Source organism: Nothobranchius furzeri, chromosome 12 (assembly GCF_043380555.1).
Source record: "Nothobranchius furzeri strain GRZ-AD chromosome 12, NfurGRZ-RIMD1, whole genome shotgun sequence".
NCBI lineage: Eukaryota > Metazoa > Chordata > Actinopteri > Cyprinodontiformes > Nothobranchiidae > Nothobranchius > Nothobranchius furzeri.
The window spans coordinates 56003455-56147633 of record NC_091752.1 but is presented as its reverse complement, the minus strand read 5'-3'; the positions used below and the strand labels follow the sequence as shown (position 1 = coordinate 56147633).

At 43.5% G+C, this 144179-nt stretch overlaps 3 protein-coding genes and 2 long non-coding RNA genes across 19 annotated transcripts; 3 read left to right on the top strand and 2 right to left on the bottom strand.

Annotated features, from left to right (window-relative positions):
• Nucleotides 1–37070: 37070 nt before the first annotated feature.
• tex2 (testis expressed 2) lies at nucleotides 37071–80601 on the top strand. 13 transcript variants are annotated; one of them, XM_070542729.1, is made up of 15 exons: nucleotides 37071–37684; nucleotides 37812–37906; nucleotides 38017–38092; nucleotides 38259–38324; nucleotides 56136–57855; nucleotides 60794–60994; nucleotides 63278–63641; nucleotides 64188–64471; nucleotides 69274–69417; nucleotides 69499–69598; nucleotides 73536–73656; nucleotides 74558–74680; nucleotides 74970–75179; nucleotides 77436–77556; nucleotides 77840–80601. In XM_070542729.1, the coding sequence occupies exons 5-15, from the start codon at nucleotides 56158–56160 to the stop codon at nucleotides 77987–77989; spliced, it is 3516 nt and encodes a 1171-aa protein (XP_070398830.1). In that variant the 5' UTR covers nucleotides 37071–37684; nucleotides 37812–37906; nucleotides 38017–38092; nucleotides 38259–38324; nucleotides 56136–56157; the 3' UTR covers nucleotides 77990–80601. The 13 variants fall into 13 exon arrangements, with proteins under 13 accessions (XP_070398830.1, XP_054606533.2, XP_054606536.2 ...); XM_054750558.2 differs by having other exon boundaries at nucleotides 37809–37906; XM_054750561.2 differs by having other exon boundaries at nucleotides 37984–38324.
• On the bottom strand, nucleotides 67897–73314 carry LOC139062175 (uncharacterized). The gene is made up of 3 exons (XR_011515759.1): nucleotides 73185–73314; nucleotides 68355–68459; nucleotides 67897–68222 (listed from the first exon to the last, which is right to left on the bottom strand). It is a non-coding gene; the product is annotated as an uncharacterized lncRNA (long non-coding RNA).
• Nucleotides 80602–82760: 2159 nt separating the features above from the next.
• LOC107376526 (uncharacterized) lies at nucleotides 82761–83433 on the bottom strand. The gene is made up of 3 exons (XR_001571826.3): nucleotides 83173–83433; nucleotides 82931–82961; nucleotides 82761–82837 (listed from the first exon to the last, which is right to left on the bottom strand). It is a non-coding gene; the product is annotated as an uncharacterized lncRNA (long non-coding RNA).
• A 3757-nt stretch (nucleotides 83434–87190) lies between these two features.
• ern1 (endoplasmic reticulum to nucleus signaling 1) lies at nucleotides 87191–110398 on the top strand. Of its 2 annotated transcripts, none has more exons than XM_070542724.1 (22): nucleotides 87191–87398; nucleotides 95968–96088; nucleotides 98685–98718; nucleotides 98865–98937; nucleotides 99357–99429; nucleotides 99796–99918; nucleotides 100337–100438; nucleotides 100521–100782; nucleotides 101757–101835; nucleotides 102093–102252; nucleotides 104209–104324; nucleotides 104425–104616; nucleotides 104781–105036; nucleotides 105111–105201; nucleotides 105287–105476; nucleotides 105606–105705; nucleotides 105780–105979; nucleotides 106060–106207; nucleotides 106315–106442; nucleotides 106707–106830; nucleotides 109634–109701; nucleotides 109775–110398. In XM_070542724.1, the coding sequence occupies exons 1-22, from the start codon at nucleotides 87321–87323 to the stop codon at nucleotides 110246–110248; spliced, it is 3192 nt and encodes a 1063-aa protein (XP_070398825.1). In that variant the 5' UTR covers nucleotides 87191–87320; the 3' UTR covers nucleotides 110249–110398. The 2 variants fall into 2 exon arrangements, with proteins under 2 accessions (XP_070398825.1, XP_015801147.3); XM_015945661.3 differs by having other exon boundaries at nucleotides 104422–104616.
• A 1486-nt stretch (nucleotides 110399–111884) lies between these two features.
• Nucleotides 111885–143858, top strand: samd9l (sterile alpha motif domain containing 9 like). Of its 2 annotated transcripts, none has more exons than XM_054750550.2 (4): nucleotides 111885–112049; nucleotides 131345–131417; nucleotides 135749–135805; nucleotides 138511–143858. In XM_054750550.2, the coding sequence occupies exons 3-4, from the start codon at nucleotides 135802–135804 to the stop codon at nucleotides 143133–143135; spliced, it is 4629 nt and encodes a 1542-aa protein (XP_054606525.2). In that variant the 5' UTR covers nucleotides 111885–112049; nucleotides 131345–131417; nucleotides 135749–135801; the 3' UTR covers nucleotides 143136–143858. The 2 variants fall into 2 exon arrangements, with proteins under 2 accessions (XP_054606525.2, XP_054606526.2); XM_054750551.2 differs by having other exon boundaries at nucleotides 111910–112049; nucleotides 131345–131407.
• Nucleotides 143859–144179: the final 321 nt, after the last annotated feature.

Here is a 144179-nt window from a genome sequence, read left to right as displayed (position 1 = left end):
ACTTTGTCAAAAAGTAACTCAGTCACTTACCGAGTAACGAGATTATAAAAGTAACTAATTACCAAGAAAAATAACTACTTAGTTACTTTTTTCATTAAAGAATGCAAGAAAAATGGGTTCACCTCTTAATTAAACTTACTTAATTTACTATAAATGACTACAATAGTAAAATATAAATGACTAATGACTGGAACATAATAAAATGTATGTCCAAATGTTTTTTATAAACCTGAATAATTTAAATAAATGAGCACTTAACCGGAGGAACTACTAACAGGAACATTACACTTATCTAGACTATTAAAAGGTCACCGTGTGATATTTAACAAGATCCCAATCAGCTAACATTTATAATAGCAAATAGAAACACCTGTAAAGGTTCCCGGGCCTTTAAATTGTCTCTCAGTCTAGTTAAATTACAGAAATAAATGTAATTTTGCACAGCATTCTAATTTTTCCAGCTTCACATAATTGTGTGTTTTTAGCAGCATTTCTGTTGCTGGCAATCTAGTAACGGTTAAATAAATAAATAAAATCCTTTAAAATGATACTAGAAGAGGCACAGATCTGATGGAGGACTTACATTTACTAACGTGGGTCAGACCCAACCACAGAAGAGCTGAAGCTGGGTGGTGAACACACACAGGTAGTTCTAATAACACCTGAGCTCCATGACGTCTGAGACTGATGCATCAGTGTTACAGCGGGACTAAAGACATGATCAGAAACAGGTTACAGCTGGATGATCTAAGGTAGAAGATCAGGACGTCTGAGCGGTGAACAGGTGAGCGGACCTTTGGGATGTCTCGCTGTCACGCTAAGAAGGGCGTAGACTATTCATCCTCATTCTTCACGGGCCGTGATGCGCTTGGATGAAAACATCTACCTCTTTAGCTCCTGATCAGCTGATGACAGCTTCAACACACCGTGCTGCTTAACGCACGCTTTTTCTTATCATTAACAGAAACGACGTTTTGATAACAGAAGACGGTAATTAATTAGATTTTAGGTGTGTTCTTGCTGTGTCGTATCTCTAATTCCATGCTGTAGTTCTTTTTTAAAACACAGAGCAGTTTTGTTACCCGTTTTCCCGCTATGTTTCGTTTGCGGCTACAATCTTCCTCAGGCTGACGCTGATGGTGGCGTCACTTCCTTCTCCGTTTATCTGCGGGCAGCAGACGACATTGTCGCCCTCTGCTGCCCACGTGGGGGTGACGGTGGCACAGGTGTTGTGCTCGCCCCGTAATCGGAAGGTTGCAGGTTCGAGCCCCGCTCAGTCTGTCGCTGTCATTGTGTCCTTGGGCAAGACACTTAACCCACGTTGCCTGCTGGTGGTGGTCGGAGGGACTGGTGGCGCTAGTGCTCGGCAGCCTCGCCTCTGTCAGTGCGCCCCACGGCAGCTGTGGCTACATCGTAGCTCATCCCCACCAGTGTGTGAATGTGTGTGTGAATGGGTGAATGACTGATTGTGTTGTAAACAGCCTTGAGGGGTTCCGGGACTCTAGAAGGCGCCATATCAAATACAGGCCATTTACCATTTACCATTGTAGCAACAGAACTAGCATGTCAACAGATCACAGATGAGGGAAAGAAAGCAGAACTTAGAAATAACGTAGTTGGGATATTAAAAAACAGCCAAATTCAGCACAGCTATATTACAAAAGAAGAACAATCAGCCATGACAGCTTTATCCAAAAATGAACAGATAATTATTCTACCGGCAGACAAAGGACAAACTACAGTAGTTATGGACAAAGAAAAATATAAACAACAGATGAAACAGAGGTTAGAAGACAAAAATACATACAAAATACTTAAAAAAGACCCAACAGAAAACATTAAGAAAAATATGAAAAAATTACTGAAACCACTACAAGAAAAAGGCAAAATAACAGAAAAAATGTACAAACACTGGATTCCTACAGCAAACATAACACCAAGAATCTATGGAACGCCAAAAATACACAAACAAAACACCCCACTTAGACCAATAGTAGACAGCATAGGTACACCAACATACAACATGGCAAAAGAAATCAGCTAAATCATCAGCCCGTTATTAGGGAACACAGATCAACACTGCAAAAATAGCATAGAAATGGCAAAAGAACTAAAGGATATTATAATAGAAGATAACGACATACTCATCTCACATGACGTCACATCCCTGTTCACAAAAACACCAACCCAAAAAAACCATAGACATAGTAGTTAACAGAATCAGACAAGACAAAACTTTACACAAAAGGACAAACCTCACAGCAGACGACATAGCACAACTGATAGGACTGGTAGCTAACTCCACTTACTTCACATACGATGACACAATATACAAACAACTGGAAGGCGTCGCCATGGGTAACCCGTTAGCCACCCTGTGCGAGTTTTTCATGGAAGACCTTGAACAAAAAGCCATAGCCACCGCCCCCCCAAACTGCAAAATAAAATTATGGAAACGCTACGTAGACGACATACTGGAATTCATACCAAAAGGACAAACAGAAACACTAACACAACACTTGAATAACATTGACGACACGGGCAGCATAAAGTTCACTTATGAGTCGGACACAGAAGGCAGTATAGCATTTATGGACATGAAAATAACCAGGCAGACCGACGGGATCCTAAACATAAACACGTATAGGAAACCAACACACACAGACCAATATTTATTATGGACATCAGAACACCCCACCATATACAAAATGTCAGTAATCAGAACATTATATCACAGAGCAAACATGATAACAGAAGAAAGAGACTGTAAACAAGAGGACAAACACATACAACACGCTTTAAAGACCTGCAGATACCCAACATGGACAATGAACAAAGGAAAACAACAAACAACAACAGAAAGAAAAGAACAACCAAAGCAAAGAACCAGAAACCCAGAAAGACAAGAACCAAAACCAGTGATAACCCTACCACACATCAAAGGCATAACAGAAAAAATAAGAGCAACAATGAAAAAACACAACAAACACACCAACAAAACCATACACAACAGTTAGAAACAGACTAGTACACCCAAAAAATACCAGCTGGACATAAATGTGGAGTTGTTTACAAAATCCCATGCAAACTCTGCAATAAAACATACATAGGAGAAACCAGACGCCAACTCAGCACACGAACAATAGAACATAGAAAGGAGTGCGAGAAAGAGGCAAGTTGAAAACACACAAGAGCAGCAAAAGAAGAAGCAGAAAGTACAATAAAGAAGTCAGCCGTAACAGATCACTGCATAAGAGAAAACCATATAATGGACTGGGACAACACAAGGATCATAAACACCGAACAACAGAAATACAAAAGATGGATAAAAGAAGCTATCGAGATAAGGAGACGTGGATGTGGGACCATGAACAGGGACGATGGAGTTTACACGTTGGATCGCGCATGGGACTGCATCGTCAGAGAGGGGAGAGCGGGCAGCAGAGGGCGACAACGTCCTCTGCTGCCCGCGGATAAATGGAGAAGGAAGTGATGCCACCATCAGCGTCAGCCTGAGGAAGTTTGCAGCCGCAAACGAAATGTAGCGGGAAAACAGGTAAACAAAACTGCCCTGTGTTTTAAAAAAGAACTACAGCATGGAATTAATTTGATTGCGCGTCACTGAAAATATATATTTTTTCAGTAACGCGGTTATTTGTAACGGCGTTATTCCCATCACTGCTCTGTTGTGTCTAGCTGTTTTTACAGGACCATAGCGTTTTCAAAACGGGATTTGCCGCAGCACCCTGGGGAGGATTTTGGCATTTATAGCAGCAAAGCTGAAGCTAGAATATACTGCCATCAGACACCTCTCCAACCAAGACGGGATATAGGGAGGTCGCTGGGCGGCCCCCGCATGTGACTACAGGGTCGTGCATTCAGCGTCAGACTGATGAAATTTCTTTTTCAGGACCTTTAGCTTTGATGTGACCTGCTTTTTGTCCCGCTTGACGCCCCGCCCAGCCAGTGTTTCCACCACTCTGTCGAACAGCTGGCTGTCTCTCACCATCCCCGTGAAAAGGCGACTAATCTGTTCGTCCACTCGCGCGGCCAAAAGCTCCATGGTCTCCGCGTACGTCCAGCCGGCTTTCCTTCTGGCCGGCACCCGGCGCGCAGTACACGTGACTAACGCGACCACTCTCTTTTGTGGGGGGGCCTCCCACAGTCACTCCAAAGGGATTAGTGGGGCTGACACGCGTTTAGCCATCAGAGGCGAGGGGCTGATGCGGCAATATTACTACCAAGCGATGCGGAACGAATGCAACAATATTCGCGCAACGCCATGCCGGCATGGTGTATTTATAGACATACCATTGCGGTAATATTATGCCGATGTGCCGGCATGGTGTGTCTTTTAAAAGCACGGGGTCTCCGCCCACCCGGCCAATCATCATCGTGTTTGTAAGTGTGTTACCGACACCTCTCTCTCCCTAGCTGCAGCTGAAGTGTGGCGGTCAGAAAGCCTCACACTGTTGCTCAACCTTCTACAAGCACATAGTAACGCACAACCTTCCATCTCCAGTAACGGTAACGGCGTTGCAACAGTGAGAAAAGTAATTAGATTATTTCCTTACCTAAAAAAGAACGCCGTTAGTAACGCTGTCATACTTAAACGTCGTTACTCCCAACACTGCCCCCAAGGGTCGATTCTTGGACCACTGCTCATCAATTTCTACATGCTCCCTCCTGAGTGAGATCATACATATTAGGGAGCCTATGTCATGTCCTCTTCCGGTCAGTTCATGGGTCCGTGGAACAAGGACAAATTTTAAGTAAGTGAATGGAACTATCAAAGCTATTTTCTAATCCACTTTGCCTTGTGCCCCAACTCAAACATCTGTTGTACCCATCCATCCATCCATCCATCCATCCATCCATCCATCCATCCATCCATCCATCCATTTTCTTCCACTTATCCGGTGTCGGGTCGTGGGGGCAGCAGCCTAAGTCGAGAGGCCCAGACTTCCCTCTCCCCAGCCACTTGGGCAAGCTCATCTGGCGGAATCCTAAGGCGTTCCATGGCCAGGTGAGGGACTTGGCCAACGCGTTCTAGATATCTGTTTTGGGTCTCTTCCCGGTTGGACGCACTTGGAAAACCTCACCAGAGAGGCATCCAGGAGGTATCCTAATCAGATGCCCGAGCCACCTCAACTGGCTCCTCTCGATGTGGAGAAGCAGCAGATCTACTCCAAGCCCCTCCCGGAGGACAGAGCTTCTCACCCTATCTCTAAGGGAGAGATAGGTCAGATGTTGTTTCAACTGACTTGCAGCCGCATGTTTTGGACACTCGGGTGAAGAGGGGGCGGAGCTGTCAACTGACCACTACTTGGTGATGAGTTGGTTCTGAAGGTGGAGGAGGATGCCGGCCAGACCTGGCAGGCCCAAACGTATTGTGTCCTTGTTTTGTGGATTTGGAGTAGGCGTTCCAATGCGTGTCCCCTGTGGGGGGTACTCTGGAAGTATGGGGTACCAGGCCCTCTGATAAGGGCTATCAGGTCCCTGTATGACCGGTGTCAGAGCTTGGTCCGCAATGCCACCAGTAAGTCAAGCTCGTTCCCAGTGAGAGTTGGACTCCACCAAGGCTTCCCCTTTGTCACCGATTCTGTTCATAACTTTTATGGACAGGATTTCTAGGCGCAGCCAAGGTGCTGAGGGGATCCGTTTAGGTGGTCTGAGGATCGGGTCTCTGCTTTTTGCCGATGATGTGGTCTTGTTGGTTTCATCATAACGTGATCTCTGGCTTTTGCTGGAGCGGTTCACAGCCAACTGTGAAACAGCTGGGATGAGATTCAGCTGCCTTAAATCCGAGACCATGCTACTCCCAAGGGTCAATAGAAGTATGTTAGCTAGCTAAATGTGACTTTTATCAATACCACTCTTATATCAATCCCACATAGGTGTTCCACTTCTTCCAACAAGTGAACTGGGCTTGAACTAGTAGAAACCAGGCTAAATAGGCAAAAAAAAAACTATGCCAGTCGCCACTTTTTGTCCCCCGTTCAATACTCTCATCTCTCACTGTTGAAGTCCACCAAGGTGCTCACAAGTGATCAGGAGCAAGGGTCTAGTGATGTGACGTTCACCATAGAATCGAACTGAATCTAATCGAATCTTTTGAATGGGTTTTCAAAGTGAACGATGAGAGCCGAGTAAGCTGCTAAACTTCACCCCCTTGCGTTCTCTCACGAACTTTGGAGAAATGCCCCACCCACTCTCACGCTCACGGCTTTGCTTTAATGGCTCTTTAGCGTTAAGAACCGACTGCTGAACGGCTCCCTTCAAGGAGCCATAAGTCCCACCACTAAAAGGGTCAATAGCAGCCTATCTGGGATGGGTGAGCATGGCCAACCGCAGCTTGTTGTCTTAAAGTGAAAGAGCCCTGAAACAGCTCATCCTGGAAGGTACTGAAACTTTCAAGGTTAAAACTACTGGGCTAGATTCATGTGATAGCGATTTCGCCCAAAGCACTTCATTAACATGTTTTCTGTCAACCGTAGAACTAAAAAAAATCATGACATTTAATCTTTGAAATTTGATTATTCTAGTTAATGATTTTCATATTATTAGATATCATGGTGTTTAACACTGTGCTATAATAAATGTAATTAACTATACTAATGTGTCATATTAAGTACACTGCTTGTTTGTTATCAAGCATTTTAAGCAATTTTTTCTTCCAATTTCCTCCGTCCCCACCTATTCTCTAAAGACTTTCTGTCTCCCATAGTTGCCACCCTCGTCCTGCATATGCTGACTCAAGGTGTTCCATTGCTTTCTTCCTCCCTCCCAAGTACCACTGATATGTACAAACACACACCGGCAGCCAACAATAGAGGCTTTATTCAGTGAGAGCACACTGCTGATACGGCAGGCTAACTATCACGAACTAGGATCTAGAAACGGGTGGCTACTGCGCCTACGCCATATTGCCTTTGAGAATTACTTAAAAGTGCTGCAGTCAGAGCAGCACATGCAATTTTGCTTTCATCTTTTTGGTTAACAATGACCTCATCAGGCAAAACAGGGTATTATGCAAAGAACGTCAGAGCTTTATCGTGTTAAGATGCCGCAAAAAAACCAACAACTGGATTCTGAAGCAGATTTCACCGTTAAATCCGGAGTTGTTCCCCTGCTGACTCAGACAAAACACTTAGTCTCCACAGAAGTGACATCACTGTCTAAACAACATGATCCTTTGGTCTCTAAAAGTAGAAAATAAAAGGATTGACAAAAGGCATCTAACATCTTTCAGCTACTTCAAATTTCTAACCTCAGAGGGCATGGAACTTTTAACTGAACCTTTTTAGTGCTCTAAAGCCTGTCTCAGAGCACAAAAGCAGCTAAAACAAAGAAGGAGTTGATGCTTAATGAGGAAGAGGTACAAAACAAAGATCGAGGACGCACTTGGGTTCACAGGGGTAATTTTGAGCAGATATCAGGGCGTCAGGCAGGACCAGAGCCACAGGGAGCCTTCCCATGTTTGGGAAGGGAAGGAAAGATAAATAAGTCGTGATGGCTGCATAAAGAAAGGCACGGAAATGGGAATGTTGGACCAAAAAAAGAGAAAATGTGCATCTGTTTCACTCATAAACACACACATGGATTCAGCTAGAAGGAAATGGTAAACAGACGTGTGTATGTGTGTGTGTGTGTGTGTGTGTGTGTGTGTGTGTGTGTGTGTGTGTGTGTGTGTGTGTGTGTGTGTGTGTGTGTGTGTTGTAATCATGACTTTTAGAAGTGTGTGATGGATTCGTTCTCCAACAGACAAGCTTTCACAACAACCCTCATGTAGTTCCAACAGAGGGCATATGTTTCACATCATCAACCTCATTCTTCTGCCTTGGAGGAAAGAAAAATACACAAAAACAGCAAAAGTTCCTGTCATACAGACATATTTTACTACACACCAAGAGGCGGTTGTGCTTCAGGAGGTAGATCAGCTGTCTAGTTATGCTGAAGGATCCTTGGGTAAGATATAAGACCCGTTTTCAATCCAGATGTCTCCTTTTTATTCTGGAGGCTAACACTTACAAAACAATTTTTGCTGTGAACTAAGAGCGGATATTAGCATCACACAATAGCCGTAAAAATCCAAAGTATCCCAAACAAACTTTATTGCCCCCCTGCTGGCTTGTCCTCCCCTCTGATCTCTGTCCTCTTTCATCTTCCTCTTGTAAGGCTGCCCCTTTTCTTCTCCCTCCATCCTCCCGATTGTCGCTCCTTTTCATCTCTTGGCAACGAGGCAGCGGCGGTCTGAGCTGAGAGAAAGCGAGAGATGGAGACCAGCAGACAGAGAGATAGTGAGCAGCTCTTGAAACTTGGAGACAGCAATGTGAGGAATGCAGGTGCCTGCTGAGAAGACAACAAAGTGAGGGCCTCCAAAGGAGAGCGGTGCGGGCAAGCAGCACGTCGGCGTAAGAAAACCCAGCCCAACATTTACGCTCTGCTCAGCAGCTTCTCGTGTGAACAGGTTGATCCAAGATGAGTTTGGAAAAAGACTACTAGCTGCTGTGCTCCAGGTTTTCAAGACATGACAGCAGAATTAAAAGTTTCATGAAGGCTTATGTGGATAATGTTTTATAAACTACGGCAATGCCATCAAGCGCCATACATCACATAATTGTGTGTCCTAAAGGGACAGCAAAGAATAAATGGACACATACTGTTAAAAACCACATCAAGGAAGTGAAGACCGGTCGCAGTAGTGTTTGATAAATAATGTCACAGAGCAGCTGAGAAACTATTATTTTCCTGACATTGAGAGTGAAATAATTAACTGATTGATATAATGATTTTAGACAGAAGTTAAGTTTCTTCATTATAGCTTGTACATGTGCTTTGGGAAGAAAGATCAATATCCAACCAAATACCTAGGTATTTAAATATTTCAACTGGTTCAAGCAGAGATGCATCTAAAAAACACAAATTTAGATCATTTCTGGAGTTACTCATAGTTTTCCTACAGAACAGCATGGAGTACGGTTTTGATTTATTTAAAATACTTTTATTAGATGATAGCTATTGCAGAACACTAAAAAAACACGTTGCAGAACAATTTCTACATTTATGATATTCGGTTTAGAACAATAAATAATAGTATCATCAGCAAAGAGATGAATATCACAGTTAAAGCAGCTCAATGGAAGGTAAACATTGAGAATAATATAGGTCTAAGAGAAGAACCTTGAGGAATTCCTTTGTCTATACCTTTATAATCAGACTGGCTACCCTTATATGATACCTTCATCTTCTCACGCTTAGACTACCACAACTCACTTTTCACTTGTCTGAGCAAAACCTCCCTGAACCGTTTACAGGTGGTTCAGAATGCCTGTGCTCTGCTTCCAACCAATTTGTCAAATGTTAAATGACCCGCACTTGTATAGCGCCTCTCAGAGTAAGGACTCCAAAGCGCTTTACACTACAGTGTATCATTCATCCATTCACACACTGATGGTGATGAGCTATGATGTAGCCACAGCTGCCCTGGGGCACACTGACAAAGGCGAGGCTCAGACAGGCACCACTGGTCCCTCCAACCACCACGGCAACGTGGGTTAAGTGTCTTGCCCAAGGACACAACCGCAAAATTCTCTGTCCGTAGCCTGGATTGAACCTGCAACCTTCCGATTACTGGACAACCCGCTCAACCTGTGAGCTACTGCTGCCCCAAGTACAAAGTACACCCACATCACCCCGCTTCTCCTCCAGCTTCACTGGCTGCCAGTCAACGTCAGGGTTCATTTCAAGATCCTGGTTCTGGTCTTTAGGGCCTTAAACGGACAAGCACCATCATACATTGGTGATCTTCTCTGTCCCTACACCCCCAGCAGACCCCTGAAGTCCAGTGATCAAAGCCTACTGGTTGTGCAGCACAACAGGCTAAAATTAACGAGAGGCTTTCAAACCTAAAACCCGCCTTCAAGCATGGCCGTAGCGTCATGCTGTGGCAAAGACTGAGGAGAAGGACCACCAAAGTCTTCATCAGCTGGATGGTTGAAACCTAGACAGAGTTGGGTTTTCTAGCAGGTCAATAATCCCAAACACACATCAGAGCTGGTTTCTGATTGGATCAATGGCCTTCCCAAAGCTCTACCCCCGACTCTACTTAAAATTGGTCCTGCCAAGAAACTAGTTAAATTATATTAACTCTACCAATTCTACAAAGGAAATTGTTTAAATATCCTACTGGATTTATACCAGAAGCTTGTTGGTGGCCAGAAGACCCTTTTGGTGAAGGTGAAACTTGTTACAAGACATGAGATCAATTTGTTGATTGCTGGTATGTGTTTATATTAAAAACTTGTGTGGACAATTTGTTCTAAAGAGCACAAGAGCTTGAAGGTCTTAAAGACCTAATTAATCTAAGTCTCGAATTACTCAAAAGAGGCAAAAGGAAGGCTGCTAGTTTAACAAAGTCTCCAAATACTCAAAAAGAGACTATTCCAACACCTGAGCTCTCTCCCCGACTGAACCATCTCCACCAACTCCTCTCTATTATTAATGGCCTTGACTTTTTTATCCATCCATCCATTTTCATCTGGGGTTGGGTTGCAGAGGCAGCAGCCTAAGCAGAGAGGCCCAGACTTCCCTCTCCCCAGCCACTTGGGCCAGCACCTCTGGAGACATCCCAAGGCGTTCCCTAGCCAGTCGAGAAACAATTTTCCTCCAGCATGTCCTGGGTCTTCCTTTAGGTCTTCTCCCGGTTGGACGTGCTCAGAAAACCTCAACAATGAGGCATCTAGAAGGCATCCTAACTAGATACCTCAAATGTAATGGGGAGGAGCAGCGAATGTATTCAGAGCCCATCCCAGATGACCAAACTTCTCACCCTATCTCTAAGGGAGAACCCAGACACCCTGCAGAGAAAACTAATTTTGGCTGCTTGTTTCCACAATCTCGTTCTTTCAGTCACTACCCAAAGCTTGCAAGTGTAGGTGAGGATTGGAACGTAGATTGACCAGTAAATCGAGAGCTTCCCTTTCGGCTCAGCTCTCTCTTCACCATGACAGACTGGAACAATGCCCACAACACTGCAGTTACAGCACCAACTGATCTAGCGCTCCAGCTTTCCCTCACTCGTGAACAAGACTCCAAGATACTTCAACTCCTCCACTTATGCCAGAACCTCACACTAACCTGAAGAAGGCATTCAACCTTTCTCCAATTCAAGACCACAGTGTCGGCTTTAGAGAAAGGAGCTGGTTCTCATCCCAGTTGCTTCACACTTGGCTGCGAACTGCTACAGCGATAGCTGGAGATCACATTCTGATCAAGCCAACAGGACCACATCATCTGCAAAAAGCAGAAACCCAATCCTCAGGCCACCAAAACACCTCGGCTGCACTTAGAAATCCTGTTGGTAAAGGTTATGAACAGAATCGGTGACAAAGGGCAGCCTTGGCGAAGTCCAACTCTCACTGGAAACGAGCCCGACTTATTGCCGACAATGCGAACCAAAGTCTGACACCAGTCATACAGGGACCTAACAGCCTGTATCAAGGAGTCTGGTAGGCCATACTCCCGGAGTACACCCAATAGAGCCTCCCAAGAGATACAGCTGAAAGCCTTCTCCAAAGCCACAAAACAAATGTTGATTGGTTGGGCAAATTCCCACACACCTTCCAGGATCCCCCTAAAGCTTGGATCACACTGTGCAATTTGCAGCCGTTGTACAGGATTGTTCGTGTCACACTGTGAGGACTCCAGAAAGGTAGCACATTGTATGACACAAGATTTCTGTGAGTCAGACTGCGCCACGTCTCGGTCCAGTAGGACAATGAGTGCATCTCCCGAAAGCATACATCACTTAGCAGACTGCTAACCAAAACAAAGATGCAAATATAAAATAAAACGCTGCCGTTAACACTTCTTTTTAGTGTCAGTTCATGACCCCGCTCATCTTTCTCAAAAAGGAAGCATCATTTTTAACCCTCTGGAGGCAGGTGTTACAGATTTGCAACGTTAAAACCTACCTACCTGGTTACTCTACATACGTATTTCATGAGCATTTTTTTAACTCAGACGTACCCCTGAAGGACTTAGTTGTTTGTCCTTTTATCAAAGCTTATTTTGAGCCTGAAAGTCTCCTTTTCCCGTCTTCCAGCTAAACAGCTGATCTGTCTGCTGGACATTCATCCATTGTCTGTTGTAAATGAGAATGAGATCTCAATCAACTTATCTGGATAAATAAAGGTTCAATAAAAATAAAAAATAAACCCTTCTCATTCTTCTTTATACATAAAAACTCACTAAACTACAGAGAAGTAACAATCTGTCACAAATCGCTCCAACATCAAAACTTTTGCCGTGATTTCTGCCTCACTGCTTCGCAGCTCCGCTCCGTGAGCACATCACACCCGCTGGCACGGAGCGGAGCTTCCTCTGTTTCTCTGCAACAAAACGCTACTGAACCATCTTTATCAGCTGATCCAGTGGAACTGCCCCCAATGTCCACGCAATACTGCAGAGCACTGTCAACCAACACAGCTCCACAATATCCAGAGCCTTAAGGACCTCTTGGCGGACTTTAACCACCTTGCCACTGAGAAGTTTTTTGACCACCACCACAGTGACGACCCAGAGTCTGCTTCCTCACTGGAGGACATGCTGGTGGGATTGAGGAGGTGTTTGAAGTATTCCGCCAACCGATCCACAACGTCCTGAGTTGAGGTCAGCAGCACACCATCCCCACTATAAACAGTGTTGGAAGTGTGCTGCTTTCCCCTCCTGAGACACAGAATGGTGGCCCAGAATCACTTTGAAACCCATGCTCCATGGTCTCACTGAACTCCTCCCACACCTGGGTTTTTCCTCTGCACCCACCCGAGCTGCATTCCGCTTGGACTGCCAGTAACTTTACATCACAATAATTAAACAAGAAAATTCACAATTCTTTCTAAATCACAAATCCAACTGTATGTTTGTCATGCCAGCGCTGGGCAGAGAGCAGTTCAAAGAAATTGTTATAAGGAAAGGACATTTGTGCTCATGAGGAGAGTTGCTATGTAAACAATGACAGAAGCAACCTAGGCAGCCATACTGGTAACTTCCACACTAAAATATACTTTAAATTGGACAAGAAAAAATGTAAACTGTGTTTTATTCAGCAGAACCATATTTCTGTGACATCGGGCAGAAAAAGAGTGCAGAAGAAATTATTTAATAAGAACTAACAGACACAAAAGGTTGAGTTACAAAGAGATGGAGATCGTTTTTTGATGTGGCGAACTAAAGAGACAAAGATGGCAAGGAGCTCTTATTAGTCAGTGGCGTATGTGTTTGCTTAGTTGTGTGTTTGTCAGGAAAAGTGCATGTGCAGCTGCCCATCTGCCTGATGGAGTCGTGGGGCCCTGTGGCCCTCGCAGCCAACAACTGATGTGATTTAGTGATGCAGGCCAAAGGTCAAGAGCCTCCAGTCTCCATCTGCATCTCAAGAAAAAGCCATCAGGAAGAGATTAGGTTGGAGTCAGTCGTCCTGGTGACAAGTCTTCTTTACCCACACGACACACACTCAAATAATTACTGGTGAAAATGATCAAATGTGCACGGGTCGTGTGTGACTGCAGCGTCATATGGTGGAGTGGCTGAATGATCTCACACCTGCTCCAGATGTATGCAGAAACGTGAAAGGCACCGTCTAAAGGGATTTTCTGGTTTGATTCTTCTGGGCCACTTTGACTATAAGGCAGTCCAACATGGAGGGCCAAACCACTGGCTCTTTTGGGGTTAGATGTTTCTATTTGAGCTGTTTAGAAGACACACCATGTCGGCAAATCAGCGTAACACTACCGCCACTGAGTCTCTGGTATGGCGATATGGGAATTTTGCTGCATTCGTGCCATCACGCTTGGCAGTAATATTACTGCAATGCTGGACTTAAGAATGAATATTATGCCTTGGTGCAACAGAGGGAGGTGTAATGATCACGTGGGGAGTTACTGCTGAGCTCCAGCCAGTAACTTTATTAAAAATGAAAGTAAACAGGGGCAGTAAGTATCCCTTTTGTTAAGCCGGGCGTACACTGTGCGACTTTTTCACTTTTTTGAGCCGATTTTCCAGTCGTGCGAGAATCCACGACATCGGGGCGAGTTTTGCGCCGAGCGGTCGTGTAGTGTACAGGGTGTTACGAGAGGCGATTAACACCACGTGACCAGCTGCTGATCAGCAGTTGTGAGGTCGCACGGACTTCTGGAGTGTTTGATATTTTGCTCGTCCCTCGTGAGGGTATCGCACTGTTGAAGCGGCGCTGCGAGCAGCTGCGACCCAAAAAGTATCAGAACCGCTCACGGCGCATGCGCAATCCTGCATCAACACCGCTCGCTTGCTCTTTCCCTAATAACACACGCTGTTCGTTTTAATTTCTACACGTTTTTTTACTCACAAAGATTGTCAAGAAAGCGTGTTTGTCGTGTTCATGTCAAATTAAACTGATCACAAAACACAGATTTACTTTCTTTATTTCGTTTTCATCATCCAACCCCCATAAATCCCTGTGTGTCCTCCTGCAGCACTCCCGAAGGACAACAGGCAAAACAAGACCAAAAAGTCTGACGTGTTGAGTAAAAACTGCTATTTTTAGCATATTTTTAGGGCCGACGTGTTGCTACCAGACGTACAGTGTGAGCAGTCAGGTCGCATGCGAGAACTGGGTCGTACAGTGTGAGCACATGACTCGTGAGATCTGCTCTGCGAGGAAGTCGTACAGTTTGAGCTGAAGCTGAGTGCTACGAGTGGAAAAGTCGCACAGTGTACGCCTGGCTTAAACAGAACCAACTGAGATGATAAACTGGAGCGATGCGAAGCTTCTCTCTGTTAGATCTGGAGCTCAGATCACCAGAGACCGCACAGGGACTGTGAAGGACAGACACCTTCAGAAGCAGCTTGTTCACAAAACGTAATGAGCGCAGCTTCGATGGCAATACAAAGCAAGTTACGTTCAAGATAAGCAGAAGTCTGCGGCAGTGCAGAGACCACCCCCATATCCCCTTTTTACTGCCATTGTGGAATCTTGTGTAAAAAGGACACGATTGCGCCACATCACCGCCACGGTCTGACCACCTGTAAAAAGCCCCCTGATGCTGGCTTGCCATTGTGGGCATTGTTTTCTATAGGCTATAGGTAGAGAAGGCCATTTTCATGGCTGACCTAACAGCCAATTGTAAAATTACAATTAACAGTAATGTTTCCCTAGTCATTAAATGAAGCTGATATGATGGTTGCTTTACAATGTTTTAAGTCATATATTAAAGCTGTTATAGTGAATCCTCAGAGCAAGTCAGGTTTTGAATGCAAAGACGGTCACGAGACATTCACCCCTCCCCTCAGGTATCTTCTCTCTCTCTGTCGGAACCGGAAACCCACGATGCCGGACGAAACGAGACAGTGCTAAATGTAAGTAACCGTGGAAAGGCTTTGTAAATAAGTGATTGTTCTTGCATGGTTTAATTTTGATTTTAATAGTTTTTTACCGCATGTTTCTATTTTGGCGAACCTGCAGAGGGAATAAGCGAAAACTGACAGCATGCTGTAAGACCAAATGGACAGGACTGGGCCTCTATACCCTACCTTCTGACAGTTAAGCGCTTAGCTGGAACTGGGAACAAGGTATCGTTTGATGCATGTGTTTTATGTGGTTTGATGTGATTTTCTATTTATGTTGTGTTTAAAGTGGTTAAATGCAGAGCAATGGTAACAGTCATCTCAACCGTGGGGCCATGTGAACACCCATGCTAATGTTAGCTTTTGTGTGGTTCACGTTTGGACTTAGTTTTAATATTGGTTTTAGCTTTAAACATGTGTATGAAAATTTTTTATCTCACTCAACCTACTATTACTGTAGATTCAATAATAATGTAAATGGTTATATGGCATAAAGGTCATCTTTGTAAGAGCTCATTAAAATTGAATTTATCTGTTTTATTTAGCTTTTACGGTGTTTCAAGAAGGAAAGGTGGATTTTTTTTTTCAAAATAAGAATGCCAGCTGAACATAAATACAAAATACCTGAAGAAACATCAGTACGCATCACCATTGTCTGGCTGGGTTTGCCACACTAAACACCAGTTGCTGTTTCTAGATCCAAACACCTTTTGTTGTCCATGACTTCATATGTTTGGGACTCTGTAGAAGAGCCCTGCACGGGCCTAAAATCTGAGCCTGTGTCCGGCCCGGCCCGAGGGGGTGGAGCCCCAGCCCGACCCGGCCCGAAAAGGTTTTCAGGATTCTCTGGCCCGGCCCGAGCCCAAGCCCGACTTTTTTTTAACCAACTAAATGAAAATAAAATGCATCAATCCTGACCAATGTGTTAAAAGATGTGCAGGATCCGATCAATTTGTTTTTCCCTCGTTTACCATCACAGAGATAACGGCGCAGGCTCCGGTGGTAATCAAGTTAAATTTTATCTCTTTCCAACAATTTTCTCAAGAAAACAAAACAGTCAAAAGCAGGGCTTGTGTTGTGTTGACCGGATAGTTCCCGTATTTGACCGTTTATTTTGACGGAGAAAGAATAGAAAAAATTACCCCGACGCATGCAGACGAACTGACATTTTATTCTACGCACATTGCGGATGTAGCTAAATCACCCAAGAAAAGATTCCCATCTGAACATCTGAGCTGCTCAGCGCAGCTCGCTGTCAGCGCATATGTGCACAGCGAGCTGAAGATGTGGAGATTGGCTTGGAGCGCGTTGCAGAACCAGAGCGCATGCGGGAAGCTTCCTCCCACTGAAGCAAGTGTTTTCCAAACCCTGTCTCTCAGAGAGACTTGTCACTTAGAAAATGTTCCCTGATTATGAAACTTTGGCTGAATAGTGCTTGTTCCTGTCTCCAATGTGCGACACATCCAGGAACCTGTCTGAGGAGAAGCCCAGAATCTCACATCCTCTTCAGCTCAGAATGCGCCTATATGATTACACACAAGCGTGACGCGTCAACCCGGTCTCACAGTAAGACTGGGTTGGGCCTGTTCAGGTTTACGCAGACAATCTTCACATAGAATTGACTTACAGATATAAAATTAATTCAGTAAAATATAAAGCATTTTATTTGAATATCCATTCATTATTTTACAAGCACAGAGAGCCGCATCAGATGGATGGAAGAGTGGATGGATGGATGGGTTGCCGATCCCTGCTCTAGTTCAAGATATCATTAAAATTCCAAAAGTGCTGAAAAGATTAAAAATGGGGCTTTCCGTGCATGTACAATACATTACGGTATCCACCGGGATCCCCTGTCTTGAGCGCAACGATTCACAACACAGATTCAGAGACGTGCCGAGTTTGTCATCCAAAATGCTCCGTTTTATAACTTTTGAATGGCTGATCAGATTGAAATAATTCCAACGGTTCCTAAAAGTACATAAAAGCAGCATTCCAACGATCTATAGCATGAAGCAATCAGAGTTAGGGAAAATATCGCTACGAGGGGAAATCCTGCTGTACAGCAAACGGAGCGCAGCGCTGCGGTGAAAGCGGATAACCTATAAAATGACATGTTGAGGACGCAAACTCAATACATCTCTTTTATTGTGAGGTAATAATTTCTCCGAGTTTTGCGGTTGCAGGCGGGAGTAGACATGTACGCTGCAGGTGCAGGCGGGAGTGTAACACACACGTTGCAGTTGCAGGCGGTAATGGTCAGAAATTCAGCGGGAGCGGGCAGGAGCGGGATGAAGAAAACATTCCCGCGCAGGGCTCTACTGCTGCGTTTAAGTGTTTCAATTTTTTTTATGAATTCGATTAAAAATAAAGGCGCCCGGCCCGGCCCGTGTCCGAGGTAATTGCTCAGTTGTTGGCCCGAAGCCCGGCCCTCAGGCCGTCGGACCGGGCCGACCCGAGGGCCTAGGGCTTCAGTGCAGGGCTCTACTCTGTAGTGTAACGTGATGGAGGAGCTATTCCACCGAAGGTTATTTACCCTCTCTCCACAGATGCCTCTGACACAGAACTAATCTGCATGAGACTGCCTCAAGGTCATGCATTTGCTTCTAAACTGCTTCCTTTCCAGCTCAAGAGAAGAATGAAGATTAAGGACTCTTTCCTTTTAATAAATCAAAGAACTCTATTTTTAATAAAGCTAATCAAACAAAGTGTTAGTCAATAATATAATGTTGACCAATCTGTGAAATGACAATGTTATGATTAGTATGCTTTAATAAGTAATATGACTTTAATCTAGCTGCACTATACATGCTGACTACACGTAATGTAAAGGCACGACACCTTGCTGTTACTTATCCAATCAGAACCTTCCTTTCTGAAGCGTGGCATAGTCTCTGAGGTGTTTATAAATCTGCCAACTTTGATTCGACCAGAAATCAAAACATCCAGATTAATTAAACCAGTCCTCACGCCATCTTATTTCAGTTCTCTGAGTTCTCCACAGTTCACTGCAGTTCACCGCATGCTAAGAGGAGTATCGGACCGGCCACCCGGACTTCCTTTTTAAGCAAAGAACCAGCAAGCTGCATAAAATCTGTTGCTTTTACCAACCAAGCAACGGTTCCTTTCAGAATAAAAGCTGAACTCACTGACCCAAAGGGGGTCCATCTGACGCTGTCAACCAACTGTCGCTTTTTACCTGGAGACAATCCAAAGACTAGTCTGTCGTACTGCTGACGCTGTTTCATCGGCTCCAGTACCGAAAGGGGGGTTTGAAGACCTGGCATTCTGGATCTGTACAGAGGTCTCCTAAGGGTATGTGTAGAGCGACAACATGGCGTCTTATGTGTTTATGAAACTCCGATCATAACTCCGATCATAGCTAAAAGCAAAACATCACAACATCATTCAGACTTGCTTTTCCGGGTATGAGAGTTCTGATTACAACATCACTCACACATACACCATTCAGCTCACGTCTCATTCACGCCAGATCCATTAATCACTTAGAGTTAGTCTTGTTTAAAATTCTTTCAAATTGTTTAGAAATAAATCTTCTTAAACGTTTTAAAGGTGACTCTCTTCTCTTGTCTCTCAGTTAATACAAAGTGTTACATGATCCCTGCAATAAAAAGTTCCAATCTTCTGGTTAAAATAACCCAAAGGTCCACAAGGTTGATTCCATATTCATTATGGAATCTCATGTCTTATGGTCCATTAATTAGATGTAAATTAACCCCGTACAGTAGTTTGTCCTAAAGCTGAGGTAGCAGCCAGCTGTTTCTTCTTCTCTGATATTACTGAACGGAAAGCTTCTCACACCAGAGGTTTTCTGTTGCTAAATACACGAGTGCGTAATGAATGGAGGACCCAGAGAAGTGTGGCGATGTATGGTCCAATAGTGGCTTTCAGTCTGAAATGTGTAACTGGTGGAGGTTTTTAGACAAGTGTGAGAGAACCACTTTATTAATTAAAAAACCTATTTTATAAATCTCCACAACATATTTACAGCCATATGTTAGAACATTGTTGGGAGGCATGAAAACAATGTTTGAAGACAATTTGTTTTGCAGATTTGCATTACAGTAAGTCATCACATTGGGTTTCTGTTTCACTCTTTCACCCATAACCATGTCACAAGTCAGTCCTGCTGCTTTTTGCTCAATGTGATGGCCAACCCCAACAGCTAGCAAGTCACCACTGGTCACACTGGTTTCTGCTCAGGTTAAAGCAACAGTTCCCATTCTTTTTATCTCCCAAATCAGTAAATAACATCGACAGACTCGTGATGATCAAACAGGAGCATGGCGAGCAATAAAGCTACACAAACAGCTGATTTTATCAATGCTGCTTTAATTCAATTAGCTGCCTGGTAAGAATTATAAGAACAAGCTTTTAGTGTTCCAATTGAATTTAATGTTTTTCTGGACATCATTCAAGAACATCCCCCCACCCCCACCCACCATTACACCACCAGCAGCAGCCTGAATCATGCAAGACAGGATGGATCCATGCTTTCATGTTGGTGACACCAGATTCTGACCCAACCATCGGAATACTGCAGCTGAAATCCAGACTCGTCAGTGTCACGTTGAGTAGGGGTTAGGACCCAAAAACGCAGAAACACTCGAGACAGGTGCAGATGAAAGAATTAAATCCTTTATTTAAAAGGAGGAGACTTGATCCAGTGGTCAAAAAATACAAAAACAGAAACTCAAAAACTGAGCACGGTCACGGGCAAAACTGTGGAGAAGACAGAACAACGTAGACAAAAAAAAAACAACAACAATGGACCGACAAACACTGAAGGACGACACAGGGTTTTAAACACAGAGGAGGTGATCAGGGGAACAGGTGACAGGTGTGAGGAGTGAAATCTGGAGGGAAGGCAGGTGCATACAATTACCTAAATAAGGGGAAAGAACAAGCAGGAGGGCAGACAAACCTGAACCTATAAAACACAGACAAACTAAACCTAAAGACAGAGGGCAAGCATAAACAACTAATAACTGGATGGATGAGGAGGACTAATATCAGGGAGTGATAGGAGGACACCTGAGGGAAGTCTAGAGAGAGGACAGGAGGGGGCTGGGGACCAGGGGGACACAGAACAAGACAGGAGCAGAGGGACGCCGAATAGGAGACACATAAGGAGGACGCAGGACGCAGAACATGACAATCAGACCAGAAAAGACTTCCAGTCTGTTCTGGGGATCGTGTGTGAGCTGTTGCCTCAGTGTCCTGTTCCTGGTGTGGTCTTCTGCTGCTTGACTCCATCTGCTTCAAGATTCAGAGATGCTGTTGTCTTCTCCAACCAGTCTGCCCATTCTCCTCTGACCTCAACCAGACATTTTCATCCACTCTTTTGCTGCTCACTGGATATTTTCTCTCTTTGTTTCTCTGTAAACCTTTTCGATGGTTATGGGTGAAAATCCCAGTAGATCACCTGGTCCTGAAGTCACTTTAATCCCTAATCTTCTCCCATCTGATGCTCAGTTTGACTTTGACCCCCTCAGGTGTACTGAGTTGCTGCCACTTCTTTGTTTTTAGGAGTTTGAGCTGTATTTTTAGCCACTTTTTGTATCAGGAAGCAGAGGCAAGGGCTGTTTGTAAGGAGTGGTTTGACAGACGAGCAGTCTGAAGACAAGTGTGTTTGATGAAACATGGCAGGAGCCAAATCCCAGTCAGCCGCCTCACTGAACCTGCTGAAGAAGGACTGTGTTGTGGAAAAAGTTCCCCATAGCGGCTCAGAAGAAGTGCATGTTTCTCTGGTTGGGGGGAACGGGGACTGTCGGGCTGGGGAATAATGTTTATGTATTAGATTTCAAACACTTCTTTCCTGTGAGGATATCCAGATGTAAAGGTATGTTCGTCTGCCTCGGGGATCTGACGGATTTCTTCTCCTCTTTTTTTTTTGCTTTTCCTTGTGATGGAGTGACAGCCAGGCTTGCCGTCTTCTCTGCACACAGATGTTTTAAAAGCTAAATATGCATACAGGTCGGGTATGCAGCTTTTTAAAAGCATCCTCGTGTGGGTAAAATGTGTTTCCCCACCTCTGAAGTCGGTGAGAGGAATATAAAAAGTAATTTCCACTGAAGGCGTCACTTGAAGGCGCTGCCTATAGACTCATTTCTGGACCGTTTGAGTTCCTTTTAAGCAAATAGGCTGTCCTGCGATGGGAACAGAACTTTAATCTTCAAAGACACCTTATCCAGCTCCACTCCGCTCTTATCTCCAGCGCTTTGTCGTTAAAGTGAATTTCTATATATGTGTACTCACTTTCTTTGTCAGCATATATAAACAAACCCGAAGCCTGCACAAATATGCACCTCCCCACTTCCAAAAGCCTGACAAAGACCTTTTATTTTGTTCCGCAGCTACTCGGAGAGCAGGTTGTTAGCTCTTTGAGTTGGCTATCTGAAAATCCAGAGGAAATTATGCTGAGCGCAGCAGCAGTGCAGCAAGGGGTGATTACTGATTCAAACGGGCTTTTTACATCAACAGAAAGCTGTAGAGACCTCCTAATGAGCAGATTGCTGAAGGTTTTCGGCATTTGTGGAGCTGCTGTCTTCAAAAAATGAAGAAAGGGAAGGGTGGATAGGTGGAGGCATGTTGGTTTAGCTCTCTTTGATGGTTAGACGGGTCCAAGCTGAGCCAGGAAGCTCCACAGGTTGCCCATGTGATGGCTCGTGTTTGAGATGGCTGCAGAAACCCAAATTTATCACCTGATCAAATACTGAAAAACAGACAAGAGAAAGAAAAGTAGCTAACTCCCAAAATAAAACAAAATGAAAAGCAAGATAAGAAATTGAGCTAAAGAGAGAGAGGGGGAGCAGGAAAAGGAGATGTGGAAAGAGAGCAAAGCAAGCGATAAACAAACAGAAAGAGGGAGAGGCAAGTGTTGTTCCTCCATCTCTGCAGAGCAGCGGGAGTCTAGTGGAGCTTTGAACTTGGCCCCCATTAGAAGCCTGATGACGGTTTGAAGTGAATGGTTGAAACGAGTTGGAGCATTTTAGATGTTAATTTGTTTGTGTTGTGTGTGGGCGCATGACTGTGTGTGTGTGTGTGTGTGTGTGTGTGTGTGTGTACGTGCGTGCGTGCACGTGGGTGTGTTTTCTCATCCTTTCTAGGGCCTCGTTCACAGTCACACCCAATTTAACACCGCAGGATGAAACGCTTTCTGTAGCTTTGTTGTTGTCTCCCGTTTCCCTTTCGTCTACCTTTCTCCAGGAGGAAGACAGCGATTTGTGGTTGCCACGGCGAAAATCTCATGTTGAATTCAGATGTTTTATAAAACAGAAGTGACGCTGTTGAGTTGATATCCTTACACGTCTAGATGCGACGTCTCTAGTCTTCCTGCTGTCTCACTCATCACTTCCAACTACTCTGATGCTGAGACACACCTTTCATGCAGAAAAGTTTATGTTAAGGCTCCATGAGTCATCACCGTTCTGCTGTTTTCACTCAAACGTTAATCATCAGTTAGTTCTTCTGCTGGATGAATGATATTTCTGCTGGAATGACTCATGTGTAAACAAAATTTAAAAAGGAATGTTTTACAGAATATTTCAGAAATCTCACATCCCATGCTTTATGATATATGACAACTTCTGTGTAGGTTTTTTTTTTGTATATTTCAGTTTATTTTATACACAAAAATTCAGTAAATTTTCATATGTAGAGTTGCATTTTTTTTCTCTGTTTTGTCAAAAAAATTCTTGATATTTCATGTTTTTGAACAATAATTTTTATTAACATTTCAAGAATTACACTGAGTCTGTGGAAGATCCATATCTTGTTACAAATCAAATAAATGAAAAATCAAAGGAAAAGCAACAGGTTCTGGTACCATATTTCGTGTTTCTTTATAGTAGAAATCGTGTTTTGGTCAGACGCATGGTAACTTTTTTTTTTTTTGTGGCCTGAAATAAATTAAAGTGTCAGTTGGAGGAACGACAGCAAACAAGCGGCAGAAGTTCAGCTGGATTGCCTTTACGGCGTCTTTGACCTCTGACCTCCGGTCGTATCTCACATCAGCTCAGCGGCAGCTGGTCAGATCAAAGAGCCAGTCTGGCACCACCACCCCTTGTCCCCAAGCCTCCCCAGGGTGACAGATTTTGGGGGATGTAGCAGGAGTGTGTGTGTGTGGGGGGTGTCTGTATTTGGATGGGTGTGTTAACTTTGCATGTCTACGATGGCGGTGACACATAAAAGGGTCTCGACTGCGGGGTTGTCGGTCCGTCGTCTGTATGTCGACAACCCCCACCCCCATCAACACTCAGACAGTGACTCCAGATTTATGTATTTATTCATTGCTGTGGCAAAGCTGGAAGGTCCCGAGGAGGAGAAAAGGGGAACTACTCCATCTGCAGACGGTGACTGATGGGGTGATGGATGATCGGGTGGGGGGGTGCCTGGTAGGAGGCAGCCTAAAGGTGTCAGGAGAGACTGAAGAGCAGGAGGAAGAATTGTGTCAAAGGCTGACCGACATCTGCTGGGTGACGAGGAGGATTCATGAGTTACTGGCTGCTTCTAACTGCTCTGTGCTTCAAATGTCGTTTATTGGGGAGTGAAAAAGCATAAATCAAATCCATCCATCCATTTTCGGACGCTTATCCAGGATCGGGTCGCGGGGGCAGCAGCCTAAGCAGAGAGGCCCACACCTCCCTCTGCCCAGCTACCTAGGCCTGCTCCTCCGAGGGAATCCTGAGGCGTTTCCTGGCCAGCCAAGAGACATAATCCCTTCAGCATGTCCTGGGTCTTCCTTTGAGTCTCCTCCCAGTTGGACGTGCCCAGAAAACCTCACCAGGGAGGCGCCTGAGCCACCTCAAATGGCTTTTATTGTTTTAGAGGAGCATCGGTCTACTCCAAGCCCCTCCCGGATGACCAAGCTTCTCACCCTATCTCTAAGGGAGAGCCCAGCCACCCTGCGGGCGTTCAAATCATTTGAAGTAAAGTTTGTGACTTCACATGGTAAATGGCCTGTATTTGATATAGCGCCTTCTAGAGTCCCCCCAAGGCGCTTTACAACGCAATCAGTCATTCACCCATTCACACACATTCACATCCTGGTGGAGATGTGCAGCCACAGCTGCCGTGGGGCGCACTGACAGAGGCGAGTCTGCCAAGCACAGGCGCCACCGGTCCCTCCGACCACCACCAGCAGGCAAGGGGGGTTAAGTGTCTTGCCCAAGGACACAACGACAGCAACAGACTGAGCGGGGCTCGAACCTGCAACCTTCCGATTACGGGGCGAGCAAATAACTAACACACATGACCGACAATCCATGACAAGAACAACCTCAGTTTAGAGAAACAGCAAATATTTCTGATTGGACTGATGAGCTAATGGCTAGTCTGAGCAGCGCCCAGAACAAAGAGAATCCTAAAACCTTGAAAATTTCATGGAAATTTGGGAAAACATCACTTTATAAACCTCCCCACTGCGATCAGTTATGCTTAACAGGATAATTCCAGCAGAAACATTGTGACGTTTTAGAAAGAAGCACTTTAGGCTGCAAGGGCTATAGCTAGCTGCTGCTTCTAGCAAACGAAAGTAGCAAAGTTAAACCTGCTTATATAAAAAAGTACCATACCATACCATACCATTTTATTTATAAAGCGCATTCAACATGGCATTACAACCAGACAAGGCGCTGTACATTAAAAGATTACAGTTAAATTAACACGTTCAGAATGACATTTAAAGCATAGTTTATAAGAAAAAATGAAAACAAGAAAATACTCGAACTAACAGTCGTAAAACACTAAAAACGCAAAGGAATGTGAAACAACAGATAAAAACATATGAAAGAACCACAGTAATACAGATGTTAATTATTGTGCATTCTATTGTAGAAAGAATGCAGATGTCGAAAGTGGTCCATGATTATGTATTATATGCAAGGTTGAAGTAGTGAGTTTTCATGCGAGTAACGTTCAAGTGGATTATGAATCAATTTAGAAATATTCCTGCAGAACTTTTCTTGTCATTCCTGACTGAAATGCTCCAAGATGGACAGGAAATGATACAACTGACAGCTAAATTAGCTGCTGCTGAAAAACAAATATCTTAGTAACTATATGAGCAATTGGCTCATGCAGCAATTATTGCTTTTCCAATGTTTTCCTGTTTGAAGTAATCCAGGGTGCATAGGAAGCATCGACATATATACTGGACAATTCATTTCCATAGGCTCCAATAACACGATTTTTTAGCACAAATGGGAGGTGGCCACCACCGCCATTTTGACCGTGTCACAGGTTCCGTCAAGCCCAGACAAGTCCACAAAATGGAAGAGAGGAGGAGCTGAGGGTGGGGCTGTAAGGCTGGGATCAACTGACGACACCCGGTAGAACTAGCTACAAGCTAACCTGAAGCTAACCCAAAGCTAATGCGGAGGTGGGAGCTAAGCTAACGGAGGTAGCAACCTAGCTACAACCGGAGTTAACTGTGCACAACATCAGAGCTTCTGAGTCAGAGATACGCCGGGCTGACCGCTGGGTAAAACCGGGTGGAACACAGAGGTCTCCGAGACCTCCACAAGCCGGCAGCCGCACAGCAGAAAAGCGCCGCTGCGATCTGAGATGCGCAGAGCTGCCGCTGGGGAGAACCGGGTGGAAAAAAATTCACCCCCCTCAGAGTTGTCATGAGTGTAAACTAGATAATTTAAACAAAAAACATGTTTTGGTGCCTGGCTGTAAACATGTTTATTTCTGCTGTGAAATTGGTATTTTTAACATGGGAGTCAATGAGGATTTGCTCGCTTCTGACACCAGCCCCCAGCGGATGAGTGTGGAACTGCAATTTTTGGTACTTCCGGGTTGGCCTCAATTTTTGAGCCACATTGTGGGGGCTTGATAGGAAGTGCTTCAGCTAGCTGCTTCTAGAAAAAAGAAACCCAAAGACAAACAAAAATCTGCTGTCATGAAAATGTTTGTGAAAAACATCTTTGTGAACAATTAACTCAATATTTATCAAAATTTATATCACTATTACTAGCTTTTCCAGCAGAATAAAAGAAAGCTTGCTAACTTTCAGCTAGCTTCACAGCTAATTTGGCTGTAAATCATCATCTTGTACATGAATAACCACATGACTCCAAGTTTTCAGTCATTTAAAGGCTAACGCTGGTGTAGATGGGAATCGGAGTGATTCTGCTGAAATTAGAGTTGTTTTTAGGGGACAGTGATCTCACTCGAACTAGCTGTTAGCTCATCAATCTGGTCAGAATGTCATTTAAAGACATATCTACAAATGTTTACTATTTATAACTTTTACATGGATTCAAAATATTTGAAATACCTTAAAATGTCGAGTTTCAAATCTTGAATCTTACTGGATGCAATGAAAATATTAGTTTTCAAAACTTATATGTGTCTTAATTCCATGCTTTCGTTTTTTTTTAAACACAGAAACAGTTTTGTTTACCTGTTTTGTAGCTACAGTTTCGCCGACGGCTGCCGGCTTCTTCAGGCTGATGCTGATGGTGGCGCGTCACTTCCTTCTCCGTTTATCTGCGGGCAGCAGAGGACGTTGTCGCCCTCTACTGCCCGCTCTCCCCTCTCCGACGATGCAGTCCCATGCGTGGTCCAGCGTGTAAACTCCGTCGTCCCTGTTCATGGTCCCACATCCACGTCTCCTTATCTCGATTGCTTCCTTGATCCATCTTTTGTATTTTTGTTGTTCGGTGGTTATGATCCTTGTGTTGTCCCAGTCCATTATATGGTTTTCTCTTGTGCAGTGTTCTGTTACGGCTGACTTCCTTATTGTACTTTCTGCTTCTTCTTTTGCTGCTCTTGTGTGTTTACGATTTGCCTCTTTCTCGCACTCCTTTCTATGTTCTATTGTCCGTGTATTGAGTTGGCGTCCGGTTTCTCCTATGTATGTTTTATTGCAGAGTTTGCATGGGATTTCGTAAACGACGCCACATTTTTGTCCAGCTGATATTTTGTCTTTTGGGTGCACTAGTCTGTTTCTAACTGTTGTGTATGGTTTTGTTGGTGTGTTTATGTTGTGTTTTTTCATTGTTGCTCTTATTTTTTCCGTTATGCCTCTGATGTATGGTAGGGTTATCTCTGGTTTTGGTTCTTGTCTTTCTGTGTTTCTGGTTCTTTTTTTGGGTTGTTCTTTGCTTTCTGTTTCTGAGACGGAGAAGGAAGTGACGCGCCACCATCAGCATCAGCCTGAAGAAGCCGGCAGCCGTCGGCGAAACTGTAGCTACAAAACAGGTAAACAAAACTGTTTCTGTGTTTAAAAAAGAACGAAAGCATGGAATTAGAACCACGACACAGTAAGAACACACCTAAGATTATATATGTCTTTATTCTTCTTACTTTGTAAACTGATAACTTTTTTGCTTTTGATCTTTTTTTTTTTATCTCTTACTAAAGTTTTTATTCAATTCTTAGTTTTTGAAGTTTAGTTTTAGGTAGGAAGGTTTAGGCTGCAAATCACAATAGATTAAGTGTGGTTCCTGAACCTATGCATATCTCTAAAAAGTTAAAGCACATTCGTGTTTTAACAATCTTCCCACTTCTTTATGGAAACAAAATATGGTTGTGCTGCTGTTCACTTCAAACTAAAAATGTTGAGAATTAATATTTCAGCTCTAGTAAATCAAGAGATTTCTTCTGTCATCAGGGTTTCTTTGATGCTGGCAGTCTCAGCCAGGAAGGTCAGAGGTCATCAGGTGGTGCCTGTCCTTCATTAAATGTTTTGACCTTTGAATTTAACACTCTCCAGCTGGCAGGTTGTCAGCATCTCATCAAAGTCCCTCCCATTCAAGCTTCCAGCACAATTTGTTGTCTTTGTGTCAAAGCAAACACGAGACTCCCGATGCTGCTGCTTCGCACAACATGCAGGCAGCTGTTCGTCGCGCTCACCTTTGAAAGGAGCTGATTCAGTGGTTCACACCTTCAGGATCAACAGTCACTCGATAGAGCAGTCGCTGTTTACTGCTTTCTTCTTGACTCAACACATCTTTCATCTTTCTTTCCTGCAGGATATTGTGAGTTTAGACAGACAAACTAAGATTTGTGACAGTTAAAAATGATTTTAAAGCTTTAATTTCACATTTTTTATTTTTGGCTAGCATAAAATTCTGATATGGAATCCCCCCCCCCCCCCCCCCCCCCAAAAAAAATCATATTTAAAGGTCAAGATCACTGACAAAATCTTTTTTTGTTGTTCCTTTTGAAATATGGTCAGTCACTCTGAGGTTGGCATGCAGGCTAAACATGAAAATAGTCTTACCCTGTTTCCTGTATTAAGTCAGGAGTACACTATGAGACATTTTCACCCGTGGCATTCAGCTCCAAGCTGAACCACTTGCACACTGTATACGACCCAGTGATCGGATGCAACCTTACTGTAGCAACACGTCTGAGTTACAAAAATGCTAAAAATAAAAGTTTTTACTCAACACATTGGACATTTGAGTCCGAGAACCCGAAGGTTGTTGTGCTGTTATTGGCATTGTCTGTTGTCCTTCAGGCTTGCCGTAGGAAGACACGCAAGGGGTTTACGGAGGTTGGAGAAAGAAAACAAATGAAAGGAAAAAAAAAACAAAAAAAACCCCCAATGTTTTGGGATTTGTTTTATTCATGGACGTAGTTTTTTTAACTATTTTTTGGGGGAGGAATGTCTGTCACCCCCCCACCCCCCCACCCCCCCACCCCCATCCCACCCACCCACCCACACCCACACACACACATTTTTTCCTAAGCCAATTTTACCGTCCAAAAACAATATAACGCTATATTAAATAGACACTGGTTAACAACCGCTCGTGTTGAAGTCTGTTTCACATAGAAACCATCCATAAACTCATCTATTGGCTCTGCCAATACTTGCTAAGGTGTGATTGGCCATTCCTGCTATCTCTCCACGTTGTAAACAGAACAAGCTCCCTTTTTTTTCTAGCTTGCCAGCTGCCAGGGGGATATTCCAAAAAGTGAGTTAAGAACATCGAGGATCTCCTGATAAATCCCTGCTTGACAAAGTACTCCCCTCCCTGTTTTGCCGGATCACGAACGATCCTCAGATGGATTCAATCCCATCGGCAAACAAGACTCACGCGCATCCATAGGCAGCCCATGTTAATCGATACTAGATAAATGAGAATGGAAGTAAAGGCAGAGCTTCATTCTTCTACCAGACCCCACTCCCCGTCATCATGTCGTTGTGTCCCCCCACTTCTAAAGTCAAAACTACATCCATGGTTTAATTTGACATAAACACTAAACATGTTTTCTTGACAATCCTTGTCACGGAGAAAAGTGCAAAGATAAAAGGAAGCAACGTGTGTTGTCAGGATGATGGCGCATGCACTGTGTGGGCAAATCTGGTACTTTTGGACTGCAGAGCGGCTTCAACTGCACAATACCCTCACGAGGGATGAGCAAAATATCAAACATGTTTGTAATCATGCAACCGCATGACTGCTGCTCACGGGCTGGTTGTAGGTGTCAAATGCCTCTCGTAATCCCACATATACTACAAGGAAGGCTATTGTTGGTTTATTATCCAGGAGAGAGCAGAGCACATCTTAGCTGGTAGAAGCTAACTGTTAGCATTAGCAGCTCCACAACATTCAGGCGTGTGTTGCTTGTGGAGATAAACATCAATGTTGCAAAAGAAAAATATATATACATACATACATACATACATACATACATATATATATATATATATATATAGACAGATAGATAGATAGATAGATAGATAGATAGATAGATAGATAGATAGATAGATAGATAGATAGATAGATAGATAGATAGATGATAGATAGATAGATAGATAGATAGATAGATAGATAGATAGATAGATAGATAGATAGATAGATAGATAGATAGATAGATAGATAGATAGATAGATAGATCTATATAATATAATAATAGGCTATTTATACTTTCAGTTACTGTAGCTTACAACTGAATGTGTTATCTATGAAAGATTAAATGCTTTGTGGAGTGAAATAACAGGAATTTCTGGGCCAAACCCATCTTATTTCATAGACACATCTCCGGTGTTTATAACAAATCAAACCTTTTGAAAATCGGTTGAAACTTGAGCAAGTTAGAGTTATTTAAATAGTACGTGCACCATACACCCCAATGGTAAGAAAATGTCTGAGGTAAGACGGCTGCCACGTTCCTACGTCACATTCCATTGGCGAACGGCAGGGACGAGGCATCTAGTGTTTATATACATATCTATGGGTAAAACCCCTTTACATGTCAAATCCTGGTTGGCCATTTAATCATATTATGGCAATTATTAAAACAGAAATCACTTCCTGGGTGATTCAGTTGAGCCGAATTCCAGACTGGCCACCGGAGGAAAACTCTTTAACCACCACATCTCTTGACAAGATGTCAAACCTGTTGCACCCTGCAGCTGACACAGCAAACGGTTCCTGCAGAACAAAGCTGACACGGCTCCGACTCCTTAAGAGTCCAACCGTTCTAGACGCAAACGAGTCCACCTGTTTGTCGTGACCCGGAGGCATCCTAGGACTGACTTGGTCGCACCGAGGTTTTCCTACGAGCCATGTGCAGTGGAGTCACCGAGTCCTCGACATCTCGTATCCAAACAGGGTCTCCAGAACGGGTACGTAGGGACGACATGAATTGCGTCTGTTGCCGTTTTGATAAATAAATTCTTCAGCTTATAACAACCACAAATTCTTTTCACACCCAGAACTCAGTTTCTTCTAGATCCAAGGTTCTGATAAACATCACACACCATTCCATGTTCACACATCACATTCCATCCACTTATACCCATCCATCACATAAAGTTGTTTATAGCTGCTCATGTTTTTAATTTGTTTTAGAAAATACATTTCTTACTTTTTCTAAACTTGATTCTGTCTGAATTGATACGAAGTGTGTTTATGATCACTGAAAAAGCAAAGAATCCTAATTTTTCTGATTAAACATTCAAAGATCAATCAGGTTGATATCATATTTGTATAGAATATCACATCTTATTGGTCATAAGTAAGTTATTAAGCTTAAAAGCAACATATTATACCCTAATACAGAGACAAGGCACTCATTTGAGACTATTGATCTTGGTCTTTAAAAGCTATTTTTATCCCTATAGCAGTAAATGCATCTGAAAGTTCTGCCTCTTTAACAGGATTAGTACATTCCTCGACACGTTGAATCCTATTATGTCTCCCACAGCTGATGGGTGAAACACTTTTGTCTGTCCAGCTGTTGGTTGGATTCTAATGAAATACTAAGACAGTCTTCATTATTTATCTATTATGCTATAAAAGATGGCTGTCAAGCTAACTGGCATTAGCAAACACACAGGTGGGTCAGTTTTACAGATATTGAGCAGAAATTGGATGTGGTTGTCAGAAAATCTTTGTTTTAATCTAATCTGATTGTTAATGTGAGCAGCAGTGTTAATAAGGCCTCTAGGTGTCCAACACAGACTGTATTTTCATCACAAAAATCAACACATGGATCATTTCAGCTCCCAAGCAGCCTTTTCTCTCTTGTCTCGCCTTGCAAACAGCTAAGCCTTCAAGAGCAGAGAGAGGGAGGAAAAGAAAAGGAGTAAAATAAAGGGGGACGTCTGGGGAGCTTCAATAGCCTCTCTGTGTCCATCTAATATGGAGCACTAGCATGCTGGGAGTTGGCCCTTTCCATTCAGCCAGACCCTAAACTCATAAAGACGTCCTCTATGGCCCCCAACCTGAAACCCACCCACCGCACCCCTCGCTGGTACAGGCCTGTTCCATGGGAACCTGCAATCTGCAACATAATCCTAGTTTGGCCCCTGGAGAAGCCTTTCCAAACAAACCATGTGAGTCCTAAAACCCAGAGCTTCACAAGTGGCTCCTGGCTAGACCCGAGCTCCAGCACCAACAACAACTCAGCCCTCCTTCTTCATTCTCTCACTTTCTCTCTTTCTTCGAATAGACGACAAAAGAAAGGGATCTCTTTCTAATTGCTTCGTGGGATTGAAAAGCCGAGAGGGTCGGTGGGCGGCTGCAGAGGGGAATGAGACGGAGGCTCGGAAGGCAGCGGGGGACTGTCAGTCTGGCTTTGCCCGCCCTGGGTGTGCGGTAGCTGGGATAAAGGAGCTGGCAGGGCCGCGTTCGCTGCACAGCTGAGCCGAGCGGATCAGAGCGGAGGCGAGCGACTCCTATAGGGAATGGCTTTACAACTCTGGCCAAACGGAGTACCATGAGAACATTGCAGAGTAGCTCTGCTGGAGGCCTTCTTCACACATGGGAAAGGCCGTCTGGGCTTTAGAAACCAAAGGCTGCGGCGACTGAGTCCGAGCCAAGAGGGCAGAAGCTGGTGTGTTACTTCACACACCTTGACCTCTACAGAACGCTCTCCCTCACGTCCAAGCTTCTTTTTAAGCTGTTAGAGATGGTTACGCAGTTAGGTTTTGAATATTGGAGGAAACAAGTTGCTAAAGTTCAAAGGTTAAGTTTCAACGTGCCCTCTCCTCTACATGTGTAGAGACCGGAGATCCAAAGGACTTCGGCCTCCCGAGCGCCTCAACGTTCCCTCGGTCTCCCCTCCCTGACCTCCTTTCATCTCTCCATCCCTCTGCCTTTCTTCTTTTTAATACAAATCAGCCACTCAATGTCATGCACACGTTTTAGTGCTATTTGAACTCTGGCTGAGAACTTCAAACGGCTTTCAGAGTGAGCCCCCTCTATCTGTGCCCCTTTTTGAAAGAACACAGCTTTTGCTTCCAAGCACACCTGATCAGAAGGTCGAGAGATGGGGATTATGATATGCAAATGAGGCTTTGTTATCATCGCTGACATTCGTTATAAAGCCGAGCAGGAGGAGAGGCAACATGAAAAGGGGGCAACCCCCCCCTTACCTCTTTTAGCATAGCCTCCCCTCTCAAACACATTGGCCTACCTAAGCTTCTTTTTTCATTTAGATCAAAAGGTTATGCTCAACAAAGCAAGGCCTGTGTGCAGAAGAGGAAGCACTTCGCACACACTAATATATACGTTTACACAGTCGAGACTATTGATTGGTCAGAAGTCCACGGCTGCTCCATGCAGGAGGCTGATTTCTGGACTTGACTGTGTTCTCGTCAGGTGGCTCGAGCTCTTTAGACGGGACGTAATTACTGATCACTTTAGAAGCTTTCATGTGTCTGTCCTGCTGTGCCTGGATAACGATGTGGATGCACACACACACAAACACACACACATGAGACCTCTTCATGTACACACACACAGAAACATGCGTGGTTACTTCTCTTCTGAATCTGCTTACGACCCAGTTCAAAGAGCCCGGCTGCGGTTCTTCTTCCAGCTATTAGTCTGGCCCACAATCTGCAACGATCTGGTGGAGGAGTGGGTTTTGTGAACTTCATCAAGGAACAGTTATTAGAGCAGCTGAGTGGAGACTGGTCGAGTGGCCTTTGAGTTTGCCAGCAGGGGTCCTGAGGGCTTTGATGTGTAACAAACTGTTCAAAAATCAGAGAGGTAGAGGGAGCTACTAGACGCTCAAAAACGGCTAAGAGCCTGTTTTATGAGTGGAAGACTTGTTTGTTCTTTTAAATAAGAGCAGTAAGATAAATCAAGTAGCTATTTAAGTATGAAAAGGTTCAAGTAAAATTCCTTGTATTGAAAATTAAGTCAAAACAGGGATGAGAACCGAAACATCGTATCAGCATCTGCAGCAGATTAACACGGGTTCAAAACTGGAAGATTGTGTGTGTGTGTGTGTGTGTGTGTGTGTGTGTGTGTGTGTGTGTGTGTGTGTGTGTGTGTGTGTGTGTGTGTGTGTGTGTGTGTGTGTGTGTGTGTGTGTGTGTGTGAACTGCATAAATAGTTTCTGCCTCACCTGTTGGAGATAGCATCCCGAACAGCCTCAGTCTGGAGAAATAGTTAACATCACAGATCATAGTGTGTCACAGTCACATTAAAATGAGTCTAATCTGTAAAATGTCACTAATTTCCCATCACAGTTATTTACGTTAGCCGTTTTCACAACGCCATGGCCGCATCAGGGAGTCTAAGGTCGATTATAAGTGGTCAGACTGTGGTGGTAATGTGGTGCAATTGTGTCATTTTTACAAAATATTAGGCGATGGCAGCATAAAGGGGGTATAGGGGGCAGTCCGCGGACATCTGTTAATTGCGGCTTCAACTGCATAACTTGGACATTTGTTGCAATTGAAGCCGCGATTTGTACATTTTTTTGACAAGCCGCTCCTAGAGGTGTCTGTCCTGCACAGTCCCTGCGCTGTCTCTGTGATCTGAGCTATAGCTCTAACAGAGAGCACTGCATCGCTTCAGTTTATCATTTCAGCTGCTTAAATGACTCCCCACGTGATCATGACACCTCCATCTTTTGCTCCAAGTTGCAATCGCCATTTATAAGACAAACATTTACCGCAGTATCACTGCCAAGTGAGGCATAATGAATGCGACCAAATTTGCACAATGCCATGCCAGCACTGCGCGTTTACTAGACACACCGTTGAGGGAATATTACGCTGATTTGCAAGCATGGCGTGTCTTGTAAAAAGGGCTATTGAGTTCTACTCTTACTTGTGAACATAAACATCACCTGTTGCAGCACCTGCAGCACTTCTGGGACTCCAGCAGAAGTTTACCTCTCTATAATCTTATAATGCAGAGTTAACTGTGATCTACAGGCTTGTAAAATAACATTTGCCCAAACTGTTATGAAGGCTGGAGCTGCTTTAAAAAGCCAGAAATACACTTGGTCTCGGTTTCACTCAGACTAGCTGTTAGCTCATCAGTCCAGAAGAGCGAGAATGTTGTTCAGTTATGACCTGAAACTCACTCATCTTCATCCATCAGGTCGTTTGTGGACTTTTAGACAAAATTTCACCCGATGACTTTTTGAGAATCCCCTTGTGTCGCTTCTCACTCAGTCAGTTAAAGAGGTGGAAACATTTCGTTTTTACAGTAAAAATGTTTAAAAATTATAATATGAACTGTTAGAAATGTTCATAAAATGTTTAAACCTCTGGTCAAGATTAAATTCACTGATGCTAATTCCTGCTTCTCCTGATGAGAAAATCAAAAGACTCACTCATTAGTTGAACTGCTTTTCCCCTCTAGGGTCACTGGGAGTTGGTCTCTAACCCCAGCACTCATCAGGGGACATGATCTTTTATAGAGGACACCCAAAACGGGTGTCCATCCCAGGCCCATCTGTGGCCTTGACTACTAATCAAAATGTTTAAAAAAAGTATTTTTTTAAGTTTAATATTAAGATTTGATTTAGAATAGAATAGAATAGAATAGAATAGAATAGAATAGAATAGAATAGACTTTATTAATCCCACAGTGGGGAAATTATTTTTCTACAGCAGCATAAACACTGAAAAGGAAGAGGAAAAAATACTAAGATTACAGGAAAACACTCGAAGGCAATAAGCTATAATTTTAAACATCAAAAACTAAAAACAATGAATAAAAAGAAAAACTATGCAGCATAAGGGACACAGACACTGTAATGTGCATCTGGTATTGCACTAGTATTGAACACTTACTTAATATTGCATTGGTGTTATTGTGCACCAAGATAATGCCAGTACCAGTTAAACTCAGCAGTTATGCACTCTTACTGCAGAGGGGATGAATGACCTACGGTAGCGTTCTGTTTTACATCTGGGATGTCTCAGTCTGCCTCTGAAGGAGCTGTCCATGGTCTCCACAGTAGAACACAGTTGGTGGGAGGGTTTTTTAAAGATGGAGCTCATCTTCACCAGCTTCCTCCTCTCCTACGTCTCCTCAACTGGCTGGTTCAGTCTCTCTCCATCTCGATCAGAGCTGCACCCCAACAGACCACAGAAGAATGAATAACAGAGCCAACTACAGGGTGATAGAAGGATTTTAGCAGATAGGAATCAAGCCCGAAGGACCTCACCTTCCTCAGGAGGATGCTGATCCAAAAAACGAGAAATTAAAATAAGTCATGTATTTTTATTTATTTTATAAATACTCTTATTTCATTGTAAACAGAACCACATGTGGGCTCAACAAAAAATTTGTGTTTTGCACTTTTTATGAAACTTGAGTAAAGCAAGCACATGGACGTAATTTTCACTTTAGAAGTGGGTGGGGGGGGGGCACGGGGGGGGGGGCACAGGCTTCAACACAAATGGTTGTTTTCTGCTTGGTCCTAGAGCTCAACCAGTGTCAATTTAATATAGTGTAATATTGATTTTGGATGGCAAAAAGTGCAGGGGTCAAAACTTGACTTTGGAAAAAGTGGGGGGGACATGTCCCCCCTGTCCCCCCCCCCCCCCCCCCCAAAAAAAAAATCACGCCCATGAGCAAGCATTTTCCTGATGGTTGCTGATGACGAACTAAAACTTGTCAAGTTTCAACAATGATTTTCAGATTAAACAAAACGAGGGATAAAAGTATTTCCAGTAACACATAGTCTATTTGATAAAACTTTAGGGTTGTAAGAATAATTTGTTTCGATATAAAAATATGTATGCGATTTAAATAAAAACATATTGAGGTGTCTGTGAGAGAATTTGTTCTGAGGAACTTTTAACCCAACAGAGTGCAGGTTACAGTTTGTCCACTAGATGGAGCCCTGCACCAGGCTACCGAGCACAATCAGCTTCCGCTCTGGTGTTAGAACAGACTGAGATACAATAAAGCATCTTTATTATGTTTTTGATTAAGCAGGATGAAGCTCCCACTTCCTCTCACTGACGTAGACGTTCACCCTGACGTAATCACCTGAGTCCGACAGGTGGCGGCCTGTCCAAGCGAATGTAACCCGATTAGCGACGTCAACTTGGACACGGATCCCCAGTCCTGATTTTGATCAGAAATATGTTTTTATTTCAAAATTTATCAGATAAAAATAAAACGTATTTGTCATTTATGGTTTTATAGTGGTTTTGAATATCTGGGTCGATGTTTTATTTTGACAGAGGGGAAATCCGCGTCTTCTTGGCACGCCGCAAAGCCGTGACGCAACCCACGCTCAGCTGCTGCTGCAACACAATAAAACATGAGCAAGCCGACGACCGGACGTTTTTTTATTTAATAGGTACCATTCAGAAGGTGAGGAGGGGGTGTGGCGCGGATGATACCCCCCACCCCACCACTGTCTCTCTCTCTCCTTCGCTGTCTCTCTCTCTCAGCTCACCAAAATAATACCCACCCACAGCCAAACGCAGAGCCGAAGGTTCAGGTGTGATCCGATCCGAGAAGCGCGCTCTCTCCCGCAGGGCGCTTCCAGCAGCTCCCCCCGTCTCCCCGCAGTACGCAGAGCGACCCTGTGGCCTGTGGATGAGGAGGTAAGCCTGGACATGTCTCTCTCTGTTTTTAATATTTAGGTGGACAATGATTTGGACAAAGGGGGGCGGATAGAGCGAGCTGATCAAATATTTAATCCAACCGGATCGTTTTCTTTTATTCTAGCAGCTCCAGATGTAGACAGCTGTCATGCTGCGCGGTGCTCCAGCAGAGTAGAGCTGGTTTCTGAGGCTGGGCAGTGGTGCAGCTGCGTGGGCTTGGAGGTAATTCACAGCCTCCGTGTGGAACGGGTTTATTCTAGGAAGTGCTTCTGTCAATGCAGCTGACTGATGCTCATTAGGTCTTCTGCTGCTCGGTCCTCCCCCTCTGGTAGCTGCAGCAGGCCACAGATTCCCTGTAGCCCCGGGGACTGCCAGTTTAAGAAGTTTGATTACGGAACGTATCAAGCTGTGAGTTTCAGAACCCATTGTTGCAGATCTGAACATCTTAATCCCCCTGGAAAGCAAAAATTAGGATTGAGAGTAATTACAGCTATCTCAGACAGATGGAGAACACTGTCACTGATAGCTTTTATAATTATGAAAATTCCATAATCATGTTTTTGGGTTTTTCTAGGCTTGTTCTCAAAGATCCATGGAGGCTGCATTCCAACAGGAGATTTAATGCCTCTGAAGTCTGAAGGTGAGACGCCTCCCTCTCTCTCATGCTGTGACCTTGTGTTTTCATGTACTTGTGGGAGGTTTTGGACTTGATCCACAGCCTTGAACAGCTGCTGCCCACCCTCCTGTCCTTAACCCTCCTCTCAGGCTCAAAATAAGTTTTGATAAAAGGACAAACAACTAAGTCCTTCAGGGGTACTTCTGAGTAAAAAAAAATGCCCATGAAATACGTATGAGGAGTAACCAGGTAGGTTTTAATGTTGCAAATCTGCAACGCCTGCCTCCAAACGGTTAAACCCAGTCCCAGACTTCATGTTGAGGTTGATTTCTGGACAAAGGTCTGTGAGCATTTTCTGTATTTAAGTAGATCAACGGCCGTGAGGGTAAAAACAAACAGTGGCAGCTGAAGCGTCTGAATAAGCTATTGTTGGTGATGAAAAGGAGCTCGGCGGTACACAGCCGCTGTAAACCCGGAAGGTTTTCTGAACAACACCGACCTATGGCCGGTTAGCCGGTTTCTGTGGAGCTTCAGATGCTTGGAACATTCCGGCTTTAATCCAGTTCACAGGCAAGTCTTAGTCAACCTTCAGCTGCGTGTCAGGGCTAAATATTAAAATATCATTTGATGGGTCATTTGCATTTACCCATCATTCCCCTTTATCTCAGCTGCCAGACATAAAAGCCCAATAAACACAGGTTAAAGTGATCCCAGCTCATTGGGCTGCAGCTCTCTCTAAAAGGTGCCAAGAGGGAATGTGGTTGTTGTTTTGGAAAGTAGACACCAAACAGCAAAACTGTAAACTGCGAGCAGCTGAGTGACCAGAAGGATGTAAAGCAGGTATGCCCAAAGTGCAGCTTGGGGGCCATTTGTGGCCCTCACAGGGATTCTGTGTGGCCCCAATTTTAGAGCATATAACTTTGTCTCTCCAGCAGGCTGTTGATGAAGATTACTTCCTAACATTTTTTGTGTTTGAATTTTTAATATCATGCATGAAAATTTGGTTTTGGACCAATTTTGAGAATACACACACAAAAAAAGTCACCATATAAGTTTAGCATTTTTTTAAAATCACATTTTTGTGGCCTGAGACCAATTTAAATCTGCAGTGGTCTTTATGAACGAGTGTCTTGGGACACTTTTTCAGTAGAAAAAGAGCTCCGGTGCTCCTGTTTCAGGAAGTAGAAGTTTGCCAGAGGAGTGGGGGGGTGCAGAAAACCTCTGGATTTGGAGTCTTAGGCTACGTTCACAGCAGGCCTTGATGCTCAATTCAGATGTTTTTGAGTAAATCTGATTTTTTTGTGTGGTCGTTCACACTATGACTCTCTCCAGTGTGAACGCTCCACAGAACCAAAGCGACCCGCATGCATAAAAGACAAGAAGTCACACTCAGTGGAGCCCAAACCAGGAGCGGCGGAGTTGTGATGTGATCCTGATCCTGTGGATAAACTGTCAGTGAAAGCCTTCACACCTGTTTATTCTTCCGTTTTGGGCTGGAAACTGTTTTAAAAACTGTAAACTAATTTACTCCTTGTTCCCGCCGTCTCCCTGAATTATTATTCACCGAAAATGTTCCGGTGTTAATTCATTCACGGAGAATCCCCCCTCACGAAGACACCCCGCCCTCTTTTCCTTCACGGAGACCGGTGAGACGCTTCGCTCCAGCAGCACCTCCACCTCCTGCTCACATTATTTCTTGTATTTTTACATCCTAAACCTAAAACAGGATATCCAGACAGACTCCTGAACTCTTCTGTCAGCGCTTCTCCTCAGAAACATCCACACACAGTGCTCACCTCCGCTGGCTCAGTGACGTAGGAGACGGATTTAATGCGACATGACTGTTCAGACTGCAGCCGCTTTCAAACAAGTCTGATATGTGTCGGAATTAGTACCACATAAAAGTGACACGAATCACATTTGAAAAATCGGATCAGTGCCGTTCAGACTGTCATAAAAAAATCTGATATGGCTCGCATGTGGGGAAAAAAAGTGCATTTGATGCGTTTTGCTTGCAGTGTGAATGTAGCCTTACTCATTAATGTTCATCATAAGCGAACATCTGATTGGCTAAAAGCAATGGGACTCTTCCGCTGCCTCCGTTTGCTGTGCAGCGTTGATGTTCGATCTCCACAAGGAACACAAGCTGCCCTGTTGTAGAGTTGCTAACGCTAACACTTAGCTTCTACTAGCTGAGACACGCTCGATTCCCTCTTTTCTGCTAAATCAACAACAGCCTTCCTCCATGCGAGCCAAGGTGGGTGAGTCCATCATTGCTAATTTTCCCAGTGATGTAGCTTTTTGGACTTGATCGGGTTCCAGTCTGTTTCATTCCTGTGGCTAATGAAGTTGACACCTTGGAGTGAAGTTCCATAAATGACCAGACAAATATCCACAGATGTTTAAAATTTTCTTCTTGCAATGCAGTTCTAAAGGTTTTTAATGATTTGTCTGTGATTCACCTTTCTTGTTGCCACCGATCTGTCAAAACTCAGTTTTACGGGCCAACCAACCACGCCCAAAGATGCACATCTGTTGTACTTTCAGATGTTCAACTAAGTCAAAACTCGTACAGGGAACTGCAGTAATTCAAGTTGTCTTTAGCATCCTTGGGGCAGTTCCTTTATGCAGATGTGAACACAGCAATGGCACTTAGGGATGGGTACCTTTGACATTTGAATCGATACGATACTAATTCCCGGTACCTAGGAATCGATACCGGTACTTAACGGTGCAAATTTTCGATACTTTTGAGTGTTTATTATTTTAATTCTCTTTTATAATTAAATATATATTTTTCTCAATATATAACAATATTTGATAAATATCACGATAAATAACATTCAACTGTTTGTATTTTAACATCGTCCTTGTAGTTTTATAAGCTGATAATTAAACTGAAGCAAACATCTTTACTGTGTATCTTCATTCCTTTTACCGTCCTTTTTCATTTGATTTTTCCCACTGGGAAGTTAGAATTTCCGAGGAGAAAGCGAACGCACCATTAGCTGATGACAACGGTGGCAATGGAAGCTAACATATCAAGCTAACGTTATCTTAAACAGTTTATTTAGCTGCTGGAGCAGATTAAAACGATAATGCCTCACACTTAGATCGTTGTCACTGGTTTCATCTTCACCCAATCACCCGTCGCATTTAGTAAAGTGAAACCAAATTTTTGAGCGCGTTCGTGTTCATCTAGTCGGAAATTCGGGGTTCCGAGGAGAAAGCGAACACAACATTAGCGAAACGGAAGCTAACATATCCAGCTAACGTTATCTTAAACATTTTATTTACCTACCGGAGCAGATTAAGATGAGGATGTCTCACTTAGATCTTTGTCGCTGGTTTCATCACCCAGTTACCCATCACATTTAGTGAAGTGGACCCAAGCTTTAGCGTGCGTTCTTTCTACCATGCTGCTCTGTTTACAACTGGCTCGCAGCGAGCAAAGACGTAACGCTCTTGCGCATGCGCAGCTGTCTTGGCAAGTTCTCGTTATGAAGGACGGGTACCGAAACGAGGCACCGTTTGAAATGACGTGAATCGGTGCTCGGTCGGTACTATGGAATTCGGTCGGTACCTTAAAAAGTACCGAATTCGGTACCCATCCCTAATGGCACTAAGCACCAGCCTAAACGTCCACTTGTGTGGGGGACACAACCAGGTTGAGGACCGGGGGGGTCTTTACAGTGAGTATACAAAAATATGTATCGAACTTCAGCCTAGAGGCTCTTTTATGCAATGTCAGGAATGCAGAACTGTCAAGTACACAGGTGGCAGGAACAGCCAATCACACGTTAGCAAGTATAGCAGAGCCAGTAGATGAGCTGAAGGACGGTTCTAATGGGAAACGGGCTTCGACACAAGTGGTTGTTTTCCTGCTTGGTCCTAGTGCTCAACCAGCGTATATTTAACATAGTGTAATATTGTTTTTGGACGGTAAAAAGTGCAGGGGACAAAAATTGAGTTTGGAAAAAGTGGGGGGACATGTTCCCCCGTCCCCCCTAAAAACTACGTCCATGCATTTGACACATCTACCATCTGTATGCTGCAAGTTTAAGCAAAATGTATTCCTGTAGCCAGATATGGTTTGCATTCTGGAATGTGAACAAAATGAGCCGAGGATTCTTGGATGGACTTCAGTAAAACTACGAGACATTTTGGAAACTTCCTTCCTAATGCTGTTCACTTGCAGCCCAGTGAGATACCAGCTTTAATAATCACAACAAGAGCTCAGTAATGAATGTAATAACACCACCCCACCCCTGGCAGAAACATAACTGTTGCTCCGTGTTCAAAGATTTAACTACAAAACCCAACAACTATAAACCAGCCCAGGGACTGTGGCTCAATATGAGGTTGAGACAGTTTGGATAAACCCAAATCGCTGTGCGCTGCGATCAGTGTGTCCAAGGAAGCAGTTATCTTCCTGCAGACACTCATCTCCCAGCTTCATTTACCTTCAGTCAGGTAAGACTGATCATTTTCTTCAGTCTTTGAGCTTTAGCAAACAAGGATGTTGCGTTAGTTTTAGTTTTTTGTTTTTTTGCTGTTTTTTAGGTTGAAACAGAGTGGAAGAGAGAAATCGTTGTATGAATAACTTGGATTCAGCAACATTTAGTTAAAGAACACACATGAACGAATTAATGCATGAATGAATGCCACGTGCAGCTCTTACCTCTGTTACCCACCAGCTAGTGGCTTAGCTGTGTGAGCTCTAATGCTGCCACCACAACTGTAGAGTTTCAGAGCTGAAACACACACATTTACCCCCCATCTTTCCACGGGAGCCGTCAGCAGCACGTTACTGCAGCAGCACGTCTTGCTCGCGTAAGCTGCTGCTCGGCCCTTCCCACGAGAAGCGAAGCAGCAGGGGAGCAGCTGTCACCGACAGAGCACGAAGTCCCACGAGTGACTTCGTCAGTAAACACAACAACAAGCAGGAGAAAACTACAACATGGCTCCAAAATGTTTGTGTTTTATGTTCTGTCCGTTTTATAATCGCCAATACGGACCTGAAAAACAAAGGAGACCGCTAGTTAGGTGATAACTTCTCACGGGGCCGCACAGTTAGTAACTTTTTTAAAGTAAAGCAACCGGAAGGCAGTACGTTTCTTTATTCTGAAAATCTCGGGAGCTTCGCTCCGTTTCCGTGTCCGATTTCGTGTCTTTTCTTCCCCAAAAATGTTGAACTTGACCCGTTTCAGAGACGTCACGCGTAGAAAATAGAACCGGCGCTTAACCCCGGCTTTCCACAGCAGCCGTCAGCAGCACGTTACTGCAGCAGCACGTCATAGCTGCTGATAGGAACCGCTGTGGTCAACAGAACCTTTTCCACTGGAGCCGTTGGCAGCGCGAGTCGGCCGCGTCTCAGGAGCAGCATGTCGCGGCCATTACGCGCCGGTTCTATTTCCTACGCGCGACGCCTCTGAAACGGGTCAAGTTCGACATTTTTGGGGAAGGAAAGACAGGAAATCGGACGCGGAAATGGAGAGAAGCTCCCGAGATTTTCAGAATAAAGAACGTACTGCCTTCCGGTCGCTTTACTTTAAAAAAGTTACTAACTGTGCGGCCCCGTGAGAAGTTATCACCTAACTAGCGGTCTCCTTTGTTTTTCAGGTCCGTATTGGCGATTATAAAACAGACAGAACATAAAACACAAACCATGTTGTAGTTTTCTCCTGCTTGTTGTTGTGTTTACTGACGAAGTCACTCGTGTGACTTCATGCTCGGTCGGTGACAGCTGCTCCCCTGCTGCTTCGCGTCTCGTGGGTAGGGCCAAGCAGCAGCTTACGCGAGCAAGACGTGCTGCTGCAGTAACGTGCTGCTGACGGCTCCTGTGGAAACCCGGGGTAAGGGCCGTGACATGCTGCTCCTGAGACGCGGCTAACTCACGCTGCTGACGGCTCCGGTGGAAAAGGTTCTGTTGACCACAGTGGTTCCTATCAGCAGCTGTGACGTGCTGCTGACTGCTCCTGTGGAAAGAAGGGGTTACAGTTGTGATTGTGTGTGTCAGAGCTGATACACACAACTGTAAATGTGTGTGTTTCACAGCTGAAAAAAAGATGCATGTCTTTGTGCAAAACGTAAAAGGAGGCAGTGGAGGATGGTACTTTCCTCGTATTGTAGCTCTCAGCACAAACAGGAAGTTGCAGCATTTCAGTTAGAGAGGAAGATGCAGGAGGAAGTCTGTGATGGCTACATCATACACAGAGGTTTGACCTAAAGGCAAGAACCATGGAAGTGGTGCAGAGGACACTAAAAGATGTGCATTAAAGGAAGTATTACATAAAAATGCACCTGCTACCGCATTTACCAGCCTTCACATTCAGTCACTGTTAGCTTTTAACCAGCAATCTTTAGGTGCATGAGGTACATTTAATGTTTCCACGGTTAAGTTTTCTTACAACTACATTTTGTAAAATAAAAATATAACAAAATAGTGCAGTGGAGATATGTGCTTGGCTGAAAATAGACCCAAACTTTTTTTTTCTTGCAGATAGAAAATCTTTTTCAACCATTTTTCCCTTCATTATTTTAATTTAGCATTTTATTTATGAGTCACAAATCTGATCAGACTGGTCAGCTTGGCATCTACATTCTTATTCCAGAGTCTTGCAACATATCCTGAAAAAATAAACCTTCACCCACCCGTCATTACTTTGGATTTGGCTCCAAAGCTTATCGTCATCTCCTCTAGACTTCAGCAGTAACTCTGGCTTTCTGAACCTTGCAAATGTTTCCTTGAATTGAGACAAAGTTTTCATTTATTTTCAGCAAAAACGATTTTCTTACATTTCAAGATTAAAGTTTTGTTTCCCAAGCTAAATAAAAGTAACCGGACTTTTTCAAGCATAGAATTTCCATGTATAGATATAGATATAGATTAGATATAGATATAGATAATCTATATCTACCTACCTCCCTCCCTCCTTACTTGCCGGTTCCTGTGCTGTGATTCTGTCATGGTGGGTGGCAGTTTCTTGACCCACGACATGCAGAATCACAACACAGGAACCGGCAAGTAGGTAAAACGTTTTTATTATTTAATGAAGAATAACGAGAGGAACGGGAACGGACGACGTGCAGGACTGGCAGCAAGATTCCAGGAGAGGATTCTGAGGAGGGAGACAGAGTGAGTATATGGTGGGAATGACGGAGGATAATCTTAGGAGAGGAGCTTACTGATTGTAGGTAGTGGTGAGAGCCTCAGGAAGGGTTAGGTCATGTCCGGGTGAGCAGGAACGATCCAGAAGGTGAAGGAACTGTTGAACCAGAGGGAAGGTAGGAGCAGAGGCTTGGTGAGGGCAGGTGAGCGGCTGAGAGTGGGCGGCCAGGGGAGGAGACAGCGTGATCTGGGTTGCAGGAGTCTGAGCTGGTTATGGAGATGGTGGAGTGTGGAGTGAAACCTGGAGCAGAGCAGGGAAGAGTAGTCAGGGTTTTTCTGGCGACAGGAAATCCAGCAAAAATTCACAAGATCAGGTAAGCAAACAGGAACTAGAAAAACCACGGGATCGAGACAGGTAAGAGGCTAGAGCTACCCAAACAGAGTAATCATCCGGCGAAGTGAAGTGTCACACTGCTCCTTAAATCCCCTGGACCTTGATGACAGGATTAGCTGCAGCTGGAGACTCTCAGACACGCCCACCTGAAACAATGCTCAGAGGAAAACAGGGTTACATGCAGGAGGCTCACCACGGACCGTGACACTCTCGTGTTCAAAAGGCCAACTTCACAGCAGATATAAACATGTTCACAGCCTGGTTCAAAAAAACATTCTAGGATTTATAGGTCATCTGTTTAGGTGTAATTAAAGCTTGAAATTATAAAGACTTAAAGGGGTGTCCCTTTGATTGACAGGTAGCAGATAAACGGTCAGTGCTAGCAGCTCCAGGGAAATCCCTCAGCCTCACGTCAAAAATGTTACAGCCTAGAAGGCAGAAGGCAGAGTCACTCAATTGCGGTTTTCTGGCTAAAAGCAGAAAAACCAACCATTTGCTCAGTTAGCTTGTAGCTTGGCTCAGAGCTTGTTGGGTTTTAATCATCTGCCCCCACCCTCACAGCCAACTCTTGAACCCATTGTTGTATTATCCGGGAATGACAAGACTCGTGATGTAGCTAAGGAATGGGTGGTGGGTATTTGGCTTCACTTCAGCTCTTCAGAAACCAACGGGTGATGGTGTGGAGGGTTCATCCATATTATTCAGACGGTCAATGGTTCAACACCATATTGTAGACCCGCGTCAGCCAACACAGCCCTACGACATCCAGAGCCTTAAGGAACTCTGGGCGGATCTCATCCACTTCTGGAGCTTTGCCCCTGAGGAGCTTTTTGACCACCTCAGTGACCTCAGCCCCAGAGATTTGAGAGTCCACCCAAACATCCCCAGGCTCCGCTTCCTCACTGGAAGACGTGCCGGTGGGATTGAGGCAGTCTTCGAAGTATTATGCCCATCAATCCACAACGTTCTGAGTAGAGGTCAGCAGCACACCATCCCCGTTATAAACAGTGTTGGTAGCGCACTGCTTTCCCCTCCTGAGGCACCGGATGGTGGACCAGAATCTCCTTGAAGCCGTATGGAAGTCTTGTTCCATGGTCTCACTGAACTCTTCACATGCTCAGGTTTTTGCTTCCACGACCACCCCAGCCGCATTCCAATTGGACTGCCGGTACCTATCAGTTGCCTCTGGAGTCCCACAGGTCAAAAAGATAGGACTCATTCTTCAGCTTGACAGCATCCCTAACCGCTGGTGTCCACCAGCGGGTTTGGGGGTTGCCGCCTTGACGGGCACAGATGACCTTGCGGCCACAACTCTGGTTAGTCACCTCAAAAATGGAATTATGGAACAGGGCCCATTCAGACTCAATGTCCCCTGCCTCCCCAGAATGCTTTGGAAGTTCTGTCAGAGGTAGGAATTGAAGCTCCTTCTGACACTAGACTTCACCAGACATTCCCAGCAGACCCTCACAATACGTTTGGGCCTGCCAGTTCTGACCGGCATCCTCCTCCACCATCGGAGCCCACTCACCACCAGGTAGTGGTCAGCTGACTGCTCCGCCCCTCTCTTCACCCGAGTGTTAAAGACATGCGACCACAGATCAGATAAACAAAGTCAATCATCCAGCTGCGGTCTAAGGTATCCTAGTACCAAGAGCACATATGGACACCTTAATGTCTTAACATCCATGAGGAGCACAAATGTCCAATAACAAAACATCACTCAAATTTAGATCATGGGGACTGTTCCTCTCCAGGTCTCACTGTTGTTGCCCATGTGAGCGTTAAAGCCCCCAGCAGAGCAAGGGTCACCAGAAGAAGCGGTCTCCAGCAATCCCTCCAAAGTCTCCAAAAAGGGTGGATAGTCCGAGCTGCAGTTTGGTGCTTAAGCACAGACCACAGACTTAGCGGAGGGATGCTACCATCTGCCCCTTCACTGGCGTAAACCCCAATGTACAGGCACCATGGGGGGGGACAAATAGTATGCCCACCCCTGCTCGGCACCTCAGTGGGAGCAACTCCAGAGTAGTAGATTGCCCAGCCTCTCTCAAGGTAACTGCTTCCGGAGCCAGAGCCATGCGTCGAGGTGAGTCCGACTATATCTAGTTGGAAATTATCAATCTCGCACACCAACTCAAGCTCTGAAAGCCAGCTTCTGTAGCCGAGGATCAGACCGCCAACATTCCCACCTTCGGCCACCACCCTTCACACACTGAACTTCGACCCCTTTGGCTCCTCCCATGAGTGGTGACCCCATGGGAAGGAGGACCAATGTTTTCTCTTTGGGCTGTGCCCGGCCGGGCTCCATGGGTGAAAGCACGGCCACCAGGTGCAGCCAACATGCCCCACCTCCCTGCCTGGCTCCAGAGGGGGGCCCTGGTGACCCATGTCCAGACGAGGGAACACTGTTTCCATGTATATTTTTCTTCATAAGGGGTCTTTGGGCTGCTCTTTGTCTGATCCCTCACCTAGGACCTGTTTGCGTAAAGCCTCGGACAACTTAGCTCCTGGGATCATTGGGACACTCAAACCCCTCCACCACGGTAAGGTGGCAGCCCAGGAAGGGGCATAATTTTACCACAGAACCAAATTCTAAAGATCTGAAATGTCTGAACCCTTTTATGTCTGTAGAAAACAAAGAAATCCTAAAATATTAATCTGTCCTCCCCCGCGTCTCTCTAGTGCTTTGATCGTCATGTAATTACTCGGCTAACTAATCTGAAACCACGCAGCTGTTTGTGTACCATCAGGAGTCTTTACACAGATTAATAATTACATTTTGGATGCTGGTGTGGTTTTAGTTCTTAACTGTCAAACCGGTTTAGACACCAATATCTCACAAATCTGTTATGTAGCAAAGTCAGCTATGAAACCTCAGTGCCTCTCGAGTCAAATCAACGGGCTCTATCTGAGTGGTCGAAGGAAATATCTGAGTAAAGACGTGTTGAAGTCGACAGACACGATTACAGTCCGTTTATTCATCAGGCCGTCTGGCATCTTTGAGAACTTGTTCTTAGAAAGATGCACAAACATGTTCTTCTCTGTTCCTTTCATCCATCTCTGCATGGGTTTTTACGTCTAAGGTTAAGGATTTTTCAGTTCACACACTCCAGTGAGACCACGGTTGTATAACGAGGAGGAGTTGCCCTGCCAAACAAAAAGAGGACAGAAGGATAAGTGCAGGACTAGATGAAAGCATCCCTGTTGGCATGGCAACCACGGCTGATGGTGAGGTTTGATGTTTGACGTGCTGATGGTAGATTCTGGGTTAGTGAGGAGGAGAAACCGGTTTGATCCGGTGCAGATCTGCTCTTCATCTCCCTTGTTTTGGCTTTATTTGAGTTTTACTGTCTTGCTGTGTTTTTAATTGCTCGTTGAATCCTGCGTGCTCGGGAATCGCTCGTGTGTTTATGCTTGTTGCTGTTCTAGCAGGAATATTGACTCATCACTCACTGATACTGAGTTCAAGTCAGTCGCTGTCATTTACTGCAAAAAAAGGTTTTCACTGCTGGAAGAGAACTATTGAATGGAGACTTTTGCTCAGTAAATACAGGTTTTTTGAAGCTCTGGGAACTCAAGCATAGTTATCTTGGAATATTCTATGAGATTCTTTTAATTTATTGAGTAAATGATGAAGAATTGCTTGCCTGATCAGTCAGAAGCACTTCTCTGTTTTCAGATTGAATTTCAAATATTAGTAAAGAAATGTCACACAGTCTTATTAATCCGTTTTAGTTTCCTGCTGTGATTCACGTCTCGTGTCACGACACCAGCACCTATGCAGCTTCTCTGAGTTATTTTAAGATCTGCTGCTTGTGCTGCTTTTTCACAACCACAAACCCCTCGCTGTTCTGTGACCTTTATGTTTCCACGGCCAGCAATGATGATCGTCTCTGCTTGTTTCAAGTATTGTGTCAGCTTCCTTGTAGTTGTCATAGTTAAACACCTTTACATGAATACCAGGATGGTTTTATGATCAGTCCCGTCTTATTACAAACGAACGCCTAAGGAATGTCCCCTGTTTTTCACTTGCAGTTTCAAACCCTGTTTTATTTTGAAAATTCGTCTTGTTTTGAGGTCTTCTTCTATTTCACTTCCTGTGTCAGTACCTCCCTCTGCATTATCTTGTCCTTTCCATTCCTCTTCTGTTTATTTTTTCATCCATTTTTTTGTTTTGATGGTCACCTTCCACCCAAAGGCTGCTGCTGAAGGAGGTGGTGGTGTCTTTGTGTCTTTGAGCGTGAGCCATGAGCTGACTGACACCTCTGTTTAAATATTTGCCTTTAATTTCAGCAGCTTAGTCAGTCTGTTAGTAAAATAACTCCCGAACCACTTGGCTGGTTTTAATTAAACTTTTAAATAGTCATTATGACAAAAACTTATAAAACTTTAGAGTAGTAATGACCACCCTGCTAGTCCACCTTAGCTGAGAGTCAGAAGATTTACAAATTGCACAAGATTTTGTAATAATACGAATTGCAATAAAGTGGTAAGTAGTAATTATTATAAAAGGGGCTCCAATCCCCCCACATGTGAACAACACACTCGTCTCCGTGTTCATCTTGTGTTTTTATGACAGTCCGAGCAAAAAAATCCTTTAATTTTCTAAATCAAGGTCTCTTTCTTTAGCGAGCCTAAATCCGTTATATATGCAAACGGTCGTGTTACATTTCATCTGACTTTAGTGTTTTTGAACAATGACAGGTGGCAAAATCCGGCTCCCAATGAGGTGGTTAGAGCCATGATGACCAGTGACATGTGTGGCGGCCATATTTACTTTTCAAAATAGTGTTTGTTGGTATAGAAACCTAACCTGAACTTTTTTTTTTTTTTGAAAGGGTAGCGTTTTAAATGAAATGGGTGGGTCTTTGGTTAACAGGCGGGAAATGCAGCCCATTCTTTTAATTAGACGCACTGATGAACACCAGTGATGCTGATAAACATATTAATCTATGCATTCACCTAGGTCCATTACTTAGTCTCAGTGTGTGTGTGTGTGTGTGTGTGTGTGTGTGTGTGTGTGTGTGTGTGTGTGTGTGTGTGTGTGTGTGTGTGTAAGCGAGAACACTAAAAATACCACTGATTTGTCTCCTGTTAAGAGTGAAAGCTGGTCTATCCTTGTATTTATATTCATTTTCAGTCTCTGTTGTTTCATCTCTCTGTCGTCACCTTGAAGCTCATGTCTCGCCCATTCCATGACCAGGATGCTTATTTAGGTCTCAGACTAACACTAAATATTACTTTAGACCCCCGCTTCTTGAACCAGGTGCGACTAACTATGTAACAGGTTGATTGTTGTCTGCAGGATAAAAACATGATGCACCAAGCATTACGCTCACAGTGCTGTACCAAAGGTATCTCATTGCAGTGACCTTAAAATGCCATGAGATCATTTTTAAGCGTGTACATTTTCCTGGGGCTCTTATTATGGAGGGCTCTAAAGGAAGTGATGTCTCTAGGCTGATAAAACCTGATGTCAAAAACCACAGGAGGCTTTATCCATGAAATAATGTTTTAGTCCTGGGTTCAGGCCTTGTTACTGCACACATTGTGACGATGATACATTTTTGGGATGTCAGCCCCTCACTAATGTCTTCTTGTGTAATTAAGAAAATACATAAAGTAAAGGCAAATGCTCGTAGGCTCAGCGTTGTGTGGTAAATCAGTCAACGGCGCTCAGAAAAACTGGGTAAGCGACTTGATTTGGATAGCTGAGAGCTGAGACACAACCCACTGAGGGCAGCTCCATAAATCTCTCCTCTGCACCAGTTTTATTTTCCCTGTCTGTGGCCAGTTGTGAAGCATACATTTAGATGTTTGTTTTCAAATGAGATCTTGGGAGACAGACAGGACTTCTGAGTGCTTGACCTCCCAGTTCTCTCCAGCTGCAGTTTTCCTGTCTGTTCATGCTTGTATTTCATTATTTTACCTTTCTGCTTTTAACCCCCTCCCATGTCAGAGGAGTCTGGCCCTGGCTGATTAGAGTAGCGCTGCTCGCTTTGATTAATTGGATGAGTCTTGTCTCAGCGCCAGTCTCGTCTCCTCTCATCTCTATCCTACTAACACTTCAGAACAAAGGTAGAGCGCTGACGACAGAACTAACAGTGACCATTTCTCTGTTATGAAATCAGATGATCTGTAAGAAAAATTATAACATGAAACCAAAATCTGCTCAGATATTCAGATTTGTGATGCAAATCCTTTTTTATTTATAGCATTAATCAGACACCTCATTTGCATTGATTCAGAGTGTGGTGATGCGTCTCATTTGTGTTTTGGCTGCTAAACAGAAAGCTTAGAGCCAGCTCTCTCTGCTCACCCCGCCGACCTTCACAGTCTTTTAAAAATGTCCTTCAAGCTTCAGGCTTAAAACCAACCACCTCCATCTCCGTGTTCCCATCTCCCCGCTCATTTGTCTGGTTCTTTGTCTTTCATGTCCTTCTTTTTACTCATTTTTGTCTCCCTCCCTGCAATTCCACTGGTCTTTAAGAGAATTTCCTTCAAAAGCTTGTCTGTGAAAGGTCCGCTGGTGCCCTGTGGCTTTTTCATCCTGCTTTTTGTTGTATTTTCTGAATGTTTTTCCCCTTCTTGTCTTCCTTCCATCAGCTCTGCCCCTAGCACACACACACACACACACACTGAGGGAAAACCCATTGTGTCACGATAGAATGGAGGGTTGAAGGGAAAGTCAAATGCTCTGTTATTTCTTCCAGGCTAAATACAATCTCTGGAGATGCAGCACCAACCAGAGAGCCCCGAGGGGGTTCTGAGGCTCTCTGAGAAACACCAACAATCACACAAACTAACTGCCGTGTTGTTTCCTTCCATCCCTCCTTCCTCCATTATGGGCCATTTTTATCTTCATCCCAAAAGCCTACAAGCCTCCTAGGCTTTATTTAACGTGTGTGTGTGTGTGTGTGTGTGTGTGTGTGTGTGTGTGTGTGTGTGTGTGTGTGTGTGTGTGTATGACTGGTCATGCTAACCAGGGATGATGAACTCTATACATTTTTAGTTCATTTTTAAAACACAGAAAAGGTTTATTTACCTTGCTGACAGTTTCGTTTGCCGACTACAAAACTTCCTCAGAGCTGACGCTGATGGTGGCGTCACTTCCTACTCCGTTTGTCCGCAGGCAGCAGAGGACGCTGTCCCCCTCCGCGAAAAATCCCAAACAAGTCGAAAACACACAAGAGCAGCAAAAGAAGAAGCAGAAAGTACAATAAATAAGTCAGCCATAACAGATCACTACACAAGAGAAAACCATATAATGGACTGGGACAACACAAGGATCATAAACACCGAACAACAGAAATACAAAAGATGGATAAAGGAAGCTATCGAGATAAGGAGACGTGGATGTGGGACCATGAACAGGGACGATGGAGTTTACACGTTGGATCGTGAATGGGACTGCATCATTGGTGAGGGGAGAGCGGGCAGCAGAGGGCGACAACGTCCTCTGCTGCCCGCGGATAAACAGAGACGGAAGTGACGGAAGTGACGGAAGTGACGCCACAGTGTCAGCTCTGAGTATGTTTTGCAGTCGGCAAATGAAACTGTCAGCAAGGTAAAAAAGCCTTTTCTGTGTTTTAAAAATGAACTAAAAATAGAATTAGAAACTGGACACAGTAAGAACATACGTACCTTAGATGAACTCTATACGATCTGAATGTTAATGCTGTTTCAACACACTACACCACTCAAGATGAATGTTTCTTTTCATCTGGTAAAGTTAAACAACAGATGCTTCGTCGCTCTAATTTAAACACTGCAGTGATTTATTTTTCTTACTTTTTTAGTGAATGAACATTTTTAAGTGCAAGATCTAATGAAGGATTTAATATAATGTAAAAATAAACTGTCATGCCACTCAACACAGTTACGGAGGCTGAAAGTTTCAATGAAGGAGACACTCGTTCAAATGGTTGGACTTGAAGAATGGTTACGTTTGCAAGAATCAGAGCAACTTTGGTGGAAACCAAATTCACAGCAGACAGTTGTGTCTTCAGACCTCATAATAGTGCCAGATCATTAGATGTTCCCAGTTCTCAGTTTTAGAGAGCTGCAACCGACTTGTGGATGAGGTAAAGACGAAGGTTTGCTGAGTTTCACGTACATGCAGGACATAAAATCTTCTACCTCTATTTTCTGCATTAGCCACAGAAAACGCCTGGGTCAAAAAAGGTCAAACATCACACCAAAAAATGTACTTTCATGGACTCACCTGTACTGGATCAATAGTTACATCTTACGTAGGAAACCATCAAAGGTGAGATTCCATAGAAAATATGGAATCAATTTGATGTATCTTTGAATACAGAAGATTTAAACAGAAGATCGGAACTTTTTATTGCAGGGATTAGGTAACACTTCGTAATAACCCAGAGTCAAAAGAGAGAGAGACAAGTTTTAAAGTTTAAGAAGATTTATTTCTAAACAATTTAAAATAAGGCTAACTCTAACTCTAAACACTCTATGTGATGAATGGATCTAGTTGTGAATGAGGCAAAATGGATGGTGTAAATGTGGAATGTTGTTATCAGAACTCTCGTTTCCGGACAATCGTTAGTTCTGTGTGGGAGCGAATGTTTTGCTCTAAACTATAGTTGGAGTATCAAAAACCACATTCAGATGTTATCTTGCCACGCCACATACCCTTGCGGAGACCTTCGTTGTAGATCCAGAATGCCAGGTTCTCAGACCCCCCTTTTGGTACCTGAGCCGATGAAACAGCGTACGGTACGACAGACTAGTCTTGGGATTGCCTCCAGGTAAGCGGCAGTTGTTTGACAGCATCAGCAGGACCCTGAAGGGTCAGTGAGTTCAGCTTTTACTCTGAAGGAGCGTTGCTTCAGGTGGAGCTTGCAACAGGTTTTATTATCCAGCTGGTCAAGGTTCTTTGTGGTTAAAAAGTTTCGAGTGGCCGGCTCGCAACTCTAGAACGTTTGAACTGAGTTAAGGATGACGTGGGAGTTAGTTTTATAATTCAGATGTTTTGATTTATGGTCGAATCAAAATTGGACACAAATATAAACACTGCACAGATTATGCCACGCGTCAGAAAGGAAAGCTCTGATTGGAGAGACAAAGGAATGTGTCATGTGATTTTAACATTACGTGTGATCAGTCTAGTGTGTAGTTTAAATTTAATTACCTATTAAAATACTGTCATAGGATTATAATATCAAGTAATTAATATTGTCATTTCACAGATTGATTTAACATTGAGCTTTACACGATTATTTGGACTAACAAAGTTGTTTGATCATTATTTAATAGAGAAAAGAGTTCTTGGTCTTCTTTCTTCTCTTGAGCTGTAGGGGGAGGCAAATAGCTAATTAAAACAGTTTAGATGCAGAGGCATCAAAGGCCTTGAGCAATCAAGGAGATAAGTTCTTCCTGAGGAGAAAGGAAAACAGTCCCTTCATGACGCTACACACCCGTCTTGGGTTGCAACCACGGAAGAAAGATTTATCATCCAGGAGAGAGTAGAGCGTGTCTCAGCTAGTAGATGCTAACCATTAGCATTAGCAAATCAACAACATGCCAGACCATGTTCCTTCTTGTGGTATCTGTGGAGAGAAAACATCCACAGTGCATTTTTTTAACCAAAAAGAAAAACAAACAGAGGCCCTGGCAGTGGAAGAGTCACATTGCTATTAGCCAATCAGAGGTGAGATGTTTGGATATTATGAATTTTAATGACTTAAGACCCCAAATTCAGCTGTTTTCTGCTATTTTATTTAATAATAATAATAATAATAATAATAATAATAATAATAATAGTAATAATAATAAAACGAGTGAATGAGACCTTTAATTCTTGATTTGTGAATTTCTAAATTTAAGTCAGTTTTGGTTTTGGTTTTTGAAGAACCAAATGTGGTTTATACGAAGTTGGAACTGAAGGGAAGTGTGTATTTTTCTCTTTGTGGTCTTTGGGTTGGTGTTTAGTCTATCCTTACAGCAGACAGAAAATGTTTGGATAAAGGACTAGTGCATCACCAGATAATTGCAAACCGTGAAACCATCTAAAAAGGTCCTCTTCTAGTTGCTTTCCTGTTTTGAGCAGCAGCCGGTGAACTCTCCTTAAAGCTAGCGTGTTCTGAAGCAACCATTAATCATGGCGTCAACGGGATGTAAATGACTGAGGTGTGTGAGTAAGACAGGAAGAGACCTGGCCCAGCCTGCTAGAGTCATGCTTACATAATCAGGACTAATAAGTCGAGGGACACGGACTTGCCTGTCCAGCTGACTCACATGAATAGAGGTAGAAGACTTTTTCCACAGATCCTGTTCCCATCAACTGTTTTTGTCTCCTTGTCTTTTCCAGGCTGTGAGCCCTGTGCCGGGTGATGATGAGCACTCAGGGCAGCGGCAGAAAAGGAGGGGGCCAGCATGCTGACACCCCACCCCCACGTCACCCCTCTGGACCCAAGCTGCAGGTGCAGCGCTCCCACTCCCGTGATACCATCACCATACATTTCTCTGCTCTGGGGAAGGAGGAGGAAGATGACGATGAGGAGCTTTATGGGATACCTGTTGGATCTGCTCCTGCTAAATCTGTTCCTGATGGTGTGGCAGGACCTCAAGGAACAGGACCTGATGACCTGTATGTCTCCAAAGGCCTGGAGGCAAAGGAGGAGCTAACATTTGAAGCTTCCAATGTGGAGATCTTCTCTGGAGCTGCCCCACTGCCCATATCTGCCACCACCTTGTTTGACCCCCATCCGCTCCCACCGTCCAGTGCTATGTCTGCTGCCTCTGTCTCTGCCCACTCCCACCTGAGCTCCACCCCTCCAACCAGCTCCTCCTGGCCGTCTGATCGACCAATCCTACCCCCAACAACAAGCTCCAGCTCCTCTTCACCGTGCAAGTCAGGAGCACTGTCATCCTCCAAGCCTTTTCTCAGCCTCGTTAGGTCTTTGTCAAATGATGTTGACTCTCGAGAAACTGCTCCTGCGGTTACCGCTGCCGCACCACCGCATGCACGACACAGACACTTAATGAAATCTTTTGTTAGGTCTCTATCCACGGACACTTCCAAGGCCGACCACCAGGAAGGGGCTTTTCATCCTCAGCATCAGCCGGTACACACACCCCACAGGACTCCACCTCGCAACATGCAGCTGTTCAAGCAGTTCTCCCAACCCCGCTTATCCTCCAGTCCCATCGTTGTCACGCAAGCAGGAGGAGACTCCAAAACGGCTCCGTCCTCCCCAATTATGTCTCCAGATGGGAGGTCCTTCTTCAAAGTCCAAGAAGTGGAGGCCAAGATAGAGGACACCAGGAGGCGTTTGTCAGAAGTGATGTCAGACCCCTTGCAGCTTTTCAGTAAGATCATGGGGGATGAGTCTGGTGTGGGAGCTGCTGGAAGTGCTGCCCATCGTGCTAGATCCCTCTCTTCCAGTGCGTCAGAGCTCAGTGGGGTATTAGCCGTAAATGGACACACAGATGCCAACAACTATAGCATCAAGGAGGAAGTGACTGAAGGGGAGGAAGAGGAAGAAACCCCTACGGATAAAGGTCACGACTCAACTATTTTCTCTTTCCCTTCACTATCGCTAGCTCCAGCTCTCAATCAGACCTCGTCGCCTGTTCTCTACAAGTCTCCGTCTCTCACCCTGGGACGCTGCTCCATGTCGGCTCTCGCCGCCCGACAGGAGGACGAGGACTTCTGTGAACTCTGCAGCGAGGACTTCGAGTTGTGCACTGACACAGAGACACCAGATGGGGAACGATCCATTTCACAGCAGCCCTATACCGGCAGCACTGGTTTGTGTAGTGAACTGGACATAGAGGACGAGAGGGTGGAGGAGGAAGTGGAGAACGTTCCTGTTACTGTTCTTGTCCTCTTAGCACAGTTAGTGTATTGGTATTTAGTCCTTCCAGTGCCTCCATGTGTCTGTTCTGTGGTTCATGGGATTGTAGCTGGGTTCATGCTGGCCTTGCTGGTCCTGTGGCTGTCCTCTTCCCAAGGGACCAGACTGGTGAGGAGGAGGAGAGCGCAGCAAAACGTTGAGGTAGAAGTCAAGGAGCCGGAAATATTTAAGGTGAGACGAATCGCAACACGGGATGTGTAGATTGGAGTTGGTGAATAAACAGAAACATGAGCACAAAACACTTCCCACTGTACCGCCGAGCATCACAGCCTCCTCCAGAAATACACGCCCGCTCCGTTTCACTTGTTTGAAAATGCAGCTTTGTTATGCCGGAAGACACTTTAGTGTTTTTATTTCTTCTTCATTTTGATGCGTTTTAGCATAGTTAGCTTCATTGGTTGCAAAATGCCTCTGCTGTCATAACAGAGAGTCCTTCTGAGCTGACAGTTGTGTCAGACTGTGGCTTCCAGTGTAAAAAGGCCACACAGTCATTTTTCTAGTATTGATTCGGTGACTGTTTCTGACAGCGACACCACTGACCTCATTTAACCTGGGAAATAAACTATTTTAGTCCAGAAACATTAGATATGAACTTCCAGAATGAAGGTAGCCCATGTGTGACCTTAGATGACCCCTCCATCTTACTGTGTTTTGTATAAACGACCACCTTCTAGTTAGTTTTAAGCCAAAAGCCAAGATTAGAACTGGACACCATAATGTGTTGGAGACTTTAAAACAACGTGTTCTTCACAGGTAAACCGTAAACTCACGGGGCTAAATGACACCTCTTCTTCATCACTAGCACCAGTTGTCCCTTTCTTTTACACGTTGCACCACTTTTATGCCTTTCAGCCCTGAAGGTTGCAGAGACGGAGTAGAGAAACGTTGACGGAGTTATATAAACGTGTGCAGGTACTGAGCTGCTGCAGCAGGAGGCCTCGTGGCTAAAGGGCACAGCTGCTCCCAAAAAGAAGCTCTGCACTTTTACAGAACGGAATACGTGCTCAGGAATGAGCGACCCTGCAGCGAGCACGAGAAGATAAACAGCAGGGACAAACTCACCGCCCTTTTTTCTTCCTGCCTTCTCTGCTTTTGTCTTTCCGTTTGAATCTCATTGAGGAGTTTTGGGCCGTTTTTATGTTTCTGTTTCCAAATTTCATTGGGATTTCATACTAATGACATGTCACATTTAAGGCTCTAAGACAGGGGTGTCAAACATGCGGCCCGCGGGCCGGATCCGGCCCGCAAGTGGGTTAAATCCGGCCCGTGAGATGGTTGTGTAAACTTTATTTTCATACTTTACAATGTAGAGTGAAAATAAACTTATCATTGTGAGCAAGTTTCCTCTGTAACGAGTATAAATAAAACAAAGCTGCGCTCAAGGCTCACACAAGAACTTGAATCACATCCTGAAGTTGGCTGCCACTCAGGATGTGACTTCTGATACTGATGTGCTGGTGAAAGCTAAAAGATGTAAAGTAAAATGAGTCAAAAATACTTTAAGTGCTGCATGAAACTAATCTAGCCATGTGATCTGTAAGCTCTTTGAATCACCAAGGAATGTTTTTTTATTTGTTGATTTTTTTAATTTTTTTTTCAAATTTTCAAGTACACTTCAGGTGTTGTACTTGTACTACACTGTCCTCAGGCTCCAGCCTTGTTTTATATTGATTGTATTAAAACAAAGAAAACAATCTGAAGTTTTTTTTTTATTTACCGGTCCGGCCCACTTGGGACTAGATTTCCCTCAGTGTGGCCCCTGAGCTAAAATGAGTTTGACACCCCTGCTCTAAGAGCAAATGTAGCTTTTATCAGGGCTTGTTTTTCCAACATTTTTGTGTTTTTTCCAGTATTTCATGATGTATGATTAAAAGTGCTCCATTCATAAAATTTTCAATGGGAAAAAAGGAATTTGGAGTAAAAAAAAACACTTAAAACACAAGAAACCTATACATGAATATACACGATAAACACACACATCAGACTTCTTAGTCAACAGTAGCGATGTGTGACTGTGGGGTCATTTATAATATTAGTTCCATAATCTTTTACAAGTTTCTTCAAAAACATTAGCAGGTCATTTGAAATATTTACATGATGAGTTTCATTTATTAGAAGAAATTAAATTAGATTTTTTTTTAATGTTTTGCTCAAAATTTTTTTTATGCTCCAGTGTTTTTGACATCCTCATCTATTAGATATGTTTTAAATGGAAAAAGCTCTTAATGCTAGTGTTCTACAACCCCCCAAGGTGCTTTACAACACAGCCATTCACACACTAGTGGTTCTGTTATTTCACATTTTTTAAACATGTGTCTTATTTCTGTGAGGGTGAAGGCCAGGTAGTCAGTCCAAAGGATTGTGAAAAACCAAACCCACCAGACAGACAGACTGTTCATCTGCTAACGCCATAGAAGCACCAGCTGCCACACCAGACCACCGAATTCACTACAAGACTTTGTCTTTTCTGATTTTATTTTCATTTTTAATTTCTTCATCACTTATTAATCATTTTTGTGGAAAAACTCTGTGTGTTTATGAGTTAAAGAGCAAGTCACCCCTTACAAGAAGCGTACTTCACTCCCACTTCATGTTTGAAAAATGCAACAAATGCTGTTGCCTAGCAAACCGAGAGGGTGGAGCCACTAACAAATACACACACTCACGACATTGTGACATCATAATGTACCAGTTTACATCATAGCATACCTCTTAGCCAATAGCGGTGGCAGATTTAAATTCAAATGTAGTGAAGAGTTTTTACCTGACAACGGCACAACACTGACAGTTTCAGGCAGAAAATTTAAATTTTACCTAAAATGCACTAAAGTGCAAAACTATTGACTACACGTGTCTGCAGCTCAATTAGACATGCATTTATATAGTTTATCAGAAAAAAATAGTTGATTTGGGGGTGACTTGCTCTTTAAATAATCCTAAAATAATTAAGGCAAGTCTCTGTTTACATGAAACGAGATGAAATTTATCTTGAGAATCTGGAGCTCCTCTTAAAACAAGAAAACTCATATTTTTGCTGCTTCCACAAATTCAAGTTAAAACTCAACCACCCAATGGAAAACGTTGATTTCTCCTCCTGCCTGTCTTTCAGGGCTGGATGAATGAGATCCACAGCTACGACCCGGAGATGTACCACGCCACCCTGACCCACTCTGTTTACGTCCGGTTGGAAGGTTCTGTCCTCCGTCTGTCCAAACCCAACCGGAACATTTCCCGCCGCGCCGCGCACAACGAGCCCAAACCTGACATCACTTACATCAGCCAGAAGATCTACGACCTGACTGACAGCAGGGTGAGAGGGTTATGGAAGCACTCCTGGTGTTTTCCTGCATGTGTGTTGTTTTGTTTGAAATTGAAAAATATATTGAAGTGGTCTGGTTCACCAAAAAAATATTTTTAAAGATTATTTCTGATTATAATCATTCACTGAGTTTTTCATGCAGGCTGAACATGAAAATAGTCTCCTACACCCATCTCCTGCGTTAGCTTCTGAAAATAGATGGTGAAACTCTAGGATTTGAAAATCCTGACAGATCTACGCTACACTGTCACTTAACATTCATGGACTCACCCACAACTAAGAAGTCTGTTGTTTTTGTGTCCAGGAAACAGCTGTTAGCATTAGCCACTCCACCACATGGCAGAACTCCTCCAGACTGTTATTTGTGGAGATAAAACATCAACATTGCAAATCAGAGTTACTTTGCTGTTAGCCAATCAGAGGTGAGATGTCCAAATATCAGGAAATAAAAGTCCAGAAAAGTTGTTCGAAGGTTTCCTTTGATGTGGCAGTTTTCTAGTTCCTGAAACAGGCACACTGGAGCTCTTTTTCCCCAAGTACGACTCACAAAGCATTCATTCCAACTAGACCACTGCTAATGAGTGTTCCACACCTCTAAAGTTGATTTTAATAATATATCTTTGAGTTGTAAAAACTTCTTGAGCTTAAAAAAAAGATTTGAAAACATTTCTAAAGAGTTTGGACAAAACAAAAAGAAACCTGTGTAATGTGTAAATATGTAGGTAAGTAGCTGAAGTGGACCCACGGTTTCAGCAGGCTGGTTTTGTCCAAAAGGGTTTAATGTGGACTGGGAACGGATCAGTGACACACTAATCAGCAGGAAACAGAAGATCTGACCGAGAAATCGAGGACTAGGTATACTGGGAGAGGGGATTACATAATAAGGACATGGTGCATGATTATTATGGATTGTGATGAGGCGACAGAGCAAAACAGGAAATGATGGCAATTCAATTTCAATTCAAGTTTATTTATATAGCGCCAAATCACGACACAAATCATCTCAAGGCACTTCACATAATAAACATTCCAGTACAGGTCAATTCCAATATAAGGTTTCCTATATAAGGAACCCAGCAGATTGCATCAAGTCACTGACTAGTGTCAGAGTCTTTACAAAAATCCTCATACTAAGCAAGCATTTAGCGACAGTGGAGAGGAAAACTCCCTTTTAACAGGAAGAAACCTCCAGAGGATCCTGGCTCAGCATAAGCAGCCATCCACCATGACTCACTGGGGATCGAGAAGACAGAGCAGACACACACACACACACGCACACACCAACACCAGCCCACACACACACACACACACACACACACACACACAAACAACATATATACCAAGTAGTGTTTCTATGGTTACATTGTGATTTCTTAGTAAATATTCTATTTAGTGAGAGATAAACTTTATTGTATTTATTCTAGTGAATCTATAATTAAACAGGTAATCTAGTAGTAGCACATTCAATGTCAAAGAAAGTAAAATGTTATTGTCAGAAGAGGGAGAATGTTTAAGTGGTTAGCAACAGTGTGCTAGATGATGGCCCCCTCCATGAGGCTACCACAGCTCAGCAGAACATCATTGTAGCTTCTTCTGGGGAGAAAAACACTTAGAAAAATAATTAACGGCTGAAATTGCAGGAAATAATACAGTTAAAGAGCAAATTGTAGAAGAAAGCAGTAGAGTGTGGAAAGTGGTCAGTATGTCCTCCAGCAGTCTAGGCCTATAGCAGCATAACTACAGGGATAACTCTGGATAACCTAGCCTTTTAGATGGAGGCAGGGCACCACTGCAAATCCACCAAGAACAGGTCCAGAGTGTAAAAAACTACAAACATGACTGAAAAGGCATCAGAAAAATAAATCTTCACAAGAATGCTGCATTAATCCCACAACAGTGTCAAAAGTAAGAACTGTAGAGCAATGATCAAACCAGGATGCAGGATAAAGTCTGGTTCGGTTCACCTTGTGAAGACCTTTAAGGGTGTGCATTATGGAGTGGATGCATGCAGACACTGTTCACCAATTATTTATAATTTATACTTTTTAATTTATTTGGAGAGTGTCATAATATCTCTTCAAAGGTTTAGTCAAAAGTGAGTCGGATGTTAGGCAGGACCACACACGTTGTTCTTAGAAAACAAAGGGCAGGTTAAAATACTGCGCTTGTTTTAATTGAAAGAAAATAAAACTTGGGTGGAATGGGCATAAATTCAACTGAATTTCATGTTTGCTTTTATAACTTTTCTGTATTGCTGATCTTGTGAACCCGCAGATCTACTTGATGCCCCAAAGCCTGGCCAGGAAGAGAGTTTGGAACAAGAAGTATCCCATCTGCATTGAACTGGCCAAACAGGATGACTTCATGTCCAAGGCGCAAGGAGAAAAATCTGAATCTGGAGAAGACAAAGCTGCTGGGCTGGGAGAGAAGGTGGAGCGAACAGAGAAGGCTGAGAAACCAGAAGGCTCAGCCTCAGCGGAGGAAGCCAAGCGCCCAGCTTCTGGAAGAGCGGATCTGACAATCTATTTGTTTGGGAGGACCGGTCGGGAAAAGGAAGAGTGGTTTCGGAGATTTCTTCAAGCATCACAAGTGAAGTCAGAGGGGAGAGGTGGCAGCCTGTCTAGCATCTTCAAGTGTGGTGAGCTTCAGACGCGTTACAAACACAATCACCGCTTCAGGTGCAAACAAGCATGTGGCCCGCCCTTTCCGTCCACGTTTATTTGCTCAGGCGGAATAACCAATCAGATCCGTGCATAAACCTCAGCTTAAGGACCGCCAGTGAGCTGAGTGTGAAAGGGTCAGCAGGATTACAAGCACAGAGAGGCAGCATGTCATAGCACCGGTTCTCACATGGGGATATAAGCCCCGGGGGAAGAGACCTTATATGAAAGGGAACAGGAAGTGTGTGGGTCCACTGATAAAAGCAGTACAAGGTGGACAGGATTACTGTTCAAATGGTTTGCTTAGCAAGCTGCTTCGCTAACCTGCACTACAATTATGCTAACTACGTTCAGCACTGCAGTTCACTGACAACTGAATACAAAGGAGATGCTAATTATCCACGGCGCCCAAACCCTTGCTTCGTGTACGAAATGATGGATTGATTAGGATCTTGTTCATGCATAATTTGTACGACCCCTAACCCCCTCTGTCCTCCTCACCCTGCTCCCCCCACTCCTTCCAGCCTTCTTGCCCTCTCACAGCCGCAGTGGCAGTGCCGCATCTGCCAGCGTCCTGGAGGCTGACAGCAGGAGCAGCAGCCGGGGAAGCCAGGAGGAGCTGTCTCAGCCGCGACGCAGAGAGACCTCCGCTCCTCTCTCACATGCTGGAGGGGCGAAGCAGAAGATGCTGCTGGACTATAATGTCTACATGGCCAAATATGTTAACCCTCAGACCCCTCCGAGAAGCCCGAGTGCCACTGACAGCCCTGGGCACAGCCCTGAGGGAAGCCCCAAAGCTACCAAAAAGGTACGAGACAGATGTCAGCCATGGACGAAGGCTTCTGCGTTAGAATCGATCCTCTGGTTTACGTGTAAACTTTCATGTCATGCATGGAGTTCGTCTACTGGAGGAGTAACGGGGTTATGTCTGAACTGGTTTATCATTTGCTGGTGGTGGTTCTGCTAAACAAGAGCTAACAGAGACACATGGTCCTTGGGCTCCTGCACCTGCTTTTGACAAATATGTGTCTCCAGATCTACAAATAATCAGACTGACTTGTCTTCACACTTTCAAACAGGCATCATTTCCCTTTTCATAAAAGAGGCCTAGCTAAAAGCATTTAGCCTTGTTTTAGCTAAGAAATGCCTGCTTGCTGTTGCAGCACAAAAGTGAGAAGTGGTTCTTTTTCACGGTGTTGATTTACTCCAGAGTGATCTTTCAATGCCAAAGTAACCAAAACTGCAGATATAAGGTACGTGTGTGCATTTGTAGTCAAGTAGGTCACTAATTAATGAAGTTGGTTTCCAAGGCGATTAGGGGGTAGTGTTGCTCACATGTGCTTTCTGTGTCTGGACTGTTCTCTTTATGTGTTTAAATAATCAACATTTACAATGATCAGACAGAGGCCCAATCCCAATACTCGCACTCTTGCGCCCTTCAAATGCACGATCCCGACCAGGGGTGCAAGTACGTAGGGTGTCTCGACTCACAGTTGATCACGCCCCTTTTGCGCCCTTGATCCGCACTTCACCCAAGTCTGCACTGATGTGGATTTGGGTTAAGTGTATTGCCCAAAATCCGTTGCTGCAGGAGAACAGGCTCAAGTGCCTTTTCTGAACAAATGTATTTTCTACTGAAAGTTGTCCATTTTAGGACAATTAGTTGATGCTCTAGAACTTTTAGACAAAGCAGCAATGAATGTAAAATGATTTCAAATAATTGTCCGATTGTTTGTTTGAAAGCTGTTAATGACGTTTTTTTTTTAAGTATCACAGCGACCAGCATCCTGGGATGCTCCCTGTCTATCGCGTCATACCCGTGTCACAACCCGTGCACGCGCATTGGGTCCACAGCGCGCGTGTGAACGGGACTCGCGCGCGTGTGAACGGGACTCGCGAGCGAAAATATACATGGCGAGAGGTCATTTGTGCACAGAGAGGGAGCAAACTGTGTCTGTGAGCGCACAAGGATGTGCACAAGTGACAAACCTGCGTGCGCGCGTTGTCAACGAGCACACGGCAGAGGAAAACGTGCGCGCGCGGCAGCCTCTGTGCGCGCTCGGCAGCCTCTCTGCGCGCTCGGTTTCTGACTCCTGCTCGCTCGGCTGTAAGGGCTTTTGGCACTCTGGAGGCGTGGCCTGTGGCAGATCTTGTCTGTCCTCTGATTGGTTAGTTCACCCCGCACTTTACCCTCTATCTATATAAAAAAAGTCTGATGATCAGTAGTTGCTGCCATAGCTCAGCTGGGAAAGTGGGTGACTCTCGCCCCGGAGGATACAGGTTTGAGTCCGGGCAAGGAAAATGTAGTAGACGTCATGTTAATTTTTTTTAATTTCAGGTATTTTACAGTTGTGACCGTTCAACTGTCATTAAACGTCCGAATGTTTGCTGGGCAGTGTTTTAAAAAGTGCACATAAGCTAGATGGTTTTAACCATATAAAATTACATTTTTTGTGATACTGGAAAAATACATACTGAAATAAAACTACTGATTGAAAACTTTATGACTGTGGTTGTACAATATATGACTCACTAATACACTGCAAACTCCCTTAGAGTGGGGCTTCCAGAGAGAGAGAGAGAGAGAGAAAAGTTCTTGCCTCATTAATGAATTGTTTATTTTTTTCAGTATTTAATTGACAAATTATCCTTTCAAATAATTAATTGATGAGTTACATAATTGTCCATTTCATAAAGAAACTGCATATCAAGCTTTCATTCAGATGACCTTCAACAGTGCTGCACCCTGCTGAGGGACATCCGAGTAAAACCTTGAGATGGCCATTTTCTGTTCACTAACTTGCTTTAGTAAATCCTTACTTTTGTTAAATAAATCAGTTGTTGAACCCCCACTCCTCTGTTTGGTCTCCTTTCTTATTACAGCCCACCACTTCCAGTCTGGGTTGTAACAATCTGCAGACAGATTTCTGAGTATCTCCTCCTTTACACAGATCCTCACTGAGCCAAGTACTGTGAACAAATAGTTTCTCCATGATATTATCCAGCAAGGTCCCGTTTTTGTCAAAACAAGGGTGAGGTAATGAAAAAATAGAAATATTTCATTAAATTAACATTTAAATTATTTATATGCATCATTAAAATAAAAAAAAACATGTTTTGAAATATATAAAGTGCACCAAACTTGACTCAGTCCATTCAACAATTCTAAATGGACAATTATGTAACTCATCAATTAATTATTTGAAAGGATAATTTGTCAATTAAATACTGAAAAAAATAAACAATTCATTAATGAGGCAAGAACTTCTCTCTCTCTCTCTCTCTCTCTCTTTCTCTCTCTCTCTCTCTCTCTCTCTCTCTCTCTCTCTCTCTCTCTCTCTCTCTCTCTCTCTCTCTCTCTCTCTCTCTCTCTCTCTCTGGAAGCCCCACTCTAAGGGAGTTTGCAGTGTATTAGTGAGTCATATATTGTACAACCACAGTCATAAAGTTTTCAATCAGTAGTTTCATTTCAGTATGTATTTTTCCAGTATCACAAAAAATGTAATTTTATATGGTTAAAACCATCTAGCTTATGTGCACTTTTTAAAACACTGCCCAGCAAACATTCGGACGTTTAATGACAGTTGAACGGTCACAACTGTAAAATACCTGAAATTAAGAAAAATTAACATGACGTCTACTACATTTTCCTTGCCCGGACTCGAACCTGGATCCTCGGGGGCGAGAGTCACCCGCTCTCCCAGCTGAGCTATGCCAGCAACTATTGAACATCAGACTTTTTTATATAGATAGAGGGTAAAGTGCGGGGTGAACTAACCAATCAGAGGACAGACAAGATCTGCCACAGGCCACGCCTCCAGAGTGCCAAAAGCCCTTACAGCCGAGCGAGCAGGAGTCAGAAACCGAGCGCGCAGAGAGGCTGCCGAGCGCGCACAGAGGCTGCCGCGCGCGCACGTTTTCCTCTGCCGTGTGCTCGTTGACAACGCGCGCACGCAGGTTTGTCACTTGTGCACATCCTTGTGCGCTCACAGACACAGTTTGCTCCCTCTCAGTGCACAAATGACCACTTGCCATGTATATTTTCGCTCGCGAGTCCCGTTCACACGCGCGCTGTGGACCCAATGCGCGTGCACGGGTTGTGGCACGCTTTAAACGCCATACCTGTCTCAACTCAGCAATTATTTGCACACTTGTGTACTATGCACTCGATGCCTTACTGCACACTTTCTCCAATAGTGCACTTTGCTGAAGACCAGGGAGCAGTGTGAGTATGTCATGTCTCGTGGAATGTGTTTAACCCAAGACATACAGTAATCTGACTCGACGAGCAGGTAGGAAGAAATTAAAGTCTTTATTTATATAACTGGAACAAAAGGTGCACAGGGAAGTCCTGTGGAGAAAGTGAGCAGTAGCTCGAGTCCATAAACGTTCGGGGAGAACGAGGTGAGGAGGCCGAGGTGAGCTCAAGTCAGTCCAAGGGTGATGAGGAAACAGGTTAGACAGCGGAAGGGATCCAACCAGGCACAGCGGAGGAGGATGGGACGTGGTGAGAATGTCCAGTCAGTAAAACAGCGAGTTGAGGCAGGTTGACTGAGATTCTGGAGAAAACAAACAACATCCAGGTTTCAGGGTAATCCAAAGAGTAATCAGAGCGGTCCAAGTTCAATAATCCAAAATATCCTATATTCGAGTAACGAGTTCACAAAACAAGGGCGAGTGGCTGGTACTACCTCTACAGGAGCAATCATCCGGCGTAATGAGGTGTCACCATCCTCCTTTTATACCCGCGTTCCTGATTGGAGATGTTCTGCAGCTGCGGCCCCCTCCGCTGTCACCTGTGGAAAATCAGTCAGAGTGAGATGGGGGTGATGTCACTCACCTCGGCTCAGGAGCATCACAGAGTATTGGGATTGGCCCGGAAGAAGTATAAGGATATTTAGCAAAAATCTACCTAAACGCCCCCTAGTGGCTCACTGCAGTATTGGTTTTAATCCCTCCCCTTCATGTGAATAAAGAGCACATTTTTATAACCATAAATAAAATTACAACTTAGATATTTGCTTACAGATTTTAAACCATATTGACACATTTTGTACCTTGCTATATGATCAAATATTTATTTCCCCCTATCTGTTTAGTTATTTGTTGTTTACAAACATGATGATTGTGTGCAGCAGATTATCTTCACTCCACAGCCCCTTCAAAATCCACACAGCAGCAACAGAAGATGTCTCATCCAGTTATTGTGTATTTTCTAAATTTGATGGTGGGTTGCACGTTTGTCTCTTTTTATCTTCTCCCTGAAATGGACAGGCGGCCCAGTGACGGCTCTGATCCAGACCCTCCTGCAACCGTTGAGGGGGGACATGTCAGATGGAGTGATGACCAGATGTAGACAGACTGATTGGTTGCATGATTAATTTGGGAAATTATTCCAGTTTCCAATATAACTGTCATCACTTATAGCTAAATTAAGTCAAGTAACAAACAGTGTGGTCAGCTCTTGTGGAGTGCCTTCTTTGTCATGGTTACCCTTTTGTGCTAGTGTCAGGTCACGAGGGGCCCCAAAAGAGTGTGGGGAACCCTAATCAGAACACAAGAATTTCTTCTAACAGATCTAAATATACCATGTTTTCTCTTGTCCCTCAGTTGCAAAGGAGTTCAGAGGTCACGGCGGAGCCCGAAGCTTGGGTCAATGCTTTTCTGGGAAGAGTCTTCTGGGACTTCCTGAGAGAGAAGTACTGGGCCAGCATTGTCTCCAAAAAGATCCAAATGAAGCTCAGCAAGATCAGGGTGAGTGTTGGTGGAAACCAACTCTAACGCGAGAGGAGGCTCGCTCTTTTCTCACATTTTAAACTGACCTCCATGTTTCAGCTGCCATATGTAATGAATGAGCTCACCCTGACCGAGCTAGATATGGGCTTCTCTGTTCCTAAGATCCTCCGTGCCTCCAAACCATGGGTGGACCACCAAGGTAGGAAAGAAATGACACTAAATATGTTACAGCGTTGCTAGTCTATTTTTCTTATTTTAAACCAGATCCTCGTCATCCTGTTTGCTCGTCATCTCAGTGGGTCAGGACCACGTCCCCTCCCCCATCTCCTCTGCAGGCTAGCCTTGTGTGCGAGGCTTGCAGCATTAAGCCACAGTAATTAAACTTCACATCTTGGTTACCCTTCATTCGCTGACTCGCCCTTAAGTCTCAGCCAATAGTCCAGAGATCTAAGACGTAATTCCAACTGGATGGGAAGGAAAAGTAAATAAGCTTAGGGAAACACAGAGATGCTGTACGCTTATGTTGCTTGTTTTTTCATGTTTTAGTCCTGTCAGTGTGAAGCAGGAATAGTATGATTTTTAAAAGCATTCATGTTTTCTTGAGCTCTGATTGAAGAGGAAGTCGTATGAATGCTGACGGAGTTCAGAGTCATTCTCCTGTCAGTCACATTTCCACACCATCTACAATCCTGATGAGTGTTTTGGCTCACACACCCCTGATGCGCTCAAACAATTCAAACAATGAATCGCTGGATGATCCCAGATGGGGATATGTATTGGTGAAATTCTGGCGATACGATACGTATCACGATACAGGGGAGACGATACAATTTATCACGATACATTGAGATACATTCAGCCAAACAATATTAGCAATTTTTTTAGACTGAGTTAATTGTATCAATAAACAGTCCAAACTGATACTGAACATGTTTAACATGAGTTATCTGAACCATTATAGGGGGACTTACATTTCAGTGGTAGACACAAAGCCCATTGCACACTGCTGCCAACTAGTGGTCGGCGTTTGAATTGCACCAAAAGAAAATAAATCTTTGCATGTAAATAATTCTAAAAACTCGACACACAGCTTTTGAATATTGATATAAAGTCACAGGACAAAATATCACAATATACTGACATATCGATATTTTCTGACATCCCTAATCCCAGACCATAATGAGTTGTGAAGGAACGGCATTTTAGAACACGCTGTAAAGTGTAAACAAAAACAAACGACTGTCATTTGAAACCTGATAAATAACAAACACCACCAAACAGAGCTTATCAGGAGCTGAAATGATGCCAAATATCTTAAAGCAACATGCAAGCTTTGCTTTCATTAAACTTTTACATGAGTTTACTTCACAGTTGATTTAAGTGGGTCGCCCCCTGAAAAATCTGGGACAAAGGAGGTTTGGGTTGCATCAGCTGTTCCGTTAGAAACACTCAATGTTTGGGAATTTCATGGAGCCAACTGTTGAATTTAACTGTTAAGTAGACGTTACACAATTTTTATGCGTTTCTTTTGTAAACATGATTAATTGAAGTAGACTTGAGCTATTTATTGACTAAGTCAAATGTACTAAATTTCCTTGCATTGACTAAATGTGATAACCATGACTAATTTAAATCAAAACAATCATATTCAACCACAACCAGGAATGACAGACTGCACTGAAAAAAATCCTCTGTTGGTTTAAGTCTCTTATTCCTTACATGTAGTTTCTACGTAATTGGATCACGTTTGTTAGACCAGCATGATTAACCTGTGTAATGCTGGTTTATACTTGATTCCTTCTGGTTAGGGTAACTTAAAAAGACTGTGTTTATTATTAAGTACGCTGATGACAGATTGGATTGAACAGATTTCCCAGCATGCCATGCTCTTTCTAAAATGTTGAAAATTAAAAGAAATCAATTGTTTACTATTTTAGTTCAATTCACATTTAAAGTATTATTAATTTAATGAAATATATATATATGTATGCCCTAAAAAGCAGGTAATGAGCAAAAAATGGAGAAATACATAAACATGGGCTCAAAGGTTCAAAAAGCATTCAGCAGTGTCTCCAACTAGAAGGACACCTGTGGAAATCACAGGGAGCATGTGCAACATGGTCTAGACAGATAGGGGTACAGACACCCCAGCCCCAAGCTCCTATCGTCCAACTAAAACTGGATGACATTAACAAAATCAACTTACTTTAGCTCATAAAAATCATGTTGAGTCAACACAATGAAATAAAGTAACTCCAAGGAGCATTTTTTTCAGTGCATGTTCCTAATTGGTAAAGGTAGGGAATTTTTTTTGTCTGTAGTTTTAGTTAAATGTTTTATACACCTCAGAATGGATTTTAGTGAAACTCTCAGGAAGTTCTGACTGGTTACTTGGATGCAACTGATTCCCATTTAGAGACAATCCAATTAAAGATTAGCCTGGCAAGCCAGACTAAATAAATGTATTATTTAGTCTGGCCATGCTCCATTGACGGTTCTTGGTTGTGGGGCGGGTTCTACCGTTGTCTTTCAAATGATCTCCGCATTCCACTGGACAATGAATGTGACATACTCTTGTTTCACTCTGTTGCATCATCCCACCCACCAGGCATATAGAGTGCCCTGATTGGCTCACAAAGCGGATAAAGCTCTGTGATTTGTTCACTAAGCAGATAGAGCACTATGATTGGCCCACCATTATGGACCAATCACAGTTCTTTATGTGTTTGAAACCCCTCTAGAGAGCTGTGATTGGCTAGCCAGAGTCCTGGTAGGAGCTGAGGAAGTTCCAATGGAGCATGCCTAGACCAAACTTTGCAAAGCAAGAATTTGGTCTAGTTCACTAGGCTAATTAAAGATGGCATCCACAGCTAATCCACAAAGGTAAACCCCAAAATGGCTGCAGCTCACTTCTACATGAGTCGTGTTTTGTGGTATTTATGTGCAGAAGGGCCTGGGTTTGTATTGATGACATGTGCAGCTCGACACTCTTACCTCAGAAAAGCACCCAAAACAAAACATTTTCACTAAATGTTACTTTCTGCAGAAGCAGAGATGAACCTTTTGACCCCATGCTGTTTCATCAGAACCAGAACATAAAGAGCGTGATGATTTTATAGAGATTTCTTTAGAGAGTTTAATCCTTTGTCTGGAGCAATGGCCGCTGGGAGATTTTACTTGAACAATCTCAAACTCATTTTTTTCTGCTTCGGACAGACTGTAAACTGGATCTGTCTGTGAGCAGCACAGTAATGCTTGGTTGTGCCTTTGGCTGTAATCTCAAGCAGTTACACAACACCGTCATCACCAGCAGACACGTTTACACAACATCACAGACATCCTGACTCTGGGTTAGGGCCGCTCTGAATGCATCCATGATTAAATCTTTAACCATAGAAAATAACAAACAACCGTAATTATCTCCGGTCCACAACATTACAAATGACTTTGGCCTAAAGTAGCATTTAGTTTGGTATGAAATCAAACCTGTCTGACTCACATTGACCTGGACGTTGTTCCAGTGTGGGACTTAAATGGTCTTGTGAGAAAATAAGATAAATCGTAAAGAAATAAGAGTTAAAACAACCACCTGGGAAATGTGATCACTACTACACAATCACTTTAGGACGTTTTCCATCAGAAACACCATTTACACTAGTTAGTTTGGTTTTAATTCACTTTCACTGGCGTTCAGCTCATAACCAAACACAAGCTCTTTTATAATGACTCCAGGTTTTCTTCTAACACCTGCAGCATCTCATAATAATACCAGACTCAGCCATTACCTCTCTGGTGTTTAGTTTCCATCTTCTGTCCCAGATGCAGCTCTGTTCCATCCATACTGTACAGATCAGGTGTCTTTAGATAAGAGCAATAAAGGAGAAGGGCAAAAAGGAAATAATGAATGTTAGGAGCTGAGATTCAAACTGCAGGAATTGAGAAGCGAATTATTATCCCATCGCCTGCTGGTCGCATCAGCTGATAATCAGAGCTGACCTTTTCTGTGTTTGCAAGGCAAAAGGTCATCTTCCTGTCGGATCTGTTGGTCGTCTCAAACCAGTTAAAGCAAAAACAGTCAGAAACAAACAATCGGCGTGGTTTGTAACCAGTAACAACTTTTCTCCTTTCCTGTTCAGGTCTGTGGTTTGACCTGGAGGTGTCATACGCAGGCTCCTTCCTCATGACGCTGGAGACTAAGCTGAACCTGGCCCGTCTGGGGAAAGAGGGCGAGGGGCTCGGTGAGCATGGGAAGGAATGGTGAGGATTTCATTTACATATATTTTTAGAAACAACTTATATTTGTCAGAAATGATCAAACTGAATGTTTGAGGGATTGGTGTTTGTGCTAAAATAGGTGGTGTTAGCTGTCGTGTGTGTTTTTCACTATTCCCACTCTTGTGTCGGCTCTTCCTTCCTCCTCCCTCCACACACTAATCCTGCCTCTGTTTCGGACGCCTACAATCACGGATCTGTCCAATGACTGGTGAGTTACTGGGAATGGACTGCCTGCTACCAACGCAACAACTTTTCTTTTGCATTTGGATTGCTGGACCTGACTTTGAGTGGATCGGTGGAGCTTTAGAGCCTGTGATTTCTTTTAGTTGCTGTAGATTTAATAGGAATTAGCGCTGCTTGTCAAACGCTCTGTGCAAAGTTTGTGACTCTGCAGCAGTGACGTGTGTGTGTGTGTGTGTGTGCGTGCGTGCGTGCGTGCGTGCGTGTGTGTGTGTGTGTGTGTGTGTGAGTGTGTGTGTGTGTGTGTGTAATAAATAATCGTTTGTTGCAGCCCTAAAAACAACAAAAACAAGAATGTTGGAGCACGTTGTTGGGTGTACTTGGAGTTTTCTGCTCTGTGCCTTGTTGTAGACCCCCCCCCCCCCCCCCCCACACACACACACACACACACACACACACATACACACACATTTAAAGAAGCTGCACAAATTTCCTAATCACACTTTGGCCTCAGCAAGTCACCGCAGTCCCCTTGTCTGACCCCAACAGTGACGATGGAAAAAAGATAAAAATACTTCCTGTTTCAGCGTAAACCAGACCTTCTGACATTTTCTTAAACTGCTATCTTTGTGATTTCAACATGTGTGTGCATGCGTGCGTGCGTGCGTGCGTGCGTGCGTGTGTGTGTGTGTGTGTGGGACAGGTCCAGGCCAAGGACGTACTGTCTGGCAGATAGCGATGAGGAGTCATCCAGCGCTGGCTCATCAGATGAGGAGGATCCCCCTGAACTGCTCAGTGACAAACCCAGTCTGCCTGCATCTGAAGGGTGAGCCAGTGTCTCATTAGAGCATCGGCACGTACCTGAACTGAAGACGGTCAGAATCAGATTAATACTAATGTGCTGAAGCAGAATCTTCTGCCCCCGAGGTCCATCCACCCACTCTGCCCCACACGTTTGAAGGCTTGCTGCTGATTTAATGCATCACCCTCTCCCCTTCTCTCCTCCTCCTGCTCCTCCATCGTCAGTGCTGAGTAGCAAGAGAGGCAGTTATGAATAAATGATGAACCTGACTCACTCCTCACCCGCCTCCCTCCTTCATCCTCTGCTCTCGTAGCTTTGTAGGAGGCCACAGACCCAGCAAGATCATGCGCCTTGTGGACAAGATAGCCAAGTCCAAATACTTCCAGAAGGCCACGGAGACGGAGTTCATTAAGAAGAAGATGGAGGAGGTATCCAACACACCCCTGCTGCTCACCGTGGAGGTGCAGGAGTGCCGAGGGACACTAGCTGTCAACATCCCACCTCCTCCCACAGACAGGATATGGTGAGTATGCCAGAAACAGATTTATGTGGGCAATTAGAGTGGAAAAGTGCCCCCTCTGCTGGCCAGATACAGAATTTACTACAAGCAACAAATCCTATCACCAACCAAACTCATTAAATATAACAGTATTACTTATATACTATTAAGAGCTTTTCTCTAGTACCTATAAATTCACACTTTTATGAAGTAAGGCTGCCCAGTCATAATTCAAAATATTATGATTCTGATTCTAATATTGTGCAGCCCTGTTGGGAATATTATTTAAACCTCTTGTGCATTTTTAAACTCATTAATTCCATAAATTGTACTGAAGAGGACAGAAAGACACATAAATAAATATCCTACATTTTTAAGGTTGTTTTTTCGGGTCACCGTTTGTGGAGCGTTGTTCTGTACAGTGGCACCCCTAAGGGAGGCACTACAGCAGGGGTCCTCAATTATAATGGTCCAAGGGCCACACACAAAAAAGACCCAGAAGCAAGAGGGCCGGAGGGAGATGCACACTTGGGCTGTAATGCACATAACACACAAGCTTGCAATATAAAGCAGGACAACACCTGTCCCCCTCCAGCTCGGCTGTGTGACTGCACTAACCTGTCCTGTGTGACCCTCACCATGTAACCCCCATGCTGTCTCTGGAGGAGCAGATAGGAGACAAGATCTCCTGTAACTTAAAATGAACCAAAGCTTCCTCCCAGTTTCTCCTTAAGCTGAATTTAACATCAGTTTATCTTCATGAAACAAAAGAATAAAATGGAACAAGAACTTCCATCTTCTATTTCTCTCTCTTCTCCATGTCCCTAAATAAATAAATAAATAAAAGAGACAGATGGTTACGCTGCAGCCGCCGTCACTGACCCCGCTCTCTCCCCTAGACCGGACCTCCCGACATCACAGCACTCGGTCTGACTGAGCGCTTCCAGGAGAAACAATAATGAAATTATGAAAATAATAACACGTGTTTGGAGGAGCGTCCTCTGACCCTCTCTCTCTCTCTGTCTCTCTCTCTCTCTGTCTCTCTCTCTCTCTCTCTCTCTCTCACTCGCTGATCGAGCGAGCGGAGCGCACCACGCGACAACCCGCTCAATTAACATAATTTACGGCCCAAATCCAACAGAACCGGTCGGGCTGATTCGATTCGGGTTCGGTCTCAGGTTATAACTCCAGCGCTCAGCCCTGCAGAACCACATAAAGGCAGATCAAAGTTTCCTACCCGGTAAATGTGGAGAACACCGCTCTGACAGATGTGGATGCTACGCTGGTGCCGCCATTAAAATAACAAAACTACATTCCACCATAGTTGATCATGGTTCTCTTCTATGATGCAGAATCATTTATGCCCGCACCTCGATGCATTGATTATTTGATTATTTTCCTCAGCTCTATCCTACACCTCCCGGTCGGCCGTCGAGGGTGGGGGGTGCGCGCGGGGTTTGGGGGCCACAAAGAGAGGGCTTGCGGGCCGGACGTGGCCCGCGGGCCACCATTTGCAGACCACTGCACTACAGCCACCTGGACAGTTAGAAACTAATCTTTTAGTTTTTGTTTTAATTTGTGTTTTTTTTTTTTTACATGAACATGTCAGGACGTTTTGGTAATGATCATCAGTGGCCCCATCTGGCCGCCCTCTTTAGGAACAACAACTAAACCTGTTGTTGTTGTAAAGTGGTTTTTTTGGGGGGATAATATTTATAATTAAACTGTGTTTCCGCCAGAAACTGGGACTCATATTGCTCTAAAGTCCAGATCTGGGAATCTGGCCGCTCGACAGAGCCAAATAGGCCGATCGGATCTGTGTTTGTGCCGATACAATCAGGAGATAACATCTTGAGGCATCAGTTTCTTGTAGTTTTGCCCTGATAAAATGTGATCCGTTCAGATAAGGGATTAATCATTTGCAAGCAGGTTTATCTTTTTACACGTCGACTTTGTCTGAAAAGTTAATAAAAAGATGATTTACTTTTATCAATGAAAAACAGATTTTCTGTAAACCTTTGTTTTGTTATGCAACTCTTCTTCTGTTGACACTCTTGTTATTTATTGTCTTGCAGTTATTTTAAAGAATTTTCTTTTAATAAAAACAAAACGACCTGTGAATCACAAACAACTGTAGGCTTAGAAACCCCGTCAGACATGACATGTCCCACCGATGGTAAAAACAACATGTTCAGTGTTTTAGACAGACTCTAAATCATGAAAACCTGACCTTTCTCCAACCCGTTATACTTCCTGTCACCGTGTCCTCTTGATCATCAGGTACGGCTTCAGGAGTCCTCCTCACCTGGAGCTGAGAGCACGACCTAAACTGGGTGAGAGGGAGGTCACTCTGGTCCATGTGACCGAGTGGATCGAGAAGAAGTTGGATCAGGAGTTTCAGGTACGACCTTTGAAGTAAAAACTTTCCTCATCACAAAGAGAGGATGAAGATTTATCTGAAAGCAGAGTCTACACGTGCCTTTTTCACAGTGATATCACGTCTGATGCACACCTGTCAGCCTAGAGTCCCTGTGAGGTCCACATTTATCTCTGCCTAACTCCTCTGTGTGTGTTATTGCAACCCCCCGGCACACACACACACACACACACACACACACACACACACACACACACACACACACACACACACACAGCAACCTTAAAAACTCTCTCTTCTCTTGTAGAAAATCTTTGTGATGCCAAACATGGATGACATATGGCTACCCATAATGCACTCTGCCATGGATACGCGCTCAAACGCCAACTTGGTGACTTTGACGAATGACGACTTGAAGGATCCAGAGCCGCAGGAGTCGGAGCCGTCTGATGTATGAAAGCTATGATTTGTGATGTTTTACCACAGAAGAAACCCCTCCTGCCTCTCAGAAACAGACGATTTTTATCAACATTCCCAAGTTATGAGATGGATCTTCAACATGAAAAATAGAGCTGGAGGAGTGTGACTTGGATTTCTCATTTGATCACATTTTTCTCTAACACTGAGCTCCTCTGAACGAACACAACTCCTGGGGTGTGGAGAGACACAAACATATACATGGTGGATCAGCCAATAGCCATCTCCATCAGCTAGAGGAACCATAATACCTGTGATGTACAGCTGTACCAAACATGATGTGTGTACAGCGTAATTTATCTCATTTTTTATTTGTTGTGTGTGTGTGTGTGTGTGTGTGTGTGTGTGTGTGTGTGTGTGTGTGTGTGTGTGTGTGTGTGTGTGTGTGTGTGTGTGTGGTGTATTGTTGCTACATTAGCATTACTCTGCTGCCACTGATGAAGAATGTGTACAAGCATTAAGGGAACACCACCATCTGGTAATTTATAGTTGTGCAAAAGTACTTGCTCACTTGCAGATTTCTTCTGTTTCTGCCGTTTTGTCACAACTTTCAACATCAGATGACCTGAGCATAATGCAGATTCCAATGAGGATTTCATTTATTTGTTCAAACCAGCCTGATAATAGGTGGAAAGTATTTGACCCTTAATAACTGATTGAACCGCTCTGATGGAACAACAGCAGTCAGGTGTTTGTAAGAACTAGTCACGAGTCCCTCATCACTGTGGAGGGATTTGATCTTCTTTACTGAATTGTTTTAATTCAGCCATTCTGGAGGGTTTTCCAGCAAGGAGGTCAAAGGTCAGACATCAACTACAGACCATCACACTACCACCACCATGTTTGACTGTTGGTTTGATGATATTTTTCTGAAATACAGTGTTAATTTTATCAGGACACACACTTTTCTAAAAAGTTTCACTTTTTCTTTGTTGTCCATATTGTCTCCAAACTCTCGGCAATTGGGAGAGAATCAAAGTGGAGCTGCTGCTCCTCCATGTCGAGGTGTGGGTGTTTGGGTATTGAGATTGTCCCCTGGACACCTTCCAGGGGACATGTCCTGCTGGCAGGAGACCCCAGGGTTAACCCAGGACACTGTTGCGGGAGGGAGGGGGGAGGGGGGGGTTCGACTGGGTCCTCTCTGCTGGAGCTGCAGGCCCCGCAACCCGTACTTGGATAAATAAGTGAAAACGGATGGAAGTTTTGGGAACGACGAACGTGTTTTTAGTAAACGTGAGAAAACAAAGGTTTTGTCCTGGGCACACTTGACCTGGAGGCCATTCATCATGACTTCTGACCTTAACCCAAGCCATTGAGATCTGCAGTTCTTTACATGTTCAGGATTATTCTGTTGTATTTATTTTTGAGATCTTTTAGCTTACGTGTTTTCAGACCGGTTGTACTGAATGATGTAATTCCACGTGTCTGGTAGTGATCCGGTGTGGCTGGTGGACCCAAAGTCAGTTTTGCAGAGAATGTATCGCAGTTAATACACGACTCAGCAAGGAGGCAAACCCTTTTTCTCATAGAGCCAGTTTGGTTGGGACAGAAATTTTTAAATTCTAATTAACACTTTAAATCTTACATGTGTGGCAAGGTGGAGAAACGAGGGCCCGGGTGGGATTCGATCCCCAGACTCCCGGGTGAGAGTCATACGCTCTAACCAGTCAGCCAAAGGGACCTCCCCTTGGCCAAGTAGCCAGGGCGCATGATCAATCGGGACACTGTGACAGGACGCTCACACTGTCACAAATGGTCTAAACATTTAAGTGACAAAAAAGGGGGAAAAAAACCATTATAACTCTGTAGAGGGTCAAATGCTTTTTACAGCACTGTAGCTAAGGGCCCGAGCACATATCACCGCCTTTATCCATCACACACTCTGCTGCCTGGCGCGTAAATGCAAACCAGTCTGTCTTAGTGCTAACTGACTTGAGGTTTGTGGAATGTATGCCAGCTCAGTCGACGTGCTTCTAAGCAACATATTTCAGCCATTTTTAGAGTTGAATAAAAGTAAAACGTTGCTGTTATTGCCAAAGTTTACAGTGACGGGTAAAGCAATCGCTTCAAACTTTCTGCTCTCCAACATACAGCCAGCTCTTTTACTACGCTGGGAGATGAAAATCTCAAACTCCACCATCTGTTGGTCAAATAGATCCACTTTACTTAGGCATCATTCTGGATCTTAGCCATATTATTTATTGTCTGCAGTTACAGCTGTTGGGTTATTTATTGATTTGCTGTTCTATGTTGTAACTGTTAAGAAGCGACACCACCAATGATCTCCAACCACAGCAGCTCCAGAGATGACTTTATAGACGTTCAGGTGTGTGTGTGTGTGTGTGTGTGTGTGAGGCAGAAAGTGCCTTTGAAATAATCAAACATTCCTTCATGATGAGCCACCTCATTTCTCTAATCAGTAAAGGGAATGTCTGTGCCATGACCGTCCGTTAAGACTTGCTCTTTGGTTTTCTTTCCTCTTCATTTGCAGTGATGATGTTGGACATTGCTGTTCTGTTCTGTTCGGTGAAACTGCAGAATGTTCTTGCTGTTTGTTGTGGATTAATAAAACTGTTTGCTTGGAAAATAAAAGACGTGCATCTTTGTGGTTGTCTCAAAAGACAGAAATCCTTTTACTTTAAAGCAGTGGTTCCTAACCTGGGGGTCCCGACCCCCACAAGGGGGCGCCAAAGCCTCTCAGTGGGTCGCCAGGACCTTAAGGGGTTAAAACTTCATTTATTACTTGTTTATAGCTAACGTTTTGCTCACTTTTTTTTCATGAGTGAAAAGTTTACTGATATTAAGACAGGAAATAATTAGTACAGAAATAGTAACACACTTTTAAGAACATTTTGCTCAGCTCACTGTTTTATTTTCAAGTGTCAAAAGTTCATTAAAGATAGGACTGGTTGATTAATCACAGCCTTTACAGTAAATAATCTAGTATAAACAGTAATATACACATTTAAGTACATTTTGCTCAGTGTATTTTTATGTGTCAAACATTTATTGAAAGGAATGATTGATTTATCAGTGTTTACAAGAAACAATGTGTTCAGAAAAGTAATACAAGCTGTTAAGCACATTATGCTCTGTTTGGTTTTGTTAATGACTTTGTTCTGTACTGGAGTCTACTATTACTGTTATCTATTGAATCAAAGCATATTAAAATGTGCTTGAACAATTTTATCATTTCTTAATACTGTTTGTACTGGAAGAGAGAATGGGAGGGGGTCGTCAAAAATTTTACTGGTAAAAAATGGGGTCCCTTGGGAAAAAGGTTGGGAACCACTGCTTTAGACCATCAAGTCCACATTTTATTCAAACTGAGGTGAAAGTTGTTTTAACTCACCTTTTCAATTGATGTGGATGAAAGTTGAAAAGGCTTCAATCAAAATATTGAATTTCTAACTTTTAAACCTGAAATCTCCTGATGCTTTGCAACAATTTAATTGCAGTCTCAGTTTTGAACATTATAGACTCAGAAACTGCAAAAGCAGACTTTTAGTCTCATTTTAACCACTGCATTTAGTCATTTGAGATAAAAGTCTGCCGTTATGAAATATGTGCACCTAAACAATTAAAGGGGCAGTTCAGAGCTTCTGAAGTGTTTTTGTGGAAAGGTTTTGAGTAATTAGTCATATATGTTATAGTCAGCCTTTTAAACAGTCTCAGTTTAAAGAAACAACTATATGATCTCAACAGATGAGTTTCAGTCTTGCCTGGAGGCAGGTAGTGTTTCTGCAATTTAAACTAATTTTTATCATTTAATTGTAGTTTAAGCATATAATTAAAAAACCTTTCAATTGTATTTTTGAATACTGAATTATCAAATAATTTGCAGCACTTGTAGGTATCAGCAATTTAAATCTCAACTTTTACAAGGTACTTTGTAACTAAAGTAACTAGCTGTTAGCAAGCAGGGCTGGCTCTCGGGGGTTATTTAGCCCAATCCTGTTTATTTCCCCCAGACGTTTTGCGCTAGAAGTTACTGTACAACTCTGCTAAAATTAAGAGATTTTGAAAAGTGAAGGGGGATCAAATGTTGCTTTACTTCTGTCTTTAAGCACACCTAAGTAATGTCTGAGATCCATCTTGTACAATAGTTGAGTTCTTTAGTGATGTGACGTTCACGAACGAATCAAATCTTTTGAACGGATTTTCAAAGTGAATGATGAGAGCCAAGTCTCTGTAGAGTTGTTCATCTTAACCTCCCGGAAGTCGGTCAAACTCACCTGCTCAAACCCCACCCACCGCTGGGATGGACTTAGGAGGAACCATAGATATGTACATAAACACGTGTTTATATACATATCTATGGGAGAAATGCTAACCAACCCTGTGCGCCCTCACGGACGTATTTCTACCAAATTAGTATTTCTTTAACAAATGGTTAATTGACTCCATTCACATGAAAGACTTTCACATAGATCCAGCATTGCCATCATGGACCCCTTCATTTTACCCATTTAAACCTTAAATGCATTAAATTAAAACGTTTTAAATGCATTTATCAGACATTACCCAAAACTCCCATGCAAACTTGGGTTTAACATTTGTAATGTCTTCAGAAATATGTCTTGCTTTAAAAGGGAAACTTAGGAAAAATGCTAAGAGACCCCAGTTATGACAAGACTTATTTAATCTTGCACTTAACTTGATCTGGGTAGCTGGCAAGGAAAATGCCATCCCACGTCATAAAGTGCATCAGATATATAGTAAAATGTGAGAAAAATAATGAGGCAGAAAGGTTTTATTGTTAAAGCACATTTATTTATTGAAGACTTTTATTAGGTCAGGGTACCACCATCCATTTCTTGAGTACAACCTGGAATGACAAAGAAAAAAAAGTCTCAATTATTAAAGTTTCTACAATCAAATCTGGTTAGAAGTTCAATTTGGAGTTTTATCAGGTCCTTACTGTTAGAGCTGGGATCATCCAGGTGCAGCTCCTGCACAAACACAAAGGGTCTGGGTCAGTTTGGTTACTGTAAACGTTTGCGGACTCATGCTGGTGACGCCATGTCAGATCGAAAGGTTGACTTCATTTTTAAATCAGAAGTCTAACGCATCAAAGGTCATCAGCCATGAGCCAAACACACAAGAACATCACACTTTTGTATGTATGTAAACTACAGCTTAATGCGCTTTGACGTCTCTTACCTTTGTACCAGAACAGGCCTTCTGCCCACGCGGATGCCACGTGAGCAGTCTTGAGTCTTTTCTAAGTGCGCAAATTTTACGGAGTCACACAAGCAGTCACGTAAAACCATATTTACAGAGAAATATAGACGCAAACAGCTTAGAGTGCATTTCAAAAACGAGGCTTTGAAACTTAGGGAGAGTAATTTAGGCTAACAAGCTCACTACGAGAGCTGTAAGAAGAAAATGTCTCTCGGATGTAAATGGTTCATTTTATACCATATCCGGTGACAACAGGGCTGCTCTGATTGGCCATAGAGAGCCAGCCCAGTTTAGAAAGCCATTTTATCAAATAATAGTCATATTAGGACTTTCATTGCAACAATTTTTAAATATTTTTGGGCAAATAAAAATCCAGTCAGGTAGATCTTACAGTATACTTTTACTAATAGTAATTGAGATAATTTAGAATTCAGTTTTGACCTGTATGGATGTCATTCTGACTCCGGGAATACAAACATTTTTTTTTCATTATTTTGTCCCAGTGATGGACTAGTGATCTGTTTTGGGAGCATCTTCCATCTCCTGTCTGATAACTGCCAGAGATGGACACCAGCTCCCTGTGGTCCTGCTTAGGAATAAGTGTTAGGGAATGAGTAAGTGAGGGCGTCCGATGTGCAACAATAGCTGCTGTTGCTTGAAATGGGCTCTTGTTATTGAGGTATTGTTATTGTTGTTAATAATAATAATAATAATTATTATTATTATTGTAGTAGTAGTAGTAGTAGTAGTAGTAGTAGTAGTAGTAGTAGTAGTAGTAGTAGTAGTAGTAGTAGTAGTATAAAAATAATAATAATAATAATTTTGAAAAATGTTGAACTTCAGTAAAAAAGGATTTAACATAAATATATTAACTATGAAAAAGATGCAGATTTTTGAGGTGTTTGAAAATTAGGAGTACAGCAACAAAGCACACATACAAGGAATGTGGTATTATGGTTTCTGTTTAGTATATTAATACAATTTAAAATTAAACATTTAAATAAACGAGATCTGTTATTTGATTCAAGTCAAAATTTCAACACAATTACTTTAGAAATATAGCTGAATTACTTCTTCAAGAATAAGCTGAATAATTTTGGGTGCAAAAAAGAAAGAAAAACAAGAAAAAATTATTTAATAATATCCCAAGGAAGTAAATTCTGTTGTTCTCCTGAAGCTGTCGATAATTGTTGCTACCAAGGATTATGAGTGTGTTTTTACTGAGCGATCCAGTGGTGTCCAGCCATGGTCCTCAATGGCCCTATCGCTCATGAGGTTTCTACAGTTCAAAACCCTGATTTTAATCGGCAGAATACTAACAGGCATTTTCGGAACTGAATACTTGCTGAACTGATGATTCAACTATTTAATCTGATGTTTTAGGGCAGGCATACATTTAAAATGTGCTGGATAGTGGCATATATGAAAAACAGGACTGGATGCCACTGGGGGACAACAATATATAAAACAAAAGAAAAAAGAGACATTTTGTCAACTATAAGACTTTTATGTTTATGCATTTAGCAGACGCTTTTGTCCAAAGCGACTTACAAGTGATAATCGGCATTTTGCTCTTGAAGCCAACAACAACATCAATAACAACAACAACATTGACATCAGTCATGGAGAGGAGGGAACAAGGAGTGGACAGTAGAGAGGGGGGACGGGTGCAGGGAGGGTGCTAGTTTAGAAGATGCTCTCTGAAGAGCAGGGTCTTCAGGAGTTTCTTGAAATTTGAAAAGGAAGCCCCTGTTCTGGTAGTGCTTGGAAGGTCATTCCACATTTGTGGAACGATGCATGAGAAGAGTCTGGATTGTGCTGAGCGTGGTGTAGGCACTGCTAGCCGACGATCCTGTGATGACCGGAGCGGCCGGGCCGAGACGTAAGCCTTTGCAAGAGGATTCAGGTAGATGGGAGCCATACCATCTCGGACTTTGTATGCCAGTGTTAGCAATTTGAATTTGATGCGTGCTGCTAGCGGTAGCCAGTGGAGCTCAATGAACAGAGGGGTGATGTGTGCTCTTTTTGGCTGATTGAAGACCAGACGCGCCGCTGCGTTCTGGACCATTTGAAGAGGTCTCACAGTACAGCCAGGAAGACCAGATAGAAGGGCATTGCAGTAGATTGCACCAGGAGCTGGGTGGCATGTTGTGTTAGGTATGGTCTGATCTTTCATATGTTATACAGCGTAAAGCTGCATGAATGAGCAACAGAGGCAACATGATCTTTAAAGGTCAAGTGTTCATCAATCATAACACCCAGATTTCGAACTGCCTTTGAAGGAGCCAGAGATAGGAAGTCATTTTGGATTGAGATATTGTGCTGTATGGATGGTTTTGCTGGGATGACAAGTAGTTCAGTTTTAGAGAGGTTGAGTTGGAGATGGTGGGATTTCATCCATTTTGATATGTCAGAGAGACAGTTTGATATTCGTGCAGAGACGGTGTGGTCGTCCGGTGGAAATGACAGATAGAGCTGGGTGTCGTCTGCATAGCAGTGGTAGGAGAAGCCATGTGATCGAATGATCTCACCCACTGAGGTGGTGTTTATGGCAAAGAGAAGACGTCCTAGTACAGAGCCCTGGGGGACTCCTGTGGCAAAATGGTGCACGGTAGAGGATTGTCCAAGCCAAGATACACTGAATGATTATCCTGTGAGGTACGATTCAAACCAGGCGTGTGCTTTCTCTGTGATGCCCATGCTAGAGAGTGTGGACAAAAGGAAGCCATGGCTGACAGTGTCAAATGCAGCCGATAAGTCGAGTAGGATAAGCACTGAGGATTTGGCAGTCGCTCTGGCTTCTTTTAAGGATTCTGTCACTGCCAACAGAGCAGTTTCAGTGGGGTAGCCCTTTTGAACCCAGATTGGTAAGGGTCAAGCAGACAGTTTTGTGAGAGGTATTCTGTGATCTGCTAGAAAGCCACCTTTTCAATGATTTTGGACAGAAAAGGGAGGAGAGAGATAGGTCGGTAGTTCTCCACATGATTAGGAGGAAGAGATGGGTTTTTTAGCAGCGGTTTAACCTGAGCATGCTTGAGAGAGGTGGGAAATGTACCGGATGTCAGTGAAGCGTTGATTACATGTGTGGCTACTGTGGCTACTGTAGGAGCAATAGCTTGGAGCAATTTAGTCGGAATGGGGTCAAATGGGCATGTAGTAGGGCGGCTGCACGTGAGAAGCTTGGACACACAGTTCTCAGTGAGAGTAAAAAGAGGAAAATGAAGCAGTAGGGCTTGAGATGGTTGGGCTAGAAGGAGTTTATGGTAGTGAATGTTCAGGAGTGGCCAGCTGAGTAAACAGTTTGCTTATAGCTGCCACTTTGTCAGTGAAGATGAAGTCTTTTGGATACTTCTACAGCAATGTCCGCAGGGAAATTCAAATAACTTTCTTCAAACCTTCACAATAAAAGTAGTAAACATACATGTGTATCTTTTAAAACACCCACAATTTTTGAACATTTGTTTTTTAAGTATTATTCTTCAGTAAAACTCAAACATTTTGTATGTTTCAGTTGTTTTGAGGCTGGTGTGAATATTTGAGACTCTTATTGTGAAGGACTGAAGGATGTTCCATTAGTTTCGTTGTGAAATATAGGAATTTCAAAATAAATGAAATGCAATAAAACGTCTCTTTAAAAAAAACTTAGAATTACGTAGCCAAAATGAAATGCACAGGATGAATACTGTTGGATTCAGGTGCGTTTATGGCTATTCTTGAATCATTCAAATTTAGACTTTTAAAATCAAATAACTGTTTAAAACGTTTTCTTGAAGTAGATCTTTGGTGTTTCCTCACTTTTCCCTCACTAACCATAACGCTCCTTTATACACTTCTGTAATGCAGCCGCTTTTTACAAAACAAGAAAATATCCGATTAGATGTAAGAACAGCTTGCCTTACATCATTACCCCTCCTCCACTCTTGTGGATATCAATCCCAAAGTCCAACCCCCACGGCGTTAATTTCAGGAAGAAGCATCGCTGTATCCAGCGCTGCTGCCTCTAAACGCCACAACAGTGATAAAACCTCTGTATAGTTTTATTTTTGTGAGACAAATTGCGTTTTCTCTATGTAACCACCCACGGCTCGGACTACCCCGCCGTCTAACCCGGTTTGAGACCCGATAATATGGACTGGCCAGGGCGCAATCAGGTCCTGATGTGCTGCGTTTTAGGGCTGCTTTGCTGCGCTGGTCTCCCACAGCAGGTAAGAGGGCTAACTGGATAACGACGTTGGACTGAAGTTGCTGCGCGATTAGATAAACCTGGACTGATTCTGCGTCTCCGGTCGCTGTAATATAACAATAATTGTCATTTGCCGAAGCTAAACGTTCTTATTCTGGCGCGTGTTAGCCGTTAGCTAGGATGCTAACACCAGTCTTTTTCACCTTTATGAACACTAAAATTAACATTTTTAAGTAATCAAGTTGCTTTTTTTTCGGTTTAGTTTAAAGAATTATGGGAGTCCAAAAGTTCCGAGTAAAAACCTGAACATCTGTGACCCAGGAAACCCTGTTGTTCCGGTCCTGTGCAGATTTCCCAGTTTCATTGAAGTTTTATCTCAACGTTTCTTATACTTCAAGGACAAGAGAGTTCAGATAGTCACAAATGTCAATATTAGTCAGCCTCAGACGGAATTCCCAACTATTGTTTTTAAAAACTGACCAAAGAAGGCCACAACTCTCGATACGAGTTTTGATAGTTTTAATGTAATCAAATGTAATTGGCCCCAATGTTTACAAATCACAGCCATCTCCCTTTAGCAGCAGCAGCAGCTTTTGATGCTTTTATTTCATTATGATTTAAAACTAGATCACTAGGTATCGATCACTTTATTAGACCACACATCACCACCATGATGCAGTTTGTACACCATTTATTTATAATCAGTATGTCATAATCTCAGCAATTTAGAAGTTTTAGTGATGAGATTTCCCATCAACTCTTAATTTAACTCGTTTTTTCTTATCTGCATCAGTGGTGCAAACAAATGCTTGGTTGTGAGCCGTGCATGCTGCAGACGCTACACGTGGTGGTTGGCTTGTTGCTTCATACACATTTACTACAGGTTGGCTAAGAAGCTTAAGTCAGAGATTTTATTCTCATATCTAATGACACCAGTCTCACCTGCACATATATAATCATACACAGTCTGCAGTCATCTATTAGGTTTAAGTGCTGAGCGTTCCATAAAAGCACCAGCATCTTAGATTTCTGGAGGGTTTTTATTTTGGATTTAGCTTTGAGAAAACGTTTAAACTCAGTGTGACCCTAAAAAGTTTTGAGACGGAGCCTCTGAATGAGTGTACTGCTTCAGCTAGGAAGCTGATTAAAGTGTCTATTCTCTTTTATCTGGTTTCAGAGTCCTTCTAGGCACACGTGAATCTGCAGCTGTAGTGGGATTACTGAAGCTACCTAACGCATATCTATGTGAAAACACTCTTCACACCCTCATTTCCTGCTCTCAGTTCTTAACAGTTGATTTGATTTATTTTAAGTACTGCTTGTTTTTTCCTTCAAAGTATGACATGTCAGACGAAAAGCTCAAAATGGCATCTGTGTGGACAGCTTTTCATATTTTACACCTTTCTTCAGGCTGTTTGCACTCGTTTCAACAGACTTAGCTGATTATATTCAATTTTAGTTCTTTAATTCTTAACAAATGCATGTTCAGATTGAAACATACAGTATATAACCACAGCAGTGGATTTGACCATAAGTGTGTGTTTGAAGCAACACTTGAGTACTTCATCGCTTTTAGATTTACATAACATTTGAAACTGTAGGGGACTTCTAAAGTCATGTGTTTTTGCTTCTTAGCTTTAAAATTCAGACATTTTCATTAGTGATGCACCGATATGAAATTTTTGGACCAATATTGATATCGCTGTCATGGCCGATAACAGATACTTGCCGATACTGATATACTGCCATCATTGCTTCTAAAACCAGCAGATTTTGTATAGAATGAAAATGATTAAAGCTGAATTTACGTTATTATGTACACCCAACACACACATTTACACTTATGAGATGATTACAATAATATGACTAAACAAATGTACGTCATCACCCCATCATCCTCTGAAACAGATAAACAATTGGAAACAAGATCAGTCCTTAATATCGTCCTAGTTTAATTTATCGGACCGATATGTTAAAAAAATGACTAACATCAGCTGATATTGATGTTGATATACTGTGAATCCCTAATTTTCATTGTTGATCAGCTGACGGAAGCGCATTAGGACCAAATCCACACTAATGTTAGACTCAATAACTTTAGAATACAAAAGTTTATCATCACCATAAGGAGATTTTTATCTTTGATGACTCAAGGCTGTTGCTGCAGAGCACTTCCCTTGGCAAATAAACAGATGTGTGATCACCTTTTTTCTGGGTTCCTGTGTTGGTTTGCCTGCAACCAGACCAGCTGCAAAGTGATGCTTGTTTGTGCAGATAAGCTGAAGGTGGCAATAACTATGTCATTTTGTCTAATTCTGTCCTTAGAGAACCCGCTTGTTCCTGATACTTTTCAGAGATTTTTGCACCACTTTTAATATCAAATGACATCAGTTTTGAGTCCACCACCACCTGTTTGCAATCAGTTCTCCTAGTCCTGAGTCAGTTTGCTTCATAAGAAGTCATCTGGGTAGCTGCTGCTATTAAAAACCCTTTTGATTTTACCCCCTTTGGTGGAGGACACACCACTTCTTGTGGTTAACAACATCTGAGTGGAACTGAGTAAGGGGGGTACGGCGTAGGTTTGTTTAAACATAATGGAAGTCTGCCAACAATCGAGCTGTTCTGTGTTCAGCCGAGGGCTGTCAAGACACAGTGACACTGCTATCGATGATAACGTGAGCATCAAAGCCGGTGCCCCTCTCATCCTCGTCTGGCTTCTCTGCAAAAGAGACAACAAAGTTCTCAGAATAAGAGTCAAGTTGTATTTTTGACTCTGTTCTGCATTATTGTGCAACTGTATTACACAATAACATTTCTGTGCAACACTCCAAATGAGGAACTGGGAGCTAATGCATTCTTGGTTTTTATTGAACAAAATTACATTCATTATGAGCAGCCAGATGTCAGAAAACGGAGGCAGAATATTCACCAGGTGTCTGTGCGAAACCAGGAGGCTGACAGATGTTCAGAGCGTTGTTTGTTTGTGAATCCAAGAGTTCTGCTAGAGGTTAGCGAGGCCAAAAACAGATTAGTTGGGATTCTTACTGGCACACTTGTGTGTGCTGCTCATGGGAACCATCGCAGGTGACTCAAATGTTTGTATAGGATGTGAGTACAGGATATAGTTTCTAACTGCAAAGGGTTGCTGGTTATCTAGCATCAGTTTTATTCCAGTTGGTCGGAATTCTAGCATTTTCCAAACTCCAAGAAAAATGAGCAATAATTAAAAAAGGATATGAATTAGAAACCAGGAGTGAGTGGTTCTGGTTGAAGCTGCACTGCTGGAGGTGGACGAGTGATTCTTTTTCTCTTATCTTCTATAAAGGGTCTAAATCTTCAGGACTATCCAGCAGTATTGATGGTTGTGTGTACAGGGCTGTTTACACTGCGCAGAGGGACGTCAACATCGCTGATCAATAGCTCTGTAGGTCAGCTTGAGTCTGTCTCAGCTTAATAAATGAAGCCTAAGTGGCATAGCTTAGCAGTTCCTATGAGGAGAGCATGCAACCGATGTAATTTAAATGGAACGGTTAAAAGCAATTTGGTCAGAGTGAAACGAATGAACATGTAGGTTGTACAGATTTTTGTAGGCGGGTGAGCTGTCAAGATCTCTCTAATCCCCCACTTGACCCTTTTTTGTAAACCAGTGCAAAAACTCCAAGATGTGTGTGGTTGCTTAAGGATTTTTAGGATTCCATGGAGGTTAGATGGAGCGTACTTCATCCACTGTGTGTAATTTGGGTAGAAACCAAGTCATGAGTCAGAATCTTTTTTTATTTTTAAACAACTTTTGCATTTTCATTTAATTTTACTACCTCATGCTGTCTCAGTCTCTCATGATTATCACATTGGGTCTGCTTCTGAAACCCTCCGAGACGAGTCGTGTGTTCCCATGTCTGTTCTGTTGTTCCCGTTTATCTGAGTAGGAGTGAAAGGTTTGAGATGGGGCTGCTTTAGCCCCATCAGCCTACTAATCATCTGTGCAGAAGCAGACTTTATTTCAGAGAGCAACAGTGCTCTTGCTACTCTACCAGTTTTCTGTTGCAAACATGCTAATGGGATCAGACAGGGTGTGTTAGCTAGGACATCAGTTTAAGGGATTGTTTTGACCAATAAAGGATATTCTGGATGATTCGGAGATGGTTGCGTTTCCTGTCTTACTGGAGTAGTGTAGTGTTTTCTTTTGTTGACGCCCTCAGCTTAATGTGTCGAGCATGCATGTTCACTAGCAATAACATTATGAACCACTGGACAGATCTAAATGAAATTGAGAAATTCAACATGGCCTCCAAAGCTAGTTGACTTTAGAAAACACTAAAATAAATTAAACTCCGCCAACTTTACAAATACTGAGTAGCTGATAGTCTAAATAAAGTCATTTATATTTTGTTGAGCTTTAAAGGTGTCCTAGAACAATTGGAAACTGTTTTTACTTTGTTGAATGTAGACAACCTGGGTGTCTAATGTAGCATAATAAAAAGTCTGTACGGTCTCCCACCTGCTTTCTTAAAGGGATTTTATGGAAGTTTGACAGCCAAAACATGAATAGAAATAATAAATTTCTTCTTCATACATTCTCCTGCAATGCCCTGGTCCTGTAGAATGAGCCCTGGCATTTTTACTGTGATTGCCTATTTTTCTGTAAAATCACAGAAAAAGAGAGCTGCTCGGGTCGAGCAGGCTGCTTCATGCGCGTTCACGCTCAGGCATAGCTCTCCAAACCATTCTTTGAATGTTGTTTTAGCTGTCATCAAGGATATAAATGTTACAGATGCGGAAGACGTCACTGGTGCTATAGCTCGCCTAGTAAAACTTCGGGCTTTCATGCGGAAGACCCAGGTTCGATTCTGGATGTAAACATAGCTGTTTTAGTGTTTCTTTTTTACATTAATGGTATATTTTTTTACAGTAAGATGCCCAAATTTTTATTTGAGACTTGCCGAACGGCATTGAATTCACAGATAAAAAAGATGTGGGTTCAACTTTCATTTTGGAACAATTTTTCAAGCAAGGGAATGGAATGATCTGAGCATGCAGGAGGACTGACCCATCTTAAACCTTTGTCAGCTGTGCTGAAGAGAAAGGTACAGAACCACATTATTTAATTAATTAGCTGCGCGTTCTCCTGTCCTCTGTCCCCCCCCCCCCCCCCCCCACACACACACACACACACACACACACACACACACGGGACTGTCTCAGCTGTTATTTTCGTTAAGGAGTGTGCACGTACAGCATGCGCGCCTCGTGCACGAGCCTCCTATTGAAGCAGCCGTTACGCTTTTGGCCTGAGAGGGCAATCGCGAGCATAAAAATTCAAAATTCCGTAAAGTCCCTTTAAGTAAAATTAGTAATGTGTTAAACGCTTCTGATTTGGATTCTAAGAAATTATTTGTTCTGAGAAAAGCTGGTTTAACACGTCATAAGCTCAGACACTCCGCCATAAATCTGCTTCTTCTAATCTACTGCAACACTGGCAATACACCAGAGTTGATCTGGTAACTGCGGAACAATGCTAGCTTGAGCTACTGTTAACGCTAACCCAAGCTAATGCTAACATCCAAGTTGGACAACAGTAATCAACTAGGGCTGCAACAACAAATCAATAAAATGGACGACGAAATGCGTTGGCAATGCATTTTGTCATCGATTCGCAACCTTTAACAGTCAATGTGTGCAGCTCATGTGTAGGTGGCAACAGAGCAGATCGAGGCAGATCAGAACGAGAGAGAAAGCCGGTGTTTTGATGAGGAACGACACACTTGGAACAGTAAGTTGCTTACTGATGCACCATGAGCTAATGTAGGTTGTGTGTAGGAAAACTGGAACCAGCAAAGACACAAAGGCAGAAACGGTTTGGGATCAAAAGTGCAACTACGAGCAGATTAGCTAATGCTAGTGGGTAGCAGGCTCACGATGGTTGTGAAACTAAGAACATCTAAATTCTACAAGCGGAAGAAAAGTTCTTACCATTCTGTTTGTTTTTAGCTGACTGCAGCGCTATGAAGCAGAGCCGCTGCTGTCAGGTTAGTCTGCTCTGCTAAACACCACAGCAGGATTATGGCAAGCCACTGTAGCATGTAATTCACAAACGTGTGTATCTGTGAACATTATTTAAATTTAATTGTAATAAAAATGTCACCATTAAAATTTACGCAGTAGAAATTAAATGTTATTAGCATATCCAGTAGCTTACTATTGTTGCTTAACTAATGTTAATGAAATACATAAAATTTTACTGATCGTAGTGTATTTATGGTTAGGGCTGGGCAATAAATTGAAAATGTATTGTTATTAAAATGTCTGACTCTTATTGTGATCATTTTTCTCATGTCAAGAAATTTGATACTAAAAAATGAACAGATGTGTGTAGGTTGGCACGTTCATGTCCCTTTAAGAAGCCGTTCCATGTTGAGTCACGTAAAATTGTGTCTCAACATAATACATGTGACAGCCCCATCTAGTGGTCAACTTTTGTTTCTGCGCATACCTGTAGTTATCGTCTATTTATCGTTATCGAGGTGAAATCCTCAATATATCGTGATATTGATTTTAAGCCACATCGCCGAGCCCTAAATAAAGTAAAGGAAGGAGAGAAAAAAATTTCCATAGCAGTTTTTAAATGTTCCCGTTTAATCCAATTAATCGAGTCGAGACCCCATCCGATTCATTGATTATCCAAATAATCGTTTGTTGCAGCCCTAAAAACAACAAAAACAAGAATGTTGGAGCACGCTGTTGCAGGGTGTACTTGAAGCTTTCTGCTCCGTGCCTCATTGTAGCCCCCCCCCCCCCCCCCCCCCCCCACACACACACACACACACACACACATACGTACACATTTAAAGAAGCTGCACAAATTCCCTAATCACACTTTGGCCTCAGCAAGTCACCGCAGTCCCCTTGTCTGACCCCAACAGTGACGATGGAAAAAAGATAAAAATACTTCCCGTTTCAGTGTAAACCAGACCTTCTGACATTTTCTTACACTGCTATCTTTGTGATTTCAGTGTGTGTGTGTGTGTGTGTGTGTGTGTGTGTGTGTGTGTGTGTGTGTGTGTGTGTGTGTGTGATTAGAGCCTTAAGTTATCATTCACCACCTCCATGCAGGTGCACATGTTCTAATCTAATTTACGGACCAAAGAGGTTTCATGTAAAAACATGTCACATGGTTAAAAATCAGACGTGCTGTCTTTCAAGTGGTGCTCGCTGCAGAACCACAAAGGCGGAGCTGCACCAGAAGGTGGAGCTGCACCAGAGTCAGCCCCGCCCATTCCAGAATCAGCCCCGCCCATTCTATCAGAGTCAGTCCAATTCCTTCCAGTTGTCAGACTTGACAGCATTCTGGAACCAAAGAGGGTTTTATAGCTAAAAAATGCAAGATTGAGGACGGAGGTGAGAAGTTAACTGAACAGTTTTTCTAAAGGTTCCATATAATTAAAAATCTAACTTTTGGAACTTTTTATCATGTTATATTGTCATTTCCTCATAAGAAACACGCCAAAGCCATTTTTGGCCTCATTCATGCATTTTCCTCCCATCTCAGCTTCAATTTGGTCTCCTCCCCTGAAGTGGGTCTGGTCTTGGTTCTCAAATCTGGATATTCTGTGAATTTTCTGACAAATTATGTCTGAAATGACTTCTACTGAGACACCGCCAATCAACCATACATCCCATCTCCAAAGACACACTGGATAGGACAATTACATGTAACGCCACTTACTTTTATCAGATGTGGTGGGGTAGAGGTTATAGAGGCAGGTTTGCATGTAGTTTTGGGCAGGTTCGACTCCCAGTGGTAGAAATATTAGGTAGATTACAACCCCTTTTCTTAATTTCTAGCTACACTTGCCAGTACTATGTTTACAACAATTTACTGGTATACCGTTTAACATATAATGACTAATGTGTTTGTTTATTTATTTGTTTATTTAGCCAGTGTGAGTCCATTTGTGAGCAGAGTTTCAACTAAAATGCTGTTTAGGAACGACCAAATTCAAAGAACTTTTAGAGACATAAATATTTTGCTGAAAATAAACATTACAACTAAAATATAAACAAATTCAATGTTTCAGCTGGCTAAATAGATTGATGCCGATCCCACCGAGAATCGTACCAGCATCAGCTGAGGGGGAAGCAAAACTTAATTCCAACAATCTTACCACTGGACTACCAGAGCACATGTGACAATCACTCATGCTGTTGCAACATATTATTGTTAGAGCGGCTGTGGGCAGATATCTGCTAAAAGAAATCGTTTCATTTCAAGATGTATTCAGGCTTTGTCATGTAGCAAGTTATATTTATCTTGTTTAATTGGAGCATAGAACATAGCATTAACATTTGTAAAGTAGTAACAGCCGTAATTCATGTGGGTCAGGTTAGTTTGCGATGAAGTTGGAAAACAAAAACGGAAGTCAGTGGGCTAGGCTGAGTTTGCGTGAATGGGCGGGGCTGACCCTGGTGCAGCTCCACCTTATGGTGCAGCTCCGCCTTTGTGGTTCTGCAGCGAGCACCCTCTCCTGTCTTTGGGATAATTGTGTGTGTGTGTGTGTGTGTGTGTGTGTGTGTGTGTGTGTGTGTGTGTGTAGGGGCTTTGCAGTGCCAGCACAGTTTCCCTTCCTGAAAACCTGCTGTTTGTGTCCACCTTGGATGGAAACTTGCACGCTGTCAGCAAGAAATCCGGCTCCATCAAATGGACTCTGAAAGAAGGTGAGGAGAGCCGACAGCAGTCGGGTGCTGCTTCTCTAAATATCTTAAGTGTTGGTTTTCAGGGTTCTTTGAGTCTTTTTAGTGATAATTCTGTAATATTTACATTAATAATAAATTAACTATTCCATATTTTCTGTTGCAGTTAAACATTCTAGTTTTTGTTTTCATAAAACACCCGTAGGGCATTTTGGTTGGATCTTTTAGATTTGTGAGAAGGTTTCCTCAGGTTAAATCTTGCAGACCACGCTCGGAGAAACAGCTCAACCACGTTTTCTTGGGCAGCGGGTAATAATTAACAGAGGGGCAAATATAGCCTCTAATCAAGGTCAGAGTGGAACGGGATCAGCAGCTCTGCACACTGTATGTCCTACGGATTCTGTGGTAATGGTTTGTGTGCTTCAGGACATGAGATGAGGTAGACTTGAAAAACACGTGCAAGACACAAGTCATTCACAGTGGCTCTGTGAACTAGATCAACAAAATGGTAAAACTTGTGAGACTCCTGTTCTACGTGGACTTTTTCTTAGGCTTACTGTCAGCTTTGTGAGTTCTGGTGTGAGTCCGCTCCATAAACAGATCTGTGAATGTGAGGCAGAAGCTGCCTCCTCCACATCGTCTGTTTTCCTGGAACAGCTACTGAATATGAGTTTGACTGTTCTGTCCCGGCTTTACACACACCTGCTGCTGCACATCAGTCCAACACGCACACACACCTACAGTCAGGTCCATAAATATTGGGACATTGACACAATGCTAACATTTTTGGCTCTATACACCACCACAATGGATATCAAATGAAACAAACGAGATGTGCTTTAACTGCAGACTGTCAGCTTTTATTTGAGGGTATTTACATCCAAATCAGGTGAACGGTGTAGGAATTACAACAGTTTGCATATGTGCCTCCCACTTGTTAAGGGACCAAAAGTAATGGGACAGAATAAGAACCATAAATCAAACTTATACCTTTCGATACTTGGTTGCAAATCTTTCACAGTCAATTACAGCCTGAAGTCTGAAACACAGACGTCACCAGATGTTGGGTTTCATCCCTGGTGATGCTCTGCCAGGCCTCTACTGCAACAGTCTTCAGTTCCTGCTTGTTCCTGGGGCATTTTCCCTTCAGTTTTGTCTTCAGCAAGTGAAATGCATGCTCAATTGGATTCAGGTCAGGTGATTGACTTGGCCATTTGCAAAACAGTCCATTTATTTCCCTTCAAAAACTCTGGTTGCTTTTGCAGTATGCTGTGGGTCATTGTCCATCTGCACTGTGAAGCGCCATCCAATGAGTTCTGAGGCATTTGGCTGAATATGAGCAGATAATATTGCCCGAAACACTTCAGAATTCGTCGTGCTGCTTTTGTCAGCAGTCACATGATCAATAAATACAAGAGAACCAGTTCCACTGGCAGCCATACATGCCCACGCCATGACACTTCCAGCACCATGCTTCACTGATAGTGACAGCTCTTTGGATCTCATCTTGACGGTTGACAGCAACAGATTCCAAATGCAAATAGCACACTTGAAATGAACTCTGGACCTTTTATCTGCTCATTGTAATTGGGGTAATGAGGGAATAACACACACCTGGCCATGGAACAGCTGAGAAGCCAATTGTCCCATTACTTTTGGTCCCTTAACAAGTGGGAGGCACATATGCAAACTGTTGTAATTCCTACACCGTTCATCTGATTTGGATGTAAATACCCTCAAATAAAAGCTGACAGTCTGCAGTTAAAGCACTTCTTGATATCCATTGTTGTGGTGTATAGAGCCAAAAATGTTAGCATTGTGTCAATGTCCCAATATTTATGGACCTGACTGTACGTAACCAACAGAAAGCAGTTGCTTGTTACTTTGCTCAGCACAGAGCAGTTCATTTTAATCACATTACATTGTATTACTGTTGTCTCACCTCGCTGGCTTTGCAAACACTTATTTATATTTCAGGTTTCATTTTGTTTCTACAACATCCTCTCCAATTACGCTGACTGGGAGCCTGGTTGAATACAGTCATTTACCACAGTGGGATTATTCCACACCTAACTCCTGCCATCGTTGACCCCTCTGGGCTCAGAGATCAGCTCCACCTGGTCCACACCCAGTCTGTTTACACCTGCGGGAGGTGTGGGCGTGGCCTATTATATCTCAGACTTCATGTTTTGGTTTAGATGACTGGTGTGGCAACAGGCTAAGACCTAAGACGGCTAAAGTCAACGTTTACTTTAAACACAACAGCAGGACGAGTTTGGTGAACTGAATGAGTCTAAAGATTAATTAGAATATTTCTCTTGGACTCAGGAATATTCACGTTTGAGTAATAAGTGTTGAGATGCCGGTGCTTCTGGTCATGTTTGTTATTCCATCTTTGTCGTGTCACGCTTGATTTACTCACAGAGAGCCGTTAGCGGACGTGGCTGTTTGCCTTTCGTGTTTACTGCTGAGGAACCTGTGTCTGTGTGGACTCTGTGTCCTCCGCTGCTGAATGTCACCAACGTTCATGACATTTCAACTCAACTGCCACTGGCCCTCATTTTCATTTGTGGTTGAGATTCTCGTCGGTCCTGACTAGCATCTCCTCTCTCTCACACAGATCCAGTTCTTCAGGTCCCCACACATGTAGCTGAGTACGTATCTTAAAAGTCCTGCTGCACCCACATCAGAACAACAAATGCACCAACCTGCTCATCTTGTCTTTTTGTTTCTTAAAACATGTTTTTTTTTTTTTTAATAACTTGAATGACTAACCCGTCTCCTGTGTTGGTGCCACCAGGCCAGCGTTTCTGCCGGACCCCAACGATGGCAGCTTGTATTCTCTGGGAGGGAAAAACAGCAAAGGCCTGACCGTAAGCAGAGATGGCTTCATTACTAATCCTAACTAAGTTAAGGTTAAGAAAGTCCTCTCTGTTCCCTGTTCTGTAGAAAAATGGTTCTACATCCTTATTGGGACGCCCCGGTGTGTTAAAGCGGTTTCCTTATGGGAGTTTTCCACTCAACTGTTGCTGCATGCATCTCTAGTGTGGGGGTTGTTATAAAGTCCCTAACACAACAAGTCAGTGACTTGATGCTATCAGCTGGGGTTCCTTACATAAGACACGCTTAACTAACACGTATAGTAAACCGAACTCAACGTCTACTTTGTAAAGTGCCGTGAGACGACTCTTGCTGTGACTTGGCGCTACATAAATAAACAGATTCATAGTTTTTGTTGCTCATATTGAAATAAAAGTCATCTGATAATTATTTATACATTTTACTTGAACAGAAATTGCCGTTCACCATCCCTGAGCTGGTCCAAGCTTCTCCCTGTCGGAGCTCTGATGGAATCCTTTACATGGGTGAGACTAAAACTTCACTAAAGGAGGGTGCTTGTTATCTCCTACTACTAAACCTGTGGTTGTAGCTTCAGCTGATTTGAATTCCTAACAAAGCAGAAGTCTGACACATTTTCCTACAAAGCACCGTTCTCTGTCAAAGGTTTGGTTTCACCTAACTGAAGCTGCTGCATGTACAGATGCTCACTCATTAAAATGTGTACATGGACACACACACACACACACACGGCTATAGACTCTGTGCAAATGCAGATAACAAGTTAATGTTGATGCATGACTTTTTCATTTAGGATGAAATGGAAAAAGGTTTGTTCCATGTGAAAAATAAAGGCTTTAGTAACAGAAGTGAACCGTTTCCTGTGTGTGCAGGTAAAAAGCAGGACTTGTGGTATGTGGTGGATCTGCTGACGGGTGAAAAACAGCAAACTCTGACTTCCTCCTTCGCTGAGGTCTTCTGTCCCTCATCTTCTCTTCTCTATCTGGGACGCACGGGTAAAAACAAAACAAGCTCTACAGTTTGGTTTAGTCACGCCTGAGCCCATCTCATCTAGCATTTACATCTGGAACATTACTGTGTAGCTCCTGTTATTCTCTAACATCTAAGCCCACCTTAGCAACACCACTGACTGATGTCGGTGGGGGTTATTAAAGGACCGTGTTGGTTGTGAAGTCATCCTGCAGAGAGGATCCTTGACTAATTCTTACCTTCGCTCTAAGTCGAGGCTGATTCTGTCAATAACTGCAGGTTTTTCTGGGTTTTGTTTCAGTTTTTCATTGTTGGAACAGAAATTCAACTCTGTTAAACTTTGCTCCCAGATCAGGATTTGATACTCAAACCCAACTTTTTGTGTTGGACTCAAAAGTGAAACCATGGAAATGTTTTCTCCTTTTGTGCTGTTTTTGTCCCTAGAGTACACCATCACCATGTACGACACAAAGAGCAGGGAGCTGCGCTGGAATGCTACTTATTCAGACTACGCCTCCACCCTCCCTGACGATGACACCAAATACAGTAAGACTCTGACACTCTGGCTCCTGCTCAGCCTTGGGGTCTGAAGCCGTCTCCATCAGTGGTCCTGTGTTGGTCTCTGCAGAGATGGCCCACTTTGTGTCCAACGGCGACGGACTGGTGGTGACGGTGGACAGCGAAACCGGAGATGTGCAGTGGGTCCAGAACTACAACTCTCCGGTGGTGGCCATGTACATCTGGCAGCGCGAGGGTCTGCGCAAAATCCCCCACACCAACGTTGCCGTGGAAACCCTGCGCTACCTCACCTTCATGTCTGGAGAGGTTGGCCGCATCACTCGGTGGAAATATCCATTTCCAAAGGAAACCAAGCCCACCAATAAATTCATGTAATTTTATGTTTTCGTTCAGAATAATTTCATTTATTCAATAAGTATCAGCTGTTAATTTTTTCTTCAAAGATTTTTTTTAACAAGAACAACTTCTGAATGGTTTGAAAGTCTAAGTAGTAAATTTAAACGAGAATTCAAAAAACCCACTAAAATGAGGAGACCTGAGTGATGCCTGCAGAGAATCAGTGATGTCACGTGCTTCAGGTGAACTGGTGATGTCATTCCAGACCTTCGCTCTCTTTTTGTGGGTTCTTCTTTTATAAATGCGAGTCTTTCCCCTAATCCTAATCTGTAGAGCATCCAGACCTAACCCAGATTTAACATGAAGATTTACTGAAACATTTGGTGCCTTTGACCCAGACCCTGTTGGATTAGACCGGTGAGTATGAGAACAGGTTATAGGTCAGCGTGTCTGTGGCCAGGGCGGGTTTCGCTCCAGCTTCAGACCACACAAGTGTTTCCTTTTTATTAGGGATGCATCAGTAGGAATCTTTTGGGCCGATATGATATTAATATCACTGTTATGGCCGATTATTTATTTATTTATTTATGTGTGTGTACATATATACATGCTAACATCTACGCTTCTGAGATGATTACCATCACTTTCATAGAACTAAACAGTTACACATCATCACCCCCCTCCCCCTCTGAAACCGATACACAAACAGAAACAAGATGGACCAGTATTGGTTGTTAATATCAGCCCAGTTTAATCTGACTGATACCGATATGTTAAAAAATAATCAATATCAATGGCGATATATCATGCATCCTTAGTTTTTATGTAGTGTGTCCACACCTGCTGCTGGTGGAAAAACTCAAACAGGACAACATGAGCCCTTGTGAGTTTTCTCTCTTCATGATTGTCAGGATTTTATTTTTGTAGCTGCTCAGTTGAGCACGAAGCTCAGTATTCAATGTTTTTCCATGAAGTAATTCTTTTTGTATTTGTTGTACTTTTATTCCAGGGCCACTTTATATGTGGGTAAATACTCCACCAGCCTGTATGCATCTCCCTCCCTGGTACACGATGGGGTTACCGTAGTGGTGAGTGTGAAAGCGTTGAGTCCGTTCCTGTTGTCTTATCTGCCTTTTTCAAGGTTTCTGTATCAGTTCACATTTTTTAAGATGTTTGTAAGCCTGTCAAGGTTTTTTTAATCTTTTTCTAATTGTGTCTTGGTGTCCCGGCTCCAGTGGCTGGTCCTTGAAAGCTTAACTATTTAGAATAGTACTTAGTTGTTCTTGGAAAGAGTTCCTGTGATTGGTCTGAGAGCAGATTGTGTGTGTGTGTGTGTGTGTTTTAGCCTCGCGGCAAAACCTTCCCCCTGCTGGAGGGCCCCGACAGCCAGGAGATGGAGGAGGACAAGGAGTGTGTCATCACGCCCAGCACAAGGGTGAAACCCAACGCTGGGCTCCGGGAGCAAAACCGGGTCAACTTCATGAGAAACTACCTGCTCCTAATCGGTACCGCAGACGTAAACATCAGCATCTTCACCAATTCTTTTCTCTTAGTCATCAGGGGTCTCATTTATCAAACATTGCATAGAATCCTTACTAAAACCGTACTTAAGCTCAGCAAAAAAATTTCACTTACACCAAGTAGGTTTGTGATCTATCAAACATGGAGTACGCACAGCTGCACGCAATCTCCACTTCATAAATCGGAGACTAACAAGAATGTTTCTCAGCTGCATTTTAGTCACAGCCACCCTCACCACGCCCACTTACTGCCATAAATAGTCAATGCAAAGCGCCTTGTGGATCTCATGCATATACATAAGCCGGCTGTTGCAGCGCTCCGCCAACGACGTGGCGACCGTAGATCAAGGCAGATCAAGGAAGCACAATTTCACAGAAGCAGAAATTGAGGTACCTGTGGGTGAGGTGGAGAAATGAAAGGAAGTGCTTTTGCAAAACAAATAAGAGAAAATCCACAGAGTGGCACAGCGTTGAAGCCGTCAATGCTGAGTTCTTCAGAGAGATCTGTGGCGGACTCCCAGGTGAAAGTCACGCACGCTAACCAGTCAGCCAAATGGAGATCTCCCTTGTCCAAGTAGCCAGGGCACATGATCAATAGGGTCACAGTGACGGGACACACTGTCACAGACGCATGACATTCTGTCTCAATCTGTCCCCCTGCTGATATTCTGCATTCCGTATTCTGTGCTTCAGTGTGTGTGTGTGTGTTTGCGCGCGTGTGTGTGTGAGGGGGGGGTACTTGCTCTGTGTGTGCATGAAGCAGTACAAGTGATAATGCTGCAGGATTTCATAATTGTATCCTTCTCAGCAGCAGCACTGCAGGTGCTCTCCATGTCCAACATGTGCGTAAGCCAGGTCCTTAGTCAACTTAAAGTTGTGCACATTTTTCCGCTAAGTTTTCTTTTATAAATCCCAAAGTTTGCGTGGAAAGTTGCTTACGCAGTTTTCCGACCCCGTTTTGTGCGTAAGCAAGCTTGATAAATGAGGCCCCAGCTCTGTGAGGAAGAGGAGTTTTAGATGTCACAGTTTCATATGAAGAGTAAAAGGAAGGAAGTTTTAGTGCCACCGCTGTTGACCACATACAGTTAGGTTTGTGTGGAGACTGCCCCCTGCTGGATCATGTGTGGATCTGCATTTTCTGTAATTGTCTGTGCTTATCGGCACATTTGTGCATCTAAAGTCATAAATAACTCAAAAACAGAAATCAGCCCAAACCTGGAATTGCCCTCTTCAGTGGGCCGATCAGACTAGTTAGAAGTCAGTTTAGGAGACTTCTTTAGTTTTTATCCACCCAGCTTTAACTTAAGTCATGTTGCATTCACTGTCCCTCAGAAAAGGGGGGACTGGAGCATTAATGGCTCTTCACCTGTACTTAAATGTTTTAGTGTTGTTTAAACTCTGATATCAGACATTACTTTTGTTTGGATTTGAGTATTTCCCTCTCAAGACTGCAAAGTAGTAGTTCTTTATTTCTTCTGGACGTAAGTAATTATTGAAACAAATGCAGATGAAACTTTGTTCTCACAAGCAAATGTTCTTACCCATAACCCGTAAAAGCTGAATGAACTATTTAGTTCTGTTCATTTAGTTCCTTCACTTATCCGTGGTCGGGCCCGGGGGCTGCGGCCCAACAGAAACGGCCCCCACTTCCCTCTCCCCAGCCACTTGGGTCAAAATTACAATTATTTTCAAATTTGTTGAAAAGAATAAAATAACCCCGTTAAGAGCTAAACGAAGCGGGTGCAAAAGAAAAAGAAAGCAATTGGAAAAAGGAGTTATGCTTTTTATGTGGTAATTGAGTCAAAACCTGTCTCAGACATCCTTTTAAGATTTAAAGGAAACATGTCGGCTTGATAAAAGGCGTTCACAGTTAGATCCTTTTAAACATTACTACCTTTTAAGATTTTTATTTTTATTTTTTTTTTATTTTTTGCGTTTCAGGTCATCATGAGACGCCTCCCGATGCTCACACAAAGATTCTGGAAAAGTTTCCCGACAGCTTCCCTCGTAGCCCGGGCAACGTCATCCCACCAACCACTGATAAGAAAGTAGAGGAGGTCGGTGACGGGGGTTTATCCGACACCCAGTCGAGCTGCTTTTATCACAACCTTCCTCATTGTCTTCCTGTCTGTCCCCTCATCTTCCTTGTTCTAGAAGATCAACGATAGTGGTATGGATGATGGACCTACTGCAGGTTTTCCCGAGACAGCCATCCTGGAGCCTGGCACCGGGGGTCGGGCCCTGCGTTCCGAGGCTCCTGTGGACTCTATGTTGAAAGACATGGCCAGCATCATATTCTCCACTTTCCTTCTGGCTGGCTGGGTGGCTTTTGTTATCATCTACCCCAAAGTAAGACTCTGGTGAACTCTGTGTGGTGTGGGCATGACCTCTAACGTTAGAAATGTGGAAGAAGCTACTGTGTTTGCAACATTCATATAACTGAGTGTTAGTGAGACAAAATGGAAAACTAAAACTCCACAAAGGTGTTAAGGCGTCGCCCTCTCTCACCGCAGAGCGTGCACAAGCAGCAGCAGCTGCAACACCAGGAGTTCCAGAGGCAGATGGAGGAGAGGCTGGAGCTGCTCCAGAAGCAGCAGCCCTTCTCTCCAGCAGACGTGGGGTCTGCAGACGCCGACTACCTGGAGGTGACCCGCACTCGCTCCGAGTACTCAGACCACAGCAGCCCTAACGTCACCCCCCGAGCCTCCAACCACTCCAACGTGTCCGTGTCGGAGTTTGGAAGCTCGGCCAATGAGCACGAAGATAACGGTGAGACCCTGAAACTATTATTGTTTGAGACTTAAATGTTTTGTTGGGTTTTTACCAACTTGTTGTCTTCTTAGAGGAAGATTCTTGCACTGTCAGAGTGGGCAACATAGCTTTCCATCCCAAACACGTCCTGGGCCATGGTGCTGAGGGGACCATTGTGTACAGGTGAGTGGTTCGGTCCTAGCAGCTTTAGCCTTTTAAAGTCCAAAAACACTTTGACATCATTAAGGTTTCATCGTTGGTCCACAAGGGGGCGCTTTGACAACCGCTCAGTGGCAGTGAAGAGAATCCTCCCAGAGTGCTTCAGCTTCGCAGACCGAGAGGTTCAGCTGCTCCGAGAGTCTGATGAGCATCCGAACGTCATCCGCTACTTCTGCACCGAGAGGGACCGGCAGTTCCAGTACATTGCCATCGAGCTGTGCATCGCCACGCTTCAGGAGGTGATTCATGGTTTTGTTGGGTATCTTAGTAAATTTAACGTCACTTGTTTTTCTGTTGATGTGCAGCAGGTCTAGTTTTCTCTCCAACTCTGCATTTTGTAGTAAATAGTCTTCTGCTGTCTTCACTAGTATGTGGAGAAAAAGGATTTCGGTCGTCATGGACTCGAACCCGTCACTCTTCTGCAGCAGACCATGTCAGGACTAACACATCTGCACTCTCTCAAGATAGGTACTACTCACTGCACCACAACTCTTTCACTGTCTCCGTTTATCTTGTTACTGATCGAGCGCTCTGTTCTCTAGTCCACAGAGACCTCAAACCCCACAACATCCTGGTGTCCATGCCCAACGCCCACGGACGAGTCAGAGCTATGATCTCAGACTTCGGCTTGTGTAAAAAGCTCGCCGTGGGACGCCACAGTTTCAGCAGAAGGTCTGGGGTTCCGGGCACCGAGGGTTGGATCGCTCCAGAGGTTCTGAGTGAGGACTCTAAAGACAATCCAGTGAGTCACCCGTAGAGCTGCCGACTCCTCTCTGCTGTTTGTTGTTTGGAGCAGTGCCACTAATCTCCGTCGTCTCACAGACCTGCGCGGTGGACATCTTCTCTGCTGGCTGTGTTTTTTACTACGTGGTATCTGAGGGAAGTCACCCCTTTGGAAAGTCTCTGCAGAGACAAGCAAACATCCTGCTGGGCGCCTACAGCCTCGACTACCTGCAGAGTGACAAACATGGTATTTATTTATTTTTGAGATTATTTAAAAAATCAAATCTGTATATTTGGATCCAGTCAGTGCATGTCCAAGGCGCTCAAAGGTAAGATGTTTGTGTTTGGTTTCAGTGGACATTGTAGCCAGAGATCTAATAGAACAGATGCTGAGCATGGATCCCCAAAGAAGACCTTCAGCTGAAAGTGTTCTCAAACACCCTTTCTTCTGGAGTCTGGAGAAAGAGCTGCAGTTCTTTCAGGTTGGTGGTATTTTTACAATCTCACCACTGTTGTGCTCGAGTATTACAAAGTCTTTGCACAAGCAAGTTTCAAAAGGTTTATTTATTAAAGGAGACTGGACTTCTTTTACATTTTCCTTGAAGACGTATGGCAAAGTTTAGAACTTCATGTTTTTGTGTTTTTCTACAAGCGAGGCACATTCACAGCTTTGTGAAAGCGCTAAAGTTTCAAAGAAACTTTTGGTATGTTTGCTAATGATGTCGTTTTTCTGTGGTTTCCTGCAGGATGTGAGTGATCGAATAGAGAAGGAAGCACTGGACGGACCAATCGTGAGGCAGCTGGAGAGAGGAGGGAGGGCTGTTGTCAAGGGTGACTGGAGAGCGCACATCACAGTACCGCTGCAGACGGGTAGGAGACTGGGTCTAATGTACACAACACATGAGAGGACAACTTGGATGTAGGGAGTCTCCTCCCTTTCCGGTCGGCTCACGGGTCCCCAGAAGAACGAAAAAATGGATGCAAGTCAACGAGGCTAAAAACGCTATTTTCTAATCCGCTTTGCCTTACGCCCTGAATCGCACACATGCTGTACTGCAATTTAAAGAGCAAGTCACCCCCTACCAGAGTCTCACTCCACTCCTACTTCCTGTTGAAAAAATGCAACAAATGCAGTCGCCTGGCAGACCGAGAGGGCGTAGCCACTAACAAATACACACACACAGGCTCACAATGGCATTGTGACATCATAATGTACCAGTTAATGTCATAGTGTACTGCTTTTTTTATTTATTTATTTCCCCCGTGTCCTGTCTGGCTTTGAAGCAAACAGAATTGATGTCTGAATGCTGGTGACAAGCCTTACAGATTCACTCTCAGGTGGAGCATCAAAGCTTCTGCTTTTAATGTCACGCCTGATACTTAAAACTTTATTGTTTTTGAATGCTTGTAATTCCGACCAGACACGGAGACAGAGGTGAACAAAATCAACATTGTTTTACTGAACAATCATGATAATAAATCACAGTGCATTAAGTGCCAGCCACAGCCTTAAGACGTGTTGAAAATGCCCAAGTCCATACTTATGAGAGCACCATGTGAGCACCTGTGTGTGTACACGCGCTTGTATGTGTAAGGTTTCTCTCTATAGGAGCGTCCAATAGAGAGTGTGAGGGGCCACCACAGATCTGCCCCCAATGATGTGTAGGAGATGGAGGGAGCTCCAAGTCCCAGAGATCCAGGAGCTGCCGAGCTGCCCCAGAGCGCAGGGACCCCACAGTGGTGGCCCAGGAGTAAAGTGCTCGCCCCGTAATCGGAAGGTTGCTGGTTCGAGTCCCGCTCAGTCTGTCGCTGTCGTTGTGTCCTTGGGCAAGACACTTAACCCACGTTGCCTACTGGTGGTGGTCGGAGGGACCGGTGGCGCCAGTGCTCGGCAGCCTCGCCTCTGTCAGTGCGCCCCAGGGCGGCTGTGGCTACATTGTAGCTCATCCCCACCAGTGTGTGAATGTGTGTGTGAATGACTGATTGTGTTGTAAAGCGCCTTGGGGGGTTATAGGACTCTAGAAGGCGCTATATCAAATACAGGCCATTTACCATTTACCCCAGGGAGACTGTAACCAGAAAAGCCCCTGCCCCCCTTGAGAGGCACAGAGGATTGCCCCGGGGGGCCACAACCAGCAGCCAGCAGAGTCCCGGGGGATATCAGCGGCAAGCCCACAGGCCCGCCCGCAGTCATAGTGTACTTCTTAGCCAATAGCGATAGCAGATTTAAATTCAAATGCAGCGCAGGGTTTCTACCTGACGACGGCACGACGACAGTTTTTGGCAGAATATTTAAATTTTTACTAAGATGCACTAAAGTGCCAAATAGTGACTACATGTGTCTACAGCACAATTAGACACTCATTTATATAGTTTATCAGCAAAAAAGTTGATTTGGGGATGATTTGCTCTTTAAATAAAAGTAATGATGGGAGTTTCGACCACACCAGTCACGTACGTTGAGATTTATTAGCCTGTAAAAGTTTGTAATTAGCATGAATACACACCAGAAATCAGCACGTCATCACATAATCTCCTCTCCCCTTACGTAGCTGCTGCTTACCACATGGCCAGATTTATGATGGTTCTTTCCTCCTGTGGGAAGTTTGCTGAACTTACAGCCCATTTCTCTCAGTTTTCTCCGTGTCTGGTTCGATGACGTAATTTTTGTGAAGCGCATTAGTAGTCCTGGACTTATTTTCTCACAAAACCTAAAATATCGTCCCCCGTTCAAAAATAAACACGTTCTTGGTATCAAAATGTGTCTTTAAAATTCACGGACATCATATGTGAAATCCGTGGCACAAAACAAGCGGGAAATAGCGTCTTTAGCCTCGTTGACTTGCATTAATTTTTTCGTTCTTCCGGGGACCCGTGGTGCGGAAGTGACTTAGGCTCCCCATATATGTATTTATAATAGGGAGCCTAAGACACTCCCATCTACTTCCGGACCATAGGTCCCTGGAAAAACTAAAAACTGAATTCAAGTCAGTGGGGCAATTAAAGCTGTTTTTAAATCCTGTTTGTTATGTGCCATGGATTTCACATATGATGTCCGTAAAGCTTAATAAGCTAAAAATAAATAAATAAATAAACAGTCGTTATTTCTGACTTTTTTCTGATAGGTTATTTTTGGGCTGGCTAGTCATGGTACTCTCTGCCTCTGAGTATCCAGACTCCTCCTCTGTGTAGAATAGACAGAGGGTGAGTCTGGCAGGCCAGGCTACCCATGAGCTGACTGGAAAGGGGAGGACACTTAGGCTCCCTATAAACATTTATAGTAGCCGTCAGTTTTAGTTCCTGAAAGTGAAAAATAATAAACTGCCTACAAATATTGAACTATTGCTTCCTGTTTGCAAAACCAGTTCCTTTACAACCCGAACAGACAAGGAAGGCTGCCCCGTCAGTCATTGATTAAAGAAAAAAGATTTGACTGAGCACAAATACAGAGCACGTGTTTACTGTGCCTGCATTAGCTTAGTGCGGTGTGTTTTATCGGTTGATAACTAGTTCATTATTAACTTCATGCAGCAGAAATGAATGAAATCATGCATCATCTGCTTTAGATGCTTTCATTGTTGCTCTGATCTGAGTTTCATTTGGAGCATAAAACACAATCTCCTTTTTTGGAGACATTTTGTGTTGGAAACCCATAGTTTTGTTATTTTTGTAGATCTGAGGAAGTTCCGCTCCTATAAGGGTGGTTCGGTCAGAGACCTGCTTCGTGCGATGAGAAACAAGGTGAGGGGGAACTCTGTTTTTTATAAGGAGCTCTTCTCTGCTGTAAGATTTATTGTTGACTCTGTTTCAACAGAAACATCATTACCGAGAGCTTCCTGCCGAGGTGCAGGAGACTCTGGGCTCCATCCCTGATGACTTTGTCTCCTACTTCACGTCCCGTTTTCCACACCTGCTCATGCACACCTACCTGGCCATGCGGACCTGTGCACCTGAGAGGCCGTTCTTGCCTTATTACTCAGCAGACCAGCTTCAGAAAACACAGAGCCAGTGTGCACAGACTGGGCTACAAAGGCCAACTGAGCCAAGCACTCTGCACCCACACACATTAGAACCTTTGTTACAGCACCAAGAACCTTCACATTCAAAACCCTCATCACCAAACCGTCCTGCCTCGTTACAGACGGAGCAGACGGCAGAGCGAGGACCGTCCACAGAGACCGAGCCAAACGGCCAAAACTCATCCGAATCTTTTTCCGTTTCCTTGATGCAAACAGACCCTGGTCAGCTAGACACACACATGTTGGCTCTGAACAGTGAACCAGTGTGAACTGAGCTCAGTGAGGTGGACCCAGCAAAAGTGGGGGAGATGCCTTAAAGAGTCCAAAACTTGCAGTAGTCTGCTGCTGACTCATGGGATGGTGAGGACCAGGCCTGCACTGCCTGGGATCCACTTTCAAACACAGCAGCTGAACTTTTAAAGTGCCTTCTGCTGACCAGATCTAAATGAGTCTCACCACAGATCTCCTCATCAGTGTGTGTCTGCTGAGGAGGAGTCGCACGTCCTACAGGCCGAGTGTTTTCATGCAGCTGGATGAGAAATGTTTTTAACGTCATCACAGCATGTTCAAACGCCTGCTCTTTGCTCTGGGAACTGTGTGCAGAGTTGTTGAACACGTGTGTACTTTTATTGTGCAATGTTGTTTCTCAGTATGTGCTGCACAGATTCTGTGTGTATGATTTTGTATGGACAGATTTACCATCATGGATCATTTAATATGGCCGGTGTGCCTTTTATAAGAACACATCACTGTGCTGAGTGCAGGTCTATGCTTAATGTGCTTGATTCCAGTTAATGCTGCTAATTTTCTTCTCGTCCGTAAATCTAAACTGGCGTGCCGCCTCTGAGAGTGATCTGTTCCAAAGGGCGACATCTGAATAACTTAAATCTAATGTATGTTCTCTTATAGAGCCACACGATGCTCATGTATAACAACATTTTAATGATATCAAATTGAAGTTGTTGACTTGCACATTAAATTCTATTTTGTTTTCTACTTAATCCCAGTTTGTTGGTTGATCTTGTTTCATTACATGATGGAAACTGGGGGAAAAGTAGACTGTGTCTGAGGAAAATGGGAATATTTTTGCGTGCTTCAGGTGAAAATGTCTGGGTTATCCAGTTATAGAAATTTGAGTTGGCCCTCTCACAGATTAATTGTTCTACTTTTCTCCTTTTCCCTTTATTTGTCAAACTTAATTGGTTCTGATCACTAAACAAATTTACCTCAAAGATTACCTGAGTAAATACAAAACGCACTTCTCCAAATTTGACTTCCATCTTCACCAAGACTTCATTGCGACTCCCCGAAACACCCCAGTAGGAGGAACCAAAAATATTCACACTGCAAATAATATAAATGATTACTCAAGGGCCAAGGCCGTACTGCCTATAGATCCATCCATCCAACAAACATCTAATCTTTTATAAAAAATGACAGGAAGGCAGGAGCACTGAGGGAAAAAAAATTCAACAAATTTTGATTTTTTCACATGAGTGCTCCAGCTGTCTTGCCGTTGTCAGATTGTTCACTGGTCGTCGAGCACTGATTTGTGAGCTTAGGACATGCAGAGGGTTGTTTTTTTTTCTAATGTTTTATGTTTCTATGCTGTAGGCTGCAAAAACGGATTCATTTTTATTTGATTTATTTTTACTTATTTATAATTTTATTTCAATTATCATGCCACATGATTCTGTGAAAAAGTGTAGTAAAATGTGTTTTTTAATTGGGTGAACACCTTTCTCAATAGGAATAATGGATACCAACCTGGGGGCGAATGTGGACCCATCCAAGATGGCGACCCACTGCTATGCTAGTGGCACGTCTCGTCTACGTCTATGATGTCTGGTTACGCTTTCCGTTGCCTCCTACGCAGTTTTGATTGAAGACTCCCGCCCTGCCAGAAGAGACAGAAACGAAACTTAGATGTCTGAGCAGATGTATGAGCAGCCGCAGACAAAAGAACCAGAATGCCCTGAAGACCGAAGCGGTCAGATATTCACTCCGAAATAAACAGTCAGATGTGCAAATGCGACAACACTGGCTATCTTCTCTCGGCTTTTATTCGAGGTGAGAAAACTGATTACTATTGTTTGTGCTCCTTTTACTTCCTCAGATTTCAGCTTCATTACAGCATGATTACCGAGGCAGACCTGGGTGTGTGCGCGGCTTAGCTCTTCTTTAGATCACCTCTTACATCGATTCTGAGCTTCATAGAGGTTTATTTTTAATAAACTACTTCCTACTACATGATCATTTATATTATAGTCTCCTGATCTTCATTTAAAAATGATTAAATCATAGGTCACGGGGGTCTGTACTCAATGGGGACAATTAAAAACTTCCTACTGCAGGATCATCCTGATCCTCAGTACATATCGATTATTCAATTCATGGGTCACGCTCATTGGCATAATTAAACATCAACATAGCCTGCCCATTACTCCGCCAGGGGGCAAGTTGAAGCTAAAAATGGGGGGTTCCCACCACTGATTTTTTTTTTTGGCTGCATGCCCGGACAGTTAAAAATAGGATAAGAGGTAGAGCTCAGGGTGGGTCTGTTTTGTTTAGAACAGTGTTGGAACATCTGACAAATTAAGGTGTTTCTTTGTACAATTTTAATAACTTGTTGGACGTGTGACTTTATTCATTGAATTATACTTTAGTATTTTATTGGAATTCTGTTGTTCCTGTTTCAATTGAATAATAAAAAAAAATTAAACCAATAGCTACCCAACAAACTGGTCCAACGCTGACGTGGTGTCCACGTCCAAAAATGGTCGCGGTAGGATGGCCCGAATTTGTAAAAAAAACAAATATAACAGAACATGTCTTAAAAATCCATTCAGATACATTTGTACATGCCTACAGTTATATGTATAATTGTTATTTTGACAACAACAACATAGCATCCCAGCAAATATTGGTCCAACGGCAATGTCGTGTCCACGCCAAATATAGTCCCGTTAAGGAGTAGGACCCTACAAAACACTGGTCCGGTGGCGACGTGGTGTCCACAGTCTAAAATGGTCGTGGTAGGACGGTCAAAATAAAAAAAAATTTAACAAGAAATTTCCTAAAAATCCAGTCAGATTTGTAGTTACATGTATAATTGTTACGTTGACAATAACTTGCGTATAGTTCAGGGATTCCCAAAGTGTGGTGCACGCACCCCTGGGGGTGCGTGAGGTGAAAAGTATAATGGCTGCCGAGCTCAGAGAAGTCTGTCATATGTCACCATTAGCGTAGTCAGAAACTCATTTGTGGGTGGACCTAAGAAAAAGTAAGTGGGCACAATAAATGCAATTGAAAACAAGTATATTTTTGCGCGTGTGTGTGTGTCCTCCGCATGTGCCCTAGCTTCATAATAACAATGCGCCGAGCTTCAGCACTCTGGCCTGCGCACGCCGACATGTTCCGTATTTGATCATTTTTAACGATGTTGGAGAAATCTGAAGGTGGCGAGTCATTCTGGCAGATTGTAATTAACACCTGTCTCATGCAGGTGTTCTGACATTGTAAACCTCACACACAGAACATTGTGGATGTAACTAAATAAATCAAGAAATTATTCTTTTAACAGCACACTGAAGATCTGAAGTTCAGAGCGCGTCTGTCAGTCAGACACGTTCCAGCGGAACCACGGCTCACGGGTGCACATGCGAGCACATCTGGGCTGGGCAGAAGTAATTTTACAACATTGGTTTAAATAGCGCCAATAACCTCACGCAGTGACTGGAGCGGCTCATGGAGCTCGCGCGTGCACACACACACACACACACACACACACACACACACACACACACACACACACACACACACACACACACACACACACACACACACACACACACACACACAAACTCCGTGCTGTGCCGTCAGACTGAATGCAGAGATGAGCGCTGCCTCCTCTGTGATAAAAACTTTTAAGAGGTTTTATAACAACATTTTTCATTCCAGGTCAAATTACGATATTAGCTTCTATTTTGGGATGACGTATTAAAGTCGAGTCCGCTCCAGCCAGTGACTCCGAACCTGCAGCATTTGTTATTCCAGTCCGCGTGGCAGCTGATCGCAGATTCAGCCACACCATGAAACAGCAAAAAGTCGGTCTGAGGCAAAAGTGAACCTCATGGATAGCTTTCCATATTTTCCCCTATAGACATTTGATTACGCACAAGTAGGTGACCAGTTCAGGTTTACGCAGAGCAGAAGGAAGGAGAGCGCTCTGGCCGCACAGGTTAAACGTTCCTACTTTAAGAAAACCGTTAAATTGCATTGTTTATGTGCTACCCGGGCACTCTAAATGTTTATTTAAAATTAAATCAAAGGAAATTGTAATGGTATTGAATGTTTATTAATTACTATTTAAAAAATGAAAGTGATGGGGGAAAAAGGTCGATCATATTTTTTTAACCCTGTCTGTTTAGCTTGACGTCTGATATATATATATATATATATATATATATATATATATATATATATATATATATATATCCATGCCCTGATGTGGGGGCTGGGGGTGCGTCGACATGGTCGGGACATAGAAGGGGGTGCGCGGCTAAATAAGTTTGGGAACCACTGGTATAGTTCAACACATGGCATGTCGTGAATCAATTGTAAGTGAAAATCTACTATTTGTCACTTCATAGATATCAACGTGATAGCTCAACCGGTTAGTCATCAGACTTACACTCTAGGACCCGTGTTTGAGTCCAGGCTGGGATAAGCAAATTGGTAAAGCAAGGTCGGACCAAGCCCCCACAATGGAGCTCTAAAATTGAGTCAAACCCGGAAGTACCAAAAATTGCAGTTCCACCCTCATCCGCTGGGGGCTGGTGTCAGAAGTGAGCAAATCCTCATTGACTCCCATGTTAAAAATACCAATTTCACAGCAGAAATAAACATGTTTACAGGCTGGTACCAAAACATGTTTTTTGTTTAAATGATCTAGTTTACACTCATGACAACTCTGAGGGGGGTGAATTTTTTTCTCACTCTTCTGTTTAAGTGTATTAAAAGCCTAAAATTCTGTATAATTAATGAGCATCCGACCCACGTGACCACAGAGCGAGCTCCGTGGAAAGGCCTCAGTAGAGCCTCGGTCTGGCTTGGAAACTGCTCCGGCATTTTGAGTCTCTGTGTTTGTGTATTCTTTTTTGGGTATTTTTAGTGCAATTGTTGGACAAAATGACTTGCTGTGGCATTAATTGCACTAACAGAGCGTCCAAGGTGTCTCCACTTCATTTTTTTCGGTAAGTAAAATTATATTTATGTATTTTAGGTCACTGCCGAGCTGAGCTTAGATTTTAACATGTACTGTTTAACCATGAAATTTAAATGTAATAGGGTAAAACCCAGTGCATTTAACATAATGCTGCACTTTAGAAAATGGGTTGAAATATAACATGTTGGTGGAGCTGGGTTCCGACTATCGGCTTGTGGAGCTCTCGGGAGACCTCTGTTTTCCACCTGTTTCTCCTCTGGCTTCGGGGTTCTGTTTGCTGCGCGGAATGCCGGCTGTTTCTCCCTGCAGCTATTTACAGTATTATAATTATTAAATGTAAAAACTACATTTTATTTTACAGTGTAGATGAGATGTACACTGACTGTCATTAAATGTCCAAATGAGACGTGCCAAAAGACGTGTAATTCACGTCCAAAAAAGACGTCTGTTCAACTTTCGTTTTAGAACTATTTTTCAACCATGACGGGACGTGTCGTAGCTACATGCTAACGCAGTAAAACGACTCAGTCTTCACTCTACCACATTTTTCTTGCTTAAAAACGCCTGGAAAAACTCGGCTAGCTTTGGGTTAGCATGTAGCCAATGTCCTGCTGATCTCCAATCGCGGAGAATGAGCTGATCGGAAAGGCCAGGACTCCCTGTCGTGTCATTTGTAATTGTAATATGTCCAAGGAAGGTCCCATCTTTCTCGCCTCTGATTATTATATAGAAAAATCCATACCACGATATATTGAGGATTTCACCTCGATAACAATATATGGACAATAACTACAGGCATGCGCTGAAACATAAGTTGTCCACTAGATGAGGCTGTCACATGTATTACGTTGAGTCACATTTTTACTTGACTCAAGGTGGTACAGCTTCTTGAAAGGACATGAATGTTGCTAACCTACACACATCTTTTTATTATTTTATTATCAAATTTATTGACATGGGAAAAATTGTCTCGATATGAGTCCTCCAGCATGATCACAGCCTCACATGGGAGCCGGTCTGACCCGGGAAACAGGAACAGCCAGCTGCCTGCTCTAGCAACTTGTCTCGGGCAGGAGACAGAAGACGGGCATCCGTTCAAGTTTCTTATCCATCCAGCAGCCCCACTAACATGTTTGACCAAGCAGTTAAATGACACAGCACTCCCCCGTTCAACCAGCAAAGTACATAAATATAATTTTACTTCCTGATAAAAAGAAGCAGAAACTGCTTGGATGGTCTGTTAGTGCAGTCAATACCCACAGCTTGCCCTTTTTGTCCTAATAATTCCATGATTAACATCTAAACACACAGACAAAACTAAAGTTCAAACTGTTGAAATGGCTGAACATCTATTAATGTGTGGCTCAGGCTGAGGCCTTTCTCTGGAGCTAGCTCTGAAGTCACATGGCTCTGATGCTCATTAATTATTCAGAATATTAAGCATTTCATTCCACTTTTAACTGAAGAGTTACAAAAAAATCTCCCCCACAGAGTTGTCATGAATGTAAACTAGATCTATTAAACCTAAAATCCATGTTGTAGACACATTTATTTCTGTGGTGAAAATGGCATTTTAACATGGGGGTCAATGAGGATTTCCTCACTTCTGCTGCCAGACCCTAGTGGATGAGGTTGAAATTGCAATTTTAGCCTCTACTTCTTGGCTTCAAAAAATGTAGATCATAATGGCCCCTTGGTCACTGATTGAATTAAAAGCTACGGGTCCATTTCTGTCTCCTGATACTCATTAAATCAAATATCGATTAACCTAGGTCACGGGAGGACACAGGTAATTAAATTATAGCCTACTTCCACACCAATTTAATTAACTCATTAAAAAAAGATTAACCCGAGGTCACGGGGGGGACAGAGGTCAAAGTCATTAATCACTCAAATTCGACATAAAGTGGGACATTAATTCTCTAACGTTTTTACTTCATGAATGTTGTGACAAGCGTGGGACTTTAGCTCTGCGTCAGAATTAAATTTAAAGTGTAGGCGGAAAAGCATTTGCTCTCACACTATAAATAATACAAAGATTTGTTTCTCTGTGTGTGTTTGTGCCTGTGCATGAATGCGGGGGGGGGGGGGGGGGGTGTATGGTTAACCAAGGACTAACTGTTTAATGGCTTCAATAACTGGTAAACCAATTTTGTAAAAAGTGTGTGCATCCCTGATAAATAAGAATCTTACGAAGAAGCAATCACAAAACAGCCTAATTTCTAAATCACGTTGAAAGGATGGTTACATTGACACAGATTTCCTACTCAGCCGGCTGGGGGGTTGTCAGTTTTTTTCTTGCCATAAAGGCAAAAAGGAAACATACTCTTGACTCTTTGAAATGAGCTGTTCGTTCAAGAGCCGTTAAAAAAATTTCTTTTGAATGAAGCGAACATCAATCTCCGTAGGAGCGTGGAGATTGGTGTTGAGTGACGTGTCTCGCCGATGTCCGTGAGGGTGCAGGGCCTTACTGGAAGACAACGTGAACGGTTCTCTACAAGGACTCGACTCTCATTGTTCACTTTGAAGAGCCATTCAAAAGATTTGATTTGTTTGTGAATGTCCCATCACTAGTGGGGTTGCCAAGTCTGCACCGGCAAGCGCTGCTGGACTAGGGATTTGGAATTTAAACACTTGCTGGCAAAAAGCTCCAGAGTTGTGGCTGGTATGTTAACCAGGAGCAGCCAGAAAGGTATTTCTTGCAACCCTAAGAAGCCACATCATCATTTTTGTTTTACTCTAATATTGGGTAAATAATTAGAAACAAAGTTGGTTTTAAAATATCTCAAGCTACTTTTTCAATTACCAACAACTTGATATTACAGTGAGATGCATTAATTTATCAACTCAGTCTATGACTTGTCCCCGCTTGCCATCTAGAATCTTCTGGCGCTGACACGTAAATGACAACTGCCATCAAGCTGACAGACCAGGAGTGAGTCACATTTTGTTTAGAAAAATTGACTGCAGTGCCCACAATTGACCATAGGATATCATTCTTAGTTCATCCACCTTTAGTTCATTGGCCAGCCCAAATCCTAGCCATTAACTGTGACAATACACACTAGGGCTGCACGATATTAGGAAAGCCTGCGATATGCGATAACAGTGATTAATATTACAATGACAATATTTCTTGGGATCAATAAGAGTGAAGAGAGGAGTGGAGCTGTCAACTGATTACCACCTGGTGGTGAGTTGGATCAGATGGAAGGGGAAGATGCCGCGTAGACCTGGCAGACCCAAACGCATAGTGAGGGTCTGCTGGGAACGCCTGGCAGAAGAACCTGTCAAGACGGTCTTCAACTCCCACCTCCGACAGAGCTTTGACTACGTCCCGAGAGCAGTGGGGACATTGACTCCGAGTGGGCCTTGTTCCACTCTGCGATTGTTGAGGCGGCTGTTGCTACCTGTGGTCGCAAGGTGGCCGGTGCAAGTTGTGGTGGCAATCCCCGTACCCGCTGGTGGACACTAGAGGTTCGGGGACCCGTCAGGCTGAAGAAGGAGGCCTAGAGGGCGTGGCTGGTCTGTGGGTTTCCGGAGGCAGCAGACAGGTACTGGATAGCCAAGCGGGGTGCAGCAGTGGCAGTTGCCGAGGCAAAATCTCGGGCGTGGGAGGAGTTTGGTGAGGCCATGGAGAAAGACTATCGATCTGCTCCAAAGAGGTTCTGGCAAACTGTCCGGCGTCTCAGGAGAGGAAGGCAGCAACTCGCTCACACTTTTATATGAATTAGAAAAAAAAATTTAACCTGCTATTTGATCTTTAAAGGAGACATATCATGCTTTTAAGTTCTTCAGTTTTGCAACTAAATCATTCAGTTGTGGCAGCAGTTCTTGGGTCTGATTTTCTCATTGTTGCTCTACAGACCCCTCCTTTACCCCTGTTCTGAGGAGAGTCTGAGATCGAGCCATTTTGGTTCTGTCTCTTTAAATCTGAAGGAAGAGCTGCAAACCCCTCCCCCCTACACAGCAGAGTTCACCCTCCACCCCAGTCAGGCATTTTTGTTGTTATAGAGCTCCGGACATTACGTGACTCTCAAGAGAGTAGACGCCATGTTGGCAGTAGGCCTGGGCGGTATGGCAAAAATGTCATATCACGGTATTTTTTTAAATTACATCGGTTTTACGGTATTTGACGGTTTTTTTCTCAAGGCCGTGATTACCCAGATTATTTCTATAAGAAAATAATTGCTGCACTAGATTGGCCTTAAATAGCCCGTTTTACCTTCATGTGCAGAATACCAGTTTTTCCATGTCCAGTCACAGGTAGGTAAATGCAGAAACCCTTCAAAGTATCCTTGTCAAAAGAAAGCAGTTAAGAAAAAATCAATAGAAAGATAAAATATTGCAGTCAAAATAAACAATTTTTATTGAACACATTTTGCATATTATCTGTGTAGTTAACCATCTTAATGATTTCACATCCAACGTTATTGCGTTGGTTATCTCGGCCCACCGCTTGATTTTTGTTTTTTATATAAACAGTCCCTTTAGCGAACGTGTCTTTAATGGACGTCTGACTCTGACTGCTACTAGCCGTTTTAGCCTCGGAGGTGAAGGGTGCAGATCGAAGCTTGAGACATTCTTGGTAATCCAAGACGTGTTTACGGCTGTGGTGATGAAGCAAGTTGCTGGTGTTACCCCCGCCGGCTACCACCGTTGCTCGACAGCATTTGCATATAATAGTTGTTTACTCCATGTCCGAACTTTTAAACCCAAAATGCCTCCAAACAACAGACGTGGCTCCTCTTTTTTTGAATAAGTTCTTCTGCATTCAAAGTTTCGATGTCGCCGTGACAGCTCCCGCCAGCCGCCATTCTTGGTTTCACCACGCTGTGGTGTTCATGTGTAGCAGTGAAACGAGTCCCCGCTGAAACACTTTCCTACTACGAACGTTCTGTACGTTGTTTAGGCCATTCACCGGTATAGCGGTATGTGAAAAATTCATATCGTAACCAAAATAAACACCGGTTTTTGGTATGAACCGGTATACCGCCCAAGACTAGTTGGCAGGCAACAAAGGTAAACAAAATGAACGGGATCGGCTTGGATTTTACTTCGTTGGAGTTTACTTCACACTTTAAAACCGAAGAAATCGTTTTATATAGTCAGAAATTAAATAGATTAAACATCTCCAACCCTTACCGTGCTCCTGGGATACTTTTTAAAAACGCCAGAAGCTGTCGAAGCGGACCTGGCCAGGGAACGCCTTCGGATTTCCCCAGAGGAGCTGGCCCAAGTGGCTGGGGAGAGAGAAGTCTGGGCCTCTCGACTTAAGCCTGATATATGCTTCTCCGTCTGCGTCAGTGTGGAGACACGCAACGCCATTATCCGTCCTTGCATAGGGCTCCGGCAGGCACGCAAGTACGCACGGAGTCGAGCCCACTTTTCTAAACATCTGTCGAACGAGAATGATTACGCAAGCTTGTGATTGGTCAGGACGCCGCTGTTGTTTACAGCGCCGCCATTGCAAAGAGAGCCGAGGATAATTGCAGCAGACACGGAGAATCTTGAAGAATACCTCGCGAAAAACTCTAAAAATATGAACATTTAATTCTCCCGTGACTGGAGGAGTGAAAAGATGCGCAGCAAGCATTTTATTTGTGGACGGAAATGACAGGAAACGTGGGTTTAGAGGTGGGGAGCGCGTGGAGAGGTGGGAGAATGAGAGACAAATATGTCTGTGTTAAAAGTCTCTTATATACACAAAAAACACAATATAAACACACGATCTTGGACGATACATGACAGGATACCACAGAACAGCGCTACGCCCTCTGTTGTCCTGCCGGGCAATTGCTTTGCAACACTCTCCAGGAGACGGAGAAGTATGAGAGCAAAACGCTTCCGTCAATCCGTGCGTGTCTGTCCCTTGCGGAGCTGATGGAGAAGCATGAACCAGGCTTTAGGCTACTGCCCCCGCGACCCGACTCCGGATAAGTGGATGAAAATGGTTGGATGGATGGATGGATGGATGGATGGATGGATGGACAAATAACATAGATTTACATGTAAGAAGTTTAAATAGAGTGCTGTGCTGTTTGAATGTATAAACTGAACGTCAAGAGAAATCACTAGTCTGATTTTTTTTCCGTGAATAAAATAAAAATGTCAGGCAGGAGCGTCTCAGGATCTGTCTGAGATCTGTCTCGGTGAGACAGATAATAGCAATCCAAAGTGCTTTTTATGTGTGATCTGACAATTGATCAACCATTGCTTAAAAATTAAATGCAGCTTAGCCGGTTAATTGCTGTGATCATAAAACACGTAAACGGCAGCACGCAGAAACACGAGGCAACGTTTCACGTGATGTTTACTTGTTGCTGTGAGTAATAAGACAGAAAAAGCCACGCCAAAATAAGTTTAGGAAGCCCACTAAGAATCGTAATAAAAGCATTTAAAATAAATACCATACACAGTTGAGGAAACGTTGGTTTAAGTACCTGATATGAAGTGGTCGCTGCATAAGTGAAAACCTTTACTCTCGGGATCCCACAGCTTCATTTTAGCCCGGTCACTAGCGAGTTTTATTGCAATGATCCAAGGTTTGCGGCGTTCCGGATCTTGGGGAATCCTGTAGATGGCTCATCCCTTATGTCGTCCACTTCTGTTCTGGCATCCTGGGGCACAACAGGAATCTACCATATTTCCCGTTTGAGTTTTCTGTCAGTAACTAATAGCCCAGCTGCGGGCTTCTGCCTGCCAAGATGGCGCCGTTTCGATTTGAACTGTTGCATGCCGGGAGAAGTGACGTCAACTCCTGGAGCTCTATAGAGAGAAATTGTTATTTAGCATAGCAGAAACATCATATTTGCATTTTTTAAAACAAGTGAGGAGATTTGTCCACCCAGCTGTCTCAGGGCTGCCAACTCTCATGCATTAAGAGTGAGACACACGTAAGTGAGGGACAGTTCAGAGAGGCATGTGGATGAAATGACTTGACATTCAGCATTTTTCTAAATGGATTACAGAGAAGGCAAACTGGCAAATTTGCACTGTGTATAGCTGGAAGTCCATCACCATATTTAGCAGTTGCCCTGATGAAACAGAGCAACATGTAATAGAAAATTGGGAAAACTGAACAGGTTAAAATATAAGACCAAAACTTTATTCTAGAACTTCTAATTATCACTTGAAATGACTAGTTTATTTCTTTTTGGACACTTGAAGACTTAAAGAGCAAGTCACCCCCTACCAGATTCTTACTCAACTCCCACTTCCTGTTTGAAAAATGCAACAAATGCTGTTGCCTAGTAGACCGAGGGTGGAGCCGCTAACACACACACACACACACACCCACACCCACACACACACACACACACACACACACACACACACACACACACACACACACACACACAGGCTCACAACAACATTGTGACATCATATGGTACCAGCTAATGTTCTATGGTACCTCTTAGCCAATAGCGATGGCAGATTTAAATTCAAATGCCGTGCAGAGCTTTTACCTGACAAGGGCAGAACACTGACAGTTTTAGGCAGAAAATTAAAATGTTAACTAAAATCCACTAAAGTGCTAAACTATTGACTACACGTGTCTGCAGCATGATAAGACACACATTTATATAGTTTATCAGAAAAAAAAGTAGATTTGGGGGTGACTTGCTGTTCTAAAATAAAATGTTTTATTTTATTTTAATTACCTTAAAAGACTCAAAGTCTCTTATTACACTTTATATTTATTTAATCAGGATCGTTGTCAAGTCGACGCCAGAAACAATGAAACACAACTTGAATATCAGATGAACAACAAGGCTTTATTCAACCGGCATTCATACAAGTTATCAATCATGAACGAAACATTTCTCTTACCGTTGCTTATGGGTGGAGAGCTGAACACCCCAGTTAGAAAACGTAATCCATGAACCTCGTCAGGTAGAATCCTCCAAGCAGCTCTAACCCCCCTGAGCCCTGCTCTGCTCCTTATACATTCCCTGATGTGCGTGCAAAGCTGCACACCTCTACCATGATTACCTTGATTACATCCTCATGATAAGTGTGATTGACAAACAGTAGTGATCAATAACTTATATAAAGCAATTATACAACAGATGACAAGTTCATTTTTATTACATTCCACTCTTGAACTTTTCATCTAATTTATGTAACATATCCATCACCATTTCCCCATCAAAACCAACGTCATTTATAACATACCTTGTAGTTCCACTTTAATTTTCATCGTAGTCTTTGCATTATTACCCAATTTATTTCTCTTCTTAATCGAATAACATACCAACAAATAATAAGATTACACAATGTTAGAATGCTGATTATAATTAATGCTGCAATCATAGGTGGAATTAGCACTTTATTAGCGGTACTCAACATGCCTGTAAATATATCCCACCAATGATGAGCGGAAGCCTGTTCAATCAATGTAGCAACATGTTTTATTTCCCCTTGTGCCACAAGAGTAGACACCATGAGCCTGGAAAGGTTGGACCTATGAGAGTCAATCAATTTTGCCACTTCAGTGGAACCATCCAATGCGCATTTGAATCGTTCCAGTGAGAGTGTCCAAGGGGAGTGTAAAACCTCCCATTGTATCTTAGTCAGCCGACTAGATACAGTGTAATTACTCAACCAATAGGTCACGTTATTCCATTCCCACATATGTATACCCTTGAGACAACCTGAAAAGGGAACTGAAGGTACCTGTGGGGAATTGGTCATTGTAGCCACGCATAAGGTGTTAGGACCCACCTGCCAAAACTGTTCCTCTGGGGGTGTGACCGTCCAATCACAGAGTACGACCCTTGAATCAGTGAAACATGGATTGCTATGTCCTTTTACCAATGGGCAGGCTAAACCCTTATCAGTCTCATCACAGTGTTTTACTTCATATGTTCGATTTGTTTTAACATCCCACCACTCTCCACTAACATGGAGATACCAAAACCCTTTAGTGGTTATCACCGGCAGTATCTGATATCTACACACAGTCATTACTGATGTCATATTATACTGATCCCAGTATCCAGTACACATAGATTTATTACAAATCGTCATTTCTGCATGTGGCTGTAGCCATAATGAACTACTGATGTTCCATAATGTTCGCCATGCATGATAGTTATTACTCATTACCTGTATTTGAAACCTATTTCTTTGTGTCTCAGCATGAATAGCCTGCAAGGAACAGACTGTCCAATTACCTATGTGTGACAAATTATGCAATGCATCATAAGTTTCATTCCAAAGCTTTAGATTCCATTTAAATACACTTTTCCACACATCACTTCCTTCTAACTGACTAGATACAGTCGAAGGCATCCATCTTGCAGTCTTGGTGACAGCTTGTGCGGTGTATTCTCCAGTGTTGGACAGCATAGTTCGTGTTACCTCATTGTCTGCTGTGTTAGCCAGACCATACAAAGTTCCAGTTCCTCCTAGCACGGTGTCATACCATGCTCGCCTCCTCCTGTTGCAAGGCGGAATAGGAGGGAATTTCACAGTCCATCGCACATATTCGGCTACCCTTATTTGTCCCATTTGTTGACAAGTGTGAACCAGGGGAGCTACAGCTGTCTGCGTAGCTCTAGCTGTGTCGGGCAGCACCCAGAATATGTACAAATAGGCGTGTCCTCCTGTGATTACAGTTCCATTCCTGATCCAGAAATCGTGATCAACCTTCATACTCCAATTTGTGCCATTTTGTATGCAAGTACCATTCCCCTGATGGTATGCACAGTTGCGCGCTGCAGAATTAAAGGTTACTGTTGATCCTTGAACCAACACCCCCGGGCTGATCACCCTTCCTCGGAATTTAAGACATCCTCTGCACCGGTACATCTTACCGGTAGATGTTAGGTTTCCCAAGTAGCAAGCGTCATTTGCTCTGCATGTGAATGTGCCTTGAGTGCGGTTGGACATACTGCTAACCAATTCCAGATGGCCCATGACCCCTTCTTCCAACACTTGTCCTTCCGTGAGCCCCCAACAGAAATGTGCCCTCAGTGCGATGACAGCGAGGACATGGAGGACGATGACCAAACATCCGACACCACCAGGTCCGCGGAGCCCATCCATCGCCTCGACAAGGGTTCAATCCTTTTGTAGGGGAAGGGGACCCAGTCAACCACCGTCACTCAGACACCCGCCTATGGGATACATACAAAACTGCAGATAGAATGACAAGCATTAATTTTCTCTCCTGTAACATTTGTTTATCGGAATATTAATCCATTTTTCCTCTCCGGGGAACAATACACTTACCACAGCATCTTTTCCCTGTGCAATAATCTCTCCAGCTCTGGGAGGACCATTGAGCTGCTCCACCCACACTTTTGCCCCCGCAGTAAAGTCTGATGATCCAAACCCAGTTTCACCCCTCTGAGTGATAGTGGTAGGTTTAGTAATCTCTTCAACTTTGGACATTACACACCGTTTGATTACTAACTGAGCTATCTTGTCTCCTTTTTCCAGTACCAACGGTTCTTTACCTGTATGCTGACACACCACACCTATTTCCCCTTGATAGTCTGAGTCTATTACCCCAGCTAAAATGGTTAGACCCCTCAAAGCTAAACCACTTCTTGGACACACATGAGCATAAGTTCCTGGTGGACATTGAATTCCCAATCCTGTTTTTACCACTGTCACTTTATTGGTTACTAAAGTGATGCTTTCCAAGATTTTAAGATCTAATCCCACAGAGCCCGCAGTTGCTCTAACAGGGAGTTCTGCCTCAGAAGTTAGTTTCCACATTCGTATAGGAAGGTCAGTAGAAGTTGTTTCCCTTCCTGCCCTGGCAACCATTAGCATCAGTGGAGTAACTCCATCCCCCACGGGTCTGTTATTTAACTGATGTACTGCCCTAGTCAGATTTTCTCTCCATTTGTCCAAAGAATTAGTAACCGATAGTTTCCTTAGTTTCTCTTTCAGTAACCCATTCATTCTCTCAATGAGTCCACTAGCTTTCGGGTGATATGCTACATGATAGATCCATTCTACCGCGTTGTTCTCTGCCCATTCTTTGATCTTATTTCCAGTGAAATGGGTACCATTATCAGTCTGAACCTGCAAAGGTAGTCCATAATAGGTCTCTATTAATGACAGACATTTCAATGTAGCCTCCTGATTGGCGTTATGACACGGATGCACCACCAGTACCCCTGACACCGTATCCACGGCTGTGCATGCATACTTACAGTTTTTACTTTTTGGCAATGGTCCAATGAAATCAATCTGCCAACACTGTCCCGCTTGTTTACCTCGATGTATCTGTCCCTGTATATGTCGAGGGATTCTCTTTTTCTGATGTTGACAAGGTTCACAATCTTCTATGGCAGTTTTAATATCATCAATGATGAGATCTATTCCTCTGTCCCTCGCCCATTTCAATGTTCCCTGCACACCCCAATGTCCAGCAGTAACGTGAGCCCATTTGGCTAATCCAGGACTTGATTGTCTTACAGCCTGAATTTTCACTATCTTATCTACAGTCTGATTATGCAGGGATTCAGGATCATTGTTATTAGTATGAGCATCCACATGTAATACTGACACAGGAATATTTTGGCATTTCTCCCAAATGTCCTTCCATAGGTCAGCTCCCCAAACCTCTTTTGAATGTATCTTCCATTGTGTAGCATGCCAAGTTGGCATCCAAGTTAACATTCCTTGGGCTACTGACCAGGAGTCAGTATAAATACTTACTCCCTGCACCCCAGCCGCCATTATTACCATGTGTACTGCTTTCAACTCCGCCCATTGACTACTCTTTCCTGTCCCTGTGAGTTCCATAACTTGTTGTGTACCAGGGTTAAATGCCCCAGCCTTCCATTTCCTGGTTCCTGCCACATATTGACAGGAACCATCAGTGAACCAGGCTCGCTCCTGCTGCTCTGGGGTGAGTTCGCTCCATCTTACCCCCAGTTTCACAGGAGAATCCTGGATTGGTTTTACCTCAAAAGGCACTTCATCCATTTCTGGAACGTCTGCCACTTGCTCGTGGAGCATTGATACTCCTTTTTCTCCTGGTTTCATTCTCTCAGAAACATACCACTTCCATTTTATGATGCTAGCCTCTTGAGCTACCCCTATGCGGTGAGTTGTAGGATTGCTCATGACCCAAGTTAGAATGGGTATATGTGTTCTCATCATTACTTCATGCCCCACAGTTTGGGCTTCTGTTTCCAACAAAGCCCAATAACATGCCAACAACTGTTTTTCAAATGGAGTATATCTCTGTCCTGCATCAGGCAATTTCCTAGACCAAAAACCCAAAGGTTTTCTGCACCTATCTTGTTTTTGCCACAAACTCCAGTTAGCATAATCATTTACTGCAGAAACCTGTAACTCCACTGGTCCTGACAACATCTTCCCCAAAGAAACAGCTTGTTGGATTGCCTCTTTAGCTAGTTCAAATGACTGTTGTTGATCAGGCCCCCATTCAAACTGCTCCTTCTTCCGAGTGCATCTGTACATAGGCTGCAAGATCTGTCCTAAATGAGGTATGTGGTGTCTCCAGAACCCGAACAACCCAATATACCGCTGAGCATCTGTCTTATTCTGTGGTATTGGGAACCGTGCTATTTTCTCTTTAGCTTTAGTTGTTATTTCTCTTTCCCCTCTATTCCAGATAATTCCCAAGAACTTCACTGACTGTGCAGATCCCTGCACTTTCGCTGGATTTATCTCCCATCCATGATTCTTCATATGTGTTATCAGAAGTGGGAGCAATTGCTCAACCTCTTCTTTAGTGTTTCCCTGAATCATGATGTCATCAATGTAGTGTGATAGCAATATGCCTGATGGGATCTTTAAAGTCGACAGATTTTCAGCCACTATCCTATGACAGATTGTGGGTGAATGCAAATACCCTTGTGGTAATCTGGTGAAGGTGTACTGTCTTCCTTCCCATGTAAAGGCAAACTGTTCCATCTTGTCCTCAGGGATAGGTATGGTAAAGAAAGCATTGGCCAAATCTATCACCGCATACCATGTACCAGAGTGATGCTGCACCCTTTCCACAATCGTGATAACATCCGGAACCGCAGACGTTAAAGGAGGAGTATGTTTATTCAGCGCTCTATAATCCACAGTCATTCTCCATGAACCATCTGATTTCTTCACTGGCCATAAGGGATTATTCCACCGTGTGGTGCATGTTTTCAAAACTCCTGCCTCCAGATATTCTTTAATAGTGTCCGTAATTTCTTTCTGACCCCCAGGCAACCGGTATTGTTTTTGTGATACCACCTGTGTTGCTTCAGGAATGGGAAAAGGTGTCATTTTGACCTTGCCTACCAAAATGGTGTGGATTCTGTTTATACCAAAACAAAATCGACCATGTTTCAGATGAAGAGTCATTCCGGCCAATATATCCATTCCAATAATCCATTCCCTTGCAGGAGCCACTACTACACTGTAATTTCTAATAGGTTGATTTCCTATTTTTAAGGGCAAAGTTACTCCCTTTCCTACTAACATCTGCCCCCCAAGTCCAGTCAAAGGTACAATGTTTCCCTTTATTTTATCAGGATTGCCATGAATTACCGAGGCCTCCGCCCCAGTGTCAACCAATGCCATTACTGTCTGTACTGATTTTTTCCAATAAATCTGTAATTCCACATGTGGTCTGATATCATTTATTGACCATCCTGAGGCACTGGCAACAACCCGAGCTTGACCTTCATCCTATTCATCATCATGTTCCCTTCGGTGCTGTTTTTCCTTTCTACGCTTCACTGCCGCCACCTGATAACACTCATCTGAACTCTCCTCCTCTGAAGATTCCTTGGGAGGGGCGGAAGGTTCAGCAGGCTTCGACGCCACCTCCCTGATCACATTCTGCAACATTCCAACCAATTCTGACACAGACATCCTGTCGTCCTTTTCAGGACAATGTCTGAACTGACAATGGACCTTCAGTCCCATTTGGCTGCATTTCTCCATCAATGCATTAGTGGGCAATCCATCAATCTCCTCAAACGGCACTCCCGCTTGTCGCAGTGCCCTCCACAGATCTGTTCTAGAGGGGCCCATTGCCCCCCCTTTACGACCCCTTGAATGTGGATCAATCCTGGGTTTATTTTCAGTTCTAGCTCCCTCTCTCCTCGTCTCAGACCAATCACCCAGCGTGGTGAGTTCGCCAAGACGATCTTTTATCGCGGCAAAAGTCTGGTCTGCCGCGCCGAACAACAAGCTGGTCACCATGGGTTTATAATGTGGTGGGGCATGTCTGATGAGGTGATCTCTAGTTGCCTTAGAGATGTTACAGTCCACCACTCCAGCTCCCCCGTTTCGAGCCACTTGCTCTCTAATAGTGAGTCTGGTGAGCCGCTGAATGGCATCTCTCACTGTCTGCCATTGCCCTTTAATCTCAGACCAGTCCGCCGTGGTAGGATAGATTACATGACATGCCAGAGCATATGCATCCCCCACATTGAAATCTTCATCAGCTGGCAATGCCCGGACTGTAGCCCGGTATTCAGCATTTATCTGTGCATCAGTACTTAATCCTGAAAATCTCATGGCATCACCGGCATCTATGGCTATATCACACGCGCCATCCTCCATAAGGCGATTAAGCCAGGAGTCAGTTGGTTCGCCTGGGCGCTGTTTCAGCTTCCCATTCATGTGATTTAACTCATCTTGTGAATAATCCTCTAGCGTTGTTAGCAGCCTAGGGGCGGGTTGTGGCTGCTGTTGTAACATCCTTCTTATATTACCCGCCTCATCGAGTTCCGGCCGTCCCTGATCATCCACCATATCTACCAGTATTGGTGGAATAATTTGCTGTTCTCGCCGACGCCTAGTAATAGGTCTTTGTTCTGACATCTTTATCCCCTGTAATGATGGATACAAGGGCTGAGGTGGTGGGTCAGGTTTAATCACCCACTCCTCCTCCTCATCATCCCCCCAAAGATCCCCGTTCCATTTCTCCGGGTTCCAATCTTCACCAACATTCTTTACAAACGCCCGGATCTGAGCAGGACCTGTTCTACGAGGTCGCTTCTTTTCCTTCCTTTGCGCTCGAGACACAAAAGTCAGCGTTTTATCCAAAACATTCTGAGCATGCTTTAGCTCTTTCCCCATCACACACACTCTCTGCTCAAACTCTGAGCATGATTTTTCAACTTCTTCAGCATGGATTTTCTCCTGCGCCGCTCGCTCTCTACAACTGCTCAATTCTAACTCCTGTTTTTTCCATGCTTCTGCAAAAAGCCACATCATATCTCTCACTCCTGCCAGCGGCGCTTTTTCTTTAACTTCTATCCGCGTCAAACGGTCCAGCACCACGGCGGGGCTGACCACTCCATTTAACTCTCCCCACGGCCCAGGGCGTCCACCGCGCTGCCTTAACATATCACCAATGGTTCGGAACTCCTCCGTTTCCCAGCCGGGAATCGGCACGGGAATCGGCGTTCCCTCCCCAGAAGCACTCGGCTCCTTTTTGCTTCTCCAAAAACACTTCATTGTTGCTGGAATAGCTTGACTGATCCTGTTCGTGACGCCAAAAATGTTCTAAAATAAAATGTTTTATTTTATTTTAATTACCTTAAAAGACTCAAAGTCTCTTATTACACTTTATATTTATTTAATCAGGATCGTTGTCAAGTCGACGCCAGAAACAATGAAACACAACTTGAATATCAGATGAACAACAAGGCTTTATTCAACCGGCATTCATACAAGTTATCAATCATGAACGAAACATTTCTCTTACCGTTGCTTATGGGTGGAGAGCTGAACACCCCAGTTAGAAAACGTAATCCATGAACCTCGTCAGGTAGAATCCTCCAAGCAGCTCTAACCCCCCTGAGCCCTGCTCTGCTCCTTATACATTCCCTGATGTGCGTGCAAAGCTGCACACCTCTACCATGATTACCTTGATTACATCCTCATGATCACATTATGTTCGGCTCTACCATGATTACCCTTGATTACATCCTCATGATAAGTGTGATTGACAAACAGTAGTGATCAATAACTTATATAAAGCAATTATACAACAGATGACAAGTTCATTTTTATTACACTTGCTCTTTAAAATGCACAACACATTGTATTTAAAGTCTAAAAACGTGTATGTTTCATGATATGTCTCATTTAAGGTTAATATTGTCTGAATTCTTCTGCACTTTTTTTTGTCGTTTTGTTTTTGTAGATAGAAAGCGGTGACATGTCAATGCCAAGGTGGATGAAGTGACAAAATGGAGAATAATTACAGGTGATTACGGGTGAGTAATACCCTCTCTGAGTGGGTAGAGGGAAATAAGCTCAAATTGAATGTATTAGAAACCAAGTGTATGCTATTAGGCTCTAGGAATTTGGTAAGAAAAAACCACCAGTTAGACATCTATTTACGGGGACAACAAACTGAACAAGCAAAAGAGACCAAACTACTGGGCATAACATTGGATCAATCAATGTCATGGACTACACATATTGATAATATTGTAAAGAGAATGAGTAGGAGCATTTATGGAGACCAGAAAACTTGTACAGTCTCTGGTTTTGTGTCATCTGGATTACTGTTCAGTTGTTTGGTCCAGTGCAGCTAAGACAGGACCTTGACAAACTTCAGAGAGCTCAGAACAGAGCTGCGAGGTTTGCTCTTGGTTGCATTTTTAAAACTAATATCCACTGGATGCATTTTAATCTGTCATGGATGAGTGTAATTGACAGACTAGCCTGCAGCCTGGTTTGTCGTCACACAAAATCTGGGTTTTACATAAACCTTTTAGCTTGTTTACAAAGTTGTTACCAACCTGTGAGCGGCACGGTTTTAACACAAGGAATGCCTCTCATTTTCGTCTTCGTCTTCCTCCGCTTATCCGGGTCCGGGTCGCGGGGGCAGCATCCCAACTAGGGAGCTCCAGGCCGTCCTCTCCCCGGCCTTGTCCACCAGCTCCTCCGGCAGGACCCCAAGGCGTTCCCGGACCAGATTGGAGATGTAACCTCTCCAACGTGTCCTGGGTCGACCCGGGGGCCTTCTGCCGGCAGGACATGCCCGAAACACCTCCCCGGGGAGGCGTCCAGGAGGCATCCTGACCAGATGCCCAAACCACCTCAACTGGCTCCTTTCGATCCGGAGGAGCAGCGGTTCTACTCCGAGTCCCTCCCGAATGTCTGAGCTCCTCACCCTATCTCTAAGGCTGAGCCCGGCCACCCTACGGAGGAAACTCATTTAGGCCGCTTGTATCCGCAATCTCGTTCTGTCGGTCATTACCCAAAGCTCATGACCATAGGTGAGGATTGGGACGTAGATCGACCGGTAAATCGAGAGCCTGGCTTTCTGGCTCAGCTCCCTCTTCCCCACGACAGATCGGCTCAGCGTCCGCATCACTGCAGACGCCGAACCAATCCGCCTGTCGATCTCCCGATCCCTCCTACCCTCACTCGTGAACAAGACCCCGAGATACTTAAACTCCTCCACTTGAGGTAGGACCTCTCCCCCGACCCGGAGGTGGCAAGCCACCCTTTTCCGGTCGAGAACCATGGTCTCAGATTTGGAGGTGCTGATCCTCATCCCAGCCGCTTCACATTCGGCCGCGAACCTACCCAGCAAGAGCTGAAGGTCAGAGCTGGATGAAGCTAGGAGGACCACATCATCCGCAAAAAGCAGAGACGAGATTCTCCTGCCACCAAACTCGACACACTCCACACCACGGCTGCGTCTAGAAATTCTGTCCATAAAAGTGATGAACAGAACCGGTGACAAAGGGCAGCCCTGGCGGAGTCCAACCCTCACCGGGAACAGGTCCGACTTACTACCGGCTATGCGGACCAAACTCACGCTCCTCTGGTAAAGGGACTGAATGGCCCTTAACAGAAAGCCACCCACCCCATACTCCTGGAGCGTCCCCCACAGGGTGCCCCTGGGGACACGGTCATAAGCCTTCTCCAAATCCACAAAGCACATGTGGATTGGTTGGGCAAACTCCCATGCCCCCTCCATCACCCTTGCAAGGGTATAGAGCTGGTCCACAGTTCCACGGCCAGGACGAAAACCACATTGCTCCTCCTCTATCTGAGATTCAACTATCGATCGGACCCTCCTCTCCAGTACCTTGGAGTAGACCTTTCCAGGGAGGCTGAGGAGTGTGATCCCCCTATAGTTGGAACTAACCCTCAGGTCACCCTTCTTAAAGATGGGGACCACCACCCCGGTCTGCCACTCCCTAGGAACTGCCCCCGATGATCACGCAATGTTGTAGAGATGTGTCAACCATGACAGCCCTACAACATCCATAGCCTTGAGATACCCAGGACGAACCTCATCCGCCCCCGGGGCTCCGCCGCTGTGTAGTTGTTTGACTACCTCAGCAACTTCTGCCCCCGAGATCGGACAGTCCATCCCCAGGCCTCCCAGCTCTGGTTCCTCCTCGGAATGCGCATTGGTGGGATTGAGGAGCTCCTCAAAGTATTCCTTCCACTGTCCGACTATAGCCTCAGTTGACGTCAGCAGCTCCCCATCCCCACTGTAAACAGTGTGAGCGAGTTGCTGCCTTCCTCTCCTGAGGCGCCGGACAGTTTGCCAGAACGTCTTTGGAGCCGATCGATAGTCTTTTCTCCATGGCCTCACCAAACTCCTCCCACGCCCGAGATTTTGCTTCGGCAACTGCCACTGCTGCACCCTGCTTGGCTATCCGGTACCTGTCTGCTGCCTCCGGAGACCCACAGACCAGCCACGCCCTGTAGGCCTCCTTCTTCAGCCTGACGGCTCCCCGAACCTCTGGTGTCCACCAGCGGGTACGGGGGTTGCCACCACGACTGGCACCGGCCACCTTACGACCACAGCTAGCAACAGCCGCCTCGACAATCGCAGAGTGGAACAAGGCCCACTCGGACTCAATGTCCCCCACTGCTCTCGGGACGTGGTCAAAGCTCTGCCGGAGGTGGGAGTTGAAGACCGTCTTGACAGGTTCTTCTGCCAGGCGTTCCCAGCAGACCCTCACTATGCGTTTGGGTCTGCCAGGTCTACGCGGCATGTTCCCTTGCCATCTGATCCAACTCACCACCAGGTGGTGATCAGTTGACAGCTCCGCCCCTCTCTTCACTCGGGTGTCCAAAACATACGGCCGCAGGTCAGATGATACGACTACAAAATCTATCATCGACCTGTGACCTAGGCTGCCCTGGTACCAAGTGTACCGGTGGGCATCCTTATGTTCGAACATGGTGTTCGTTATGGCCAAACTGCGGCTTGCACAGAAGTCCAATAACAAAACACCGCTCGAGTTCTGATTAGGTGGGCCGTTCCTCCCAATCACACCCCTCCAGGTCAAGCTGTCATTGCCCACGTGAGCATTGAAGTCCCCCAGCAGGACAATGGAGTCCCCTGATGGAGCACTATCTAGCACTCGTCCCAGGGACTCCAAAAAGGGTGGGTACTCTGAACTGATATTTGGCCCATAAGCACAAACAACAGTCAGGACCCGTTCCCCGACCCGAAGGCGCAAGGAAGCTACCCTCTTGTCCCCCGGGGTAAACCCCAACACACAGGCAGAGAGTCTCGGGGCTAACAAAAAGCCAACCCCAGCCCTCCGCCTCTCACCTGGAGCAACTCCAGCAAAGTAGAGTGTCCAACCCCTCTCCAGGTCTCGGGTTCCAGAGCCAATGCAATGTGTCGAGGTGAGTCCGACTATATCTAGCCGGTACCGCTCAACCTCTGCCACAAGCTCCGGCTCCTTCCCCGCCAGCGAGGTGACGTTCCATGTCCCAAAAACTAGTTTTCTTGTCCGGGGATTGGACCGCCAAGGCTCCTGCCTTGGTCTGCCACCCGATTCGCATTGCACCGGACCCTTCATGTTCCTCCTGCGGGTGGTGGGTCCACAGTTGGACGAGCCCATGTATCCGGTCCGGGCTGGGCCCGGCTGGGCCCCATGGGCGAAAGCCCGGCCACCAGGCGCTCGCTCACGGGCCCCAACCCCAGGCCTGGCTCCAGGGTGGGACCCCGGTAACCCTCCGGGCCGGGTACTCCGACTCTTCGTTTTAACCGCCATGAAAGATCCCTCTCATTTTATCTTGCTGGAATATCCTGCCTCCTGAACTAATAATAAATGTTCATGATGTGTTTAAAATGAATCTCAAGAAATTTGTAAAACATAAGCTTATATCAGACAACAGTTACAGCTATTTCAATTAGATTAATAGATTTTAGATTTATAGACTTCGATTAGATTTATAGAATTAACACTCTGACTTTAACACTTTGTTATTGTTATTGTTTTATTGATTCATTGATCCATTTTTAAATTGACTTTTTAGTGCTTTTTTATGATTTTGTTTTATGAGGTTGATTATAGGAGTTTCTTGTGTTTTTCTTACATTGTATATAAAATATTGTACTTTTAATCCCACACTGTCTATGTGATATTGTATGTGTTTTCTTTTTGTTTTTGTTTCTTTTATCAAGTGGACCCCAGGAAGAATAGTTTTCACTATTGTGAAGACTAATGGGGATCCTTAACTAAGCAAATAAACATGCAACATACACTGAAAAATACTCTAAAGGTGAAAATTGTCTCAATTCAACTGCTAATGTTGTTTTTTCTTTTGCATATAGAAAGTAATGACCTTTTAATGCCAACGTGGACAAAGTGACAAAATTGGATAAACATGGGTGAGTCTACAACTGATTGTAGGAAACAATAAAAATGGCTTCAACTTGGTCAGTTATACCAATGTTAAGCTAGTTTCATGCAATAGGTAGCTGAGAGTTGTCCTCTTGTTACATTGCAATATCATGCTTAATACAGTTTGTACTATATGTGTATGTTTATATATACCCCTTTACACATGACGTCACGTGCCCTTGCCCCTGCCCTCCAGCTTCTGGTTGAAGGGCAAGAAGCCGGCACCTCCTCTCTGACCACTGTTGTGTTTATCTGTCAGTTGTCAATAAACAGAGCTACAAAGTGGCTAAATAAAATCTGTCAGCATGGTTAACTTATGTAGATCTGTCGGCTGCACAAGTAGACGAAAGTAGGACAGTAACATAAAATTTACAGGATTCCAGCTGATTAAATATGCTGAAGGCAATGGTTAACAGCCAATTCTAGTGGATAAACCACCCACATCGAGGCAGACAAAGTCTCATGACAGGATAAAAAAGTAAAAAATCTGCCCCATATGTCCAGACGCAAACACGTTATCGATATCTAATCACTTATATGCTTTTTTATTTAATAATGCATGGCTGCAGAGGTCGAGGAGCTGGGGGAGAAGCACCAGCTCAGAGGAGGCAGCAGTGTATATTTTTGTGTTTATATGTTAATGTACGGGGAATACGGAAAGTATTCAGACCCCTGCCAATCTTTCACTCTTTGTTTGTTATTGCATCTCACAATGCATGTCAAACTGAACTACCAGGGTAGAAGAGCCTTGGTGAGAGAAGTAAAGAAGAACCCAAAGATCACTGGGGCTGAGCTCCAGAGATGCAGTCAGGAGATGGGAGAAAGTTAAAATCAACGTTGAAGTCCTGTTAGTCATCACACGCTGGTAAAATTCATCTCTGCATTTGACTCATCCCCGTGGGGAGTGGTGAGCTGCAGCTATGGCCATGCTCGTTGGTGGGTTAACCTCCTAATCCAACCCCTTTAAAGCTGAGTGTCAAGCAGAGAGGCATTGGGTCTCATTTTTCAAGTCTTTGGTATTACCAGACCAAGGTATGACCCGACACTCTACCACTAGGCCACTGAGAAGGTGTGTAAGAAAGCTAAGTCAACCATCACTGCAGCTATCCACCGGTCTGGGCTTTATGACAGAGTGGCCTGTCGGAAGCCTCTCCTCAGTGCAAGACACCTGAAAGCCCATATGGAGTTTGATAAAAGACATCTGAAGCAGGAGCGGCGTTAGGCCCAGCTACTTGGGCTCAAGCCCCGAATCGTTAATGAAAAGCCCCGGATCTCAAACGTGGAAGTAACATGCAGTACCAAAGTCCAACAGAGAGACAGCAGCTAGCAGTAGTTTGTATACAGCCTGCCTGAGCCTCCACCACCGAAGAAGAAGCCCTTCAGCAGCCGGCTTCTTCTACACTCTCTGCCTGAAACGCATGAGTGAAGATGGACATAAGGACGTTTTTTAGACCAAAAGTACGGCGACAGAACCCCAGCTTTGATGAGACTGGTGTTGACTCAGGTTTGTGAGTCTTATTTGAAAATATTTGTTGTGCTGCTGGTTTGCCTAAAGTTAGCTTACTATCAGGTAAAGTTGTTGGAGAAAGAAAGGGAATATTTACTATCAACTCACACTAAACACTAACAGGAACAATACTCTGCCCTGAATATGCTTAATATGCAGCTTCAGATTAAAAATTATGTGGTACAAGACAAATATATATGATGTTGACTAGTGCGTGTCACGTGTGTGTGTGTGTGCGCGCACGGGTGTGTGTGTTAAGCCCCGGATCTTCAGTCCTTAGTCCGCCCCTGTTCTGAAGGACCCAGAGATGATGAGAAATTAGATTCTCTGGTCTAATGAGACTAGATAGAACCTTTTGGCCTTAATTCTAAGCAGTATGTGTAGAGAAAACAAGGCACTGCTCATCACTTGCTTAATACAGTCCCCACAGTAAAGCATGGCGGTGGCAGCATCATGCTGCCGGTGTGTTTTTCAGCTGCAGGGACAGGACCATTGGTTTAAATCGAGGGAACAATGAATGCAGCCAAGTACAGGGATATCCTGGACAGTAACCTTCTCCAGATTGATCAGGACCTCAGACTGGGCCGAAGGTTTACCTTCCAACATGACAATGACCCTAAACACACAGCTAAAATAACAAAGGAGTGTCTTCATGGCAACTCTGTGGCTCTTCTTGAATTGCCCAACCAGAGCCCTGACTTAAACCCAATTGAGCATCTCTGGAGAGATCTAAAAATGGCTGTCCACCAATGTTCACCATCCAACCTGAGAGAACTGGAGATTTGCAAGGAGGAGTGGCAGAGGATCCCCAAATCCAGGTGTAAGACACTTGTTGCATCTTTACCAAGAAGACTCATGGCTGTATTAGCTCAAAAGGGTACTTCTACTAAATACTGAGCAAAGGGGTTGAATACTTAAGACCATGTGATATTCCAGTTTTTCTCTTTTAATAACTCTTCATAAATCTCAGAGTGAAAAATTGAGGGTGATTGGGTCTAAATAGTTTCTGTACAGACTGTATGTATATATATTTTATAGTGATGCATGGATTAGAAAATGTTGAACTTTAATAGTAGATGTTTTTTATTTGAGCTACAATCACCATTGTTTATACATTGCAATGAGAAGTACTTTTTCTGATTTGTTTTATAACAAAACTATATTTTGAACTTTGTCTTTTTTCAGCTGACAAACTTGGGCAGTCACCTGAGAACTGGACTGAGTCTGAAGTAAGTTTCTGGCTACAATCAATTGGAGTGAAGGAGCAATACATCAAAAAGCTGTATGAAGAAGAAGTTGACGGACAAACCCTCCTTACACTAACTGTTGACTTTTTAAAAACTGAGATTTGCATGAAGTCAGGGCCTGCCCATTTAATTATTCAAAAAAGGGATGCTCTTCTAAACCCCCTGCAGAATAATCAAGGGAACAAAAAGCCAACTGGTGACAAAAATTCTGAATCAGAGCAGAAGAACATTCAGAGATCAACTCAAAGTCTTGCTGCAGTGGGTGTAGCTCCTCAGGCCCCTGTTAGAGAGAGGGATGTGTCTGAGGAAAGACCTACGCTGGAACAGTCCTCATCTTCTTCAAAAGAGGACTGCAAACCACGACCATTTGATGAAGAAGGCATTGATTTCATTTATCTAAAACACAGAGTCCTCCAGCCTGAATCGGGTGCTTTCAATCTGATATCTCCTTGCCATGAATACAAGTCTTTTTCTATTGCTGCTGCATTGGATCCAACAAGACTTCGAGCAAAGTTTGCAAGGGAAGTTCTGAAATTTGCAACAGGCTGTATGAATATCCGGTCAAACGGCACTATCCACTTTGGTGTGATGGACAGTAAGGAAGATGCAGGATATGTACATGGTGAGATAATCGGGATTCATGTAGAAGAAAAGGACATTTATGTAGATGCTTTGGACTACATTGAAAGAAGCTTCTCCTCTGACAAAGAACATGTACGTCAGTGTGTGCGACCACCAAGGTTTATTGAAGTTATGGATCGAGAAAGTACAGAAAAGAGGTTTGTGGTAGAGGTTGACATTGTGCCTTCACTAAACATTGTGAAGAATAAGGTGTATGCAGTTCGGCTGCCAAATTTCAAAAAGTCTTCCAACAAAGTAGAATTTGAGAAAGAAACAATTCTACGAAGAGTGGGCTCTAAAACAGAACCAGTGAGTGACAAAGACTTGAGTGATTTCTACCAGAGGGTCAGAGATAGAGATGCTCAAAGACAAGAAGCAGAGAAAAATCAGTTCTTTAGTGCTCCAGAGTCCTGCCAAGACCTGGGAAGAAAGCTCACAATGCTACTTACTAGTGGAAAGAAATTCATCGAAAAAGAAAAATGGTTCATACTGGTTACAAATAAGTTCAAATCAGATGACGTTTGTAACATTGACTGGCTGCTCAACATGAACGTTTTCTGTGTATTTGACTTTGACCCAGAGTCAAAGACATCTGGCCTTTGCAAAACCTACCTTCAGCATCATGCAGCAAACATGCATTTTCTCCAAAGCTACAGGAAGCCTGCTGGTTCAAGTATCAAAGAATTCACAAGCCAACTCCATCTGTTTGAGCAGACTAGTTGGATCTTTTGCAATGGACGTACAGACTTCATAGGGAATGAAACTCCATGTGATGAAATGACCTGGATCAAGACAAAGATGACTTTCCTACGAGAATCTGTTTCTCTGATCTGCAAACAAATCTTACCTAAAGGGACTTTTCAGGTAATTTTTCTTCTAACATCACCTGTAGAGAAACCACTCCTGCATACCTTTTATGAGTTTTTCACAGACATGGAAGGTCATGAGGACATCATCTGCATTTGTGAATCTGAGAAAAACTACCAGAAGTGGCAAAGCTTTGCAGAGGGTTCATGCGGAAAGGAAACCGTTAACAATTCAAGTGTTGTTGGAATGAAAATGAGTCATGTCAATGCAACTCTACAGCATGTACAACCTGTCAACGCATGTGCTCACAAACATTTGCCAGTCTTTGTGAAAGGGACCTGCCTGCTTGAAACACAAATAGAAGAACAAATGCATTCCCTAGAAATTCTAACTGTAGACCATTGTAATGAAACAAGCAAAGACTTCATCAATGAGGAGAAAACAAACATTGAACGCCAATTTTACCGTGGTGGCAGAGTGACTTGGTTGAATTTCTGGCTTGCTGAGAACAAGTATGTTGATGAAGTAATTGAAAGAGATTCTTATCATGAAACATCCAAACTTCTCAATGATGCTTTGAAGTATAATTTTGATCAGACACCGGTGAACTGTATAAACATCTACCATCACCCAGGAAGTGGTGGAAGCACTGTGGCCAGACAAGTGCTGTGGAACAACAGGAAGGACCTGAGATGTGCGGTCATCAAGCCTTCCTACCCTGTGTCTGTTGTAGCACAGCATGCAGTGGAACTAAGAGAGTATGAAGAAAAAGATCCTCAGATGTGCCTTCCTGTGCTCCTCCTAATTGAAGACACAGAAAAGGAATATCTAGATGATCTCAGGCATGAACTGGAGGATGCCATAAACAACAAACGAATCCAGTCTGGAACCCTTTGCTTCATTTTGTTGAGTTGCAGACATTCCCATGATCCAGAGAGGAAATGTAAAGAGTCTCCTTTACAGAACGTATCTGTTACTCACAAACTGTCTGCTGAAGAGACAAGAAAGTTTGCAAAAAAACGCCAAGCTCTTGAGGAACGATATGCCCCTCAATTCATCCTGACCTTTGTATTGATGAGTGAAGGATTCTCTGAAGACTACATACAACACTTTGTGGCACATTTGCTTCAAGGTATTGACGGGGATGCTGTTGTCACTCGCCTCATTCACTATGTTGCTTTGTTGAACACATATGTTCAAAACTCTTTCATCTCTCAGTCCCATTGTGAAGCTCTGCTTGCTTTAACTATTCACTTGGAACGGTTTCGCCAGCATGAGTTTGAGAGGTCACTCAGCGATCAGGCTAAATTAGTTTTTTTGCACCTTAGAGATGACAAGACACACATTGAATCAATCAGAATCATCCACCCACTTGTTGCAAAAGAGATTCTTCAACAGCTTCTGTGTGGCAAACAGACTCAAAGCCAATTGGCAATGAAATTGCTCCGCGAAAGTGTTCTTTTTGAGCACAGATTTGGAAGGGACGAGTATTTGGCATTTCTGAGACAACTCTTCCTAAGGCGGTCCAGAATAAGTAAAGGAGATGAGTATGATAGTTTCTTCTCTCCCCTCATTGAGTATGTGTGTGAAAATGAGAAAAGCCCCAACAGAGCAATTGAGTTACTCAAGGAAGCATTCGATTGTTTCCATCAAGATCCATTCTTTGCCCAACAACTTGCTCGTCTTCTTTACACCTATGAGAAGTTTGAAGAAGCAAGGCACTGGGCAGAGACAGCTGCTAGACAATTGCCCAACAATTCCTACATACTTGATACAAAAGGGCAGGTGTATAGAAAATGGTTCCAGGCAAAATGCAAAGCAATAGAAAATGACAACATACCAAAGACGGCCGAAAATACAGCAAATGCCGTTGAAATTGCCTTGAAAGCCCTCGAGTGTTTTCAAGAATGTGAGAGGGCCGCTGATAAAGAAATGGAAGATGTTAACAGTTCAGGCTTCTTTTCAGAAGTTGAAATTGGATGCAGCTTGCTTAAACTGATCTCCTCACTGCAGGTGTTTGCAGATAGAACCAATGGCCACTCTGAATGCATGAAGTACCTGCTCACAGATTACATTCCCGAAGAACTTGAAAGTTCCTGGGAACCATTTCATGGCCGCTTGAAGAAAATTCACAAAACAATGCAGGATGCCTTGGAATGGATTTCAGAGGACCTCAGTTACTTCCAGACAGACATTGGAGATGAAGAAGAAATCCCTGAAAGTCAGGAAGAAAAAATAAGCCATCCACTCATGTGGTTGGCAAAAAAATCTTCTGAATATGGAAAGTACTTTAGTGAAGCAGATTCTGCTGCGTTTCTGAAACAAGGTCAGTCAGTCTCAACCAACCTCACTCCATTCCAAAAACGCATGATCATTTATCATCTTGGTGGGGGGAACATAATTTCCATTCTCTCCAAGCTTGCTGACCAAAAGGATGGAGTGCGTCGCCTGGAAAGTATCCTCACTCTCTACCCCAGCAACCCATTAAAAGCCAAATTTACCCAAAGGGACATTGTCAATTACATAGCTGCACACATTTCATTGAACTGCTTGTCCCCACAAAAAAAAAATGTTGATTCTCTGCTAAATCTGCAGACTCTATGCCGCCAACTCCCATCTGATAAAAAGAAATGTTTACCAAGTGCCCTGTTCTTGCTTACCTTGCTTTTCTGGCCAGAAGATCATGACACGGAACAGGAAAAAGAAAGCAAATATGAAACTGTACAATCTGCAGTTGAGCACCTTGAAAAAGACTACTGGACCAAGATGAAAGACATTCCTCAGCGGAGGAGGAGGATTTACACCCATTTTTTCCTTGGGAACGGGATTGGGTTGGATAAATATGTTCACAAGAGAAAGTTTGACAAAATCACAAAGGGATTTTCAGTTTCTGAAAAACGGTTGAAGTGGTTTAGCGGTGAGGCATGGAAAATGACTGAGATTGCCACAATGCTGAAACGTGTTTCTGGATGGACTGAGGATAGAGTGGTGTACCTTGAAGGCCCTCAGAAAAAGAAGTTTAATATCCGACCTCTTTTTGTGCCTTCAGTACCCCATAGTAATGAGAACATCACCTTCTACCTAGGATTCACCTTTAGAGGTCCTGTTGCTTGCAACATTCTTGTAAAAAAATAGTTTCTTTAGAAACGACTGTTTATAAACTTGCAAGGCATGTAAAACATGGATAATACAGGAATTTCCTCTTAAACAGGCAAAGATGTATATTGGACCAACAAAAAGATATCTTTTTTTTTTACCTTACAGTTTTGGCTTCTTCCTTGAAGTCTTCTTCATTAGCTTTCGTGTGTTGGAGACATTGCACAAACAATTTCAGTTATGTGCTGTGTGAAAGTGGTAATTTTTACCGAGGCATAATGAACTTTATTAATACTGTTAAACATAGATTCAAGTAACATGGGTAAAATCATGGACTACAAAAAGTAGGGATGCAACATTTCTCCTTGTTGTTGAAAACTGTAGCCCCAAATCTTGTTTATGGAACCCACACCTCTGCACAGAATCATGCCGTTTTAAACCATGAAATTATTTTTTACTAGGGATGTCCCGATACAACTTTTTTCACTTCAAATACGATACCAATATTGCAGTCTTCAGTATTGTCCAATATCATTCCGATATGACATTAGCACAAATCACAGACTTTTACCTATTTCATATAAATGTATAAAAGGCTTGATCACGTGATATTATTCAAATAGAAAACAAAAGCAAACATCAGTAAGTATAAAAAACTACTTTTTTTTATTAACCTTTGGTTGCATAAACATGAACAGCTGAGGTTAGGGGCAGAAGGAAAAAAGCACTATTGTTCAGTGACCAACTGCTACGAGTTGAGTGTCTAAAGTTTCAATTTCGCACACTGCAAAAATCCACATGCAATGATTTGTGATCCTGCTTCAAATGCACAATGAGGTTGGACGTATTAATCTTCCCTGGTTCTGTTCCATCACAGGAAACTTGTGCACAGTGAGTGTTGCACTGAGCCTAACTGTCTTTTTCAGACTTTAACGAAAAATGCAGCCACATGGCCGACATTGTTCCTTGCTACTTTGCTAGCACACATTGTTCTGATCATGTGGACTTTGCATGCTGGATCTGGGCACTGGTGGATAGAATTGCTGGAATGGAATTTAAAGCGAAACGTACTGCTAATATTGG

Coding starts and splice junctions, on each gene's coding strand:
- tex2 (XM_015945659.3), top strand. CDS start 56,158: ATGATGAGCACTCAGGGCAGCGGCAGAAAAGGAGGGGGCCAGCATGCT. Junction 75,180..77,435: donor CCTCCCACAGACAGGATATG/GTGAGTATGCCA, acceptor CTTGATCATCAG/GTACGGCTTCAGGAGTCCTC. Junction 77,557..77,839: donor AGTTGGATCAGGAGTTTCAG/GTACGACCTTTG, acceptor CTTCTCTTGTAG/AAAATCTTTGTGATGCCAAA.
- ern1 (XM_015945661.3), top strand. CDS start 87,321: ATGGACTGGCCAGGGCGCAATCAGGTCCTGATGTGCTGCGTTTTAGGG. Junction 99,430..99,795: donor TGATGGAATCCTTTACATGG/GTGAGACTAAAA, acceptor CTGTGTGTGCAG/GTAAAAAGCAGGACTTGTGG. Junction 106,831..109,633: donor CACAGTACCGCTGCAGACGG/GTAGGAGACTGG, acceptor TTATTTTTGTAG/ATCTGAGGAAGTTCCGCTCC.